The sequence below is a fragment of the Tinamus guttatus genome, unplaced genomic scaffold, assembly GCF_059628265.1.
Source record: "Tinamus guttatus ecotype Peru unplaced genomic scaffold, ASM5962826v1 Tinamus_guttatus_pri_ptg000004l, whole genome shotgun sequence".
NCBI lineage: Eukaryota > Metazoa > Chordata > Aves > Tinamiformes > Tinamidae > Tinamus > Tinamus guttatus.
Genome location: NW_028288538.1, coordinates 9,482,103 through 9,623,871, shown reverse-complemented (window position 1 = coordinate 9,623,871; position 141,769 = coordinate 9,482,103). Strand labels below are relative to the sequence as shown.

Here is a 141,769-nt window from a genome sequence, read left to right as displayed (position 1 = left end):
TCCCTCCTGCCGTGCCGCTGTCTCCTCAGGGAGCGCGAGGAGAGCTGGGGCCAAGGGGGGCGCGCAGAGCCCAGCGTGGGGTGGTGCCGGCTACTTCAGACACGTTTAGCATCAGCAGGACAGCACGGGGATGGCATGCGGACGCGGGGACAGCATGGAGACACAGGCAGGGTGCCCAGCCTGAATGCAGCCGGGTCTCGGTGCGCACAACGGCAGGCACCACGCTGGGATAGACAGGGAGAGCGCGCCCTGCAGCAGGAACAGGCGGCGTCACCACAGCAGAATTAAATTCTCCTCCTCCGTAACAAGCCTAAAACCAAGCAGCCTCTCCCTGCCCGTGACAATCCATGCCGGCAGACCCTGTGCAAACCTACAGCGTGCATGTATAATGATAAATCTCTGACAAGCCAATGTACCTCTTAGGAAATACGTTCTGCGCTCACAGTGACACAAGCTGGGGCATCACCCAGCGCAGAGGGTGGCCCCTGTGGCAGTCAGCTCTTGTGATGGCTTGTGCTTCACCTGTCCCAACTGCCATAAAGTAAAACAAAGGAGAGGCACAAAGTAGGAATCATTTGCCTCAAAATAAAAGTACATGCTTAATGTAGCACTCTTGGCACAAATAACATTGATGATGCTTATTGCCTCCCTGTTATCTTCCTTAGAGCCCCCAGCAAGACCTCTGCATTACTATCTCCAGCCATTGCAAGGCTATTTAGGGATGCAGCCCAGGGCCTGGAATCACATCAAGGTCCTGGGGAAACTGGAATTGCAGCCACTGAGGCACCGAAAGGACACAGCACAGGAAGTTGACAGTTGCTTTTCCATGTGAAACAAAGAAAAAAAAAAGTAATATCAAACTTAAACAGATCTTTATATATGTATTTGTGTCAGTCCAGCCTTTGGTCTTTCTGGCTTATTTAACTCCCTTAGGAGCCACATATTAACTGCAGGGTTAACGTATACAGAGAGGATTACAAAGCAAAGGAGCAGGTTGTAACCAGGAGGATGTTGAATTTGAAATGGCTGTTGTGAAGTCTACACCAGCAATGTAGGCTCTTTCTTCTAAGTCTGATGAGCAGCAAAGAAGTCAGATTAGTTCTGTAATTACCTCCAGAAAGCGTCCTTTCCTGTGCGTCAGTACAAGTGACCTCTTACGGCATCCGCAGAATTTTGGAGCTTAACACAACTGGAAATCAAATCACGGGTTTAGACCCTGTGCTTCCATGTGTGGGGATGGGAGCGATGTGACCTTCTCCGTGCTAGCGTGGGGGTTGATGCAGAAGAAAGGTCAGGCTCTGTGGGACCAGAGTGGAAAAGCTGCAGCTCATAAATCAGGCTTGAACCACCCTGAAGTCAACCACTGAAGTCACAGTGAGGCTCTGCAGGCAAAAATGACAGCTAGGCTTTTATCTACATGCAGTGGCATCACAGGTCGATACTGTGACTTCCTTCTCTTCTTTAAAGCTTTCATGTCAGAGGAATCAAAGTCCCCTACCTCCTCTTCCCAAATTACCTCAAGTTAATAATAGCACAAATGGTAGTTAGCCCAGGCTTGAAAGCAGCTTTGAGTAGATATTGCTCTTTGATAAGCCATTTCAAGGGCAGGAGGCAAAGTGTTTATCTTGCTTGGAAGAGAAGTCTGATGAGCAACCACTTTTCCTTTGCTAGGACCAAGCAGCACTTTGCTATCACCAGAATATGGAGACTGGGGAGGTGCGTTACAGCTGCTGCTCTCACCCAGGGCTAGCTCTTTACTTTGTGCAGCTTGTGTTCCTACACAAATTACTGAACAAACCCCAGCAGCCCATCTTTAGGTACAACAACAGCTCTGGCTGAACCTCAGTGACCATCCACTCCAGGCCTGTTCTCCCATGTCTATTTTTCCAGCCTTTGACAGTCCTTGGGAGGCCCAGTGGGATTACAAGTGCAGTGAAACACAAGAGTGCAGCAGGATCAGAAGATGGCAAAAGAGCTCAGCTTTCATGAGCAGCTGAGCCCTTCTAATGACTTGCTGTTGTCCAAAGCTGGAAACCCAGATCTGGCTTTGCATCTGACTGACCCGTTTAACTCTTGGTGCAACAGCCTCTAAAAAAAAATGAAATGATCCAATGTACCAAGAGGATACCAAAACCCTCCAATGTGCCTGTACTAAAATCCAGCATCTGAGCATCAGGTCCTCTTTCAAGCTTTTCCTCACCAAGTCATTTTTCATGGTATGTCCTAACCACCTGCTGCTCCCGTCTGGCTTCTTGCCCGCACGTGCAGGCCACTCGCTAAACCTTCTCGTCAGACTCCGGTCGTGCCTCCCAGCCAACTCCCTGCTGCAACAGGCAGCACCACAAGAAGGGGGAAGACCTGAGCCGACTTGCCCCATACCTCACTGCAAGAAGCTTTACAAACACAGACTATAAATGGCCAGGTCATTCAATGGTCACTTCAGCATGCATTTTGACAACTATGAATCGCACTGCATGGGCGCAGTAAGTACATTTACTCCCGCAGCCCACCTGCGGCTTGAGCGCGCATGGGAGAGGGACCGGAGAAGTGTGCGCCACCCGGAGCCATTTTGTGTCCACGAGGTTTCAAGGATCGCCTCAGGGGCTATGGCGGAGGGGTGGGGCGGGCCTGGGCACAGCGCCACAGAGCTGCCGGGGGCCGCCGCAGCTTTAAAGGAAGGAGGAGGAGAAAGAAAAGGAAGGAAAGGGAAGGAGAAAAAAAAAAAAAAAAAAAAAAGGAGGAGGAGGAGGCGGAAAAGGGCAGGCAATAAGGGCGAGGCCGGCGAAGTCCCCGCCCGCCAGCAGCTGCCGCCCGCCCTCCGCGCCCGGGCGGGCTCAGGCGGGGCCGCCCTGCAGGAAATGGCGGCGGCGGCGCCGGGCCCATGTGGCGGGAGCACGTGGCGGCGCGGGGCTCTGCGGGCGAGGTGAGGGGCTGCGCTCGCTCCCCCAGAGCCGCCTCACGGCGCCCGCGGGGCGGCGGAAGATGGCGGCTCTGCGGCGCGCGCCTCACGGCGGCGGGGCCGGGGCGGCGATGGCGGCGGCCGGGCGCGGTTACCTGCCGTGAGCAGCGTTTCTCCTCCGGCACCACTCGCACAGGTCGCTGGACGAGCCCGGCCCGGAGAGGCTCTCGGCGAGGCGGTGCTGCCCGATGTCCGCCTGCGGCCTGGCCCGGGTGAGCGCTGGCCCCGCACGCGGCGGCGTCTCACGCGCTGCCTGGAGAGCAGCTCCCTGGAAACGGGGTGTAAATGGAGCTCAGGTGCTCGGCTGCGGTGTGGGGAGCAGAGTGCAGCCTCCTGTGTGTGGTCTCCGGGCTTTGCTGTGCATTGCTAATGAGCGTTACAATTACAGCTGCAAAGAGCAGAAATCGGCAGTTACAAAAAGACAGCTGAGGTTGAGGGTAGCGGCAAGGAGCTGCCTTCCAGGGAAGGAAAACAAGCTGTGGGGTTAGCCTGGGAAACCTCCTTCAGGAGAGCGTGGCCATTCCTGAGATCTCCAGGAACTTCTTAGGGAGATTCACTTGGAGGACTAAGAAAGTGGAGCCAGTGACAGTGTATTGACTCTGCTGATACTCTCCTCCTACATCAAATGGTGGAAGAACAAGGCCTGTCTGTGAGATGGAGTCAGGACCTACTTCCTCTACCTACAAAGTTTTTGTGGCAATTAGAGGGAGCGAGTTAAAGGGTGTTTCTATATAAAGTGGCAGGCCATTCTATTTGACCAGAACATACTAAAGTGTTTTTTAGGGCTGTCACATTGCCTGTTGTTGCATTTGTGCTTTGAAGTGGTCTCACCTATGGTTTGGGGGTTTTTTGTTTGTTTTTGTTTGTTTGGGGGGGTTGCCTTTTTTTTTTTTTAATTAATATTTGCTTTTTCTTTTTCCGCTAGCCTCATGGGTTCCTTTTCTCCTGGCTCCAGGACTGGATGATGAGGGACACTGGGTATGGTGACCAGTTACGGTAACCAGTTTGGAAACGGTAACTCTGCTTGCTATTGTCTGTTTAGCAATTGGCAGCTCCTGGGCAGGAGATGGTCTTGTTAACCAGTGCAGCCTTGTGAAAGGGCTTCATGTGATGCCCTCCAGTGGTGGCAGTGCATACTGGTATTTTAAACCTAAGAATAGAAGGGAATTGAAAAATAATGGCACAAAATACTTGATGCCCCTAGATGCAAAGTACCTTGGGCTTTAGAACATGTGGTCTCATGGAGGAGCGGGATGCTGCTGATTGTAGCTGTGACCCCTGGTATCTAAGGGAGGAAGTTCCGGGGTTATGCTAGATAGGTGGAGTTTTTATTAAACAAAAGCATGGCAAATTTACTTTTACATGTTGGTCTGGTAACTACTTTTTGTGTATTTGTTACTCTTACAGGCCGCGTTTTCCTCAGCAGGCTGCTCCTTTTTCAGCCATCAGGCCTGTGTTGTCCAGCAGATTGATCCAGCTGGCAGCGTAAAGACCCAGCTTGTCCCATTCCCACAGCATCCAAGCACTTCATGGCTGGCTTGGTGAATCCATCTTTGCAGCCTTCCTAAGAGATGGTTGTGAATTCCTGGGGACCCCAGGAGAGTTCACCAGCTGGGAAATCTTTTGGAGTGAGTTCCTGTAGCATTGGAGGCAAACAGCTAATCCGGGTACCAGAATACAGGTATGGATTAAACACTGTATTTGGAAGCTCTTAGTGGGGGGTGGGTTCATGTGGACCTGTTCCTAAAAGAATATAGGTCTGTCCCAGAATTAAAGTCATTTTATGTAGCAGTCCTTCTGCATTAAGGACTTTCTTTGGGGACTTAGTCATCCTAAAATTCCATGTATGTCTTTCTTCTTTTAGATACTTTAACTGTGAAGAGGAGAATGGCTCTTGATTCATCAGAAAAAGGTAAAAGATGTTTCAGTGGGTAGAAGCTGGGCCTTGAATCAAGGCATACATTTGTTTTAGCCAATAAAATCGGGCTGTTAAACAGTTTGGGGTGTGGTACTGTGATCAGGTGCAGAGGATCAATGCCCCTCAGCTATGTTCTCTGGTAGGGCCTTGCCAGGTGCAGCTGGGCTCTGCCCCCTTACACACTCTGCATTTTCCATGGTTGCCAGCCAGAACACCTTTGGCTGGCAGGCACTCGCCTTTGTGCTCACTACAAGGCACACACAGTAACTGGAATTCTGGCCTGCCTCATGAGAGGTCTGACCAGAGGATGGTGACAGCCCTTTCTGCTTTGAAGTCCATGAATTTCTGGTAGGCTAAGGAATGATGCTGTGCTTGTATAGCTCAGTGTTGTTAAACCCTTCTTACTTGAGCCTTATAAAATCAATGTACAAGAGAATATGGGAGCAGTCGCTGCCATAATGACAGGTTCAGTTCCTGTTTGCATAGTTTTGTTAAAGCCGAAGGAGATTTTCAGGGAGATGTGTGTGGTGTTTTTTTTTTTTTTTTTTTTTTTCCTTCTTCTTCTCTTTCAAGGTCATTTGGAGAAGAACAGACAAGCTATTGGCACGCAGTTCTGCATCAAATCTCTTAAATTTTGTCAGGCTTCATTTATTCATAGGGACCCTGCGTAGCATTCCTGCTCCTGACTATTCCTCAGAATGGAAATTTGAACCAAGGGTTTTGTAATAAATGAGTAATAAATCTGTGGAAAAGCCTCTCTGTAAATGACTCTTCATTGAATTCACTGAGTTTTAACAAATGAGACTGCTTAAAGCTGCATGAGAGCACTTGACAGGCAGTGCTTTTGCATTTGTCTGATACCCAGAAATTAAGTCTGAACAAGGACATTTCAGAAGAGTGCTTGGCCAGAATATTTCCAGCACACGTTGGAGACCTTCAGCTGCAAGGATGAACCATTATAGGTGAGGATTCCCCAGTGTTGAGGAGAAGAACATGCTTGTAAACTGTGTGTGAGCTGTGGGTGCTGAGGATATATCCAGGTAGATGTAAGTGGTTGAGGAGAACAAGTTAAATATGAAGCTTGAGATTTCTGTATGTGGGCAGCCAAGCACTGGAAAAGGCCTTGGTCCACTGGATTTTTTTTTTTAATAATTTCCTTTGATGGATGAATGAATGAAAAGCATGGGCATTTTGTAAAAATGTCTTTTAATATTTAAGAATGTAGTGAATATTAAAGAGCCTCACTGCATGGCGCAAACCAACAGTTTCGCACACAGGGGAGCCATCCTTGATTATCTTGTGTCACAGGCTTCATGTAGCGACAAGAATACTTGATTGTGAGTTCAGCTTCATGGCTGGAGTGTTTTCAGTTCTGTCTAACAGCTGTACAGTGATTATGCCTTTTGCTATTTTTGTTTTCCTTCAACTTTTTATCTCTTCATCAGACACAAGAGTGGAGTTAATGCTTGCTTAGGAGCAAGGGAATTCCATAGGCATAAAATGGTTACTGGGCGAAGCAGTGATCCAGCTGCCACTGTTGCTTGGTGGCAGTATCACCTCTGAGAGGGATGGAATCCATTCCTAACTAGAGAATTCTGAGAAGAGGCCCAGGATGTTGATGGGTGTTGTGTGTAATGCTTTTCTGCTAAGGTCCTGTCTAAGAGGAGACAAACTAAGGGTGTAAGAGCTCATGTTTGGCAGCTTTTTTTTTTTTTTTGGAGCAGGGAAGTTTCACTGCCTTCCATGAGGAGAAAAAAAAGCTGGTATATAGAGTATGATGGAGCAGTTTATGGTGAGAGAATGCTTTTCTCAAAGTACAGAGATGTGGCAATTGCAGAACACAAGGTTATGGGAAGGCAATGCCCAGAGGCACAGCAATGCGATTATGAATCCGTAAGATACCAGGCGTTTCCAAAGCAAAGCAGGGGTGGACAAAATGCTGAAAGTAGGAATTGAATGTGTAAAGGTGCTGGGCAATATCCGCATTGAAAAAGGACAATTTGCAGTTCTCATAGTCTAGCAGAATGCCAATCCGTCTGGGGGGAATAGTAATTCTGATGTCTGGCGTCATCCCGTTGTGCAGGAATTCGTACTTGTGCCTGCAGGTGAGAAACACAGACACATCTAACTGAGGGCACACTGATTGCCCTCAAGGGAAGCATTTTGTGGATGCAGCTGCCTTCTAGGGTACATTTCATGCTTCACACGTGCAGGGTGGAAAACACAATCCCATCTCTGCTGTGTGAGTGATGTGTACAGCCTGAGTCCCAGCTGCTCTGTTGAGTGATGGCTGTGCTTGCCCAGCCGTGGTCTGTTCTATCCCACACGGTGTTACTCTGCCATGCGCAGACTTACCTGCCTAGCCCATGTAACAGGCATTTCATTTCACATCCCAGACTGGGTTAAGATTAAAGCAAGACATGGGACTCTCCAACTTTTCCCTCCTAGCAAACAGGCAGTGTGGAGGGTACTGGTCAATCAGAAGGTGCACCCGTGTTGCTGTGTTTTGTCTCAAGTTGTCCCTCCATGGAGAGATGTGCTCTGTGTTAGGCCAGTTAAACTTGCTCAGGAGGAGCACGATCATCTTGGCCCTGCAGCTAGGTAGCCGTAGGCACTGGCAAGGGGAGAGGTGACTCATCCTGTCTTTCCAGGCCCACTTATTCCCCCGGGCCAGTGGTACTAAGCCCTCTTCCACGCCAAAGGGATGGGAACAACTGCTCCCACCCACTGAGAGAGCAGCAGTGAGGGAGTGTAATCCCCTGGGCAGAGGTTGCCTGAGTCAGAGAGTCAGGTGTCATTTAGACTATTTGGCTTACTTTTTTAAAAACTCTATTCTCTAAATGGTAATTCTGGATTCTTTTCCTACAGAACCTCCCCACTCAGGCTAGTGCTGGTAAGGAGGGTCCAGTCTGCCCTGAGTGTACATATTCATTTACTAGAGGGTGGCCTCTCCTTTGTGGCTCTTGGGCGGTAGATCAGGGTTGGGCAGGAAGGTGCCTTGTATGTAGCCCTGGTGAAACAACAACTTCCTCATGAGAATAGACTTTCTCCCCCAGGTAGTCTCTGTTCAAGTATTGTTGAGGTTCTTTACCAGTTACTTAAACAGCTCTCCCTATTGTGACACATCAAAAAATAAAATAAAAAAGGGGGGGACTCTTAAATGCCTTTCTGAGTAGAAGTGAGAAATTTTTACTTAGCTGCAGTGAGTTATTTGGCATTTCACGAGGGCCAGCTTCTTCCCTAAACACCTTCTCCTCCCACCCTGCTCAAACCTGAGAAAATTTCCCTGTAGAAATGGGTATGGCAGTGACTCAAACCAAGCAATGGCCCAGCTCTGTTTTCTGTCCCCTGCTGTCCATGCTCATTGCTCCAGAAGAATGAGAACAAACCTCAATGCACCTCTTAGCTCAATGTAGCAAGAAATCAAATTAGCCTTCCTGCAGTGTAAGGAAGAGTCATTAACTTTAGCGGGTTTAGTCTCCCTCATTAAGCAGCATTTCTTGCTGTGTGGGAGGTGAACGGCAGCGCTGACTCTGGGTGTGCAGCAGGCCAAGTGTTGCAGTTAAAACCTCTGAGCACCAGCAGGCAGAGGACAGACATCTCTGGCACTGTGCTGTGCTGCTCTTACCATCTGCTGATAGTGTGTGTCCTCTGTCCACGCTCCAGGTGATACCTGGGCTCCCTGCTCAAGGGAACCCATAGGCGCACAGGCAGCCCTTGCAGGCTGCGTGGGGAGCTGTTCAGAGAAGCAGTAGGAGGTAGCTAGGAATGCCATCAAATGGCTCTTTGACCAAGCTCCTTGTGGGATCTAGAGTGCCAGCTTCAATTCTGAGCAGAGCCACCAGGCTCTTGCACATGACTAGTGATGAGAGCACTTCCAGCAGTGAGGATGCAGGTCTAGCTAATAATACACAAGGGAGTCAGAATCTCTAGTCTGATAATAATCAGGACACTCCTATTCCATATATGTTTGGATGTAATTGGACTCTTAGTTAAACTGCCCATTGAAACGCCATTTCTAGTTTTTGGTAGAGCTTGATTAATCTCACCCTAAGGTAGGTGGCAAAAGAAAGGACATAGGAATCCCACTGTGGGTATGTGACTGGCTTTGTTTCCTTGGTGCTTACAAAACGTCAAAGGAGATAAAACTACCAGAGCTTTTGGTGTCTTTTTGGTGTCAGTAGATTCAACTGAGGCCTCCGACATTTCTGCATGTGAGTATGACCGATAGGTCCTTAGGAAGAAGAGAGGTGAAAAGCAGTTGGTTACAACTGAGTTTAACCATACACTGGTATGGTTTCTAGGCTGCATGGCTCTATAACTGGCTGGTTTCCCACTAGTGATTCAGTGACCTAGAACAAGGTCCTTTCAGCTAATTTTGTAATGTAGATTTCACTCTTGGGATTGTCTGTTTCATTGTAAGGATGGAATTTAATGGTAAGATTTGCTTAAAGATTCTAGTATCCTTTCAAAAAACAGTTTAAAGTGCCAAAGACCAAATGTCAGAGGCCTCTGGTTAAGCACTTGGTTTGAGTTTTGGTATAAAATCTGTGGCAGTCCTGTGCACCTAGGAGCTCTCTGCTGCTCTGCCTGCAGCTGTATCTGTAGGACATGTCTGTAGGGGACATGTAGCCTCCATGGCCCTTACCTTGACGGTGTGATGATATGCCTCATGCACCAGGATGAGTTGTTTGCTCCCAAGTAACCATGTCTTGGAGTGTTTTCAAAAGCCACACCAACTCTGTATTCTGTATCTTCCTCAACTTCCACCTCCCAGTAATGCTTTCCTGGAAATGGGATCAGGCTGCCCAGGATCCCAATACATCTGTGGGAGACAGAGAGGACTCTGCTTTGACAGGGATCTTTGGCATTGCTATTTAAAATCCTTAGGTATATCATGTGCTTGAACATTACATATCATTAATTGAATCACTTTTGTTGTCTTCCTAGCAGCACAGGGTAGATTTTTGACCACAGTGAAGTCCATGTGCAGAAGGCCTGACCTACCCTGTTTTTGTCTTTGTGTAGCTTTGAATAAAGACTTCCCTGAACACTTTCAGGAACAGGAGGAATAGCAGGCTTCACTCTCTGGAGAAATTAGTTCTTGTTAGAAAATAGAGTGCTGCAGTGAGCCCCAGTGCCTACAGGATTTGTATTTTCTTCCCAAGTAACCCCGGGTTTTGCATGTCACCCACCAGCAGGAATGCAGCTCTGTAATGACATGAAACTCCTAGGGCAGATGGGAGGGGAAGACCTGTCTGTGCAGTATTTAGGTGGACTAGCAAGAACTGACCACTGTAACAGAGCCTAGAATACACCTAGGTACTCAGGCTGTGAAAAGTTTAACATGAACCTTTTTGAAATGAGGCTCAGAGGAGCCACGTAGAACATGGTTTGTGAAAAGGTGTGAAGGAAAGACAGGCAAAGGCCAGTTCTCCCCCAAGGGAGAACCTTCAGCTTGACTTACAGGCCCTGTCTTGGAGCCAAAGGAGTTTGGGACTTTGAAGATGCACGTTTGAAAGCTGGGCAAAATAATCTATGCCAAATGCTTCTGAAACACCTTAATTTAATGAGGAATCACGAGTCCTGAAAGACTGCAGGTTGCATCAGGAAAAGAACACTGTGTACCAAATGCTGCATCACAAGGTAGGTTTTAAAACACAGGTTGTTCTTTAAACACAGAGTCACAGTCTGTGTTTCTCTGGTAAGTGTCTAAGGATGTAAATTACAGAGGCAAACAGCATTTCTGGCAGTCACTCTGAGCCCCTCTACCTGAGAAAAAGCTGCACTCCAGCATGCTGCGAGCCTGGTAAGGTGGGAAGGCACAGCAGGACGGGGCTGAGCGTTGCACCGTGTCAGCAGCAGTCACTTAAAGCAAGCATAGAGTTCATTAGAAATACACGCAGATGCCTTGGGAACAGGATAAAAACTGCTGAAATTGGGACTCAGAAGCTGTGCTGGTGAAGTTTGAAGAGGAAAAGGAACAGTGCAAAACTGGATGGGCAGACTGTGAACAAAGCAACGAGAGCTGCAAAAGCACCAAGGTAAACCTGAGTCAGACTGTAAGGGCTGCTGTGGTTAGGAAACACATCAGCCCTTTGGAGATCACAACTTCAGAAAGAAGAGTTCACAATGTAATTTCCTCATTGTGTGTATTAGTCATTTTGGCTTGGGAACTTACATTTTTTACAGTATTTTGGCATGAAAGAAGCTTTGGAGAGTTTACGGTGGTATCAAAAACAGCCTCAGAGTTCAGAATTAGTGCCAGCTCTGGCTGTTTTTGTGCAACATAAAAGCACCCCGTGGAAGGTGGATGAAATCCCATTTAGGCTCATCGTGATGGCTTTAATGAAGAGAGTCTTCTATGTCCTGGCTCTTTTCCACCAACTCCTCCTAGTAACATTGCATGGCAAAAGCAGCCTTGCAATAAGGGGGCTAAATTGTGGGTTTGTGTTTATCTGTGTCTACAAATGCCTGTCCTTGTATGCTATTTCCTTGGTGTTTGCTAGAAACTGATATATTGCAGCAAGCTGAGGTTGTCACTTCAGTGGTAAAGGGCCTAATTTTGTTTTGAAAGCAAAATTTGTAGGCCAAAATGGTATAAGCAGACCAACTCAGCTAGATTTTTCAGCCAGTAGGTGCTCATACCACTCTCCTTTCCTTAGCATTTGCTTTGGCACTTAAATACCTGTTCCCATTTAGTCCAAGGTGCTTAACATGTGTGAGTAGGTTTGCATAGAATTGTGGCTGGCTGGCTGTGTCTGAAATCCCTTTTGCTAACTTGCATTAACTTCTAAGTGAAGGTTAAATTCCAAAGTAGCCGCTAGAGAGAGGATTCCGCTCACAAAATCAATGAAAGCTGCTAAAAAGCTCCACTGGGCACTTCTGGGTGTCTATTAATAAATAAATAAATAAATAAAATACATGCTCTAAACTACAAAAGCCCCTTTTGTAGGTGAGGCTCAGATGCCCAAAGCACCAATAGATTTTTTTGCCCCTTCCCCCTGTAGTTTTAGCTGTACTGAACAAGATTTTACATAAGATGAGTGGTGGGTGGTTCCTACTAAATAGAGCTATCTAAAATCAACCCTCAGATTGCCATACAGATAGTGAGATCTGGGAAGGACAGGCAGAGCTTGGGAACATTACTTAGGAGGCTGCATTGCTTTGGCAATGTGGCAGCTTGTAGAGGATGTGGCAGGGGAGAGGGAGCATCAGCCAGCAGGGAGAAAGAGCTTCTTAAGCCTGGGAAGTGTGCAAGTGCTGGATTGCTGTAATTAAAAGAAAACCTAATAGCTATGCCATTAAAAAATACTGCTCTACTGAGAGTTTATGGGTTTTGATCTTCTTTTTTTTCCTTCAACCTTAGCTAGAGTTCTTTAGGCATTGTAAAGAATTAAATGGAAAGAGTTTCATAAATGGCTAAAGTTGGTGCAAAAATCTCATGCAAAGGGAACTGGTGTTGGTTATGGGAATTTGCCACCTTTGAAATTCTCTGAAAGGTGCAGCACGCCACAGAAAGTATAGTAATAGGATTGGGAATCAGTAAAAGAAGGAGCAGGGGGAGAGGAAAAATAAGGGGGAAAAAAGGAGGAGGTTAGTGTTAATTAGTGCCCAGACTGAACATGAGAAAAGCTGCCATACCACTAAATCTTTGTAGCGGGATTTAAATTCAAGGTGTGTGGTGGGAGAAGCAGCCATGAATCACATGCGTTAGTTGCAACCCAAATTCTTATGCTTACCTTGTAAAGCTGTTATCGTAGACAGGCAAATCACAATCTGGGTTTTCCAGTTCATCGCATGCAATTGTAAATCCATCATCTAGAATGGCTAGTAACGGATGGGCTGTGTCCTCGTTAAGACAGAAGTAGGTACCTGCAAGAGAGCAGAATGCTGTAGCTCCAGCAGCTCCTTTTGGCAAGAAGGTTTTCAGCACAGGTGTGGAGAAATGCTCTTTGGATCCATAAGAAGTTTAACCAGCATTATGGAAGGGATCTGGCTGACTGAATGGCCAAGTCAGTTCACTTTGGAGCTTATAAAGAGTTTTTATAGAGAACTTACAGCTTAATAATGTTTAGATGCAAGTGGAAAAAAGCAAAAATTAGGCCTTAACCTGTTTTTGAACCCAACCAAGGCTTAAAGCTGCGGGCATTGCCCAGGAAGCAGCTGTTCGAAGACGATGCCCTCTCTCTCCTGCCAATGCGAGGGGCCAGTTCCAGGTCATCTTTCTCAGAGGTGAAATATATTTTTAAGTACTGAAAAAAGAATCAGGATTTAAAAGCCTCTCTGTGGCCCCACTCTTCCCTATAAATGCTGGGTACAGTTTGAAGAGATGGGATCACTGCAAAGGTGCCCCACTTAGCACCCCAGTGTAGCGGCTCATTCAGTTTAGTCTCCCCTACCTGTTATCTGCAGTTGACCTAGCCTGTTTGTGATTGGGCTTCACCAAGAGCGGTGCTGGGGTCCCTGTGGGAATTGCCTCATCCTGAGGGTGACTCCAGCAGAGAGCCCAGTCAATGAGGCCAGCCCAAGATGAAAGTATTTCTGCTTTCCTCCCCCGGGAGCCATCACAGCGCAGGTCTGACACGCTGCGCTCGGGTGAGCGGCAGCCCACATCACAGCTGCTGTTTGTAGCTCGTGTTGTGTGTCAGCTCCACTAAGTAGGAACCAAAGGTTATTCCTAGCATTGCAGGTGAGCGCTTGCAGTTGAGAGAATGATTTGCATCAGCTATTTGCATAATGTAGGCTCTGGGAAGATAAATATCTCCATGCTAATCCCCAAAGAAATCATTATAATCAAAATGTGAGTTACTTCAGTGAAAATACAATACAAACAATGACAGCAATTATAGACATGCGCTGCTGAAAACAAATACATGCTGGGCAAGCAGAAATGGTAATTTCAAAATACTGAGTTTGACTGAAGTAGGTGAAATACACACAAATGATGGTAACACACTGACAGCCTCCTCCAGGGATTTAAGAATGGTCTTTTTCTTTCTCAGGTGTTCCTGGTGTGAGGCAGACAGAGTTTTCTTACCGAAATATGGCCAATGCTGTGTTAAAGCCCTTTCCTAGATTAACGTCTTGCATGGATATGTGGTCAGCTTGATGATGGTGTCCCTGCTTGAGCAGGAAAATTGGACTAGATGATCTCTAGAGGTCTCTTCCAACCTCATCCATTCTGTGATTAAGTACAGTTTGTAAATCTCACAGAAAGAGAGTGCAGATGAGGCACAGATACAATGCTGTGACACATGTGCACGCACGTGTGAGGGATGTGGGAGGCCCAAGACACCCCAGTGAAGCTCTACAACCATTCTAGCCATACTGCAAATGAAAACAGGTGTTGACCTATGAGACATTAAAATGAGCTGTGACTAGAGGCTGGAAGCAGAAAGGGTTTCAGCTTTGGTTTTGGGCAGAATATTAACCCTTGCCTGTTGTGACACTATGTCAGCTACCAACTGCAGAATCTCCAGCTCAAGGCAGAACTGGTTTTTTTTGTTTTTTTTTTTTTTTTTCATTAGCTAGCCCAGACTGTGGAAACCAGACTACAGAATTTTCCTCAGCCAAGCTGGAGATATTTTAACATGTGCATAGGAAGGCTTTTCATATCCGAACGACTGTGGGAAGTGTCAATGACTGGCTCAGCCATGCTTGCCAGTAGGAGCAGTATTAAAAGGTGATCTCTGGAGTTAACCCAAGCCACATTTCAACTTTCTTCACTGGTGTGTTACTATTTGGTTAGCTGGCAATGGCAGCGGGCACTGTGCTATCATCAAGTCTTTTGGCACTGTTCAGAGGAGTATCTAATAATAATAGATGCCACATCAGGCCGTTGATCAGAGGTGCACAGTACCTGTGGTGTGTATCAGTACAGGTTCACTTCTTTCACTGGAACCACCCAGGTTTAGAGCTCTAACAGAGATGCGATAGCCTTGTGTTGGCTGGAGGTGAATTAGAGCTTCACAGTTAGGGATCCCAATAATAGATCTGCAGAAAATAAATACATTGAAAATTGTTGCATAGAGAATAAAGGTAAGGCTTAAGATTGTTTTTCTGAACAACAAAAAGGAAATTAAATTATATGATCAGCTTCTATTTAACCCTTCAATAATGCTGTGCCATTTCCAGTTGTCAAAAGCAGGGGTGAGAGACAGTCTGTGATTATGGGTTTTTTTTTCACTTTTTTTTTTCTTACTTCTGCCTTTCCCCCAATGTCCTGTATATGCATTTTCCATTAAAGGTGAATTCCTACAAATATAAAATATTTGCCTTCCTGTAAGTGCTCACCTCAAATTCCTAATAGGAGTTACTCTACAGGGGAAAAAAATCTATTATCTGACCACTCACAAGTAGGCGACACAGCTTGAATATTTACATTTCGAGCTTAATATAGAAAGTTATTTCTACAGCTGTAAAATGCAGAAGAAATGTCCTCAATACATTTCCAGCAAAGAGTAAAAGTAGGGAAAAAAATCACAGGCTCTTCACATATAGCCTTCAAACACAGAGATCTAATTCTTTTAAATAATTTGTTTTGAAATATTTGTACAATCATCACTTACAATTGCATCAGATGATTTCAAACTGGATTTAAACTTCCTGTCTCCTCAAATCTAATGAATGAACTTGCAAATCCAGGTGGCTATTCAGGGAGGGAATAACAGGGTCACTGTAATAGAACTAGACTTCGGTGATTAGATTTCACATACTTCCCCATTTTGGCTGGGTTAGGTCATAGTGAAAAGAGGAAAAATAGATTCATATTCCTCATCATACCTTGGGACATCGAAATGCAATACTAAATTTAGCTGCTTTCTCCTTGTGGCAGCATTCTGGGACCTCTACAGCTAAGTACTTTTGGCCTGACTTTAGCCCAATAAATTTTTTAGGCGTCAAAAGCTCAAATATATATATGCCTGATCCTGCTATAGTTCATGTCCAGGGTGGATTTTAATGACAGCTGATAATTTCTACTTCCTCACCCAGCAAATCACATCATAGGCTACTAAAATACTCTGTTACACACTTTTTTTTTTCACACACCCAATATGGTCCTCAGGGATTGTTCTGCATATCCTTAGACTTGTATTTTTCTGAATACATTATCTTGGGTTTTTGACCAAAGAATCATGGATCCTTTCTTAGTGCTAGCTGGTGCCATATGACATGAAATGGTTTCATCTCCACGAAACAGGGACTTGGTGGGATGGTGACTCACTCAGTGATAATATCTCCATTTTCTTCATCTGTCAGCTTGGACAATTCGACTGTGTAGGAATCAACAGGATTAATGTCTCTAGATTCCCAGCACACGAGCGCTGCATTTTCACAGCTTCGTATCTTTTTAGTCTTAATGGTAGGTGGCGAAGGAGCTAAAAAAATAGGTAAAAGCAGTTTTAAGTAGTCATTTGGCAAAGTTTGCAAAAACATGCTCTGAAAGTTTAAAAAAAAAAGTCAGGGGGAAAAGGTGTTTGTTTAAAATTACATGGTTAAAGAAATCTATTTTCCCCAGTGGACAATAAACAGCAAGTAGGCTGATAATAGTTCAAATCATTCAAAAAAAAAATCAGAAAACATAGATAAAGACAGTTCCCCAAACCCTTTTCATTCTGTCATTGTTTTTATGTATCCTATTGAGGTGCATCCCTTCTGTGCGCCAAGATGTCGAAGATCTCTGAAATGAGAGTTTGAAGGGCTCACTCTGTGCACTTTGATATCAGGATTTTGCAAAAGAGAACCAGGGTCTGTGTTCAATCTTGTTGCAGTTCAGCTATCAGGAATAATTCCCTAAATCAAGCCCCGCTAAACAAAATGTGCTTCACTGAACTGCAGAACCAAAGGGCAGCACAGGAGGTGAACCCACAAAATGCCCACAGGCCAATAAAGGGAGGGCAACATGGGCTGGCATCGAGGCCCGGGAGACGTGAGCCCTGCCCTCAGCATTCTTATATGCTTATCCTTAAACAAGTTGTTTTGTTTCTGTGCTTCTTTTTTCTCAACTCTAAAACAGGGATAATGAGAAATTTCGCTGTAGTTAGTAGAAAGGGAAAAAGCACCCAGAAAGTATTGGCATAATATTCAGAGACTGTAATGAATTTTCCTGTGAAGGTCATGTACTTGTGTTAACAAAATATGTTTACCTGTTACATAAACTGCTCTTTCACTTGGTGGACTGATGCCAGAGGCATTTAAAGCACTGACCCAAAATTCATATTGTGTATTCGGCAACAGATTAGTAATGGTGCAATATGTTTCTTTGACTTTCAGCATGTGCTCTGAAATGAAGACAACAAAGCATTTAGAGTGTATTTATACAGTTACCCACCCACGGCCTCCTCAGATAATGGGACTGAAGCTCGCTGTTTTGTGTGCTGAGTACAGGCGAGTTCCTTGCTGTCCCTGCCCTTCGATTAGCTGTCAGGTTGCTCCACCATGCCTTCCTCTAAGGAGGCATAAATCAAAGACGGCATCAGCTTCTGTAGGAGCAACATCACTCAAAAAAAAAAAAAAAAAAAGAAATATCACCCACCTGTCACTGAGGGTTTTTTTTTTTTAATCTTTTTCTTTCTCTGAATAGACCTTGCATGTTCATTTCTCATTCTTTGTTTTATAAAGTTTGGACAGGTTCTGCTTTTCTTTGCCATTTGATACCCTACAGGCTTCCACGTCTGCTGGAAAAGTGACTATGTGCTTTCAATGAAAGAGTCTGCACCAGTATTATCAGCAAATGCAGTTCTATTACCAGGCTGGGACATTTTGAGATGATTGTGTAGTTCTTTTTCTTGTGCGTATGTGGTGGGAAGTTTCAGCCTATTATTAGCACTGAGATAAGCTGTAACATGTCTGTGGGGGGGTTAAGTGGGCATGCCCGGAATATGGTGATTTGTTCTCTAAAAATACTGTGGCTTGCAGCAGATGCAGAACATCTGTGTCTAACACAGTGTCCATGCCCCAGAAAACCAAAAGCTGCTCTTGAGCACTGGCTCTATGCATTCCCCCTTCCAACTCCTCCTATCCCAGCTGCTCCTTTGTCCTGTCTCTGGCAGCACAGAAGACCTAGCAGTAATAAAGCCAGGAGCAGGAGCTTTTGTGGCAGGTGTGACAGTTCTGGTGGCAAGGAAGGTAGTTACAGAAGGTGCACGGGCTGCCATACCAAAGGCCAGAGTAACTTCAAAGAGTTTGATTTCACTCGACTTCGCTTGTGCCATACATTTGGGTGACGAGGGAAAAGTTTGTTCCTTTTTGCCAGACTATCACGCCTCAGCTACTATGTTTACCAAAAGCAGTGTGACAGCCAAAGTGGAGAACAGTGTTGGGAACCGGCTGTTTTTGTCACTGGGAGTCAAACTGTCCTCTTGGGGTCAGGCCTCCTTACCTGCTTGCTCCTCCTCACTGCATCTCTCGTTGCTCACTGGTTTATAGCACAGCTGGTAGCACTCAACAGTGTCATCCGAAAAGAGGCCCCAGCAAACTCTCAGTGAGGTGCCAGTCGCTGCATTGGGAGCTTGGGGATTGATCACGGGGGCACAAGGAGCTGTGGACGGAAAACAGGTCAGTTCAGGGTGAATCTTTGTGAGTCTTCTAAGAAATCATCCAGAAAAAAAAAGTCAAGACCAAATTGACAATTACAGGAATTTTATATTGAAAACAAATGGGGGAAAAAATGAAATAGCTTCCAGTGTCTCCCTATATATTGGAGAACAAAAGAAATCTAGAAGGAAAACTAGGGAGAAGCTAATTCTGCCTTTGCAGTTCACCTTTAAGTAAAGACATGGATATCGGTTTAATATACAACCTAATTAAATGTAAATATGCCTGAAATAATAATTAGATTGGAAGAGTACCTGGAATAGTATTAAGAGAGTTCATTCGTTGTTCAACTTCAGAGAAATCTATGACTCTCTCTTCAAAGTCTGGCAGCACTGAAAGCTCTAAATCCACTTCTTTCTTTAAGAATTCTTCCAGTCTATAATTGTAAGGAAAATAATGCCTAATTGAAAGCACCATACCATTGGAGACACATTTCTGTGATACCCATGTTAGGAACATGCAAAGAACAGCAAACTGTAATAGTTATTTCCTTAAAGCAGTGTTTCCGCAGCTGTATAGAGCTCGGCCTCCCCATGCCCTTTGCTTGGAGGTACACAGCCACCAGCTCAGTGCTCCAAGCTGCCGAACTGGAGCTGAGCTGGATCCCGGTGGGAACAGCAGCGCACGTGGCGGCGGCACCCGGCGCTCCGCTGAGCGGGCAAGGGAGATTCCCCGGCACCTCTCTACAAGAAGCCAGTTGTTAGCTTGTTAGTTGGAACTGGTGACTACTACTCTTTCAAGGCTTCAAGGTTTTAGGTGTTGTGACATTTGAAACAGAGGCGAATCTCTTCTATGTATTTTCATAATGGATGATAGTGAATTAAGATGTATATTTTTTGCAATTTATTTAGTGTGCCTTAAAACCTCTTCCAATTGCTCTAAGATCTTTCACTGTTTTGAGAAACCTAACCTGACTTTCTAGCCCTCCATATTAAGGCATAAATAAGTTTATTACTAAAAAATCTATTTAAGGAGATTAGTTTTAGAAAGATTTGTATCCAGAACATTTCTTTTAAGATCTTTGGCAATCCTGTTTCTCTGAAATTAAGGTGAAAATAGTGATTTATTCATGCTCTGACTCTCCTTTTTGGCTTTTTGAAATTCCTCAGAACTAGTTTTGAGTGTTAAACTTTTTAGAGCAACTTATCCTGCAGTAGTTTAAACCAGACAGGCTAAAGACTTGAATAGCTCTAGTAGCATCAGTCGCATTTATGAATCTGAATGAAATTTAGAACGTGCAAATGTCTCCAGTCATGGTGTCAGACAATGAGAAGAAATGCAATACAAAATCCCAGACTCTGATACTACCTGTCAACCATGGTTACTGCTGCCTGTAGGAGACAGAGAGAAAGTGTTAAAGATAGAAGAAAGGATCCATTTCTTGCATTAGTTCAGAGGCAGACTACAACTTACTGTTGACCAGTCTTATATGAACTTGTCTCAAATGCAGCCTTCAGAACCAGCTAATTGAATCTTGCTTGGCACAAAAAATAAAGTCCTGCCCAACTTCCCATTCAAATCAACGGCCCTTGTGTGGATGGGCAGCCAGGTAACATGCAATATCAGGCAGCAACTGCCCATCTAGACTCTAGCCTATTCCCCTCCTCAAGTGTGCAAACTACCAGCAGACCCTTCACAAATAGAAACCAACAATATTTGGGGAAAATAGCTTGGTGAGCAGATAGAGGGCATTTGTTCTGAGGACAGAGTTGCAGTTCCTGGAAAAACTAAGCAGTCAGCCTGAGAGCTCTTCATGATTAGACCTATTCACTTCTTGGTGTTATCTGGGCAGAGGAGCTTCAGACCCTTGAAAAGGCTGAAAGGATTCCTGATTCCCAGGGTGATATAAAATTGCTAAGGAGAAAATATAATTATTCCCAGGGATGCAGAAAAGGTCAACCCATGAAAAGAGCTCAACAGGCTGGACTGAAACAGCAATCTGATCCACTGCAGCAGATTGGAGGTATTAGAGAGGAGAGTTGTTCAGTTCAAAAATTACTTTAGCTGTGCTATAGAAATGCTTCCACCCACCCAAGTCAAAGGACAGCTCAGATGAGAATGATCGCTCATTAGCTGTGAAAATTCTGGTTATTTTTTTCCAATTATTTTTCTACCTGCCAAAGAAAGATTGCTTCTTGAGATCTCTTTGGCAGTGGGATTCATCCATCACTTTGCAGGAACTCTTTATGTGTTTAGTTTGGAGCCTCCTGTTTAGCTGAACTTTCCAACAAAATGAGCAAGAAAAAGAAACATTTCCCAAAGTAGTTGCATTGGCGTGCCCTGCTGTGAGCCCAGAATAGAGCAAGAGAGCTGAGCCTGAGTGAGGCAGCGAATGCTGTTAGATGCTTCCAGGGCTTCCTGAGGTAAGCTTTTTAGAGTAACATCTCTCTGAACTGCAAAAAGACCATAAATCATTGAGTTATACAAGAAATAACCTTCTGCTGCTGCCGCTCCACTCTGTTGCCCCACCAAGTCAGTGCCAGCATGCCAAGCCCCTGAAGCAGTGACAGCACCTTGGTCCCTGGCTCCTTGAATGCTCTGTGGTAATAAAGTCACTTGGGACCTCCCAGCTGGGACTACATGCAAGCAGCAGAGCTCATCTGCCAGGTTAAATTCTTTACCTTTATAAAATCAGCTTTGTCTTTTTCCAGGTATAGCTCCTGGGTTGCGTCTGTCAGCTCCTTGCAGGTGTCGAGTTGCTCCCCGCAGCTAACCAGCTGCCCATATAAAGCTTCCAGCTTCTTTCTCTTCTCTTCCCCCAGTGCTTCCACCTGCTCTTCATATTTCTGGGCGAGCACTTGCACTGCGTCGTTGTAATGCACCTCAAAGTTCCGCTCCTGCCGCCCAAAGTTCTCCTGCAAGGCATTTAGGGGGTTGATCCTTGCTGCCTAGGCCTGACCCACATCTCAGCAGAGAATTGGACCTGCCTAAAGTTCGCCTTGCCAGGGAGGCAATGCCAATCCATAGAAATTGTACATAGAAATTGTTTTTGACTAATTTGCATTTTTAGGGGTTTATTCAAATCCTTCACCCTCACTGAGGCAAGACAGAGTATTGAATTTGTTTCCAGATATAATAACAGCATCAGAAATTATAATAAAAATAATGATGCAGGGCAACTGCCTCCAACCTAAGCCCGGGGAGCACAACGAGGGATGCATTCTAGCCATAATCTCTCAAGTGTTTCCACCACAGCCAAGCACATCCTTCCACTAGAGAAACCATGGCAACCCAGTGGGGTCCATGGATTTGCTCTTGGGGAGCTGAGCAGCTAATGCCTATATCTTTACTCACTGTTGGAGAGACCATTAGGAGGGAAGATTTAAGGAGCAAGCAAGGCTTTATTGCCAGCAGCTGCCCCCTGCTCAGGCACCGATGCCCCTCTGCGCCACATGCAGCAGCAAAAAGACAGTAGGTGCCTTGAGTTCAGCTTCAATTCAACTTGCTGCCAGCTGGGCCCCTGCCCCTGGGGCCAAGCTGACATCAGCCGAGCGGGCGGGAGCACAACCCTTTCCACGCTGCGTCCTGTCCAACGTCCACTGCACCCTGTCCCAGGGCTGGGCTGTGCCTGGCACGCCTGCAAAACACACACAGAGGGTGCCCTGCACACAGGTGCACTGGGTCACAGGTCCTCAGCCGCTTAAATACTGTGTGGCATCATTTCAGTTCTGAATGCAGGTGTCTGTGCAAATGTTTAATTCCACTTAAATTCATTAGCATGAATTTTCCTGAGTACCTCAACCTAGACAAACCCTAAGATATAATTGGGCTTTATTATTTTAATTACCTTGTTAAGAACTGAAGATTGTGATTCTGCCACAACAGCTCTGAATGGAACATCACAGAGTTAGCCCATGAAGAAATGTCTTACCTCTACAGTGATGAAGATTTCTTCCAAGTGACTGGCAAAGTTTTCCGTCTGAGCAATCTGCTCTTCCAATTTGCACATGTTTTTATGAATCTCCTCCTACCAAACACACAGCATGGTTCTCAATATGAACATTGTCTTATGGGCACACAGAACAAGAGGGCCACGCTTGCATCGCTCTTACCTTCTCGCTTTCCACAGCCCTATCGAGCTGAACCACTTCATGATCCTTGTGCTGCCCAAACAGTTTGTCAAAAGCTCGGATTGGAATCTTGCAGGTGGAGCAAAAAACATCGGCTGCTTCCTCCTCCTCACTGACTGCCTGGCTGCTCCGCTCCTCCGACACGCCACAGCTGCTGAGCACCTCTCTGGACCACGCGTGGCACTGAGCCTCGTCCTCTGCTCCCCATTTATTCTGATCTTCATCTTGAGGAGCCTCACAAAGAAATCCTTGTTGTGTTATGCTCTGACTTTGAGCTGGAGAGATGCTTTTTGATGCATTATATAGAGAGCCTTGCGATCCTGCTCTGCCAGTGCGAGAGGGTGGCCGTTTGCCCTCCACTGTCCCCAGATGTCCTTCAAGGAGCTCAAGCTCTTTTTCTCTGTCCTCATCAAGTCCATACATCTTGGCCAGTTCCTCAACTTCCTTTCCCAAGTCATATCCAGCTTCTTGTGTGCTCTGTGTTTTTTTGCTACTCCGTGCAGATTCCTCTCTAAAATCCTTCTGAGATCCATCTCCTTGACCATGTGGCTTGTCAGGGAAGATATCAAACCTCTCACTTGATCCATAAAGATCCATGTTATAAAATACCAAGCCTTCAGTCTCACGCTCACTAGACTCTAGGACCAGTGAAGAAGCTGAACAACCAGGCAACTGATCCCTAGTTTCATACTCTTGTGTATTGCCAGATCTGGATGACATGGGTATCCTCAATGAAGCTTTTGAGATGATGCTCTCAATCCTGTAAAAGAAAGATCTTTAACTACATTCTTAAATAGCAACCATGAGGTTTTTCACTTAAAAATAAACAGCAGGAAATGGTTTGGCTGAGAACTGCTCACAACCTGCAGGTAGGCATGGCATGGCAAACACCAAAGCTGGTAGTTTAATTTCCTAGATGGATGTGTGTTTTTTTCTCACTGCTGCAAGCTGTGAGAAAGCTGCTTCTACCTGTGTGTCCTGTTTCTGAGTAGCTGATCTACGGCTTCAATGTCTGGTTTGCACTTAAGGTAAAATTGGAGAGGGCCTGCTTTGAAACCAGTCACCCTTCAGGGCTGTTTCTGAACTGCTGGTCAGGCACACTGTACGATGCTCTCCCTTATGATCACTGATGTCATACAACATGCAAGCAAGTGTGCTGAAAAATCTTGTTTGGGATTTTTCAAATTGTTGTTGAAAACAATTGAAGTTTCCTTTCATTTATTCTCTCTCCAGGCCTTAGGTCCATACAAAACAGGGATAAATACTGCTGTTTGGAAGTTCTCAAGTGCTGTAATTCTTTTTTTTTTTTTAATAAATGAAGCTCTCAGAAGAAGATGGGGGAATCTGTGATGATCCTCATGGCAAAGAGCACAGTAATTAGTAAGCAAGGCAGGGCATTGACCCCTGAAAGAAGAGGTGTCCAGTCTGTCTTGGAGCTTGTTGTGCCTTTGTCAGTCCTGTGCCAGGTAGGAGTGTGAATCTAATATGTGGATGTGAAACACAAACCTGTATTATAAAGCAGACACAAGTGGCATGACATTAAAGGTACAAAGGCAATGTGAATTCTGTCATTTTCTATTTTTGAAGCCTTAATAAAGTTCTGATAGCATTTTTCAACAGTTGATGCAATTTGTGATAATAAAAGGAGATTTTTTCCTCCACGATACTTCTGTTAAATTCTTACATGCTCAGTTCTCTGTACATCTGGAAATATACGTGTGCATGGAAAACCCCAAGCACCCTGAAGATATTGAGAATGAGGTAAAATATAATGTGCTGCAGATCTCCTGCACTGGCAGCCCGTACCCTGCCCACAGCCACGGCCTTCAGCTGCCCCTTGCAGCCTCCCCAGACTCACATCTGCCAGCCAGGCTGCTCCTAATATCAGCCCACAGGACCATGCAAGGACAGGGGGACCGTTTGGTGCTCTGTCACAGCCACAGTGTCTGCAGAGCCCTCTGCACTACAACATCCCTAAAAGATCACAGCCACAAAACTATTCAGATCCATTTTCTCACTAGCTTTTCTACTATAGTCAAGGGGGTTCATGGAAAGATTTAAACTTCATTAAGAATATTAATGTAACTCAAGTCACATCTAGTCCTAACTCAGTGAAGCACTTGAAAAGCTTTAAAACCACTTTTTTTTTTTACACGGAAAAAGAGCCAAAAGGTCGCTCAGTCATTAAAGTTATCAGAGCTTTTGCAGAAGCTCCACTTAAGTTTTCTGTTCAAACTATTTCTTATGCTTCTTGTAGTTTCCAGGACTTGCTATTAATTCAAATTTATTTAATCAATATTTTACAAATATTTCTGAGAATTGCTTGGCTAACAAAGTCAACATAGTGACTGATTAGAAACCAATCCCTGGAACTGGTGAAAAATGCTGAGAAACTTCCCAATCTCCATGTTTGTAGCAATGATTGAAAACAGTCCAGCCTGCCGGATCTATAAAAAAACACACACCAAAGTTCATCATTCTCTTCTGGCATTACAGACATAAAAATACAATCTACATCTAACAACATCTTACTATAGACAAACATACTAAAGTTAGGCAAAAGTACAATTTATCCTGAGGTGATAAAATAAATCATGCAAATTCTACCATATGAAACAGAGAAAAGGTCTTGCAACATACCAGGAAATGTTGTCTGGCTCCTGCAAAGATTTTTTTCCCCATAATTATAACAATAACGCTTGCTTCACAGGCTACTACTAACTAGGAAAGTGAATTAACAAGTATTTTTCCTACCAAAATGAAATTAAATTACATAAATTAAAATGAGCATAATTAAGCTTGTCTGGAACACTGCTGCCTAAATATGATTTTCAGATGATGCATTTGCTCAGTTTACAGCCCCAGATACAGTTACAGTGAAGAATGTTTAAGTCCGTGACCACTATCTCAGACAAACAGCCAAGAAGTGATACAACCTAAAAACTTGCCTTCTATCTTAAGAGGTCATAAATCCTTCTGATAGCTCAGGCGGCATCAAACTTCAAATTTATTTTGCCTAGTAAAAATTAATTCACGTGAAGGCAAATCCCTGCCGCTTTCCTATGACTGCTTGGGAAGACTTTGCCGCAGTAACCCTAGACCGCCTCTCTGCTCAGGCAGGGACGTGCCAGCAATGAGCCATGGAGCAAATATAGCTGTGCCCTGGCTGTCCTTCAGCTGCCTGATACTTGAGTGTCACCAGCATGAATGTCAGACCCTCAAAAAAGCTTATGAACGTTCTGTATGATTCCTGGACTTGAAGTACTGGGAACATTTATATGGAGCCCTCCTTAAAACCAGAGCACTCCCTCACATTCTGAACAGCTATTAATAAACCTCGTGGAGATTTCAGTCACTGACTCTAGACATTTTCTGTGGGTAAGTATCTTGCGTCTGAGACACAAAACGTGGATCCTGTGCAAGCTAACTCAAATGGATAAACATATACAAACAGCAACACTAAAAATCAAATGTCACTATGTGTCCTTTTCTTTATGAAAGGTTAATGGCAAAGTCTTTCTCTCTTTTGTATAAAGAGCAAGTTTATTACCAGGGTTGGCTGGAATCAAGATCAGACTCCAGAAAAATGCTATCAAAAACCGTAATGTCATACACACTTGTTCCGTATATATACATACAGCCCCGTCTCCTGTACATATATTTTAGGCCTCATGGAAAGCTAATTATAATGAAGTGGCTAATGGCTCAGCAAGAGAAGAGTTTTCATATGAACATATGGCTTCATTCTATGCTCAGTAGCAGGTCACCTGGTAAAAAATACATGGGCCATATATTACCATTGATTATTGTGATTACCGTAGCACTTGAGCTCTCTATATCCATTTACATCCAGCTGCTATCCAGCAAACATAATCCTCTGCTTGTGAACAAGCTACTGAGCTCACCTTGGGGGCAAGATATTTTTAAACCTATTTGAGAACATTGCATTATATGCATATGTATCTATATATACACACATTGACCTTTAAAAGGACAGTGCAAAGGGAAATGCTTATTGCATCTTGGCAGAGCTCTATTTTTTCCTGCTTCAACGCAATAGTTTGCTCTGTCAGTAACTAGAAATTAGTCACTAACACAGCCACAATTGCATTACTGCTGGCAGTACCCCCCTCATTTATGAGGTTAGGGCAGAAATGTTTTCGTTGTAACGTCTCCATTGCTGGATTTTATTGGTGTTCAAAGGCGAGTCTCTTCCTCAGCCATGGCGCAAGTGCCTATGGCTTTTCGCCAATCGTCGCGTTGTTTCACACTGTTTCACACAGCGAGGCAGCTCCCTCCCCCGCGCGCCGCTCCTCAACTTTTCTTTATTTTTACACTTTTCCCCCCAATTTCGCTGTGTGAGGGCCGGGCGCCCCGCCCCCCGCCGCCATCTCCGCCCCCCGCCGCCATCTCCGCCCCTCGCTGGCCACGCCCCCACCCCTCCCGGAGCCAATGAGAGCCGCGAGCCGCCGTGACGCGGCCCGGTCGGGGCTGCCGCGTTTCTGCTTCGCTGCGCGGCGCCGCCATCGCTGCCGCCGCCATGGAGGCGCAGCCCGACAGCCTGGAGGGCTGGGTGGCCGTGCGCGACGCCGCCTTCTCCGAGCCGCGCGCGCCGCGCCTGCGCTTCCTGGCGGCCTGGAACGGCGCGGAGGGCAAGTTCGCCCTCACGTGCCACGGCCCCGCGGCGGGCGAGGCGGCGGCGGCCGCCCCGGCGGGGCGGCAGAGCTGGGCCGCGCTCTTCTCGGCGCAGGCGCTGCTGGGCGTGCACGCGCAGCTGGCGGCCGTGTGCCCGCGCCTCGAGCCCGCCTTCCCCGCGCTGCCCGCCGCGCTGCTCCGCGCCCGCGGGCTGTGGGCCGCGCTGTCGGTGGGCGAGGCGGCACCGAGCGAGGCGGAGCTGCACGAGCTGTGCCGGCGGCTGGAGCGCTACCTGCGCGGCGCGCTCGAGCTCTGCGGCGCCCGCGTGCTGCTGGACGCGCTCTTCGGCGCCCAGTGCCGCCACCACGACGATGACGACGACTACTACGAGAGCCCGCAGGAGCTGCGCGGCCGGGCCCTGCGCGGCCACCTGGCGCGCGCCGAGGAGGCGCTGCGGAGGGTAGGCCCCGCTGCCGGCCTCCCCGCGGCCCCCGCTTTGCAGTGCGAGGGGCCCGGGCGCGGGCGTCGCGCCGCTCGTGGTGTCGCCCGGCGTCGGGCAGTGTGCTCGCAAACGCTGCCTCGGCCAGTTGGAAACCACCGCGGCGCTTGAGCCTGGAGCGCGGGGCTCTGCAGGTGCCACTGTTGCGCGGGGAGCGGAGAGTCCCCTGTGCGCTGCGAGCACAACGCGTTGGGGCACTCATTGCTCCTGCACAAATGCGTTAGCTAAAATACTGTCCACCTGGCAGCAGAGCTGCTGGGGAAGAGGGTGCGGAGGTGCCACGTGAGGTCTCGGTGGCCTCCTCGCAATGGTGCTCTCACTGGGACGCTCTCCTCTCACTGGGACGCTCTCTGCCCAAGGCAGCTGACTCAACCTAGCCAGTCCACAGGCCTGTACCTAACAGGTGATCTCTACTCAGAAAAATGTCGATTTTTTTTTTTCAAAGTCTACAGTTTGGACCTGATGAATGCATAGTTAAGGTCCCAGCCCTTTCAGTCTTTCTTAGTGTAAGTTCCTGCTTACTCTAGGTGGCACTTTTCTTTTCCTTGTTCTAAGTGCTCTGGTTCCAAGGATGGTAACTAGTGCATTAGGACATTAACGTCAGACTTTTAAAGAGATTTGAGATCGCTAGAGCTGTTGCTGCTAACCCTTTTTTGCTCTCCCTGGAAGAGCTTGTTGAAGGACGTTTTATGGAAATGTTCCTGCTTTGGCAAGATTTTGAGACAGTTTTGGCTTTAGCCAAGTGTTTTCTGTTTCACTGCTTAGCAGCCATAACCTGATTTCCATTTCTTCTCAATTTTTAAAGACTTAAGTTTGCATACCTGGTGTTGTTTATACAAGTTACAGTATCTATGACTGTAACCATCCTTGGTCCTGTTAGAAATTCATTCTGGCCCTTGTACTCCTTTGCAAGCAGCACAGAATAGTAAATTCCTATGTAGCAGCTTGGGATTTGATGGTTAAGTGTAACTTGGCCAATTATCTTGGCAATTATCTTATACTAACTTTATACTAGCTATGCCTAAGGATGCTTTAAACAGTAGAGTTGTATTTCCAGGCCTCACAAGGACTTAAATTCATTATTTGCAGCGTGGACCAGGTTACCCAAGACTCACAGAGAAAAGGCAGAAATGAAACCTGTATCTTTTGCCTTCAAACTAACCTTAAATACTCCCATTTAATACGTTTGTTCCTCAGATACATCATCATCTGGGGTAGATGACTAGACATAAAAGGAGATGCATTTGTAAGAGTGCAAGGTTAACTGTGCAAAATAGAGGAGAGAAGCAATGTGTAAATGTTTAATTTTTTTTTTGTGTATGTGTTCAAGTATAGCAGTCCTTAAAAACCCAAAAGCCACCACCACCGTTGGAGTCATTCTGGCTGATGGTGACTTGGAGTTCTGTTAAAAGAATAGCAAACTGTGTACTGTAAGGATTTTCCAGAAAGCCTATGACAGACTTTTTATGAGTAGACTTAATTTCACAAGAGCATCCCATCTCCCTAGCATAAACATCCTGCCGTGGTGGAGAGCATGAGTGTGTGAATGGGTTGGTGACTCTGCCCGTGCAGAGACCAGACTGTGGCACTTCTGCCATTGGGCCCTGGTGTCTGAGGTGCCCCACGCTCCTGGGTTGGCCTGGAACATTGTGGTTCAGCCTGGAGGTTCCTGTCCCCTCCGTGCCAGGATCAGGGAGAGGAGGGGCAGGCAGTGGCCTCACACTGACTCCACTGCCCTTCCTAGGGGATGCTCTGGCTGGGAACGTTACTCTTGCCATTGAACCCAGGCTCAGCTAGCAGGAGCCACCCGCTTTTTTGGATGCTGGTGCTTTTCAGCTGCAGCATAATGAGGCTCATGTCTCTAAGTGTTCTTTTTTTTTTTTTTTTCCTGATTGTCACAGTACTGAGAACCTTCTATTCCCTCCCCTCTTTCCCTTAAGGAGCTTACCTGTGGTTCCTCAGCTCCCTCTGTCCTGGACATAGTCCTGGCATAGTAGCCTCTCTTACCTGCTGGCAAAGAAAAATCGTTGAAGCTTTGATTCATGCTAAGTAAACAAATTGAAGGAAAGTTTCCAAATTCATTTTTCATCATAGTGGCAAATGAATATTTTAAAAGGGTACGGATTTAATAGATGGTTGCTCCCTAGAAGTAGTACAGGTTAGAAAGTGAAATATTTCTAGGACTGAAATTAGAATAAACTATTATGAAAATAATACATAATAACGCATAATGCAATATTACAAAAATGTTAAGGAAATTTAACTGCAGGGCATATAGGGGGATTGAAGTCTGGTCCTGAATTTTTATTTTTAAATGAAAGTCTGATCTATATTTTTTTCCATGCTTGAAATCAGAAATTCTGGATCCAGAAACTCATGTCATTTAGTAGTTGTAAAAGCGGTCCAGGGGCCAGTTTCAGAATGCCTCACTTGTTCTTACAGTGTGCAGACTTCCCCTGTGAGCCAGCTGTATTGGTGAAAGGTCAGCTGTGTGCCGCGGCTGTGAGCGTGTTTGCTGTGGAAGGCCCTGGGCTTGATTGCCCTTGCAGTCTCCTGATGTAGTATGTGGCAATTAGTGCCCTTAGGAGAACGTCACTAATGGGGTTTCCTGCTGGGGCGGGTTGCTGAGCGCCCGGAGCGGCTCTCTGTGTAGCAGGAGGTCATGGCTCTTCCTCGTGATGCGCGATAGGGTCTTCGCACCAAAGCTCCTCACAGCCGGCGCACGCAAACGCGGAGCGCAGCCAGACGAGGCCCATCTGTATCCTTGTAGGTTCTGCAGCAGCATAAAAGCGCTGACACAATGGTGGCTTTGATGAAGGTTTATGAAGAAGAAGACCAAATTTATCAGGACTTGGTTACCATGGCAACACAGTTCTACCAGTTTTTACTGCAGCCATTCAGAGACATGCGTGAATTGGCCACCCTGTGCAAGCTGGAGATCCTGGTAAGTCTGTCCTTACAGGTGGGAGGCCGGGGTTATGTAGTGGAACATCTGCAGCTTTTGGAGCAATATAAATTCCAAATCATTTCACTGTCTTTAGGCTTCCCAATTCTGCTTTCACCTACTTCCCTTTTCCTGCCAAGCCTCCAGATGTGGCTGAGAAGTTCAGAGTTAGAGCAAATTGGCTCCAAGAGGATCTGGTGAAATCAAGTCCATAGTATTGGCTTAAATAGTTTTGCATCTGTAAGCCTAGCCAGCTTCCCACCAGCGTCCTGCCTCCCTCCACTAGGAAGTATACAAAGAAAAAAATCCCTAAACTTCTCATGACCATGGTTTTGTCTCTGGTAGGCTCAATTTACAGAGGTCTGAGTAACCTCTGATGAGCCATTCACAGTGGGATTAGTCTGGGACTCTGGGAATGCCATCCCACAGGAATGGCATCCTTCAGCAGTGCCGATGGAGCAGTTAACTGAGCCCTGGTAGTAGGGGAGGCAGAGGTGGCCCTACCACACACGGCAGTTTTGTTGCTGAGCCTGCTGGAAGTACAAGCTATATACATCACTTGCAAGCTTTGTTCATTTTCTTCTTTGTGAACGTTAAACCGGAAGCTCTTAAGTTGCGGAAGAGTTAGGATGCCTCTTGAAAAGACAGCCTTCCACTATTTTATTTTTTTCTTAACTATTTTGTTAAAATTATAGCAAGCTGTTAATATCGCAGAACAGCAGAACAATTGCAAGTTAAGACTCTTGAGAGTTTTGGGTACAGAAAGGCTAAATCTATACTGAAAATTAAGTGAAAACTGGAATAGATTAGATATACTTTTTTGTTTGTTTGTTTTCCTGTATAAATAACAGAAGGGAGTTTAGACTCATTTAAAATATTTCTTAAAAGAAAGAAAAAAAAAATCAATATGAAGTCTTATGCCCACAAACCGTCTTATCAGTTTTCTGTGGGCTTGAAGATATTATGCTTCTTCTCTGTATCTCTGCTCCTGTGTGAAAGAACTGCCAAACGGGGACCTGCCAGGAATGTGCTGTCAACACATGGGGGAAAAATAGAAGAGAACATTGCACGTAGAAGAGTGCGTCTGAGTTACTTTTAGTAGCAACTAGAAATATTTCAGATGGACATAATATTTAAGGTGCAGGTTTACAAATACTTTAAGAAATAAATGAAAGCAAACATTAAAAGTCTTGACAGGTTTTGCATTAACTTGGAGAAAGGGGTGAACATTGGTTTGGGCAATGACTTACATTGGGAAAGAGAAGGTCAGGTTTGCCATGAAGCTGCCTTGCTGCAGCGTCTCTTGGGATAGTGTAATGTGGGCTGCGCTGCTGTGTAGCCAGTTGATAATTGAGAATTTTGTCTCTTTGCAGAAATCTTTACAGTATGATAAGCTGGGGCCCAAAAGAATAGCAGCTTTGCAGAAAGATGCTGAGGAATGGACTAAGCGGGCAGAGGATGCTGTGGGCTCCATTCAGGAGCTCACTGTGAATTACTTCAAGGAAACTGTAAAGGCTCTGACAGGTAATCCCAGTGAGTTTACACAAAAGGTTGTGATTCACGCTTGTCTTGAGGGCTAGAAAGCTGTTTTTATCACCTTTGCTGTTCTGTCTTTGCAAACACTGAGGTTAGGATGGATGTCGAACTTAAGAAATGAGTATTTCATTCACCTAGACTTAGATCTTTAACCAGTTTGCTTTATAATTTGCATTGGTTTTCACACAGATGTCCTCAAGAAGGCTTAAGAATTACGTCCGCAAACCTCTAAACAAAAAACATGCATGATTTTAACCTTTGCTGTGAGAGTGCTAAGGTTTTCAGGATGTTGGCTAATACATTGCTATGTAATAGTTAATGTACTTTTACATAGTACAGTTAAGTATTTGACTTCCATTTATAAAGTCATAAATTCTGTCTTAAAATTTCAAAAGTTTCAGAAATGGATTAATAGCATTAGCCTTTTTAGTACTGCAGCTTTAGTAGGAACAAGGGTTATTAGGATAGCGAACTTTTCATATCTTACTGTTTTAATGTTTTAATCTGCAGCAATGCACAAGCAGATGGAACAAGATAAGAAAAGATTTGGTCAAGCCACCTGGGCATCAGCTTTGCCAAGGCTAGAAAACCTGAAGTACATGTTAGCTAAAGAAACGCTTCAGCATCTGCGGGCAAGGGAGTTGTGCCTGAAGCAGAAGAAAGCTGATATTGAGAAAAACGTAAGGTCCCTGCAAAGCATGGTTTCTGCCACAGGCTTGGGAGGGGCTGGGGAAAACCCGCTGAAAGGATATGGGGAGACTTTTAAAATCTTTATCTATGAAGCTGGACTCAGAAGGTGTCTTTCAACAAAGTGCACGCGTTCTGTAAAATATTTAGCACTGAATTGTAGAGCTGACTCAACTAAGGATGACTGCTTTAAAAAAAAGTGTGTGCTGACAGTTTGTAAAAAAACAAAACAATTTTTAATTGTACAAGCAAACAGAAAGCTTGACGTAATTGTTTTTCAACAGTTTGAAGTTACAGAAAAATTTGTATCTTGCATTTTTTAAAAAAATTGCCCCTGCACACATGAGGATATTTAGGAAAGCTTAGGATAAGTGTTTTTACAGTTCAGGTGTCATGTTAGCATTTATGGTATTAACCTTTAGGGCTGTTAGTTGTATGAAGATAAGACTGAGATACTCTTTTCAGGCAACACTGCATTTACTTGATATTCTGATCATTTCTCCTTGCTGCTAGGAGCACCTGGCACTAATGCACTGTGCTCTCCCTAATTGTTATTAGGAGCAGGGTTATTTGTGCAGATAATAATGAAGCCTTTCCTGGAAGGCCTCAGCACAGTGACCATCATTAGTAATACCTTCATCACAAAGGGTACAAATATCCCTTTAATTAAAGAATGGTTGTGGTGCTGTGTCATGCTTAGTGGGCCATACCTCTTTTTGAATGAAGCTTTTCACAAATTAACCCTGCAATAGAACAGGGAATTATTAAATGACCAGTCAGTATATTTCTAATTCACAGCACCTCATTGGTTTTATATTTTCATTTGGAAGCGGGTAATGAATATGGAGAAGAAAGTGGTTTTTTTTTTTTTTCCCTCTCATGTTTTTCCTCTTGGAGAGCAGCTTACTGATGGCTTTCTCTCTTTTTGAAACTTAAAAGAGCCTGATGCAGGGGCTAAGGGATAAGATGCACAAAACAGGTTGTGCCCACCTCATTGTTTGTTGCTGGCAAAGAAAAAGGGAGAGGTCCTGCTTCTGCCTGTATTTTCCCAATGTTTACCATTTCCTGGCTCTTGCTCCTGTCAGCCTCTCCCTGAGCGGTCAGCAAGCAGAAAATGAAACCACTTTTGTGCAGGTTGGTGAGCTGAACTGGCGGAGCAGAGTCCAGTGAGTAGCAAAGTGAAGTCTGCAGTAAGGTGGGCTGAGAGGCGGGGGAGAGAGGATGACTCATCCTTCCTTTGAGGGTGCACTGCTACTTCTGCATATTTTGCTATGTATGTTTTTAATTTTCTCTTTGGACCTTTAAAGATGGAGAACCTTGATGAACGAGAAGAGAATCTACCTGTAGCAGAGGAGCTGGAAATGGAGTATTATGAAACCCAACTGGAATTATATAATGTACAGCTTGAAGTATTAAAACATGAAGAGATGCTTCTTATTGTACAACTCGAAACTTTAAGGAGACAGATTAAAGGTCAGAATAAACAAGTATTTAAGCACATGTCAAACAAAGCAGTGATGTAGCCATCTCTGTTTTTGTATTAAGAAATAGATATTTATGTTTCCTCTTTGATACTAGAAAGTCTCATTGGAAAACATTGCTGGGGTAGCAGCTGCTATTTTGTCTTCTCGAAGTGACTTGATAACATAGGTTATCGTGAAGGAAAAAGCAAAAATGTTGGGGGGAGGGGCAAAAAAAAGAAAGGGGGAAAAAAAACAGGCTACACTGGTAACTCTTGACAGCAGCTGTGATACAGGTGTGCACGCACTGATTTGGCTTTTGGGATAATTTTACATTAGAGGTGCCTATTGCTCTGACATTAGCTTCATACAGAAATTGAAGCTTCCTTCATGGAAGCTTTTGAAAGGTGAAAGGTTTGTTTTCATCACAAAGGTAATGTAATTTAATATGTAAAAATTGCAAAATACATTTTCTTAATGACAAAAAGAGATGATTTTTAGCTACATGCTACTTTGAGTACTGATGTATTCCAGTTTTAACTGTCCCTTCTTAACATATTTATGACAAAATTGGGCAGCACTGTTGTGCTTATTTGTGCTTTATGATTTCTCTATTACTGTGTAGTGAGCATTGCTTCTGTTGCATAATTTAAACCTGCCAAGTAGGATAATAAAATATGCAGTGCTGATGAGAACAGTCTTCAGTTTTCCAGGAAAACTCAAGTCAGTGAAGGCAAGAGTTAAAGCAGTACAGAGAGCCATTTGAAAGTAGAAGCTAAATAATAGAAAATGTGAACAGCCTAAATTTGATCCTGCAAAGCATCCCTGGGAGTAGCATTATATGTATATGTAAGACTCTGAAGGACTAAGCTAGACTCTGAAGTATTACACTTTCTGATAACTAACTCACTGCCTGCAGTGGCTTTTAAAATGTTGTAACTACTTTAAATGTTTAAAGAATTGTACCTTTTTTTTATTATTTTAATGCCAAATGCCTTTTTAGAGAAGCAAGATGAAGTTGTTTACTATGACACATGTGAAAATCCTGAGGAGCTCAAGGTCATGGAACAGACGATGGGACAACACTGTGCTAACTCGTCAGAAATGACGAAGCTGAGGCGGAAGACCAAGCAGTTGGAGACAAGGCGGGGGACTGTCTGTGCGAGGAGAGCCCATCTCAGGAACAAAAAAGTAAATGCAGTCCTGCAACTGTGCAGCTTCTTTACTGGTGTTACAAATTGTGGGGATGAACAGAAAGCAACTAGGGAAGCTTTGGGTGGAACATACAAGACCATGCGCAACTTGGTGCCAGTGCCTACAAAACAAAGAGGGGCAGTGCATTTTTTTTTTAAGCTGTGTTTATACTTCATTGTGTGGTGCAAATGGCTCTCTCATGTATTAAAGGAGCACAGACTTACCTGAGTGACCCCGAGGGGCCTTCTCTATCTCCTAAACCTCATGGAGAGCCATGCCATGACCAGCTGGAGCTTTGCCCTGGCAGCCTGCTTCAAAGCAGCTGCAGCACAGGAGAAAACCTGGCCTGCAGTGAAGGAAACTGCAGTGACAGAAGAGCACACACTGTGATACTAACTTTACCCTTGAATGAGAAAGGAAGTAAAAATTAACTGCTGTAATTCTCTCCAGCCTCTCAGTTCTGTGCAAGGGACAGTTTTTTATTCCTCTGCTTCCCATTTGGAGCAGAAAATTAGGAATAAACAAATGAAATCACAGTTGATTCTCATGGATTTTCCCAGTGAGCTGGGCTTGCCTTACACCTGTGCAGTGTTGCTCACCTTAGAGCAGAGTTTAAGCTAATTGTGCCTGGCCTTCTACTCCTCACTAGTCCAGAAACAATGGGAGTCTCATTAGAAGTGTTTCATGAACAGTTAATGTCTGCCACAACTGCTTTCTCAGCAGAAACTTCCTCTGCTTCCATTTTCATGCACTTAATTGCTGTCTATTAGTTATATAATATTAAGGCCACATGACAGATAATTTGCAAATGCTTACTCAGCTGTGTGGCTAATCCCCCTCTGCACAGTGACAAGTGACTCGGAGAAAATACTGACACCTGCAACTTCTGAGGCATTTTTGGTCATTCTAAAGCGGCTTTTGTCCATGAGGTAATGGCGCAGACTGCCACACACGGTAAATATGAATTAACTAAGGATTTCCTGAATTTTGGTGTTTCACTAGGAACAATGTGAAGCAAGCCATCGGCAGAGACTGCAACAGGCACAGGAGAGCCAGAAACACTTCCAGCAGCACCACAGCATACAGATCGTGAGTAGTGAATAGCAGCCTTGCGGAATCTGGCAGCTTGTTTTCATGTACAAGTGCTCATTTATGTATGTAACACAAATGTCCTTGCAGAAAAGAGACAAGCAAAAAGAGGAAGAGAAGAAGAAAAAAGCTTGGATAAGCCAAGAACGTAAGAAAACACTGGAGAGGCTGCGAGCATTCAGGGAGGTAGGTATTGGGAGTTACAGTAATCCTGCGTGGTATCAACACAGGGAGTCGGAAAGTAGCCGTAGATCCCATGTGAGCATGTTTCAGAATCACAGCCCAGCATTTGAGTAGCCTAAAATAGGATTGTGTGCAGTGAGTGAAAGGGGTCCTCTAAGGAAATAGCTTCCAGGTATAGAGCCTGTTGTAAAGAGTAGAAGTGCAGAATTCACTTCGAAAGAAATACCATGATACTCCTTTAACTCTGCTCGGTATTGAATTTTCTGTGTGGGTGAGTGGTGCAAGTCTTTGCTCTGCAGCTTTTCTTTGGGGATGCTTTTTTGCCAGTCCAACGGCAAAGTGACCTCTTGCCTTCCCCTTTGTTTTTCAGAAATGCTCGGCTCACATTGTGCTGAAAACATCTCCCCCCCAGCCTCTCAGTCTCAGGATGCCACAGAGCATCACCCAGCAAGCCGCAATACTGTCCCCTCCAGCTTCAACGAGAGCAAGGCCAGAATTGGAGCAGCCCTTGAGCATACAGCCAGCAGAAGGCGGCAACGTTTTACATTTTCATCAAAACACCTCAGCAGATATTCCTGTCCAGATCTTTGTGGCTGCTGGTGACTCAAAGCAACAAAAGCATAGTAAGGGGCTGATGGACTCTCCGTCCTCACCACCATCACCTCCTCCTCTATCTCCTGTACCTCCACTAACCCTTCCTCCTCCTCCTCCTCCTCCTCCCCCCCCCTCCTCCCGCTTTACCTCTGCACTTCAAGACACCATCAGCAATAGATGATAAGCCACTTCCCCTTAGTGCTGAAGTCTCTGTAATGCACAGACAGGATGACTCTTTCAGGAGGTCTACAAATAACTGCATAGGTAAGTAAGCTCACATCAACTGGTGTTTTTCTTTCTTTTCCTTTTTTTTTTTTTTTTGGCATTTTTGGCATTTTTTCAATTCTCCCTCTAGTTCTGGACATGAGCATTGTTTAAAGTCTTGCTGAAGAGAATGAAACTTAGAAAGCTTGGTCTGAAAGACCACATAAAATAGCACTGCCCACCAGCCAAGATGCTAAATGAGTAACAATGATTTGGGTATCCAGTTTGATACATGTGACATGGCTCTGACTTTTAGTGTGGGTAACTCAATGCACTTTCAGAAACACTGTTGAGTTGTACATCCAGGTCAATTTTTTAGAATATTTGGGTTTAAATTGCTGTGCTAGCATCCTACTTTGCTCCATAAGAGCAATTCCTGTATAATTTAAGTTAAGCTGTTCTTAATCACAGCTTTGATAGTTCTGTGGAGATTATATTTCTGATGATACCAAAAATGCCACTACTTTAAGCAGAGAGACAGGTGGCAGAAGTGATTCCAAGAAGCTGGGATTTATTCACATTATGTGATGAGAAACCACCTCTCCTAGGTGTATTTTTGCCACAATTTTGCCACCTTTGAACTGAATGTGGCATTTTGCGTGAGCTTTAATTATCTCAGGAGGATAGCTGTGAGTATACTTGTGCTTGCATTAAGATTATTTTTTAGTGTTTACATACTACGGAGCCATCAGTTTGGACAACGCACATTTATAAGGTGAACATAGTCCATGTCCACCTAGAATTTGCTTAGTTTCTAAATAAGGTTCATGCAGAATTCAAACAGGATTTGAAAGGCAGTTGGATAGCTTTGGTATACTTGAATTCCTGGGGCAAAAATTCTGCTCTGCTACACCTCTGCTTTGTTAGCCAGATCATGGAGGTGTAACTGAAGGCTGAACTCTGCAATTGAAACACAGTGGTTTGGATGAGAATAGAGCTCAGCAATTTCCCAAGCCTGCACTGGTTATATCCTGCTAACAGGCTTATTTTTATCTCTGAAGCAAGCAAATATTCTGACTATGCTGGCGAGATTGATCTAAGTGGGAAGGCAGTAATTTTTCATTGTCAATTTTCAGAGTAGAGCTTATGTTAGAATGAAGCAGGTCTTTATATGCGGCACATTCCTTTCCCTTTTCACACTCTTCATAATACATCTAAGCAGCCTTCAACTCTGCAGTTGAGAGGCAAACTACAGGCAGAAATAGTCAGAAAAGTTCTTGTCTTCAGTCCTTGCAAGGATGGTGAAGGAGAAGCAGTGGCAGGGCTGAGATGCAGTCAGGCTGCCATGACAAACTGCTGGGCAGCCAGTAGATGAGTCTGCTCGCTTCAGTCCATGGGGTAACTACTGTAGACAACTCATGAGCAGCTTTGATTAGCAACAGGAGCTGTGCACCAGGGCGGGTGGTCTGATTGCTGCCAGAACAGCCCTGCTAATAGCTGATATTTGCTGTCATTCACAGCAAACCCTGATGTCCTTTAGTTATGTTTGGATAAGGAAAATCATTTAAAAAAAAAAAAAAAACTTGCAGGGATCCAATTGGTTGTTTACACTTCTGTTTAAGAAGAAAACTACTTTTTAATTTCTATAATAATAATATAATATTGCCATAAGAGCTTGCTGATATAGCTTCATATAGAGATTGTTTCCAGTAACACAGGAGCTATTTGTGCCTTTGCATCTGAAAAGTCATAAAAAGTTCATATTCCGGTGTTTAAAAATATTTTCTCTAAAGTATCATCATACTTGCCAAGTAGAACTACTTTTATTAATTGTCTTTGTATTAACTTGTCTTTGTTTTAATTGGTCTCTTACCAGCAGCACATTTGATTAATATACTTAATACTTGCTTACTGGAAAGCTTTGAAAGACTAGTTTGCAGATGTGTCCTCAATCCTTTTCTGGCTTTTCAGTTTCTGAAGGTACCACAGAATTTATAAGAATGTTGTATTTTCACTGTTTGATTTTTAATCACATAACCCGCTCCGCACTGCCCATGACAAAAATGCCTCTCGCTGTGAGGCACAGATGGCCTAGACCCATGACTGGAGGAGTTGCTGTGGTTTGATGTCCAGGGAAGCTGTCTTCCCTGTGTGTCTGAAGTTGGCAACAAAAGGAATAAAACATAAATTGTGATGTATACTAAGAGAGCAGGGAGAAGCTCCTTAGTATGGTGTCCTCTATGGTCTGAAATCTAGAAACATATACCTGATATTTAAATCATGTTGTAAAACTTGAATTATTTTTTTAAGTCTATACAGAGAAGATCTGCTTGCCTACCTGCTTAGGGCCTGACCTAGCTCCCACTGACTTCAGTGGTGCAGTTTCAGGGCTTTCTACTCAAATAATTTCATTTTTCTCTTCATTGAGCAAAAATGCAATTGACAGTCTCTGCAGGCAACTGAGAGAGCTAGAAGGAGTGGTAGTTTCTAATATAGAATAAAAGGCGTTTTTTGGTTCAGTAATATTTTTTTGAAAGCACATAAAGCCATAATGAAACAGAAGCATCCTCCTTTGTGTATAATTTCTTCTTTAGTGCACAAGTTGTAATGTTAAAGAGGTGCTGGATTCTCAAAATAAGGTATAAAAGCTTTAACTCCTTGGTTTCAGACCTGGCACTGCAAAAGCTGCAAGAGTCTGTGCCAGAACAGTTCATTCCCTTTTCCTGTCTCCAGCAAAGATGAAAGGAAGAACCGTGAACACTTGGATGGAGTTTCATACCTCCATGTGGGGTTGTTTGTTCTTTCTTCTGATAACAACTGACTTCCCTCTGCAGGATCCATGGATGAGGTTTTGGCTTCTCTCAAGCGTGGGGAAGGTGTTCTCCGCAGAGCCGCACCACCAGATCCATTCGCCTCTGTGAAAGATGACATCCTCTCCGCCATAAGGCGAGGAGTTAAACTACGAAAAGTGAATCAAAAAAAAGTGAATACTGAGAAAAATATCAGTAAAGGATCCAGTAATGACCTGGAGAGAAGCATTAAGGCAGCCATCCAGAGAATTAAGAGAGTGTCTGCTGATTCTGAAGAAGAGGAAAACAATGATCCGAACAGTGGGGAATGGGACAGATAACCCAGTGAGAGTAACAGATGTACTGCCTGGAACACAGTGCGTGTCTCACTTTGCACGTTGTAGGAGACTGTTCCTTTCAAAATGAAAGAATTGCCTGAGTGTGTTTGTGTATATTGTCACAGTCCAAAATCTCTTACGTGGTAAGTATCCTACTGACTTTCTGCAGGAGCTGTGGATTCTTATTTTCGCATGGGCAATCATACCCATAGATGCTTTCATTAATAGGCAATTCTGGCTCAGCTGTGCAGACTCTGGAGTCCTCTCTGTATCTGAAGACAACCACAACACTGAATTGAAATGTACATTATTTTGGTTATTACTACACAGCAAATAATAATATAACTAAAGACTTGCTTTGTGAATGAAAAGTTTAACCAAAGCCGTGGTGGTAGAAGCAGAAATCTTAGCACAGTTTGAAAGCTCTCATCAGTACCTGCCCTGTCCAGCAATTCCTTTGATGTGCTGCTGCTCTTCTCCAGCTCATTCTGAAATAACTGCTTGGATACTCCATTTGTCATGATGTAAAATGAGCACTTTGGAAGGGTCTGGCAATGCACACTGGCAAAACTGACACCAAGTTTGAAATAAACACTGTTGTACTAATCACGGAAAAGTTTGCTTTTTAGATGGAAGTTTAAGGTATTTTTAAAAGCCAAGTGACTTTCACATATCCAATTCTACTGAAATGTTGGCATAAAAGAAAGTGCCAAAGTATTGTATGCAATGTTTTCTGTGATCTAGCCCTGTAGCACAGAGCTGTTTCTCCACCAAGGAAATCAATATGCACTTGTACCTGCTTTCATGAATTTATATCATCTGAAAGCACCTTATAAAATGGCAATTCTTTACACTGTGCCTGGAACCTAACTAATTTAAAATTCAACTATATTACATATATAGACTGTTCTATTTTGGGTAAATAGTAGGGAAAAATGATTTAAAGCTGAGTTTGATTTTGACCCTAAATAAAAATATATCCCACAGAAGTGGATTCAGTGTACTCTCATTTTAAGAAGTGGCAGCTATATGCCAACTGTACTGTCTCATTTATATTTATCTCTCTAAGTGATGTGAAATGTTATTTGACAAGGAAGTTGGAAGTATAGTACTTTACTTGTAAGTTTTACTGTGGAGTAGCTGATCCATTTAATCCAGACAGCACATGCAAGGGGGGGCGAGTGGGTGGTGTGTGCAAGTTAATAACCTGAAGAAAGGGGCTCAACTATATTTTCTTCCTCTTAACAATGCTGAGGTTTGTGAGCAGGCAGAGCATGAGAACAGGTTCCAGATTTATGAACTGCTGTGGACACAGCTTTACTTGTTGTGGGGGTTTTGCTCCAGAATTAACAGCATTTTTCCAGGGAGCAAAACTCTCCAGGGGAAGCCCAGGGCCAGTGAAGCTCTTGCTGCTGAAGTGGCAATAGAGGAATAATCACAGATAACCTTTCCAGAAGCCCTTTCCAACATCTGAATGCATCATGTTAAGCTACATGAAGGCTTCTTTCCTGGGCCAGGCCTGAGGGCTGTATTTTCTGCATGCTGCAGAAGGCTCAGTTCCTCCCAGCTGAGGAGGAGTGTTTAACACAGGCTGCTCCCTCAGAGATTCTTTTGCCTCCTTTGCCACAGCCTGGGCACAGCCGGGGCCACCCCTGCCAGCACAGGGCTGAGCAGCGCACGCAGCTCCTGTGCGGCCGAGCTCTCCTGCTGCAGCCATCTGCGCTGGCACTGCCCAAGCACAGCAAGAGATCATTTGTGCTCTCTTGCCCTCTTGCAAGTTCACACGCACATGCAAAAAGTCAGACTCACTGTTAGCCCAACTTTACTGGACCCAGGGAGAGTTTGCACCTCAAGGCAGAGCCTGTGGCACAGCACTGACAGGGTTATTTCTCAAAGCAAACTCTTAGCTGCAGTTTAAAATATGCAGTGGATAAGTGAGCTGCAATTCCTCAAGCAAATCACATGGCTGTTATATGTTTAACAGCAGCAATTTTACCCAGGAGGGGCAGATGAGTAACAAAGATATTGGACAGCAATTGTGTTTTCCTACCTAGAGATTTCTTTTGCAATCATATCTAAAGCTCAGCAAGGTTTTGCTACCAGGTGGTCAATAGAGTTTTCTATGTCTCAGTATGAAGAACTGCCTAAAAACTTGCTCAGAAACAGTATGAACCTGCGGGTTACCTTAAGCCCACTTCCTTTGCACTAGCTGATGTCTGCTGTCGGAGAATGTACTGCAGCCTTTTTGTTGTTGTTGTTGGTGGTGGTGGTATGGAAGATTTCTTCTCTATAAATGGCCTCATCACCTGGTTTGCTACCCCTAATTAAAAGCATGCTACTCAACAGAGATGAGTATTAGCAAGAGCAGAGCTCAGAGAGCACCAAGTAATTTGCAGGATGATCACAGTGCCGGGAGTCCTGCTCCCGCCCAGAGCCAGCAACAGCAGCGAGGCCTTGGAGCCTGAGTGGCCACAGGCACCAAAAACACCACCGGCGGAAGACCAAAAGCATTGGCATTAGCTTGAAGTAGGAGGCTTGGGGAGCAATTTTCAAGAATTTAAGGTATTTCTGCAAAGGGAAAGGGAGTAGTTTGTTCTGTGTCTTGAATTATAGCAAGAAAGATCGAGGTTAGCAGTGGGAAAGTAGGAACCTGGGAACAGACGGGCTGGGAAGGTGGTGGTGCTTCCGTCATGGTGTGTTTTCAAACCCCGCTTGGACAAATACACCGTGAGGGTCATGCCTGGTGCCAGGGCCGCATTTAGCCCACGGGTGTGTGCACGAGGGCCTCAAAGGTATTGCCCCAAGGGGTATTTGTTCCACAGTGACATCTGCAGCTCTTCTTTTTTTCTGTATCCTTTTTCTGAGAGATACCCCAATTTAACAAAACTGAAAACATTTTGTTACCTTCCCTTCCCTATCTTGGTGACTGTTCATCTGTGCCAGCCGAGGGCGAGATACAGCAGGTAGGTCCCAGCATCTCACAGGCGAGGCGCCAATGCGGGCTCTCCAGAAAAGCAGCACAGAATGGATCAAGGGAAAAGGCGCCTTAACCGCGGGTTGGACAAGGGCACCGTGCAGCGAGCTCAAGGAATGGGATGGGACTGTTTGGCCTGTGATGAGCAGCTCTGCTGGAAGAGCTAATACGCATCACCTGCACAACTGCTGTGGCAACTTTCTGAAATTAAATACTCGTGTTAGACTGTCTCATCCTGGTCTAGTAATGAAGCCCTCAGTGGGAATAGTCTTCCCTGATTGTCCAGCAGCAGACACTGAGCTGTTTACATGGAAAAGTACAGCTTCCCAGCAATAAGCAGTTAATAATTCACAGAACTGCTGGATAGCCCAATAATGATTTTTTTTTTTTTTAAAAAGAGATCAATTTATGTAAATCAGTATCACCATGGCTTGTGATCTCTTCAACTAGACGTGGGCAGTGCAGACATTAGCTGGCAGTATTTTTAGGGAGATTTAAAGCTAATATATTCAAAGACTGCTTGGTCTGACTAAGAGAATTTCCCTTTGAAATTCCAGTGCTTTGATCACAGCAAAGAGAGACTCGTGACCACTTTATCTGTCCATTATGGATTTGTCAGCATTTTTGTCAACATGCTTTTGGGGGGGATTTATGACACTCTACCATAAGCAAACCCACAGCTGAACACACAGGGCTGAGTTACAAGCTGGATACAGATAATTTTAGCTGCAAAATTATTTTGAATCAGGTGAATCAAGCCTGAGTGTGAATGCCCTGAGGTGAGCCAGGCACGGCTCTTAGGGAGACTTAAGCAAGTATGTCACTTTACTCATGCATGTAGCCTCGCTGAGCTCAGACAGCCTCTTCTAACGAACCTAATACCATCATGAAACTGATACGGCCTTATATAATGGGAGAGCACAGTGATAGCCTGTCCTCTGTGCTGGCTCTTTGCAGTGCCAGGGGATGGTTTGGGGCCAGGCCCAGGACCTGCAGCCACTGCACGGGAGCTGTGCGAGTCGCTGCGCGGGCAGCCTGCATTAATCCGGTGTTGAGACAAAATAGAGGCTCCTTCTCAAAGCTGGATCTTTGTAAATTCCTACAGCTGGACCATAAAAACGCTTCCCCTGGCATTGGCTCCCATTAAAACCACAGTTCTTAGCACCAGCCTCCTCCCTAGGCTGCCCTGCTGTCAGCTAGCATTGCAAGGAGAACAAGAGGGTGTCCCAAGCCATAGCATGCCTGAAAGCTTATTAAAAAAAAAAAAAAAAACTTCCACTCCTATTGTAAATATATATGTGTACTCATAGGTATATGAATATATATATATATATATATATATATATACATATTTTCAACATGGTCTTTACAAGACTCTCCAAGGTGCTTAGAGGGGCTCGGCATGAGGGAGCCCTTGCACTTCAGAGCTGGCCCAGTGGGTTGGCCATGACACTGCCTGGGCTGCAGCCTGGCTGGTTCAAAGAGCCCATGGAAACCTGCAGGGACCACTGACTGCCTGGGCTTGAGCTCATATTCATTAGGCTATATTCATAAAACATGAAAATTACTTCTGTTTTTTTTTTTTTTTTTTTTCAGTCCTGCTTCACAAAGACTGATAGATAGCAAAAAAATAGGGTGGTTCTTTTTTTTCTCTCTGCTGTTGTTGGTGTCTTTTTTTTTTTTTTTTTTTTGTTATGCTTGCCTTCATTTGAAAAGGAGGTTTTTAATCCAAACCTTCCTTTTTGCATCACAGGGAACATCTGCACACCAAGTCTAACAATCACATGATGCTGGCAAGAAAGAAGGCCACATCATTTCAATTAAACCCACAGCAGTGATAAAAGGTGAATGGCATCGAAGGAGTCCTTTAATAAATGTCACTGCAAACACTGGCAGCAAGTGCAGGTTCAGAACAATATACGAAAGGATCCCTGGAGGGAAGACAAGCGAGAAAGTTTCCTAGAATGGTGTATTTTTTTTCCTGTTGAGGCAGGTGTGTGATTTTCAATCTCAGCATGTCCTGTGAGGCAAAAGGAAGGGGATGCACAATTAAATCTGCTCAGGCAGCAGCAGCAGTAACAGCTCAGCTACTTGTGAAAAACACTTTGTAAAAGAAGCTGAATTTAGCAAGCCATTGCTCTACCAGCAAAAGTGAGGCACGAACTGCACAGACCATAAATTAGTCCAAGCTTCCATGTGGTTATTCTCTGGGGATTATCCCCCCAGCACCGGGCTCTCTCCTTCAGCTGTGGCCCTTCAGCAGTGAGTGTTCAGGGCCTTCCTGCAGGCCCTTGTTTTAGCAAGGTGTGGGCCACATGCACATGTTAATCCACCCAAAAATGTGGGTCTGGCCCACTAGCAGCAAGGAGAGACATACGGGGGGAACGTTATTGCCTGGTTTTCTACATTAGCTCAGATTTAGAAGACGTCATTAGCTTGAAACCAGGGCTAATATATCTACAACAGAGAAATGACACAGAGCCCCTCTTCCCTCCTCCTTGGGTTCCATGTCCCTATGTTCCCGCATTATTGGAAAACTCCATAATGTAGCAAAAGGCTGCTTTTGTCACCAGCCAAAACATTCCTCCTTTATTGCCATAAACTGCAATTTGCCATTTGCAATTCCCTCCTCTTCCCAGGTGATAGTTTTTCGCATTAGCCTCACACCAGTGCATCTATAAAACGGGAAGGCTGCTGGTCTCGGGGAGCCAAGAGCAGCCTCCCGGTTGTGCTCCGCATGGTCATGGCGCGGGGGATGCTCGCGGAGCTGGGGAGGTGGCAGTGCCAGCGTGGTGCCCGGGCTGTCGGCAGCACAAACGTGAGGAAACGGATGTGCCCCCCTGCCCTGCAAACAAGCTCTGATCCATAGTCACCAGTGAGTCCCCCCATTGCCACAGCCCATCCTGCCGAGCGGCGGTAACGGCAAAGGCACATGGGGCTCCTGCGCTTCCGCCAGCCCCAGGGGACCCCTCTGCTGCCGTCCCCTCCTCCAAAATGGGGAGGCCAGTTGTTTTAAGAGTAGAAATGCTGAAGATGTGTGTGAACATGTACACATGCACACGCCGGGCGATAAGGTGAAGAAACTGGAGTAAGCGTGCATTACGCTCCCAGCGCCGCCAGTACTGTTTCTTTATAGGAATTTATCATCACATAACAGCCTATCCATACAGTTCATTTTTTTTCTCTAAAAAGGAGCTAAATACATCCTGAAATTATCAGGATGCATCCGGAAATTATCAAAAATCAAAGTCACTGTAATCTGCTCCTGAAAAAATTCTTCAGGGCTCATTTGAGAACCTCTGTAGGGCATCCTTAACTTTGAATACCCACTTCAGGATCCAAGAGTAATAAAGGTTTCAGAGCTAGGGACTGGCATTAGAAATGCACCTATCACTGTTACATGCTGGCAGGATTAGAAAGACACAACTATTTGGTTTCTTTCCTAGATTACTTGGTCTTCAAAGAACTCCCATGGTCCCAGTTGAGCTCATTCATCTGCAGGTTAATGAACAGTGTGGCCTGAATTCAGAGAAAAATGAAAGCTGTAGCTAATGGCAAGAGCCTAAACTAAATAGTTTTGAAAACTAATACATTTCAGTGTGACATAGGAATGTAAAAAGCTTGTTTGTGCTGGTGTTATAGATAATTCCCTGTATATCTGAAAACCTTCAGGCAGTATACATTAAGCATAATCCAGGACATATGCAACAAATTGTATTCAATGATAAGAAAGAAGTGGGAGAAAAGCAAGAGCTCTTTTGCAGCAAAGATTGTTTTTTCATTGACTACCAATACTAATCATGAAGGGGACATGAAAAGGAAAAAAATACACTTAAAGTGCTTCATGTGCCAGTAATTGCATCTGCTCGCAAAGTTGACTAGTTATCTGCAAACCAGTGGCAAGAATTTTTGTTCAGAGTATTTTACTCCTCAGACTGCTGCAGCCAGTCAAGCGTGGAGGAGCGTTTCTGAAAAGCTGACTGACATTTAGCTCTACGATACTGAATACAAATCACATCATATAGTACGTGAAGAGATGGACTCAGCATTTGTAGCAAAGAAGAGATGCATTTTGCACTAGAAACCAGCTGGAACCAAATACTTCACCTGACCAGGGCTGATTCAGTAAAATGTTTCTAACTAACTGCTCCTGCTATACGTCTGGGATCTGGGTATCGTCCTTGGAGTCACAAGCCAGGCTCTATTTTGGGACCAACAAAATTCACCAGCAACAAAAAATTCTTGACCTAGCTTCAACCCAAGTAGATTTTTAGGGTTTTCCATCTACTGATAGGCAAGTGGACAGAGATCATTTCATTCAGAACTTCTTAGAAGATCTAGCAGTTCTCAAAAGCTATTGAAATATATTCAAATTTGAGGGAAACTGGTAATACCCAAGCAGAACCTGTCAAGGAGCTCTGTCTTTTAAAAATGTTCATGCAGAGATCTAAGTTAAGCACCACTCAGCTGTGATGAGTCACAAAATGTTCCCAGAACTGCCTTACTGTGGCAGGATTGCAGATGTTTGCCTGGAAACTTAGACAGGCTTTGCAAATTCACTGTATTGAGACCTTTACCGCCTGAGACTGCTGCATGGCTCTGCTGCTCCGATACATGTTAAATCATAAAACTCCTGATTCAGGCAACTAGCATGGCTTTTGGAGAGCTGGTTTAGAAATCTTTGGATGGCCATTTTTTAGTGTTGCAGGGCAGCTGACAGGGTATTTCATTCTGCTTTTAAAGTATGAATAAATTTTTCTCCGATCAGTTCAGTGTCTGAAGCACAGTTGCATCACAGCTGCAGATCATAGTCAAAAACCATATCCACTTCCAGGGTTTACTTTTCCAGATATACTACTTCCATTAAAATACACAGCGGAAAAGGCCAGCCTGTTACTGTTAACCTGATGAGTGGGGCTGCTGTTCCACTCGAGTATCTAAGGCTGATTGCCTAAAGGGTATTTAACAATAGGCTTGAGGTTGGAAACTCACAACTATTTACAAGCTTTTGGGAAGATAAAAAGAAATAAACATATATGCAAACATACACACACTTCTGTCTATATTAGTGGCAAAATTTCCAGCCATGTTTTCTCCAGACAGGCTGGACAGTGCACAGAAGCTGAACGTTCGCATTCATAAATAAGGAGAAAACAAGACTCCTCTTTTGTCTTTTTAGCAAATAGCAAGAAGTTAGTATTTTTTTCTTGTTTTGCTGAAATAATACAATAAACTAACCAAAAAACACATACTACAAAACCCTGTTCATCCACTCAGGTGTAAAACTTGAAAAATTAAACTTCATCTCATTTTTGCTTATATTTTCACCAGAAATCCCAAGGTGGCATATCACAGCTCAAAACCACACAGACAGATTTAAAAAAAAAAAGTTTGCCTGATGACTACTTTTAGAAATACAACCCTAATTTAGGAGGTTTTCTAGGCACTCTATATGAACCCAGCAGAACATGAAAATTAGAGGATTACAGATATCGAGCACTGAGAACTCCCTATCATTTCTCTCAGACCATACTCTCCTTTGGAAAGGTCCAGCACCCGCATTAGAGAAAGCCAAGGGACAGCATTTTGTAGATACCATTTTTTTTGCTCAAAGCCAGAACTATATATTAGTATTAATGCAGCTATTAAGCTGTAGAAGTTTCTGATGTGCCTATATGAACAGGCAACCTGCACATTACTAGTGGGACAAGGCCCTTACCCACAGCTGCAGGGACATACCATCATTTTAAGCGGACCTGGTGCACTGCAGACTCATAATCTAGCATGGTAACAGGACACTAAGAATAGTTTAAGCTATGCGTAGGTGCTTCATTTTGTGATGTTTTTCAGTTACTTCTATTACTTTAAGGTTTATAATTATGCAAATCCAACTCTAAAAATATTTTTGCTAAGAATTAGAGAACACTACTTACATTTTGCTACAGTATGTATAAGCTGCTTTGCCATCTTCTAGTTATTCAGGGACTGCCAGAATTTGTTGACTGCAAGTCAGGGCTACTGATGGTTCCAGAAGAGCTTTGGTAAATGGTCAAAGATGTGTTCTCGCTCACCCCAAATTTGACACCTGAGGTCTTCTAGCCTGAAATTATAAAGGCACAATGAATCTGATCCCTTTAACATGCTTCAAACCTTTATAAGCCCTTTGTGGAAGACTGTTGTGATGCACAGACAGATACAACCCTGTCCTATCAGGGCTGTATCACAGACATCACTGGGGGCTCCATTCAAACACATACCATCCTCTGGAATGACTCATTATCAACTGCAGATGTGGAAGATAAATGCCAAAACTTCTCTAATTTAAAAAGAGAAAGTATCTCTGAGTCCTAACTAGTCCTTCTGCAGAAAACATAGAGGCACCATGAGCTGCTGCTTCAGCTACAAGAACTACCTGAGGGTTTTCTCTCCTGAGACTCCCCCAAGCCTGCAGAAGAGCAGTTTCCTCAGAGCATTCTTCTGAAGAGAGTTCTTTCCTTGATGCACAGTATGTGCAAATAAAGCCCTGACTTGGGAAACATCCACCCCTAGGCATAGCAGCATTAGCACCCATGTTATCCCACGTTATCTAACTGCTGGATATTGCTCTTCCAGTTTGGTCAGTGGCTACAGCCCAACCCAGGAGATGCAGAGGCACTCACAGTGTGAGGCCCCCGTCCAAGGTGATCAAAACCATGCTCTCAGTATTAAAGGCCAGAACTGTCCTAAATTCAGTCATGACTGCATGAGAAAAAGGGTGTTCATTTTCAGAAATCAATGACAGATAGACAAGAGATTTTACTTAAACTATATATTTTTACATAAAACAACTTTATGTTACAATAAAATCAGATAAAAATCACAAAGTTATATAATAAGTTTATAAAGAAAAAAATCAAGTCTTTATATATATATAAAACCCAGCATTTACTGCTACTAGGAGTCTAAATGTTAACATTTACTGTCTATGATCATTAAAAAAAGAAAAAAAAAGAGGAAAGTACTTTTTCACAGCAGACAGAATGACGAGGTAAGAGATGCTTTTACAATGATCCAACTGTAGTAAACACTTCAGTTTTAATTAACCTTTTACTAAATATAATAAAACCAAACAAAAATATACATTTAGAGCTCTGTAGTGTTTTCCCACAGTTGTATATCAACAAATTTTTAGTTATTCACTAAACTTTACTTGAAACAGTAAAAACAAGGTGTATGTTTATTTTTAGTACTAAAATCTCATAATAATCTAAGTATTTTGGTATAGCAGACCACACTAAAACACTCTCATAATTTTCAACTACAAGGGATATATTTATGTTAAAAATGATGTGCTCTGTCATTCATGATGAGTTCTATAGAGTATTATGTGTATGATCACTATTAGAAAATTAAATCAAAATATCTCAATGCTGCAAAATACTCTTTTAACTGAGCATAACTCTCACACAGCCAAATAAATCAATGTACTGCAAACTTAGAAGCTTCATTTGCAATTCTTATATTATCAATCTTTTTAGCTAGTATATGGCTAAAATAATTATTGCTGACTAGTGTTAAAAAACAACAGCAAACTAAAACAGCAGATAGATTTTTCTCAAGTGCCTTGCTTGTATGTGTCATTATTACTGGGTAACTAAATGACTAGAAAGGAAAAAGCAATCCATTTCAAAATGTGCATATAAAAATTTGGAGGTATAGGCACCATCATTTGAAGACTGTATGTTTAGGCTATCTGTTAAAAAAAAAAAAAAAAAAAAAAAAAAAACAGTGCTAACACAAAACATAGTCGAAAATCAAACTGGTTAAACAATCCCGAATAACCCAAAGGGGAGAGCAAACCCCTCAGCCTGCAGGACCAGCTCTGTCCCTCAGCCTGCAGGAGAACAGTTTTTGGGAAGCACATTCATCGCATTTACCATTCCTTACACTTAAGATATCGTATTATTAAACACAGAGAACGTATTTAAGACATGCAAATTTCACATAACTGTCAAAGTTGTATTCTAAAAATGAGTAAAATATTGACAAGATCCTCAAGCTGTGAGACGCTACATGAATTCCTCTAGACAGCCTGTGGGTTAGTTGGGACTCTCCTTTTGAGGATGTTTGTGGATCAAGGGTCCTGTGACTAAGTATTGCTTTGCCTCATGCAGAGTTGCTTATTTAACATAATTCATGGAAAGAAAAGTTACTTGTGGGGAGTTACTTTGTCTCTGTATGATTCCCATGACAAGACTTCCCAACAACAGCAGAAGAAGAGTAGAGAGACAAAACTGCTGCTGGTAACAGCAGGGATGCAGAGCCTGGTGTTTGCCTCCACAAAGCTAAAAACCCGCATTTCACAGGACCTCTGCTTCTGCAAGATACAAGGAGGTTGGTAACAACTTTCTCTGGTTCTGGATGAGTATTTCTAACAGCAAAGTACTGCTGCTAAGTATTGTAATGGTCTTCTTCACTCATCAGCTTTGTGTGTGGACAGTAGTAGTCACCCCTCACATTTTCAAGGTTTGATATGCTGAAGACTTTGATATTTACAGCTGACAGCTCTGCGAGTCAAGAACTTGTGGGGACAAAGACAGTTTAGTAGTGGCTTTCCTAGGCTTTTGGCACAGTTGCGATTACAGACAGATCCTATTTTTCACTGAAGCTTCTGCTGAAATGACCATCAAAATCAGCTGCTAGTGTTCCAATTCCCAGTGAAACCTCATCCCCTGGGATTCAACACCAATCATGCACTAAGGTGAACAGGGTGTTTCACCCTGACAGCAGTTTTATTTTGGTTAATCCATGCACTCTGGAAGACAATGGTGTACTCGTTACCAGCTACTCACGTTTTCAAGCATTTTGCTGAAGTAACTGCTAGGAAGAGCCTAATGAAAAGCAGTGAATCAGCCAACTCCCACCACTATGAAGCAAAATAGGGAATTTTCCCTTCAGTGATTATGAAGCAGCCAAAGGTGACAAGAAAGTAACAGGCGGGGGTTGTGAAGAGAAGGAGGCCATTTCCTCCCGAGAGAAGGAAATAAAGGTTAAACGTGGGTGACAGAGGAGCTGCCCATGGAGAGGCATGCGGGAGGACGTTCCCTCGCGGTGGGAGGCGGCCGTTGGGGTAGGCAAACACGGCGCGAGCGTGCAGACATCATCCAGTGCTGGCTCATACTTTTATGCGAGTGCAGCGGTACCTCATAGGCGGCGCGGTGAGGCCCTGTGGAAACCCTTCACACGTCTCTAGTTCATGGAGCAGCTTTGAAAAAAACATCACGCTACTTTGTTTACAAAATAGGCATTTGTCTATAAAAATGGATTATCTAAAGAGCATTTCGTTTCTGGGTAGAAAAGCTAGTGTAAAGCTGTTTTTTTTTTTCAAAAAGGAAAATAGAGAAAATATCATTTTCAACAATAGGATACAGGGTGTGAGAGTTGGCATTGAGTTACTAGAGAAAAGGCTGCTCTCTTCTAGTGCGCTCGCTTAGTTAAGGAGATACCAATTAGACCCAGAAATAAAAACATCAGAAAGTACTGATTTTGCTGAAAATGCATTTTTAGAACAAACAAAATTGCTTGTGAATTTGAACCAAATATAGTATATACGGATTAGGCCGGGGGAGGTGGGGGGACAAAAGGTTAAGAGAGTTTCATGTCAATGTGTGAAACATCATTCTTTTTCATTTTCAAATAATTTATTCAAAACATTAAGCTAAATTCACTTTCAAAAGTGCTGAATGAAATATTTATCATTTCTTTCCCTTGAAAACAATCAAATGGAGATTTTTTTCTGTCATGGAAAATTTGCTGACGCAGAGTGAACCTCTTTATTCCTCACATTGGCCATCGAACCAAGGGAAAAAATAACAACTTACAAATTGAACATTATTCAGCAGCTCTAACCCCAGCTCAGAGGCCTGTCTCCCTGGAAAACCCTGTGGAAAGCTGGGCTCTCCCCTCTCACCAGGCTGCAGGGGCAGCACACACTGCTGTCCATGGAGCCGCCATCTTACAGGCCTGTCAGGGAAGATGGCTGCTGATACCTGTCTGCCATCTTGCACCTGTGAGCAGTGAAGGAGGCGATTCCCAGGCCTCACCGCTGATCCCTGATCCAGGAAGCGCCAATGGCAGCTATGTGCACCAAGGGTGCCAAGCACAGGAGTTTTATTAGCAAAAGACCGTGCAGCTGAGGTAGGATGTATCCTGCCATTAAGCACTTCCCGTGAGAAGCCTATGCTGACCTGTGATGGCACAAGGCAAAACTTAACTGTGCCTAAATGGGGCCCTTTGGGGCTCAGTGAAAATGTTGGACTAACCTGCTCCATCTTGTGTCGAAGGGGAAAATGCAGGCAGGGCAGCCCAAACAGCGACATGCGGCACACCGAGCCCAGCCGGCTCTGGGTGAAGGTGGTGAGCAGCTCCCAGCCGGCCGTACTGAAGTGCCGTGTCCTGGAGATGCTGCTCCCCTGAGAGGCTCCCAGAGAGGCTGCTCCCCCTTAAGATCTTCCTGAGAGGCTGTTGCCCTTGGGGATGTCCCAAAGGGGCTGCTCACCCTCAGCCATGTCCCAGAGGGGCTGCTCCCCTCAGTGCCTGCCTCGGCCCTGCCTCCCTGAGCCAAGGTCCAGCCGCCAGTCCTTCCATACCAGGCAGCGCAGCCCTGACACAGCATTTTGGGCTTGTTCAGGGGTAGGGTAACCCTGTGGCCTGTGTGGCCACAACCCACTCAGGAAGATGGAGAAAAATGCATGGAAGAGCAGGAGGCCTAACCTGTGCTTAAAAAAAAAAAAGATTATCCCCAACAAAATAATTTGCTTGTGGAATCTTCTGCAACTCCCTAACTAGAATCACATTAAAATGATATTTGCATCTTAAAACTAGTGAAACAAGCCCTAAGGAAACTGAAATTGGAGCAAAGTGCTCAGAGTGAAAGCCATAGAACACTGTGCTGAGTAGGGCACTGACTGCCAGTATTGCTTGCAGCTTGTACCTGCGTTATCCCCAGATGCCTGCGGATGCGCTTAACAGGCCTGCAGCCTCCGGGGAGTCATGGGAGCGTCATGGGAGCCGAGCAGGAGCAGGGCAGGCTGCCCGTTAAACGACTGTGTCTATCTGACTTGCTATCAAATAAAGATACTAAAAATGGGGATTACTTGTTCACAGCCACACACAGTTTCTGACGTCATTTTCAAAATTGAGAAGTCTGATATAACATTATGCAACTGTTAAATATTCCACACTGGCAAAATCTAATTTTCACACGCCTACATGCTATGTACCTGATTTTTATTTTTATTTTTAAATCTCAACAGCCTACAGCAATCTTTTGTAGAGATTTAAATGGTCTTAATGGTCATAAAAGGTCCCAAACGTCAAAAAAAAAAACAGGTTTAAGAGGAGAAAAAGCAAAATTACAAAAAGTCTAAACAGAGAATATAGAGTAACATCTGAAATCAAAACTCAAGGGACGATTGCAGACAAAACCTATCTCTACAGAGTTCCAGCATGTGGATTATATATCCATGTGCAAAAAGTATTCAATGCAGTTTTTTGATCTATAACCCACAGCTCTTTTAAAGGTCACTTTTATAATAGAGAGGTGCCAAGAAAAGAAAAGAAAGAAAACCAAAACCCTAGGTAGTAACACGTGAATATCACGACATGGCCGTTTTATGTCTGTCTGCTGGAATGCGTTAACTCAGTGCTTAACCAGGCTGTTCCCTGATTTAAGCAAACAATATCATATAAGCATTTTTTTCCCTGAATTAACTTAGATCCTGTGAAAATAAGTATCTCAAACCAGCTTACAAAGAAAGAAAAGAAAGAAATTGAAGGCAGTCTTAGAGATAAAAGCAAAACTTGGGCTGAATTCTTCTCCCTGTTCCTTTTCACATCATTGCCTGTAACGGATCAAGCTTTCTTCTCACTGGAATCCAAAATATGACCTTGCATCATTCAGAACATATTTAGAGCTGCTGAATAATCAGGTATAGAACACAACAGCATTTCTGCCTTTGGGGTTTTCTCCCTGTGAGTTTAATTTGCTAATTCTCATCCTACTATTCCACAAGGTGGGAATGTAGCAATCATGGGAAAAGATTTTGATATCATGCAGTCATTTCCATACAAGTCTCCTCAGCAGAGACCTGCTCTGAGCAACATCCTTTAAAGCAGCTTTGTAATGATTTCAGATCGGCGTCTCCCAAGTCACTACAATGGCAGTGAAATTACAGTGATCAAGTTACACAGAGGTGCATGTGCCCTGTGTACAAAATAGTAACCTATCTTAAAAAAAAAAAAAAAAAATCTGGTCCCAAGAATGAGGTGTGCATTTTTTCAGAGATATATGTACCAACTAAACAATAAGGGTTCAAAACTGTGGGCCAAAGAAAGATAATCTAGTTAAGCAGGAGAAGCTGTCATCACCAATGGGTAAGAGGCATTACTGACTTGAAGTATAAGAGATAAAATTAATTCCAACACATTAATTTGTGCTGTATAAGCACAGGCAAGCACATACCGCCAGTATCAGAAGTTATATGAAATCCACTAGATTTTTTTTTTTTCTGTGAATCGGGCCTGACAGTCGTGGTCCCTAAGGATACTGGCATCTGTGTGAAGTGTTTCACTTGACTGCAGCTCATCACAGGCACATTTTACAAGGCCGATTTACAAACTGCAGGAGCTCCATCTCATCTTCTCTCTGCTCCACTAAGGAATAAAAGTGTATGTTTCTAGGAGTGCTGGTAGTCCAGACTAGAAAAAGACTTTTTTTCTGTTTCTATGGTTGCAACAGCCCTTAATAAAGATATAAATTTCCCTGCAACAACTAACTGCATATTCATTTTAAGGTAGATCTAGTTCCAGATTCCTGAGACAGAACCCTCTACCAGTTCACAACCCCACGCAGCCAGAGCAGCAATACAGAAAATTTCTATTCTCAACAGAATTCAGTGAGCAGCACAATTGGTTTGTAAAATAAACAAACAAACAAAACCCCAAAATCCAAAGCAAGTTTTCAGCCTATATGTACAAAAACAATGCAACAAGTGGAACATTCTAATTATATTTTGTAAAACACATGTTTGGGATCAAGAAAACATAAAACATCCAGACTCTAGATTACAAAAAATCTATTGCCATCTAGTTGTCAACCCCAAGTTTAGACAGTCCTTGTCGGAAATCATGTAATTCATCTATTTTCCCATCTAATACATCTAAAAAATTCTTTAATTCAGTTTTAAGGTTGGTCTGCCTATGTTTGCTCTCTTCAACTTCCGTCCTTAGTGTTACGACTTTCTCTTCAAGATCTTTGTTCTTTTTCTCAGCAGCCTTTAAGACAAAAAAGACAGTAACATGAATCATATAGGAGACTGATGAATAACATTTAATAGAGTAAAGCAACAAATGGCAGCCAGATTGTAAAAGTTTGCTTTGACTTCTGCAATCTGATTAATACAAGCACCTCTGAAAGTGACTGACATGTGTGGGCTTTCTTTTTTTTTTTCTTCCTTCTTTTAAGTCTGAGTAGCACAGGAAAGGCACTGATTAACTGGAAAAGATGCTTTGCATAAGTTTTTGTCATTTGGTTGATATCTTAAAATTCAGCTGGATTTAAATCATGCAGTGTGCATATATTTTGTCATTGCTGCAGTTAAAGAATTAGACACCATGCCACCAATTATACACAAAATTATCTATGGTGATTTAGCCTTGAAAGACAAACTTAACAAAACATTGCCTGAGAAATAACACCACTTTATTTGGTACTTTTGGATTTTTTTGTGTGTGTTTGTCTCTTTGTATAAGCATTCAGTCAAAGTACAGGTCAGCAATGTAGTCTTCCTTGCTGCAGTTTGCTCTATTATATTCTCCTCTTCTCACCTTTTCTGCCTATTTTTCTCCGTTTCATGAGAGCGCAAGCACACGTGTATTCTCACCAAAAAATACAGATAACATTTTACCATGCTGAATCAAGCCAAACTCATATGCACTGTTAATAATTTACTCCCTTCACTTATTAATTTACTGCATTTAACAGGCTATTGATCTGAGAAGTCGCAATATCAGCCCCAAGCTGGGCAGGGCTGTCAGACGGATGTGCCATGTCCAAGCTGAGGAGCCACAGGTGAAAACCAAGCTGCACTAAGCAGGATTTTGCTGAAAAGGAATGAGAGGCCCATGAAGGAGGCAGCAAAGAGCTGGTGAGGGCCACGCAGAGAGGGGCTGCCAGCTCCAGCGTGCGGAGTGGCCATGCAGGTGCCACTACCTCAGCCCACAGCACTAGAAGGACCCGGTACAGAATATCCTGGAATCAGTCAGCGGGTAGAGGCTACATGGTCCCATGCAAGCCTATTTTTATGAACAGTAAGGTAAAGAAGTAGAGCTATTCAGTTACTTCTCTACTGGGGTGTGCTGGGGAGGGCACAGCACATGTTGCATATAATTAGCATTTCCTATTCTAACAAACTGGAGCTCTTTTGCCTTCAAACCCTGAAGTCTGAACAGAGAAGTATATAGTTAGGAGATAGAAAATAAACGTATCAACTATTTTTAGAATCATTTGTTTGATAAACTGTACCTGTAATTTTTGAGACACAGATTCACATTCTGACATGAGCTGTGGTATAATTTCACCCTGCTTTCGGAGCTCCTCCAGTTCCTTTGGAAAAAAAAAAAAGGAAAGAAAAAAAACACAGTACATTTCAATTTAAAACATAATGAAAATTTGAGAATATGAAACGACTTTGTACATCTTATTTTATCCTCCACAGTATTTGTACTTAAAATAATCAAAACAGTATGTCAGCATTCCAAAATACATGCTGTTTTATATTATAATAGTCTGTTTTTGCACTGTATTTTTACTAGGTTCTTTCAAAAAAGACAAATCTCTAATATGAATGCCATTAATTATATTGATGAACTCTTAACCTAAAACATACCTGTGCAAATAGATATATTTAATAAGAGAGAAATCTTAAGTGTTGTAATGCTACTAGCAATTTATAGATGGTAGCAAAGAGCAAATGAGACATCAATTTGCAGTGGTACACAGCAGGAAAAAAGACCCATGGGATTAGGAGCTGAATATATAGAAGCACCATTACAGAGCTCAGCAGAAATAGCCTCTCTACTGTACAGCCCTGAACATCACCTCCCCAGATCTGCATTCAGCTCTGGCATCGCCATCAAAATTCAGAGGAATGAGCTGAAAGGAGTTCACAAAAAGAGCAACACCATTTCCTAGCAGACCATGTTTCTGATGGAAACTTAAAAACACTGAAGGTGTTAACACTGCAAACAAACGCCACCAATAAGGATGGTATGGAGAGACTCTAAAATGGCTGGTATAACACAAAGATGTATTGCCAGAGAATCTGAAATTAATCTTTCCATGTCCAAGAGAAATTCTGTCCCTTGATGACAGTGTAAGATCCTCCTTGAGGAGTTACCCAGGTCACCCGCATTCTCATGAATAAACAAGGTTAAATCTCTCTGACCTGTACAGGGCAGCAAAATTATTCTGTATTGAAAGGCAGATTTTCTGACTATGAAAATACAACTCCTTCCCTAACAAGTGAACTTATAGCACAGTAGGAGTGTAATAGAATATATAATTCAAGCTCTTCTACATAACCAGACAATAAATATTTTTGTCCTCAGATCTTCCAGATCCTTTTGCTCTAAGTAGACCAATATTTAGCAGTCCAGTCTTTCTCAAATTTCACAAGAATCAAGTATACTCTGAAGTGTGCACTTCTTTACTCCTTCTGAAGAAGCAACAAAGCACCACTGCATCAATAATGTTTTCTTTTTTGAGAAATTCTGTAATTCCTAGACAATTCTAACGGTCTCTGCTCTTTCCTTTTAGTTTTTCAGCATTTGTCTTCATTAATTTAAGAGAGATTTTTTTTTTCACATTTTTTGTGAACTGCTCTGCAGAGCATGTTTAATTGATACAGAGCAACTATTGTCCAGGCAATGACCCAGCTATTAAAGGAGGTAAAAAGGTGACTTGCTCATTATTTTGAGATACGAGCTCCCATGCTTATATACATGCACACATCTCAAAACGTAAATATATATTTTACTTTACTGTCCTTGGTTCTGTGATTCATGTTGTTTTTCCTAGATAGTTTTGTCCTGACTCCCATATTTTAAAACTTTTATCTCATTGTTTCCTACACAGACAGGATATCAGCCTTTCTTCACACATGGCAACATTCAATGAGCAGGCCCCATGCTGGTTTGAATTGCAAACCATGGAAAGTTTACTTAGGGGTTGCTGAGACCTAATCAAGAACTTACTAATGTAAGTATGCAGTTGGAAAACAAGTTAGGATATTGTGAGAGCAAGTGGAAGTTAGGCCTGTAAGATTCACAAGTCAATCAATTTTCCAGTTCATTTGGCAAGCATAAAAATGTGAATCTCAAGAAAAATGCTAACAGAAAATAGGCGTTATTATACATGCTATTACTACAGAGGCTGGGAAGAAAGCATGACATTTTCCTTTGAAATATGGTGCTGAAAACCATATTATATTTATAATACTGCATCAAAATCCATCTCCCTAAACTATTTCCTTGTGCCATCTTAAAACCCCTTAATAGCACTGCTTTTAAGAGCACCAGCTGAGATGCTGTAATGGCACCAAGCAAACTTTACTGCACCTGCTGTCAGCTTTTGCTCTTCAGCCAGCATAGAGCATTTGGTCACTGAAATGAGGGCGGGGTGGGGGAAAGTGCAAGTATTCCATTATTTTCCCCATTGTTCAGGGACTTCAAGCCATCAACATCATTCTCCTTGGAAAAAATGAAAATCCCATCTGTCAAAAATGACAACCTGAGGTACTGTAAATGAATGTGACTTTCTCATTCTTGGCATTACTGAGAGCAGAGGGAGAGCAGTAAGGTGGCAAAGCTGAAGACTGTGAAACATCTGGAAAAAGACAAGGCATTGCTTTACAGACACCAAGTTATTTTGTAAATGATGCCTTTTTAAAGACAAGTCCTCTTGCTCCTGAAGGCTAAGGAATAGAGGACAGACAAAATTCTGTTCTTAGGATGTGTGTGTCTGGCTTTGGGCAACTTAACTACTTCAGTCACTCTATTAGGAGGAAGGTGTTAGGTAAATAAAACTATCATGTTTGCTAAACCCTGCTAAAATAAAAATGTGTGGTCACACAGCACGACATGAAATCGAGACATGAACAACACCAGCAAAATACACCTAAAGAATTTCACACAGATGATCTGGAAAAGGGCAATGCCTGAGGCACTGGTCTTTCTCTCCCTCGGTGAGCCATTCCATAAAACTATACACAAATTAAAGGCAGATAGATCAACCCAGACTTGGAAATGTATGCCCCTACTGTATTTATTTCACTTACCAGTTCTTTGTCTTGAAGTTCAGTTTCCAGTTCCTGGAGACGTCTGCTCAGCTGTGCATTTCTTTCCTTCTCTTTATTTATTTCATTGCACTGTTCTTCCAGTTCTTCAATCTTAAAGAAATGTCAGACACCAGTTGAAAATTACCATTTTCAGGGAACCTGGGGTAGACCACACCAGAGGAACTGTTCCACTGAGCACAGGAAAGCAAGGACAATTTTAATTTGTTAAGGGTCAGTTTCCTAGATTGTATCACTCAGTTCAGCGCATGAAGATTATCACTTCTTTACTTAAAGAGAATCAATTTACACACCCACTAGGAAGCCCAGGGACTATGTTTACTACCTCTCACCCAGTATCTCATGTAATTACTTGAAAATGTGCAAAACACCAAGGTGCTAAAATGAATAGCAAACGGAGGCTGGGGATAAAATTTTCACTTTATTTCTATGAAACTGATACAAGATTATAATGGATGGATTTTCTTAATGAGAGGAGGAAAATCCCTACAGCATTCCTAGCTTTGCCTCCTCAGGGTTTGCTTGTTATTTTAGCTAAAGAGGGACAAAACATCAAAACTTTGCTAGAAGAACCAGTTTGGAGTAACATAGGCTGCTTTGCTCTCTCACCCAGAGAACTGGTTTGCTCATCCCATACCTCATCCCGCCATCTCCGGACTTAGCTCCCAGGAGGTGCACTTCACACAGGCCAGCACGCCAGGTCATTACAGTATGTATTTTAACTCTTGGTTTCTTGTTGCTTTGGGATTATAACTTCATTCATCTGAAGGTACAGCAATATACAAAAAATCTAACCTACTTAATAAAGGAGAAGGAGCTTCCCATAGTGCTGAAATGGTGCATTGCAAGCACCTAATAGGGAACCTTCTTGGCGAAAAGGCTCAAACAATTCTCTGCATAAGAAAATACAGACTGAGTTACTGCATGGCCCCAAACAGCCCAAGTCTGGCAAGTCACTGTCACAGTAACCCCTTGCAGGCACTTATAGTAAGGCCGTGCTCTGACAACCTCCTTATCCCTAGGCCACAGTCTCGAGACGTGACATATCTCATCAGGTAAAGTCAGTAAGAACAACTTCTCTGTAACAATACAGAAAAGCAAAAAAACAACACAGCAAGTCACGCTATTGTCTTATACAGTTCTTGTCTATACATTTCTCTCCTATCCAGGAAACAGAGTGGATTCAGAAGCGAGGTCATCTAACAACTAATATTATTAATTTGTTAATGTCAAAGTAGTATCAGTTAGGCAGTGATCTACATTAACCTGGAATACAGCTCTGATTTGATCTCTGAATTATCATCATACCTGAAATACATGCAAATAGACAAGAGACATCTGCTTAAGGAAAGGTTGTTCCATTTGGCATTTGAGTGCTGACAGACAAGCTGGATCACTTCCAGCACTGAAACACTCATTTGCAGCTTACAGACATAAAGAAGGCATGAAATCCCTTCCTGTCTTTGAAAGCAAAACGAGCACTAAACAAACAAAAAAACCCCAAAACACCAGAATCAGACAACAGGCAAATTGATCTCTATAATATATAGATCATCAGGGAAAGGATCTATCTTCTTCAGAGAAATTTAGGATGAGAGTGGGATTATCACTACTGGCTGTGCTCATGGGAACCAGGTTCCACTGTTGGTGCTGCCACTGAGGGGTGGTACCAGCTTTGATAGACAGCACTGTATTATTTTAGTGGCAGTACCACTGAATGCTCTGAACTGTGGCTTTGCAAATCTGAATTTGTACTTCTTGGCTCTTCTCTCTTGTGGCCCACGCTCATTCTTAGTATTACACTACTGAGAAATACGCTCAGCAAGGGTAGGGGGAAGCCTTTTTCTAATGACTTTTTCCAGATTTCAGGATGCAACGCTCCCTGTGTGAGAGCTGGAGGACTGACTGGTTTCTCAGCCCTGCCCTTTGATTTGCACTTGCACAGTTAAAAGCATAACTCATGTTCTCACTCTTCTGTGTACTTGTGGGATTTACTTCTAACACTGAGTGGTTCCCGGCTTTATTTTATATGAGTAACCACGCTGTAACCATTTCTTCTGCTCATTCACAAACCGACAATATTTAAATGATCTTTGAAAAGAGTATGCAAGAGTAATCTTTCCTTTAAAGCCCTTCTGACTTATCACCCTTGTCAGTAGCCCCTACACACAGACAAGTCTCTCAGACCAGAGGCCGGGAGCTTCACGTGATACAGCAGCACAGGTCCCCCTTTGAACTTCCCTGCATGCTGGGAGCACAAGGAAACAACTCACCTTGTCCACTTGCCTTTCAAAGACAAAGTCTCCTAACACAGAAAAAAAAAGATAAAACAGCAGAAATCCAAGAGAAAGAATAATGGAAGGAGTAACTAACTCAGAAGAGATGCCTTTCCTGTGGGTATCCTCTGCTTCAGATGAGAACGTTCAAAGTGCTCTGGGGACAGTTTTTCCAAATTCATTTAACACTCTCACTACAGGCACATTCTTTTAACTATATACACTCGTATCTACATTAAAAAAAAATCATGAAAATTGGAACTTTGTGGTTGCATTGCAGCATTGGTGCTATTTTTGACTACCATCCCAAAATCACTGTGCTTTTACATTTTAGTGCTTACTAAGAGGAGAACAGGCCCCAGGCAGGAGGGCCCTGTGGCATTCGTGTGACTACAGCCAGCACGTTGGGGCTACCTTGTTCCTGAGTTCCTCGTTTTCCTCCTTGCATGCCAAGAACTGCTTCTTCCAGTGCTCGATGCTGGCTGCAGACTCCTGGAGTGCCGAGGTCAGCCTGGCATTGCTCTCCCTTAGCGTCTGCAGCTCTGTCTCCCACTTCTTTACATTGGATGAACTGAGAACAACAGAAAGCTGTTAGGTGTCTTAACCTTTAACCCTACATTCTGTTATTCCTTACCTAGACTACAGGTGGCCTAGTGTGTAGTCATGTCCCAATAATCTGCACTCAGATGTATATATTTTTTTCTATTTTTTTTTCTTTTTATGTTCAGTCTTAAACTACGAAAGTGTTAAGCAATGGAAAATAATTGATTAACTAATTCCACAAATCTTCAAGCTACAGGATAGACAAAGAGATTAGAGAGTGAATAGCAGGCTTTGAAACTGCTTATAAACCACTTGCTACTTGTCTGTGGAGGTGTCTGCAGCAGTAAGAAAGAGCAAATTGTTTGAAATGGGTTATGCAATTGAAATTTCTGTGAAGAGCGACGATGCACTTCAAATAAAACATATACAATCTTAAAATTGCTCACTGCATAGTGCTGCTGCTGCTGCCTTAATTTTAATTAGCTTTACGAGTAACTTAATGTATCTTTTTTCAATTCACAGATATATTCACACACAAGAGGCACACAAGGCACCTAAGATCCCAGAAAGAGAACTATGGCATTTTAATGTAATGACTTCACACATTCCAATTGCTCTATTTTCACTACAATTACTCTTCTCAGCATTTTCAAATAACTTATCAAAGCAAATAGCACAAAACACAACTTCAAGGGACATTGTCTTCAGCTTTACAAATATCCCCCCATAGACTTACAACTACAATAAAATATCTGTTTCACTTTGACTTTTAACAGTTGTGTTTATTCTCTTTTGTAATTAAATAACCTAATCTCTTTTCATAGAAGAAGTAAATCTAGCAAGCAAAAAAAGGAAGAGAAGATTGGTTTCAAGGTTATTAAAACCAACTGCTCCCCACTGGACTAAACGTTACGCCTTCCCATATGAAAGAGGCTGCATGAGCTGGAGTCACTGGAGTAAAAGAGATCTTATCTCACCATGGATTAAATCAGGAAAAAAATAATTGGTAGATATCTCCCAACTGGATACCAGGAGGCACTTACTAAAATCTGTTCATTCATTCATTCTGCTGCATCATTTTAAATTTACACAATTACATTTGAATAATCTCTGTTAATATTATTAGCCATCAGGTAATTACAGCAAACTATTTCAATGCAATTTAGCTATTAAAGAAACTTCACCTTTGGGCTAGAGCAATTTTTAACTTATCATTCTCGGACTTCAGATGTGCATCAGCAGGACCACCATGTGATGCCTTCTCGTCATCTGTCCCATTCACACTGGATGCACGTGTGGAAGATGGTGTTTCTCGCCCAGATTCCTGCCACACAACATGTAAGTTAGCATGAGCCTTCTTGAAGCCCCCCTGTCACCCTCAGAACAGTCTGTATTGCTCTGAACCAAATTGAGCATAACCGCAAGGCTAAGCATTCAGCAACTTTTAATTGTATTTTTCTGATCATGCAACTACCTTTTTTCTGAACAAAATCTATTTGATTTTCCTCCAAATATTAGCACAAGCCAAGAGCTCCCAATAAACAAGGGTTCATTCTTAAAGGTTTTGTTCTTAGCTAATGCAGTACTTATGAAATCACAGTAAAATGGTTATAGAGGGGCTGTGACAACACTCAGTTTCCTCAGTTTATAACAAGAACAGTTCTCATCGGACTTGAAGACACTTTGCTGTAGTAAGGTGTGCTGTCTAGAAAGGCATATTATACAAATAGACAAAATAAGCTTCTCCCAGCCATTCACTTAAGTACCATCTCTGTTTCTACATCACAGCTTTCAGTTCATCACATTTTGACAAGGAACTACACTATGACGACAAAATAAGTCCACATATTTGCACAATGAACTCCTACAAAAGTATATGTAGCCTTGCCTGTTCTTATAAAAGTTACAGCAGCTCAGTAACTGGAGAAAAAATGTTGAAATGAAGGCAAAGGGCATGGATGGGTGAAAATTATTCTTCTGACAATGTTAATGCCCAAGAGTTGACAATTACCTTTGGCAATCTTCATCTTACATAGTTTAAGTTTGCTGCCAGAAGCTGGTACAGTTCATTATAAAATTTTGCTTTAACTAATTTATCCGACATGCACACAGGTATTAAGATAAATTACAAACCTGTGAATGATTGCTTGAGGTTTCAATTTTCTCTTGAGATCTGTCTCTTGCTAGTTTGGCTGCTTCTTTTACTTCTTGAAATTTTTCCGCAAACTACAAAACACATGAATGATATTTTATTAAAATGGTATGTGACCTATTAATTCTACTCAGATTATTATCTCTATATAGTACATATAGATGTAGAGATACAGAAATACAAGTATTTTGTTTCATTAATTTTGCCTTAAATTCAGGGTGGCTGCCTCCAAAAAGAATGGCAGTATTGCTCCTAGAAGGATAGCATCTCCATAGTTCTACGTGATTAGGTTTAGATTTAAAAAAAAAAAAAAAAGAAAAAAAAAAAAAGAAAAAAGAAAAAATAAATGGTTTCCTTTCTTAAGAAAAAATTTAATTAAAGCATGCAAATGGGTTCACGAGATACCTGCAGGACTCCAAGCAAGATATTGCTGAGAAGAGAAAGCTAAGTCTGAACTGGCCAAGGGCCCATATGTAAATCTGTCACTTTTTAGTCTGATTTTCTTATCACTGGCAAAAATAAAGGCATAAGACTTCAGGAAGAGAGAAGGCTTGAATGCTTCCTGTAACAGGGTTCCGTCTAATTGGGGTAGGCGGGGGAAAGTAAAGATGAAAACTAATTATGCCATTTTTACGAGTTGCTGCAGGGCATCTGCTCCCAAGCCAGTCTGTCACTTCTGAAATGCCAGTGTTGTCCAAGGCCCTACGTGTTGCAGGGCTGGCACCACAAAGTTTTAAAAGGAGGACTGCAAAGATGAAAGAAAAGTCAGAAAAAAAAAATCCCAAAGAAGTGTCCAGTATAAAAACGGGTGATTTTTTCTTTCTGCCAAAGTAGCTTAGTCTTACTTGCATTTGAAACTCAACTACTACAAAGGAAAGAAACATTAGAAGTTCCTAAAGAGATCTCTTTCACTGCACGCTATCTGAATAAAAAGGATTTCCATTATATACTCCGATAATTCAGATTGCTTATAACAATTTGTAAATAGGAGCAGGAGAAGGATCAGGGTGGGGTGAGAAGGAGAAATCACACTTCATAGTTAAGGAATAGGAAGAATTATTATCCACTTGCTAATCTTATTTCCTAACTTTTACATTTATAGCTAAAATTCAGCATGCTTACTCTCAGTAAAATACTATGACTATAAAGACTGATAAAACTAATATTCTCCCACTGTTCTATGATAAATTTGCATGTGGATGGGGAGGTACCTATATTCTTTATAAACACACAGAACAGGTCACTAACAAATACCTATATATCATTCTTAAATTCCCCATGGCACATGCACACATTTGCAAAGCCAAGTGAAATTTCAAGTGTTCCTTGTGGAGAGCTGTGGACTCCAGTCTGTGATAACGCTTACGAATGAGGATGGAGCTCTCAAATCCAGCTGCTTTCTACACAACAGCTGAAATTGCATATGCAAAGTATTTGCTATCTATCGGGATGTGGAGTCAGCACACAAGTGATGTGATTATCTTTGTAGCAACATAAAGATCATTAGGAACAACTTCATTACCTTTTGGCTTTGAGTGATTTAACTCAACTTCTATGCAAAATATAACTTCTGCTGTAACAAAACATCTATAATAAACTGATTATTTCTAAAATACTGTGTCAGCAGCAAGTTTTATACTTGGATTTTCTGCAAATGGCTAAAGGGCTATTTTGAGTCATTCTGTTGCAATAAATCTTTATGGGCAAGCATGAAATAATTATGAGGGTTCCTCATGTGCTATATGAAATATGAAAAGACAAAAGAATTGGAAGTCATCTATCAAACTTGATTTTTTTCAACTCTCTTCATAAAACACACAGAATTGCTCTGAAAAGTGAGTTCAGAAAAAAAGGGACATTTCCATCATAAAAATGGGACACAACTAGACAAAGGTTATCTTTAACACAAAACTGATAATGATCTCATTTCACAACAGATTTTATTCATGCCCACAGTTTGCCAATACATTTGCATTTAGCAATAAGTACCAGCAAGTGATTTTTTCACCAACTTAGAGACAGATATTCATCTTTAAGAGACAAAATTAACTCCTACTGTGGCTACAAACGTAAAGACTCCTGTAAAAGAAACTGCAATGAAAGACTGTCTCTGTCTGTTGTTTACTCCATACATTCGGAAACAGTCAGTCCATACAGAGTTGTGGTGTTTCTTCTGTATTATTCTTGGCTAATTATTACCTGCCAGATTTTACTATTTCTGAAAGCTACAGACGTTCACTTGGCTTGTTAAGAAATTAAGGCCTTTCACTTGATTGTTTTTCAGAGTGCAGAATCACGATGGTGACGGCCTAAACCTCATAGCATCACCCTGCTAATTGCTGCAGCAACAGACAAGACACTTCTGATGGCACCGAGATCCTACTGCCGCAGGTGATGGACATGGCAGAGCCACAGTGTCCAACTGGCAGAAAGCAGAGAGACACTTTATTGCCCCTAACTGACTGTATTATGCCCTGGAGACAAGCAAATGACAAATAAATAACACTGAAAAAAATCAGGTACCATCTCCAAGATCTAAGAGTTGGCTTTGAGCTATCAAACCATTACAAGAGCAGTGAGTGCTTTCTAAATGGGAAATTCCCCTTTGGAAAGTGAAGTAGTCTTCATTTAGTAAAGGAAAACATGTTAAATGTGGTTTCAAGGGCTGCGAATGTGTGTAAATATCTGAAACCAACCAAATCATCATCATGTTCTTCCTCCTTATTATCTTTGCTCCTTTTATCTTCCCTTTCCTCCTCATCCTTGGGCAGACAAAGCTGCCCAAATTAGCAGACTAACACTACTGCCACATGAGCCCTATAGTACATATAGACTATATAGTGCAATTTTCCAATGCCTTGGGAAGCTCTGAGACCAATCTGCAATATGGAAAAATGTGTTGCTCCCAAGGCTTGTGAGGGTCTTTCAGTCTAAGGATGCTGCAGTACATGAACACTGCATTTGATGATGAATCTTAGCCAGTGAAATTTAGTGGGGACTCAAAGATGTTACTGTATATTGCACAAATTATGTAAAGGCTGTTCAAATCTGGAGACAGCTTGTCACCCAGAGAAATAGATATATTTAACAGACATTCTTAACATTTTATACATTAAGAATTTATGCATTTATACATTTTATACGTTAAGAATTATTTTCTGTGTGCAAGTTTTAAGCCCCTGATCTGGCATTACATTTATTTCTCCTGCTGACAAATCGTGCCAGCGTCAGACACATGAGCAGCTGCTCCCACCGAAAGCAGGCTCATAAATACTTGATGGTCCTCTCCCTTGCAGGAAGCCACGGCCAGGCAACACAACAGCCACAGCTTGTGAGCGCTGCAGTCCCCTGGCTCTCGGCCCACACGTGGCTGCTGCAGGGTCCCCTCGGTCTCAGGCAGGCTGGGGGGACAACACTATTGACCCCAAAAAGTGCTACTAATTTGTGCTAACGTAACGGCGCTGCTGACGGCAAAGCCCCTCAGATGGACGGGCCGTGGCACCTATGTTTAGTTCTGGGCAGGTAGTGCACATGCAGCACACACACATATAAATCTCAATTACGGGCCCAGTACCTCCCCTATGTTGGATGCAGTTGCTTTATAATCTGCAAAGCCGGCTTAAAGAAATCGAGAAAGCGGCAGGAAGCGACATTTCCTGAGCTTCTCACGTGTATAAAACAAGATCCCGGTGCCCTCGCCTACCTGCTGCTCCTGATTGCTGTGGCTGTGTCAAAGCACCCTGAATGACAGCAGAAATTTTAGTTAATGGCTTCCTGTACAAAACACATTGCTACTTTTGCAGCATCAGCCCAGACACATCAGGAACTCAGTTTTGATTTGCCTGTAGCAATAATGTCTGGTGACCTTTCTGACATGGGGTGGGAAGGAAAGAAGGAAGGAGGGGACAGCAAGTCCTGGGAGATGGAAAAAGGACCCTGATATGGATAACAATTTTAAGCACTAGGGCATTCCCAATAAATGTGAATGGTAATTAGGTTACTAGGTCACTGCATGCCGTTTTCATTAATGGCTCGTGTTTAATTTGAACTTCCTGTCCCTATAGGTATGGATTAATGTCTAAATATCTCAAGAGAAGCAAAGTATTAGAAAGAGATAATATCTTTTATTAGGACAACCAATATTCTTATAAATGCACAGGTTTTTAGGTGTGCTAACCTCTTCTTATGTCTCATTATTATACTGTTTTCCAGGAACATTTTTCAGATTTTTTTTTTTTTTTTAAGTCAAGGCTATTGATCTCCGGTTTAGAAGAGTTTTAGTCTGTCCTCTTGATTCCTGATTAAAAGCTTCAATTATTCCCAGTAAAGCTGGCAAGGTCTTATTTATATCTTTTATAAAAGCATAATGATGCCAGCATAAAATGAAACTTGATTTTGCTATTCCCAGTACGCTCATACTTCTGTTATCTCTTCATCATCCCTGATCTTTTGTACTAATGGTTCAATAATTAACTGAGAAGCATGAATGATAAGCAATATCTTTGTCCCATCCCTTTGAATAGTATTAATAACCCAGGTTTTCTAACATTTTCTAGAGAGACAACTGTTAGATTTTTTTTTAATTATTATCTCGATCCATTTTCTCAAAAGCGCCTCTTAAACCACATTTCTCATTATCATTTGGACCAGAAATTGGCTCTCTGCTGACTCTGAAAGTTCTGGCACCCATAGGTAAGAAGGCTGAATGAGGCAGAAGGCTCCAACTACATTTAGCAGATAGTGCAGCGCAAACACATCTACAAACAGGTCTGGAGAGTGAAACAGCTGGTGAAGAATTGGCACCACCCTAGCTACATGTAGATGCAAGAGCTGCTGCAGGGCTTTCAGCATTAAGTTTATTTTAAGTATATGTTTGGACAGTTTTGGAGACGATGGTAAAATCTCTCCAAGTAGGAGGCAAGGTGCTCCAAACCTGGCTGGCTGGCCTGTGCTCGACCCAGTGCCACATGGCTCTGCACTGCACATTTACTCACTTTGTATCTGCAGTTACCTCTCATACTGAAGAGGAATGATTTCTGTGATCCAAGATTAAAAAATACTGTTCTAAGGTGCTAATTCTTTAATTCCAGGTCCAAATGTTAGATTGTAGCATGCTTATCTGTTACTTAAAACAAACTATATTCCCCCAGGTCCATTTTAATCCTAGCATACAGGCACATTACTTACTTATTTGTTATAAACACCTCTGTCTCGTGGGAGTGAAGAATGTGCACGTGTGAAATGAGCAGTCTTCTGCATTTGATTGAGTTTAAATACCATAACACACATTAAGTATCATAAATCATTACCATCACATTTTTAAAATAGCAATTTTACACGTGTTTCTTTGGGTAACCTTAACATCTCAGGTCACTAGATTACTGCCACGGCACCTCTATGGGCATTCCAAGTCCAAAAGTATTTCTACAAGAAAAGTGAAATATGCTTTGCATTAAGAAATACTTTCAAAAAGGCAGTTTTCTGGAAAATGTAAGTTAATACAACATGTAATTCAACTGACAGAAAGGTCTTCCTTTAAATTGCAGTAATTTGCCTTTGTTATTTTAGACACTACAAGAATCTTCTTGTTCCCCTGTTTCCTTTCAATCAAAGCATTCAAGACGAGAGAGACACAAGGGATCATGTACCATGTCCAAGGACACAATGTTTAGTTAACTGATAAAACCTGCTGCCAAATAGCCATGCTTTAAGTGTCAACGATGTGTTAGATGATCAATGCTTTTTACAGCATGAACAAACAGCTCAACTGCTTGATGAGCATTTGGCAAGACTACTCCTCTAAGAACAGCAAATGCATTTTGAACTGCTGGTTATTCATTACACAGGGTAGCTCTAGACTCCAGACCATAGCAAGTCCCTGCCAAAAGGGAAGAGTTGCATGAACAGCAAGAGCATATTGGGGTGTAGTTCGAAGGGATGCTGGCTCTGACAGCAAACCTGACTCCTCTTTCCAGCTTCCCTGTCATGAGTCACCATCATCTGCTCAGTTCAGTGACAAAACAGCTTTGGGTCTGTGCTGCAAATGAAGTTACTGAACCGAAATGCCAAAGTAGTACTCGTATTTTAACCCAGATCAATTTATCAATGCTACTGTGAGACTGGTCCTATAGACAGTTGTATTGACACAGCTGAGGAAGACAGCAAGCTACAAAATCAAGGGGAAAAAAGGCTTTGGGGGCTGAATACTCACTAGTTGGTTTAGCCATCATCAACAGCAACTCATAAAAATACTCCTTTCTGAAGCTGCGACAGCAATGCTCTTCTAATCTCAAAAAGGCAGGCCCAAGTTCCTTGAACTTTCCTGATTCTTGAGAGAAGACACCACCTTAATACTTGAATACTGGAAATTAAGGGTTCTGTTCACATTAACCCCATGCTGCCACACAGGGCTCTAAGTTAAAAGCCTTGTGTAATCCACAATAACACAATCCTCTGTGACGGCCGAAGTCTATTCAATAGCAATTACTACCAAACACAGATACTGCACAGAACTGTAGCTAGAGGTGTCCAGGTAGTCTTCTGACAGTTTCCGGTATATCAGGGATTCACTTTACATTGCTTTTAGTACCACTTTCATCTGAAATTAACATACAGACCAGGGAATAGTGAAAAATGCTTCTAAACTCAGATTTTTTTTTTCTGGAAGCATCTGAAAACACAAATGTTTTCAGCCAATCTGGACAAGATACAATCAAGATCACTTCACTGTAACCATCATTAGTGATGAGATTTGATATATAGTTTTGACCATAAAGTTTGCAGTACTGCCTGCTTCTAAATAAGCGGACAGTAAATAACTATCACAAATAGCCTACACTAACTGAAATGAAAAGGACTTGCAGAAATAGTCGGTTTAGAAGAGATTCTTATCAGATGAGTTAAGTACAATTCCTAGTTCTTAAGAAACAAGACAGCCTTTTCAGGAGTAAAGTGAGCCCAGTTACCTTTGTCAGCTGTTGTTCAGAAGAAAAGCCCAAACCAAATACAGTGTTTGCTCTGCTGTCCGCCCACTGGCCAAATTTCTGCGATGTCTTAGTAAAGGTCATATTAGGTGTAATTGTGCTGTTTATGATCACCTGTTTAAAAACAGATCAAAAAAATTAAAAAAAAACAGAAGTCATACAGGAAACACATATCCTAGCAACAGATAATTCAGAGCAATTAGCAATCCAAATTTGGAAATTGCTGTATTTATGAAGAATTTTTCCCTTTTATGAAACAAATTTCCGTTAATTCAAGATTTTTAAAACTTTGTCTTCTTTTTTTCCAAAGTACTGTTGGGTCCCACAGTTAAATACTGCTGCAGAACTTCACTTCAGTGGCAACTCAAATAAATAGCAGGGACACAAGCCATATTTAGCCTCAGCCTGCCACAGAGGATACCCGAAACATGTCAGAGAGGAGGAAAAAAACCCTTCGAAACATATGAAGAATGGAATACCTTATTTAACAGTGGAGTTAGCTTGGAAGGGTGGTGAAGGACATCACTACTAATGCATAAATAGTATCAAATGGGGGCCTCTTCAGGATAAAATTTCTTCTGTTTTTATAGGAGTTAGCTAATACCTATTGCAGTACCAGCAGCCTCAAAGCAACAGAGATTCATTTAATCAAAGAAACAGCCAACAAGAGCAAGACTGTTGGGAGGATGTTCCTAAGGAACTTAGTGGAAGAAGCACAAACTGTGATCTCACAGAAAGGAAGGAGGTATGTGTCAGTTCATTACCAAAAACCTTTGCTTTCTTTTCAAGACACATGATGGTATGAGTCCTGAGAGTCTTTCCCTTGGAAATGAATTCCTGTACAATGTTCTTTCTGCCAACAGAATAGGAGCTTTCTGTAGCAATGCGTACCATCATTTCCAATATGCAAATTATGCAGTAATTAAGCCAAATCTGTGGGACAATTTAATTAACATGATCAGGAAGTATCCTGGCAACGTCATTTACTATGTACTCCAAGCAGTTTTTTCCTAAGCTATCATTTACATTTAGCAAAAAGTGTGAATTAAACTTACCAGAGAAAGATCCTTATTTGCCTCCTTCCCCCTCACTGACGTCTACCTTTTGTGCCGATACTTTTATTTTCTTTCTTACAGATTGTTCAGCTTCAGTGGTTCTCTCTCTTTACATAATCACTTTCAAATAAACATACAATTTCCTGCAATTTGCCTTGCCATGGTTTTTGCGTCACCTTACTGCGTGCAAAATTAATAGATTCCGAAGGAGTCTGAAAACACTCCCTCTGAAAGTTTTACCAAATGGATCAAAACAGATCAGGTGGATGGTAGTCATAAAGCTGTTTTAGAGAGAATCAGAATAATAAAGGGTGAGAGGTGACATCTCAGCCAGAACAGCCCCCACACACAGATGAGCTTCCAGAGCGGAAACATTTTTGCAAGGCTCGCTCATAGGCGGAGGTATAAATAGAGCTGCCCAGATACACACTCCTGCTGACAAGTCACACAACAGAAATGCAGCCCATGTAAAATCTTCCACCTGAAAGCAAGGGGAACCTGAGTGCAGTTTCAGATATATAAACTACAGGAAAATTCAAAGATTTTATGTATAGTTTTGACAATTCGAAAGGCTCGTGACAACATGAGGATTGTATGATATAACTAAGTCACAAAAAAGGAAGGAAAAGCTACTCCTAATAATGAGGATGTTCTCCAAAAGCTTTCAGGGAAGTGCTACACAAATTCCTTCTTTATAAATCTTACATCAGACACAGGAACCACCTTAAAATCTTTAACTTGTCAAGTTACGGAATTTATTTTAGAAGTTCTGAAATACCCTGAAATTTCAACTGCTAAGAGTAATACTCCAATTCTGCTGCACATATCAAATTAGATATCTGCAGAGTAAAACCAATAAAATGATCCCTTTTACTGAAAGGTAAAAGCCTTATTCACTAGGAGTAGACAGTAAGAATAGTATTTTTTTCCATTCTTTCTACCATTATCATTTATTCACATATACATGTGTATATGTATATATACAAACATACACAAACACACATATATACACAAAACACACCAAAGATATTTTTGTACCACAGTCCAATAATATCAAACAAGGGATAAAGGAATAATAAAGTCCACAAACTGTAAAGCAGAAACATCTTATTTAGCAATGAAACTAAAAAGGTTAGCTTAGCACCTCCGAGATTCATTTTTCCTCCAGCCAGAGCTGCATCCCAGAAAAGGTTGTGGTGATCAGGCACCTTCAAGAAATTGACAGTTCATCTGTTAAATTTATAATAGACTGCAATTAGTGAAACTGCCTGGAAACCAGGCAGTTTTTTTTAATCCCCTACTCTGTTAGTCAAACGCTTCAGAAGTCCTGTGTTCCCATGGACACGTGGAAACCTCTGTGAAAGCAGAAGAGGTTTCACTAGAGCTGCGGGGAATCAGCTCGGAGCAGCTGGCTCCAGGTGGGGATATTGTGCTGCCCCGGCTCCCCTCCTCATCCTCGCCTGTCAGCTCCAGATGAACAGTAAGATGCTCTTACAATAAATTTCAGCAGTATTTAGCCTGCAGGTTCACCTAACCAGTAAATCCACTAACCTCTTATGAACAGAGGCATTACTTTCTTCAGGGAATAATCATGTTGGGTGTATTTAGGAAGGAAGCATAGTCTGTTCAAAAAGCATTAAAAAAAAAAAAAGGAGACAACTGGCATTGTTATTATTTCAGAGAATCATAAAAAATGGGGCTCGGAAACGGCTCTGACAGGTAATTGAGCCCATCCCCTGCCCCAAAGCAGGATCAACCACGGCTTCACTACACTGAAGGAGAGAATTCATGGCAATGTCTTCATCTCCCTGCCCAGGCAGAAGGCAGAAGATGCATCTGTGACGACTGCAGCAGCAACGTTCAGCCAAACTGGGAAAAATTATCTTTTTTGGTGAAAGAAAGAAACTGAATTTTCAAGTTTCAAAGGAAGGTCTATGAGAAGAGAAAAAGCACAGGAGAAGGTCACTAATTTAAAAGCTGTTCCTGACACAATGAACTGGTGGTCTCTACTCCATTCCCACCCTCAACTTACTAGCCTAACCCTGTAAGAAAAGGCAGCCCACCACTTGGTCTTACAAAGTAGCTTTGCATTTGGTCTTCGTTCATGTGACGCACATAGAATAGGAAACCGAAAAACTCACGGACTTTTATCTGAGATTAAAGGATTCAAAAGCCAAATAATCCTCTAATCAAATGAGATCAGTCCCTGAAGTGGTTAAAGAGTTTTCCCTACAGACAAAGGCAAAGATGAACCATAATATAATAAGCACCTTGCAGAATAATAAACTCATTCATCATACTGACTGAGCTGGTTGTCTGTCGTTAAAAAAAGTATCTGCCTTTGCTTTCATCTACAGGCAAGTGTATCAGATGGTGAACATTCCCGATACGTCTGCATAAGCCAAACAAAATCTCATGCTAATTTTACTTCCTCGGGGTGAAAAGAGCCCTGATAGAGCTAACCTTTCATTTAAAGATGACATACAAGAATTTCCACAGTGCAAGGTAAGGCTACATCAACCAGAAATGACTCTAAACATTTAAAAAACACACCAGGTCTATTCATCGGATAAAAATGAACACAAAAAAGCTGGCATACAACATTTCTACAGTATCACACACCCATCTCACTGCCTTCTCACAGAGAGAAACTGCCAAATAAATCAATCAGAGAGAGGTCACAAGGAAACCTAAGTGTGTAGAAGGAAAAAAAAAAAAAAAAAAAAAGAAGTACTAGCAGCTCATGCTGCTCATAATATATGAGCAGTGTACATACATAAAACCAGCTTTTATTTTAGGGGGTGCTAGTGTCGAAGGACTGCCAGTACTCACTGGGCCCCCTTCCCCGCTCCCTGCACTGCACCTGTGTGTTGCCCTGCTGCGCTAAGGCAGGAAAAGGCAGCCCCGCTCCGAGCACGTTCTCTCAAGCCACCCCTTTGTTCGCCGGAGGCGGCTGCGCTCCCAGCGGGATGGCAGGACGGAGCCGCGGGGCTTTCGCCAGGCCGGCTCGCGGCACATGCCCTGCGCGGCGGTAGGAGGGACGAGCGGAGCCGAGAGCGAGCTGGATCCGGGAGGAGGGAAAGGCGCTCCCGGCGGGAGACTGGCAGAGCCAGCGGCTCGCTCCGGAGGAGGGCGAAGGAGAGAGCAGGAATGGGTCAGAGCGTGGCTTCTAATGAGACAGCCAAATTGGGATGAGTCAATTCTCCCAGACCTACTCATACTGCAGCAGAAGTGAGCCAAATTAGGAATTATGCTGGAATTTCCCCTTTATATCACTTATTATCCTGGAGTAATTTCATCTCTAGAAAAGCCCTAAGGCATGAAGCCATAGTATCTACTCATTAAATAGTCACTACATGAGCTAGAGAGCAAAAACGTCCCCATTTCATTTTCACACCTCTGAGTATGTGCTTTCCACTTTGCAGCCCCTTGTGAATGTAGTTTCCCCAACCCACCAGGCTGCTGAACTTCAATAAAGATGTATCTCAGTCTAAAAACAGAACTGAAAAAGGGAGAAGCTGCCAATCCTCTGGCCACAGCTACCACAGGCTCAGCAGGTTCTTCCAGCTCATCAAGTAAACACAAACCAGAAATGCTGGCAGCACCAGATATAAAGATGAGAAGGCAGGGGTGGATATGCAGAGAAATTCTCCCTCCATCCCAAATGTTCAGCAACTCCCTCATGGAACATACCTAGCCTTGTTTCCATGATTTGTGCTATCCTTTGCTATCCATCATCCCTTGCATTTCTCCTGACACCTTCATGTAATATCTACTCACTAATAAATTACTGCAAAATTAAGGAAAAGAAGTTTGACATTACGCAGGAGATATTATGAAATACATTTATGCATGAAACATGGCAAATTGCTTCATGATGAAGGTGCTAAGCTGTGTATGTTGTCTGTTTTCAACTATAACCAGAAAGGGTCTGCAACCTGCAGTCTGTTATGGCACCTGAATTGCACCTGATTGCATTAACACTTTACCTGTAGCGCTACATTATCTCCTTTCTCATATTACATACCAGCATACACACACACTGTTAATCAAGATAATGTTATTTAAAAGGGAGAAAAAAAAAACCCCAAATAGCGCGAGTATGCGCACGTGTGATTCAGCAAAGTGAACCCGGAGCAGCACAAAGACAAGCTCACAGCAATGTAGGAGCTTTCAGAGGAAAGGACAAGAGCCTTTGGCCAAAGCAGTGCACCTGCTATACAGGGGGATTAAAGACAGCTGTTTTTCAAACCAGGGCCAACAGATTTCATTTAGCAGTTTTGGTGTTCCTTCCTGATTGTCTCCATCACTTGTGCATAACTGGGGGCCTCAACAGCGGTGCCAGGACAACAGCTGCCACCAGACTCGTGCCCAAGGTACTGAGCATTTTGGCCCTAGGTAGCTAGCAAGCCTGGCCAGCCACTTGTGAGAGTTTTCTGATCTCCAGTTAATCAGGAGGTGAGCCATTCCACCCACCCCCAGATCCCAAAAGCTTCCGTAACCGCATAATTTATATCTGCTGAATGAAGGAGTGGAAAGAAGGGGAGCTGCAATGACTCATAGGTACTGTGCGTAGATACGAGAACTCTGGGGAAGTCAAAGGCAACTTGCTGCAATCCAAACCGTTTCCTCCTCAGCCGGAGCTTACCCTACAGAGACGCACACACCTTGCATAGACAGACTATGTGGTATGATGGCGCTGCTAGCTTTGTGGAGAAAGGGGCCATTTCCACAACTGTGCATTTATTTTCTTGCTAAAGATCCACCTTGCATCACTTGCAGGACCATGCCGTGAATAATGTGAACCATTTTTAACCCACATTTCAATAAACCCTCTTATGTTTTACATTTGAGAGTGGCTCTTAGACTCCTTTATTAAGAGGGAGATAAAAATAGACGTCCCCCCACCATGAAAAGACTAATAACATTTTTTTCACTGTTAAAATATTTCTGTTATAAAGCCCTCATTGAGAGCCTGTCTAAAAGCAACAAAAGTGAGTTCATGATTATGTGAATACTATTAAGTAAATCTCTTGCTACACCTACTCCATTGTACTCTTTTTCTTCCTAAGGAAATTAACATCTCTGCAGAGTTGGTTTCCCACCTCCTCCACCCAGTCTAAATCTCCAAAAAATTGCCTATTTTTGCTTTGATATCTAACTAGATTTTTCTTCCTTTTAGGCACAGCACACACATCCAACCACCCACACGATTCAAAGCACGAGCAGCTGTTTCATGAAGGAAATCTACAGTGAGGAATTTCAAGTCCTCTATACTGGAAAAAATATTGCCCAGGAATTTTCACACAACAATTCACAAAATATATAAACCAATATATTTGTGTATTATTTATAATTAGAACTCTTTTCCTCATATTTTCAGAGGGAGGGAGGAAAGACTGTAGAGCCATATTTTTTCATTGTGACTAAAAATAAGGTAGGGGAGAAGGTTGCATTTTCTTGCAATGAGATACAATAAAAATGATACATAGCTCCATTGCGTTCATGCTTTGGAATATTTATTAAAAGTGCAATATAGTCCTTTCTGTTGTCTTATAATTTAATTGGAACATTTCACCACTGATAATTTCTACATTCCTAGAGCTCTATCCCAACAGTCTTATGAACCTACCTCACTTCAGCATGAAGATACAGAGGTCAGAAATGACTTGTCCCAGCTTGCCCCAGTAGAGGGACATCAAAAAGAGAATAAGTTAAGCCAAGAACGGATAAACCAATGCCACCTAAACAAATACTAAATTAACTAAACTACTACTCCCTAAAGACACGGTTGAGGTGATGCCTGTGCAGCAGGAACTAGCAGGCGGAGACAGGGACACGGGAAGTGGGGATTTCTCTGGGGACAGGACAAGACCATGGCCCACTGCCCCTGCTTAGAAACGTGGATTGGACATGGGCAGTGTGGGAGGGCAGCGAGCCTGCAGCTGTGGACTTCATCCTGGTGGCTTTCTTCACAAACACTTGTTGGGACTCAGGCCCCTCCCTAGTACCCTAAAATGTTTTTTTTGTTGTTGTTGTTTTGTTTTGGTACTGAAAGATGGTTTGGCTTGAAAGGATCAAGTTGGGCTGAACTTTGAACACTGTATAAAATAAAAGGCTGTTTTTTGAACAATCCTTTCATGCCTCTCCTTCCTTCTGCTTAAGCATCTCTAAAGAATCCCCTATTCCAGTAAAACAACTTACCCCCATACTGCTGACAACACTCACCTTCTTGCTGGCTTTCCCCTCAGTTTCTGTGGTGGGAGTAATGCTGGGGATGACCACATTCCCCTTCTCACTCATCAGACCAAGATGAGAGAAGCCTTGATGAAGACATTTGGTGTTCACACCTTGAGTGAGTGGTCGGCAATGACACAGCTTATTCTGTCCTCTCTAAAATCTGGAGAAACTGATCCTTGGGGTGATAATGCACAAGGAAGACAGATATGCTACTTGTAGGAAATCTGACATCTTCTAAAGCATCTAACAGTGGTCGCTATTAAATGCTTTAGACAGTCTGAGAAGTACAATCTGACACTAGCAACTGAAGATAGGCTGTATCTATGAGAAAACATAAAAAGATATTTCTTCTGCTTCTGCAGAAATGCCACTTTGCCATTTGCAGCTATAGCTAGATGGAGGTTATCTAAGGCTCACATAATCATCACTCCTCAGGGAGAATCAGCTTTGGGCTTCAAATAGTTTTTAATATATGACAATCATTTACACTATTCATCATTTTCCATCTAACAACTACTGTGCTACTGCACATGACTCACAATCCAGCACCAAGAAGGAAGCAGGGGGATTTTTTTTTGGTAATATCAGGAAAATATTGCATTAAATTGTTTGATACTCAAATTTTAAGAATATACAATAATTGTAATTTATTTATAAACTCCATCTGGCATGACTTGATTAGCATGTCTGCTACATTAACTTTCTGTGTAGGGATTTCCAAGTATTACATACCTCTGGCATTGGTTTTTGCTGCAAAGTACTCCTTAGGGCTTCATAAAGCACAGCTTATAGAAATTGTTCTATATTACTTTCAGTAGCTGAGCTTAAAAAAGAGAACGGGAATAAAAACCTCAAATTAGGAGAAAAACGAGTAACCATGGCTGCATTTATTGCAATTCTAGACAGAAGTTCCTAATACAATGGAGAGCAGGTTAGGCTTCTCCAAGTAAATCAAGAAAAGTCCTCCTGGGAGGAAAGTTTGGGGCTTTCCAGCTCAAGAATGTGGAACAGTGGCTCAACAAACTCATCCTTGGGAATAAGATTTTCATTCTCCAGTCTCCTTTTCATTTATTTTGGAAGAAAAAGTAGGGCAATGCAAAACTTGTGACAAAATTGAGCACCACCACGGTCACAGAAGTCTGGTGAGCTGATATTGAAGTGTTTATTATGTGCAGAATTTGCCTATTTTAATCCTATCCCACAGATTTTACTTAGAATGTTAATTAAATGATAGGAAGAACATCTGCAAACTCTACCACGTTGTGTTTTGATGATGCTATGAAACCCTTGATTTTTTCCTCAGCTTCCATCTGATAACAAACATGGGCTATTTTCACCAAAGTTTTGTTAGAGATTCTTCAAAATCTCTGCTAGGTTCAATATTCCTGATCTGAAACAGTTATGTTTTGCTTGAATCCAGGTTTCATTACGATAAGATCATATACAGCTTAACTAACCTTTTTGGCACATCCTGCCACCAAGATTAATAGTGAGTCTAGTATAAAAAAAAAAAAAAAAATCTGAGAGAGGCAATTGTGCACTGAAATAATTTCTTCAAACAGGCCTTTTCCAGGACATTTTATGGAGAGGTTTTGAAAAGGGAAAATCTATCCAGGCAAATGTTTAGCTACTTGCTGGTTCAGGTTGCCATTCAAAATCGCCTGGCATGGATTTTTAATGTCTTCTTAAGGAGCAGCAACCTGGACCTACGAGGTTCATGCAGTATTGGTCTCCCCGTTTCTGTTGTGTGTCTCTTCTCTGCAGACCCATGGACAAGCAGGTCGACTGTGAATCTTCGCAGAAAAGCTAGCCAGGTAGGATCAAGCTGAGAGGCAGATGTGGTTCTGTTCTTCTGCCAGATACAGCTGCTGCCAGCACTTTGTTATCTGCTCTCTTAAGCTCACCAACTGGCTTCTGAAAGATTTACTTCCAGAAACAGTCCAGACAATGAAACGAGAATTTTTCATATTTGGAAGTTAATAACTTGGAAAAAGATTAATACAGAAACATTTAAATGATATATGAAGTTCTATACCTTTTTTTTTTTTCCCTTTCAACCAAGAAACAGATGATCAGGATTTGTGGTTGAAGAAGTCTCAAGGGACACTCAGGCAATCTGCCAAATTTCCTGGTATTTACTTGTTCCATTTCCCAGCTTGTGGCAAGCTCTCTTTTACTTCCAGCCCTAGGTCTTGTTTATGCAAACATTTATAATTTTTACCTCTATTCACAGCTCATCTCTCCTGATATTAGCAATTCTGGAATTACCACCGCAGTAAAGCTCTAATACTGTTTTTCCCTCTGAAGACTCAAGGCCCTGTCTATACAACCACATCTAACATTACTAGTTCTGCATATCTAAAACCAGTCCTACTAACAGCCAAAAACCTGTCTGCAGGCAAAACTCCAGGCAACAGACTACCTTCCACAGCACTAAACCCTGCAGCTCCTCTTAGACTGAATTTCTGAATATTTGATATTATCTTAAGTAAATAAAGATGATGCAGCTGAGCAGTCTCATCAGCGGCTAAGAGCTCTATTTTGCCTTCAGAGCTCCATTTCTTCATCACCAAATTCCAGACAGAATGTTCTAAGGTTATTTTAACATCTACAAAGAACAAAATTTCAAACTACTTCAGGGAACCTGAGCACACCACAAACACAGATAAAACAAACTATTTTAAGACCATTGTAGACTGTTATTTTCATTAATTTTATCCACTCTTATTTCAAAGATGGTGCGAAAGAAAACTAAGTCTTGGCCTTTATAGCATACTTTTATACCACATACTTTTTTGTGTGCTGACCCCTAGTTGATTATTTAGGTTTATTTCCTAGTTGCATCTGTCCTGTTTCAGCTTCCAGGCACTTGTTGTTGAGTTTGTTGACTCATTCAGAGATGATGAGAAGCTTTTTCCTAATGTGGCCCATGTTGTCCTGACATTCACATTTCTCTCTAATACTCCACAGACTGACCTATCTGTGTGCCCCCAGGGCCAAATCTAGAGTGCAGACACACACAACGTGTTAGAAGTGCCTGCCCAGGCCAGCAACCAGTGCCTAAAATGGCACCAAGATCACTCACCTGATGGCAAGATTTCTCTAAATTGAGAGCTCTGTCTGAATCCCTTAAGTTGATACTAAAAAATCTTCAAGTTCCTCTAAAAACTCCTCTAACATCCTCAAGTGAAATCAGGAATTAGATATTAAAAGCAGCACCGTAAAAATATTAATTATTCCATACGCTATGTTTCACTGTCTCGCTTAGAGAAAGACCAAGTTCCAGTCCAGGTTAAACCAGAACGCTGGGACTCAGTTTAGGACACATGTGCTCCTGCTGTTGGTTTGCTCACTGCACAAATTGCAGAAGCAGCAGCTGCCTCTCAACGCAGGCCAATCCAGCTTCATTATTGACAACAACAACAAACTCAAAAGCAACTGTGAAAAGCAGCTAGGGACTCTTCAGGCACCTTCTAGGAAGCACTTTCTTGAGCGCAAACAGTACCAGAACATCTTCACTCTGCATGTGCTAGGAAAACTTAAGCTGCAGCAGGCGCCACTGCAGCTGCCTTCTGAAGCAAGCGGTTCTGCAGAGAGCGGGCTAGAACAACAAATTATTTCGGAGAAGCTCCATATAAAAATGCAGGCATTATAATAAGCACTTTACCACTGAGACAGAGCAGCTCTGTGTATTATATTTACGTATACATAAAAATCATAAAGCCACAACTAATACATTTTCACTTAATAGCCATCTAGCCAGCATAAAAGCAACAATATATTTACTACAACATACACACAAATTATGCACACTGGGAGACAGAATTATGCTTTAAAATTCTATTTTATACTGTGTTTTTATAGTTTAAAAGATGTTCTCCTCTTATATGTGCGAGGTTAATTAGTTCCATTGGCTGGAATTATTCTTTTATGGTTCAAATATTATCTTTAGCACTAATAATCACGTTGAAATTTGTTCCAATAGTTCATGAAATACTGAGCAAATTACAATAGCAGTGAAGAGAGGACTAAGGTCATCAAATACATCCAATTTTCTGTACCACAATACTCAGCTAATCTAGTACTGGAGATCTTTTCTGATGATACTTAAAAATTCCTGTTGCAAACAAAAATGGACAAAAAAAAACAGGAATATTGAATCAATCAAAAACAGGAATATTGAATCAATCAACTTGGGCGTGGACAATACTGGATTAGTCAATCTGGAGCTCCAGAGTTAAAACCTGCCCACTGTTCCAATGGCTCATCCAAATACAGATTCACTCCTGAGCTGGGCCATGCCTTTTGGGTTCCTCACACAACAAGAAGTGTCACACACCCTCTTCCCGATGAAAGGACCTTTTCTAGCTGATATTCAGCGGCAGAACAGGTAATACTGAGCTAGTGCTCCCCTCCCCTCGTTTTATGGCTGATGTTCTTTCTGGGACAACAAGAAACAAAGCTGCCAGCGATTTCTGACTCTAGAAGAAAGGTTGTCTAGAAGAAAGGTTGTGAACTCAGAGGAAAATGCTTTGAGAAAATGGAATGAAAAGTATTTCCTGCTAATTTAGTTGGAATTTACCAGAAGGGCTTTTCTGGAAACCCCAGTCTCGCCAGCGCTGCAGGCAAAGAGCGGAGCCTCCCTGTATCCCTACACTAACACGTGCGCCGGGTCACGAGCTCCGACCCGCAGCAGCACCGGGCTCTCCCACACGCAAGCAGCGCATGGTGCTGCTGACAACAACCAAAACCAGGGTAATGCGGAGAACTAGGGCAGCAACACTGCAAACAACAGAATCTCTGCCCCTTTGACAAAACTCAGGTGTATGCTCACCCACCCCTCTCAAAAGTCAAGACGTTTAATTCAGGATTTCTCTGCACACATTAAAAGAAAAAGGGAAAGCAGCACACCACATTCTAAAGTCACTTTTCAAGTTCTTTTCCATTCCTTTATCTTTTTGCAGTCCAAGGCTACAAAAATTCCTTCAATAATTTCACTATGAAATTATTAAACCTGAAAATGCAGGTCTTAAGTGTGAATCCCACATTGACAGCTAAGAGCTGACTTCAATGAAATCAGATGACCCCAAACTCAACAACAACAACAAAAAAAACAACAAACAAGCAAATGAACCCACAGGGACCCAACAACATAAAGATGCAGCAAATCAGTCACATCAGTAGCAGGGCTCCATCTAACTCAGCTAGGGGAGGATCAAGTGAACTCATATGGATACTCCAAATGCAAAGACAGAAAGCAGTGCTGTGACTGCTTCTGTTACACACTATTGCAAATCAGATGCGCCAGGTCTCAGAGGCACGATTAAATGCTCCAAGGACAACACACGCTGCAATGTTCACACTGCCAGAAGCACCAGAAGTTTTCTAATATCTTAATCACCTGACAGATGTTTCCCACCAAAAAGAGTTGATATTGGTTGATAGAGCTGATATTCATACTGATAAGAACTGATTTTAAATCCAAGGAAAATAAAAACAATATCCAAATGAAGGAATTTCATCCATGTTATCATACCCTGTGATTTTTTTCTCTTATGAAAGAAAAGCTCCTTAAATCTAAGACCCACCTTTTGGCAAAATATGCTAGAATATTTTTAACGGCTACGTCTTAAAATAATTTCAGTTCAAACGGCAAAGAAAATTATTTGTTTTGAATCTCTGAATACAATAATGCTAGAACTCAGAATTTCCTACAAATGTACCTGGGAAGCCAGCCTCCATTCATGAGAACAAAAGAAGCGTGGTCATGAAGCGGTGCAGAGCTATTAAATTAGGTAGCAACTAGAACTGGTACCAGAACTGAGAAAGCCAGAAATACATCAAATATCCGCAGATTTACACATCACCTGTTCTTACCTCCCAAAATATTTGTGACAGACTGCAGCTAGGGCTGAATTCTGGGTCTTCCAGACTGCTCTGCCCCTGGAAGCTTCATGCTGCTCTCAGTACTGCATTATCTCTTCTAGGGATGATCTTCACTGACATGTCCTAGTATATGGCACATATTCCACTTAGAAATCAAGCTGCTTCATCAAACTGTGTACTGTGTTCACTTCGGTGAACATTATGTGAATACTGACTGGCATAATTTGGCCCATACGCTTATTCTCGCTAATTGCAATTTGCTTCCAAAATAGACCCACTGAATTTGCTTTCCCAGCACAACCATTTTTTTCTGGTTATCTCTTTAGTACCTTAACAAAATTACACTGAACTTAGCTGCTGATCTTCCATATTCAAGGTAATTGTTAGATAATAAACTGTTTTAAATGATCTATCAACTGCGAATAAGTGTCAGCCACCACTTTCTTTTCCCTGAAACACAAAGCCCTACTTCTTTCTGTATCATGTATTTATCAGAGTTGGTCTTTTCATCTATTCATGTTTTCACATCTGTTTTTTTTTCCTACTCGTCTGTCTAAGCAACTAATGGAAGTTACTTAAGACTGGCATCTCAGATGACTCTTACTGTGCTCCTTTTCTTTGTGGCACAGAACTCTAATGTCCTATGGTTTATTGATGGATATTAATTTTAAGCTAGTTTTATGTCTCCTATTTCTCAAAAAATAAAAATGATGCTGTGAAAAAATCAAAGGTTCTGTAGATGCATAATATGTGGGAAAAATAAGTCTTAAAACTTGCCTATCAGTGGACTGGGAATTATATTCCTTTCTCAAATTCTATGTGGAAACAATAATTTCTTATCCTTTCCTCCCCACCTCCTTATTGCATGAGAAACATCTATTTCCAATTTCTTAAAAAAAATATGAACAAACCCACCAATCCAGGCACTCTCTCGCATTTTTCCGAGGAAGATGGCACACCCATCTGAGCAATATTCCCACTCTAAAAGGCAGCACAACGTAGGTCAGTGTTAATGAGCAGCTCTGCGTGTGACTTTCCCCACACACCGCACGACAACCCGGCGCTCACTCCTGCGTTCATGTTCTCCCTTCGCCATCACCATATTTTGTCATTTTTCAGCAAGGCTGACTTTTGTCCACCACACTGAGGATTTTCATATGGGAGAGTCCCTCAGCTGCCTCGTTAACTCTGAATCACTGTGTGCCTTTGCATTTCACAGGACTGTTGCCTCTAGCATTTATTATGCTGCATTTTAGACAGCCTCTGGCTAAAAACTTTGTAAAACATTATGTTGAAATTACTTCCTTGACAACGTACAAGTGAATTATAATGTAATTAAAAGATACACTAATCTATTCCCTTAGCAATAGTATCTTGGTTAAGATCATCCTGTGCATACTTTTATGTTATCTGTGATTTTCTTTTGCTATAAATTGCAATCTACTGTCCAAAGTAGCTGTTCTTCTGTTAAAGATGCAGCAATTGCAGTATCTTTAAAATTGAAGTGGTACAAGCTATTTTGACTCTGGAATCTCCACTTATCAGTACTTGACTCCCAGGGCATTTTCATAAGTATTTTGTTGTTGTTGGGCTGGGAAGCTCTGGTAGAAACCTGACCTGTAGGGTTACAATCCCCCGTGCCTGCTCTCCATCCCAGAAGATTCCTGGCTTTCAGCACGTGCTTCTCACAATCCTCTGCTAAAGAAAGAGTAAAATTCCCTGAATTTACTCTATACCTTACTACTTTCCTGCCCCACTTTCCTCTTTGCTGCCATCTCTGTCTTTGCCACCTCTTCACAGCCCAGCCAGGCCCTTCTGTTCTTTTTCACCGCTTGCCAAAACTACCAGAAACAGAAAGACAGAGATTACTACATGTAGACAGGATGGACTGAGGGACAGGGACATTGGCCACCCCCAAACCTTCGAGGATGGCGGCAGCAGCCTGAACGAGCCATTCATGCAACAAGCAGAGCCCATCAGCTTGGTGCTACCTCAGAAGGATGCTAAATATTCATTAACTTCTCATTGCACAGCCTACCCGTATCATCTGGGTGACAGCAGCACCGACGGTTTGAGCAGCCCTACATTCCTCTGTGCATTTGCAATTCAATATGCTGTCCAGAGCAACATGTTGAATCCTAGAAGTAAAATAAAGCTTACATAACAGTAACAAGCAATGTTCAAGCAAGCTATCCTGTGCTTTTGATCATTTTAAGTATTGGTACTGTTGCTATGTTACATGTCAATTCGATAAGGTAAAACAAACAAGGAAGCCCTGGAACACAAAAAGGCCCCTAGCTACAACAGCTGACCATAAATACCATTTGAATATAATTTATCTGCAAGCACTGAAATGTGTCCTATATGAGTGTCTAAGAAAGCCTGTTAGAACAGCAACCTTGCAGGTCAACCAAGAATGGAGCTGTGAGATACATACTCTCCTTCATCACCATTTTCCTTCTATGACCAGTGCCCTACTTTACTTGAACTTCAGCTATTTTAGCTTTAAAACAGGGGTAACTTACACCCACAATGATGCTGCAAAACTAATCTGTCTCTCATTTGCCAGCACATTAAGAAGATTCTTGGATGGAAGACCATATCCCAACAAGTGGCATGTTGAGAAAGCAAGACCAAATCAATAAATGTTATCTGTATTCTTGCTTGCATTTCAATCAGGTTTCATTTGGGCTAGAAAAGTAGGTCAAAATGCTAAAAAATAGTTATTGGTGGGAGAAAAGTCAACCCTTCTCATTAGGTGTATACACACAACCTCCTTTTTCCAAGTCAGCACCTTTAGGACTCTTAAAACGGGCTGGCAGGCTAACCAGGGATTCTTTAGAAGCAAGCTTGAACACAGCATTTCTTCTCAATCTGCTCCTTAACTAGCAAAAAGGAAGAATCAACTTGGCAAGCAATTGACTCCTTGCTCAGGACACCCCAGGGGAAAATTTTAATTGCAGAAGGCTCATCTTCCCCCGGGACATGCTACAGCGGGGGGACGGTTGCCTCTCCAATGTCTTCTGGGCAGATTAAGATGCAAAGCTTGGATGCTTCTCTTGTTCCCAGCATCTGCTTTGCACCGTGGGGCAGAACTCTGGCTGGAGGCAGGTACTCCTCTTGCATCCTCCCCACGCACAGGATAATTACTTTCTTTTCACTAATTAGTCGCAGTGCATGCAGGCACATATGTAAGTCAAGCAAACCACTGCGGCAGAGCCATTCTGGCATGGAAGCAACACTAGCCTGGGTTTGCAGAGCCAACAGCCTGCTACTACCAGGAGCAGGAGAATTGGGTGGGCAGCAGCAAGAGCTCTTGGTAAGCAGATCTAAGGGGCTAAGGTCTCCCTGCAAGCTCCCAGGCTGCAAACCCCAGCACTGTGCTGCTGGTTTTAGAAACGAACACACCAGCAGAAACAAGGTAATGATGGTAATATATTAAGGCTGCACCAATGTTAATGAAGCATTACCATCAATTTAAACTGGCAGTATGGCTGATTTATAAGCCAATACATAACCAAGTACAGCACAGCAGATGCTTAGAAAATGAAGCACGGGAAACAGGCATGACAGTTATAAAAGGTTTATCAAGGGAGGATTTCTGGGAGACCTGTCTGCCAGGATAGTGATGTTTTAACATCCTCCCCGCGCACAGATACAAACTGTAAACTTGTCTTGTTATTCTGTGTTCTGTGCTTTGACAGAAATAACCAGTGAATTTTGTGTAAGAATTAATTTAACTCATACCTCTGACTGCAGTCTGCTAGGGAAAGCAGTCACTTACAAGTAACTTCAGAGAAACTAATCAGAGGGATGACTCTAGTATATAACAAAAATAATTTAATCCATCATCATTCAATTCAACTAATCAAAATTCTTGAAAGAAATATGTCAGCATACTATCTGGCAATGCATGACAAAATAAGAAAAAAAAATTGTCACCTAAGGCTGATGAACTCCATTGTGAAAACTGAAGAAAATTAAATGCTAACCTATAAACACTTCACTAAGTGAAAGAAAATATACAGTTGGCATTTAAATTAAAAGCTCTAGTCTGCACACATCTGTCTCTTTGTTCCCTTTAAAAAGGACATTTTGCCACCAAAAAAGCTTTAGCATTATCTACTCAATACAGGTGGTGGTTTTAGATACTGTACTACAGACTCAATTGTGGCACTGAAAGCTATTGGCTCATTAAGATAGTAAAGAAGTCAAACCCACCAGAGATGAAATCCTGTCTGGGTCAATTAAATTGGGTAAAATCATTTTTAATGTGCCCCGTGTTTTTCAATTAGAAGCTTTATGACTACAAGTGCCTATAACGAGTTATATGAAAAACGGAGCGTTTCTCAAGTTAGGTGTTTGCCGTAGCCCGTCCATGGCTGGCTGCGACAGCCGTGGCCCTCGACACGTACAAACGTGCCAGGGCCCCCTCAGCCTCCTACCTTGGCTCCATCCACGCTGATTATCCGGTAGCTGTTTCTTGTGCTGTCATAGAAGTAGGAAACAGTTACGGCCTGCTTGCTCGCGGGGACCCAGTTCTTCTTCGTGCTGGGGTCGATTTGGAAGACGTGGGCTCTGGTGGTGAAGATGGGCTGCTCTCTGGAATAGGGAGGGACAGGAGAAATGCAGGCATGAGTCCCTGGGAGCTAAAGGATGGGTGCCAGAGGCTCCAGCTGACCCGGCACGGCCAAGCGCGGCACCCAACCTCGCGAGGAGAAGGACGCCAGCGACCACAGCCTCATCTTGGCCACACAGGGACACTCGCTGTGCCTCACATCATTGCCAGAGCCCAGGAGGAGATCAGCAGCACAAGGCCAGTTTTTTCTCCCCATGTTATATTAGTTGGTTGCCTCATTTTTTTTTTGTGCAAAACTGCTAATACTTATTTCAAGGAAAGGACAGTCGAATGCTTCCTTTCCCAGTGCAAAAAAAAAAAATTGCCAATAACAAAAGCAGACCCCACGGGAATGCATTTGCTCCTACCAATCATTAATACAAGTCACTACTTAGATCCAGAACCTCTATGTGGATTCCCCAACTCTAGCACAGTAAATAGTATAATTATGAGAATATTAAAATCTCTCTCCTCAGAATCAAACTCTCTTATACATGTGCATGAAAGCTTCACCAGATGCAAAAGCAGTCCATCATCTTGGAAAATGAGGGGAAAAAACACTTCTAAACCCCCGTTTTGAATTTCAGTGCAACAAGGGGTATCTACAAATGAAATACTGCCTCTGACACCTCCCTCCTTAACTTGATCAACCTGCAACAAGAATTTTTAAGTCATGATCAAGGGTTTTGGTTTGACCTTATGCATGTGGCAATGCAAGCCACACGTAAGAGCAGAGAAATGCAGGACCAGAAGAACAAAACATGATACAAAGCAAATCATCTAGGTTCAAGATCAGAATGGAGACTTATTTAAAGGCTCTAAATTTAAAATGAAATCCACTGCAAATTATACCTCTAATCCAGCTTTAGAAGTAGAAGTGATCTGCAAGTCAAGATTATGGTATTTATATATGTATTTTTTGTGCTTTTAGTTCTTAAAAGCCACTGTAAAGAACATTGCATATTAAGGGTATCATTCAGCATATTCTTACCATGTACAAAATATTATATCAATAGTTCAACTTGACAGAATTATGACTGGCTTCAAAAATAACTGTATTACAATGGAGTAACTCCTCAAAATATTACCTCATGCAAACTGAAAAGGCCACCATGCAGAATTGTGCACAAAACAAATGAGAAGAGCTAGGTGAAAGGCTAAAAATCTCTATCATCTACAATTCTTTTCTATTCATATAAATAATTCTTTTCTATTATTCTCAGTTCTGGAGTTTCGGAACTATGTTTTTATTAACATTTCTAAAATCTTTGACTCTTATTACATCCACCTCTATGTGGAAACTATATATAACAGCAAGCACAATCTTAACGGTTAAATGCTGCTACATTACAAGTAATAAAAAGCAATCACACTAAAAAATATTGAAATCAAAGAGACTAAATTTCTGATTTTAAACAGATGAAACAATCTACCTGTAGGATTAGTTCAGGAAAGATGGTGGGATCTTGCAAAGCCCAATAAGGCCTAAGAAAGGAGAAAATGAAACTGTGTTTTTTTCCTCTTCCAAGAGGCATGCAAAGTTTTACATTTTCCAGGGCATGACAAAAAGTTTCTAGATAGAATCCAGTAAAATACTTGTATGAAATAACTTGGAAACCACAGAAGAATTGAGGTTGGAAAGAAGCTGTGGAGATCATCTCGCCCAATTGTGCTCAAGCAGGGCCACCTACAGCCCTTTGCCCTGGTGCTACAGGCACCTTTTTCAGCTAGGAAAAAAAGAATTGGCCTGTTTTTTTTTTTTTTTTTTTTTAATATTTCAATCATACATTACACAGGATTATCAGTGTAAAGCCGTGAAGGTCACATTTTCATTAAGCAAATAAAAGCAAATAAAAGCAACTGAACTTTCTGCTTCCCTTACCATAAAATGCATGGAAGTGCCAGCTGAGTGACAGTGGTTTGCTTGCAACAGGGAATGCAGGGTAGCTTTCCCCAAGCCACTATAAAATTGCAGCATTCTATCTTCAAATTGAAACACTCCTGATTATATAATTTTACAACATTTACTATGGGCTAATAGACATCCAAATTGAGATCATTATTCACTTGCAACTTTTGACATTAAAGAAAGCATTTAATTGAGAGAGGAATTATTTCATTCTCCAGAATTCATCTCCTTTTTGTTTTGTCAGAGATATATCTAGTTTTATATTAAAAAAAAAAAAACAGAAATAAAACAAACAAACAAAAAACCCACAGCATTACTAACTTGAAATTCTCATAGCACAGCCTGCGTTACTTGATGTCTGAGCTCCTGCAATCTGGCCATTATGTGAAAGTGTCAGTTTTACTAGGGAGGCAGGGAGTAATATAACTTCTAGCTACCAGGCTTGTGGAAGCTGTAAATCAGAAGACAGAGAGAATTTATGAATATTTAAAATCTCATAAATTTTAACCAAAGTTGTTAACGATTGATTAAACACATTTCTCTTAAAAAAAAAAAAAATCTCTTTAAAGTCAATTTGACAGTAACACCCAATGTTTAAAGTAAAACTACTGAAAATCTAGCAAATTGAGACCTAACCTATAGTTAACAGTTATATTTCTCTGTTTAATCATGCAGATTAAGACAGAAGATACATGATAATGAGTTTTGGCTGTGGCAGGTGTTTCTGTGACGAGCACCTTCTATAAACACAGTTACAATTTTCAAGCCATGGCTTTGTGCATCTTAGTTAACACCTAACGTCCATCCTCATGCCATTTGAGACATATTTCAAGTAAAAAGAAAGCATTCTATGTTAATTAAGAAATATGTCGTTAACCTTTTCCTAAGGATTAAAAGCTAATGAGCTACATCCACAGCTGTGTGAGATGCATTACCGCTTTCTGATTAATATATAATCGTGCCAGATTTTATAAGCATATAACTAGGTTCACGGCAAACCACATGTTTTATGTTGCTATTCCTAATCAACAGGAACAGGCTTTCTCTTACAAAAAGTTCAAATTATTTAATTCCTTGTTTAGAATTTGAATCACGAGTATAACCAGCGATTTCAATCACTTGAGCTGTAAGCAATCTTTGCTGATTTTAAGCCAGCACGACAATGTCCCCAAGCTTTGGAATCTTCGGGACTCACGGAGCCAGGGCTGGGAAAGCTGAAGCCTGGCCAGTGCCTGGGATCAGGCTGTCGGATGGCGCCTCGGGAGCTGCACGCAGCTGCCTGCTGCTTGGGAATGAGTCCTTGATATGGGAACGCTCAGGGTTTGGAGCAACTTCCTGGCAGTAAGTGCAATACTGTGACTCAAGGACTTGCCTGCAGGTAAGGACCGGGTTCATTCAAATAAGCTACGTGCTAAAGGCAGGTTGGGTGGCCGCCCTCTTGGCTGAGCAAGGAGTAAAAAGAACTAAGTAGTTCCTGTACTTGTTGTAGTACTAGAAACAACACAGAAATTTTAACAAACATTTGTCCTGGTATCAAGGTGGAGAGGAAAAATATTATTTGCGTGAAGTATCCAAATTGTCATGTGTAATGTTACACTAAAAGAGCTCTCAGTTTTCAGAGGATTATTTGTGCTCTCTACACTGAAAATAGAGAGCTTTGCATTAACAGTCTAATTTGTCCATGTGAATAAAGATATTTTTTCAAAATATGTCCTCAGATAACTGACATTTGGTACAGGATGCACATGCCTCTAAACAGCACATCAGGGTAATTTTTGGAACATGGCACTTCCTGCTACAGGCCATCTTCATGCGCACACTGATATTTATCTTACCTGACAGTGCCAAAAAGATCTGCAGTGATTTGCTATAATAAGTATTAGATAATGAGGATTTCCCAAGAAAGAGAGGACTAGCACAAAATCCTAGCTGTGACGTAGCCCTCCCCGCCACTGTAGCCACTCATCGCGATGCAGAGATTTATACTTGCTAAATGCAACATAATAAACTCGGTGTCAATAGCTATTTGGATCAAGCATAGCTGCACTGGCAGCACTACAGACAAAAAGAAGCAGCCTCAAATGTGAACATTAGTCTAATTTGGAGTGCCAGATACATGTACGGTAGCATAAAAATAAGCAACACCGCTAGAAAGGAGCGCGTTGTTTCTGTACTCCCCTCCCCAGATTCAGCTAGCAGCACGCGCAGATCTCCCCGCAGTGCCCTGATGGATGTTATCAGCCCCTGCACGCAATCGAGGTCCCAACACTGGCCCAAAAGTCACGGAGATCTTCTAATGCCTCTGACTTCCAACAAACACATGCGCAGCTCCAAAAGCTACGGGCACATCAGTGAGCCGAAGGCGCAGCTTCGGTCCCAAATAAATCAGAACAAGGATGGTATGTCTTACAGCTTGCAGGCTACAAGCTCTGCAGTCACCTCTCCTTGGCTCTCAGAGGATACGGTCCAGATGCTCCCCCTGCAGCAAAAACTCTCGCTCAGGGGCGGTGAGATTTTTCTTATCTTTGAAATACTCATCTGGGTGAAAGTCCAGACAAATAATGATTCCTAAATGATGACCTGTAAAAAAACACCACTTCATCTATCCAATCATTCATTTAGACATAATCTCCAATTTACAAACAACCCACACCACTCTCCAAAGCCATCCAAACCATCAAAACCACAGTAAAGACACACCTCTAATGAAGTACACAACCCTCCCTGGAGGGGGAAAAAAACAAAAAACAAAAACAAAAACACACTTCACATTATCACCACGGTAATTAGTACACTGGTGATGTTTACCAAAAAAAAAAAAAAAAAAGAGAGAAGTATCAACTATCTCCCAGTCTGTTGACTACATGTATGAAGTTTCTTGGTTTTGTATCAAATCTTTTCATTAGTGGCCCCTAATCGCACGACCGCGGAAGACAAAACCTGCAAAAGCCTGCTGTGCTCATCATGGAGGGAGGCAAACGAGCTGTGAGTCTCAGCAGCCCAAAATCTAAATGGATTTGGATGCCATATCCATGAAACAGGCTAGGTTTTCTACACATTCATTCCCACTGTCACACAGAGAGCATGGGGCTGTGAGGTGAAAACTGTAAACCCCACGTGTTCCACAGACGGGACTGCTGCAAACCAGCATTACGGAAGAAGGCAGCTTGCTACCTTCCCAAACTGGTATGCACTGATTAATTTGGGCCAGTCAGATTGCATCAGATCCAACAGGCAAGTCGGAGGGCCTGCCGCCAGCCTGCACTGCAATCAAAAGGGAAGAGCTTGTGTCAACTCGCAGGGCTGTAAAATTCATAGCATGAGGGAAGCAGGCGGGAAATGGCTCCATTTTACACCTGAGGAAACTGCCGCAAAGAGCGGGACTTCCCAGGGCATCCCAGCTAACAAAGCCAGCACCAAACCTGCGAATAAGATCTAACTGCCTCACCCTAATGCTCTACACCTTTGCTGTCACTACCCTGGCAGGACAGTTTGATCTCAGACCTTTGGTTCTGGGAAGTATTGAACTCTACAAATTTGAAAGGCTAAGTCAACATTGCAGTAGTTACCACTCAACAAAAGAGGCCATTGTAAAAAATTAACAGTCTCCACAGACAAGAGGTGAGTTATCAGCAATTTTAACAGTTCTCCCACGTGGTCTGGGGCCCCAGGAAGGGAGGTAGGAGCCAATCCCTGGGAAACACCCTCCTGCGGGCAGGACAGACGCAGGGGCTGCACCGCGCTGCCTAAAAGCGCCCTCCCCGTTTCTGCCCGCCGCAGCGCCCCAGCCGGGCTGCGCGGCCGGCACCTCGGCCAGCCCTCACCGACTCCTCTTTGTCCTCACACAGAAACAGCCCTTTTCCCTCAGCTATTCCCAAAGCAGGAATTACATGGAAGGATGGAGAAGCAACCTGAGCAAAGCAGGCCAGATGCAGGCTGGGGAGTTAAGAGACAAAAGGGAGGCCCCAGCAGCCGTCCAGTGTGAGGAACAGGCCGAGGGAGACAGGCTGGGCTACCAGGGGCAGCTGCACTTGATTTCTGTGTTTTTCTGCCTCCAAATAATGATGCAAGAACCTCTTAAACTGCATTTGTTAGTACTCCAATATCCAAATACTGCACTCCCAGAACTTTCTGCTTCATGATGGAATCACAATTACTTCTCACTGTAAAAATAGGAGGGAAAGTGGAACAACTTTTCAAAAATCTAGACTATTTGGACAGAGATTACACCATACCTAAAAGGATGAAACAAACAAAAGAGTTAAGACTATTTTTACAGTAAATTTTACTCAAAGTCCCTATTTGTGATTTTTCAGCTGCTGAAATTCATATGGGTTTTATACACACATGGACATCCTCACTAGTGATTGCAAGGAGGTTGCCCATTCGAAAAGAGGGTCTGAACTCACAGCAGACCTAACTAAGGGATTCTCTAGTGCCTACTTTATACTACATTTGATATCAATTGCAGAAATATGCTACATTCTTGTCTTCTTTTTATCTCTTCTTTTAAAAGAATTATTATTTCAACAGATAAAATGTAATCAGCAGAAGTGTCTCACATCAGGAGGAAATGTAATTGTTCCAGTTACTTCAACACACACACACACACAAACACACAAAAAATAGCTAGCTGAAGAGAAACTTATTGCTGAAAGCACAGATGTTAATTAAATTCATTTTAGATTTGCAGCTGAGTCCAAAACAATAACTCCTCTGAACAAAAGCTCTCAAACTGAAAACCACTGTAACATCTGCAAGGTCTCACAATACCACTGTGCCCTTATAAAGTCAATATATAAATTAAAAGGCTTAACTTGAGCTGTGAAAAGGCTTGCACTTTACTTCTTGAGCTACCTCCAGCAATTTATTAACCTTTCAAGTCAAGATATTCTATGAGTAAGACATACACAGGTGATAGGAACGGAAAGAACTCTGAATTAATATTTTATAGTTAAGATTATCTATTCAAGAAAAAAAAATCAGGCTGCCAATATTCAAGAAAAAAAAAATCAGGCTGCCAATATGACATATCACAAAGCAGAGATCATGAAACTTTGTTTTGAAGCATATATGTGTAAAACTGGTTGTGTAACTTTGATTATTTTAGAGACTCTCCTTTAGAAGGCTTTCAAAGAGGATCCATATATTTGCACCCAACAAATGTTTACACAGTGATAAATGCAAACACAATAAAACTGAGGAAAATAGATTACTGTGCTCAGGTTTGCCCCCTTGCTAGGACAGATACACGCTTTCCTGCCCTTTCTGACAAATGAAGCTGTATCAATGCATAAACAGACTCACTAAAGCCTTCATATTTCTCTGGATGGCTTAAAAATTGTATTTTCTGGGTTTGCTTCAGTTCTAGTAGAGTTAATGCTTTTAGCACAGCCTCCTGTGGCACAAAAAGAGAGGTATTGCTTGCACTGTAATATTTCACTGACAGATTTTCATTGCAAATTGAAGGTATAAATCTTAGCTAAATAGTGCAAGTTTGCAAGAAAGCCTGAAACCAGTCTCTATTTTTTGCTTCGATGCCCGCACTTCCCTATCCCAGCATGAACCCAGGGTGCACCCTGTCTGTTACCATTCACTTCTATTTTTTTTTTCCTCCTCAGAAAAGGAGATATAAGGGTGCAAGACAGATTTGAGGTACAGCACGTTCCTCAAGCATCAAGTCCCTGTCTCTCGGGACAGCTTTTGCACAAGCAAGGTGGACAGGCCCATGGGTGCACCAAAGCCCTCATCTCTCACCTTTAAAATGCAAGAAGAGCCCTGGACTTTATCAGGACAACATACAGCTCTGCAGCCTGGCAGCCAACCCCGAAGAGAGACCCAAAAAAGAGTTTTTTGGAGGAAACTCTGAGAGGAGCAGCATTGCCAGGGGGAGCACCCTGGCCTGGCACTGCCCGCCATGGGCAGCATAGGCAGCAGATCCGCAGCCCCTTGGGCAAAACTTACCCTAGGAGCCCTCTCCATCCACCTCCTTGATGGAGGATGTGCTGTTCTGGTGCTAGCACTGGAGAGGAATGGTCAAAGAAGAGACAAAAAATCGTTACAACCTTGGAAGAAGAACATTATGCATTTTGCACTTGTAAAGCATTGGGCACATTCCTTCCTTAGCATATTGGTTGAGTCCTAGTTGCTAGTTGGGTCCTATTATTATTATAATTATTAATCCTTTGTGTTGCAGAAGTCAGGGGATAGTCTGGGGTTCCATGTGTGTCCATGTGTGGGGTGTCATTTAGTGTTTATTTTTTAAAAATACAGAGGTTATAGTTTGGAGAAAAGACCCCAAAAATGATTTAAATACATCCGGCCTACAAATGTAAGATTAGATCATCCATGTGTGTTTGTGCCTGTAAAACACACTGGCACCACCAGGGCAACATGTTTAAGATTTTCTTCCCCTCCCATGCGTCAGGAATTTGAATGCGAGATGAGGTTATTTGCACACAAACAGTCTGAAAAGTTGATTTTAATCAGCAACATAATCAAAGCCTCACTATTGCAAGATAATATGATTAAACTCTCCCTTATTTCAGACAGATGCCACAGAACTAAGCAGACCCTTGCAGGAGAGTACGTCTGTGCATTAATCCATGCATGTAATTATTGATATGCTTGCCCATACACTATTCAAATGTTCTCCCTGAGGCTTTTCTTCCACTTACACTAAAACATAACAAAAAAACCCAATCAGTTCAGTTTAAAGAACAAGTTGCATAACTCTTTCTGATACACTGCCTGCAGCATCCAGGATGGGATTCCTCTGTCCCAGACATCGGGAGGAAGCGCTCCGGTGTCCCTTGTGCCTACGGCCCTGACGTGCTGAGATGCTGCCAAAACACCCGGGAGGTTTTGCAAGAAAAACACTCGCACCTCTGAGAGGACACGAACCAGGGCACTGACAGCTGGTTCAGCACGATGATGCACCCCTTCAGTAAAACTTGAGAATGTAAAAATTAAAGGCAATTAATGAACAAACAACCTACCCCACTGGGATTAGGCAGCTGCAAGCCAGGCCATGCCTACACTGGATTTCATGCTGAGAACAAGCCAGCTCATGACACCACTGCCAAACCAGCCTCACTCTGCACTCAGCAGCAGCTAAAATTGGAGTAGCTGCAGAAAAGCTGATTTTTATGCTCAGGGAACTTTAGTAGAATAATAGCGTCAACAACAACATTTTTGTTCCTGCTAGCACAGTCATGCAGCAATTCTCTAAGGAACTTGGAGACTCAGTTCTTATACTCAACATATTTACTAGAGCCAGTAAGGTTACTGGAAGACAGATAGGTTTTTTCAGCTTCAAGTTAAAAATACAAAGGAAATTTTAGAAATTTTGGAGCTAACGCTATTCAGCGATAATTTTAATCTTTAAAAATACAACACCATCTGTTGCCATCAGACCTATAGTGGGGATCTCAGAATTGTGTATTTATTTGCTAGCATAATAAGCTGTCAGCAATGCCAGCGCACAAGTGCAGGTCCTCTGGCAATCTTCTTAGCTTCACAGAGATTACTAAGCCCAAAAAACTTAGCCAACAGGTCTGAAGTGAGAAATGTAGTATTTGGAGAGAAAATAAACAAACAAACAAAAAAAACAACAGCAATGATACAAAATGAAATCCTGAAAACCTTCTAACTCTGCAGTAAATCTATACATATTTGCAGGTAATACAGGCAGAAACTTATCCCCGAAATTCCTGAACCATTTGTATTTCTGATCCCCCAGACCCATTCCCTCATCTCTGGAGCTCTCAACAACTCTTGAGTGCTAAATGGCAACACTTCCACAGGCACAGGCTACTCACGGGTACTATGGGGCTATGTGAGCACTTAACCTGAAGCATCATCATTTTTCATGTAATGCAGGTTACCTAACTATGACTTGCAGTGCAAATAATGCAAGGGATGACATCTGTATGAAGGCCAAATCTCAAAAATTAGTGTGGGATGGCTGAAAAATGATAAAAATATCACACTTCTTAAAACAAAACTGTAAGTTTAGGTGTGATCTGGGTAACATGCAAACCCAAATATAAAATTCAAGGGCTTTTTGGATATGTATTACCCATTACGAATATAACTCAAGTTTTAAAGAGGCTAATGATTCTAAGCAGCCAAGATAAGAGACCTCAAGGGACTCGATTTTCAGTAGCTTTCAAAAATTAGACCCCTTAGAGTATCAGATCATTAGTAATTTAAAAATAAAAGGCCCTGACCTTATTTCAAAAAAAAAAATGATTCACTAAACCAAAAAGTCATCTTCTCATTCTTTTGAAGCCAAACATGAAACCTTGGAAGAATAAAATCTGCTGAAATATATGATGCTAACAATTACATTTTTTATATTTCTAACATTTAGCTTTGTGTGACTCATATGTTAATACAACAGGGCACCATTTAGTATTTTTTTCCCGTAATCACAGAATCACAGAATCAAAGAATGGTTGAGGTTGGAAGGGACCTCTAGAGATCATCTAGTCCAACCCCCCTGCTCTAGCAGGGACACCTAGAGCACAGAGTATACTATTCTACTGGCATTTCTTGACTGAAAGACTGCAAATAAATCTGGCTTTGTCTTATAAAATTAAGGTCTATTAGATGTAAAAATCCAATTAGTACTTACAAAAATTAAAGTACACCATTTCCTCAATCTCATTTACAGAAACGTAGACTTTTTTCCTCTTTCGGTCATGGGCAAAGGACGCAGCTCAATGATTTTTTTTTCCATCTCATTTATATATTGATTGTAATAAGGCCAGACAGGTGGGCCTATAAAAGTTCTGATTCTGTCAGCAAGCAAAGTTACCGGACTGAGAACATTGTCACTTATAGATTGATAAATGGACTATATGGACTAATTGTAGTTTAGTGTCTCTGGACAGATGGCAAATCTTACAGCCATATGGTAATTATTTCCACTGCTCTGAAAGTATATTAACACTTACCAAAATGTTTAAAGCTCTCAGATATCTAAAATAATTTCCCTGCGAACCCAGATACAAAGGACGAGCTCGGCTGTGCCGGCGCTCCGGCGCTGGCCTCTCCTTCCCAGCATTCCCGCTCCGGGCAGGCTGCAGGGCCCCAGGGTGTCACGCTGCTATTGATTAGAGCGGCTGCGTGTGCCGGCTCCACGGCTGGAGCTCCGCGATGCTGGCGCGGCCAGAGGATAACCTGCCTCCTTCCAGCTATCCTGTGCTGCCCTTGGTTAGCTGCCATTATGTGCTGCTTCATACTCCAGCTGCCCTATGAGTGGGCAACACTGACACATTTGTTTTCTTTTCCTGATTACTCCTCCAAGTCCTTTTCCAGGCTTTGGTTTGAAAAACACTGAAGTAATCTTCCTTTTATTTTTAAGAGGACACCACATAGCCAGTCCTGACTCACGCGAAGGCAGCAGAGGTGGCCCGAGGCAGGAGCAGCAGGGATCCTCGAGCAGGGCTGCCCCTGGCCTGCACGGAGCTGGCCCGGCTTCTGTCCCACAAGAGAGATCAGGCACAAGGGGACAGAGCTGTGACCCAGCAGCCTGGAAAGCAGTGTGTGCCAGTACATCAAATACAGACAAAGCATTCCATGGATAATGCATCGGGCCCACACGCATCCTCGATGGCACAAGCTGCTTACAGCTTTGGTCTTCATTAATATGTTTACTGTGGAGCTTTGAACCTTTTATGAGATTTATGCAGATGTGAATTCACCCTTCAAAAACAATAGGAGAGAACATGCAGGAGACTACATTCCCCTCTGAGTTGCTGCTTCCTTGTACCAAACGAACATGAACAAAATCAGCTCTAACCCAAACCACACTTTTTATGCTAGAACCATAAACAATATGGCTATTGTTTCAGCCATATTATCCATTTCATCTGACTTTGTCTATTTCAGAGAAAAACAAAACAGACAAACATGAACTTCCATGTGTTTTAAAATAGTATTTAAGTGCTTGTCTTGTATCGTACTGCAATTTGCTTTGAATGCACTCTCGTAGCGGGAGGCTCCTTTCTAGGGAAGGCAGATGCCAGCCTTGCCGGCAGAGAAGTCGATGCATCAGTTTCCCCCATTTACCCCAAGTAAATCATAGCAAGCCAAGAGCTAGGATCTGCCCTCCTGTGACATAAAACTAGAGCCAGTGTTAGCTTGCAAAATGGATAAACTACTCCCTCAACTATGGAGGATAAGGTGCCAAGTAGTGAGAAATTCTTACTATGCTTTTCGCAAGTTCACAGTTTAGCACCCTAAGAATCAAACTGACTTGACTTGCAAGGTCTCTGTTACAGATCTCTTTTTTGGGTAGCTTCACTATCCCTGAAAGGCAGCAAAGAAGTGCCTTCAATGGCTCGTTTCTCTCCACGGCTCCCAGCAGGCAACCTGGGTGCAGAGTGCCCGCCCGGCCCCAAGGCTGTTGCTGGGAGGAACAAAGAGGCCAAAAGGAGATGGAAAAAGATAAAGGGAAAGCAAGAAATTTCAGTCCAAGGCACCAAAGCACCAAGTTTGGAGCATTCCCATTTCATAGAAAACTGTTACTCTTTCAAGACAGAACGGGCAACAGAGAGCCGTACCAAAGTGCTCCCCAGCACAATCTCGAGGCCATTCGGTAAAGGCGTCAATGAGCATCACCTCCTCCCCACACAGCGCTGTCATTTATGCTGATTTAATAGTTAGTGGGAAATGCTGCACATCACTGCAATGTTACTTTTATGGGAGAAGCATTTTAAGTTGCACAATATTGTAGAAACCTCCTAAGGACAACAGTTCCAGTTCACAAGGTCAGAACGAAGAAGCAGGGAGTGAGCGCAAAGTGGATTAGGTATCTTGATTCAGCTCCTAATTCAAACACTCTAACCTGATGCTTGAAATATAGAACTTCGACAATTTCTTCCCTGTAGAATTTGATATGTGAATAGATCTGAACAGTATGTATACAGGATTAGTGTTCTGAGACAGATAAATTCAAAGCAGACCTTCTCTGTAGAGGAAAAAAGGGGTAGCTGCAACTGCAGGAAAGGTTTTTGCAACAAACTTGGTGAAGGAGCTCAGCCCAGGTTTTCCCACTCAAAAATACCTTGCTCCCCCTAGAAAAGCAAGACCTTTGCAGAGCATTCTGGAGAGGGTGAGAGGGGTTGTTTGGAACACCATAGTGAGTATGACCAGGAGGTCCTTGAAAGCTGATGTATCACAGAATGACACAGAATCACAGAATGGTTGAGGTTGGAAGGGACCTCTACAGATCATCTAGTCCAACCCCCCTGCTCTAGCAGGGACACCTAGAGCACAGAGTCGCTGCCACAGGATACAATTTTGAAGGTTTCAGAAACCAGTTGCTCAGAAGCATCTGTATCTAGGGAATGTCTCTGAGGATCACAACATGAAGGAGCTTGTGCAAAAAAACAAAAACAAAAAAATCCCAAAACCCACAACTTTAAAGACATCACTTGTCCTTCAGATCTCTCAGAAGACAAAGTGAAATTTCACATTACCTATAAAGAAAACATTTGTCTGCTCTAAAACACAGAGGAAACTGAAAGTAGTACAGGGGAAAAAGGAAAAAAAAATCACTGAGAAATCATGCACACTTCTAGATCTGACCGGCAGGCAGCAAACAGGCTCCCCATCCATCCTCAATTTTCCCAAATCAATAGCTCACTTTCTGGAACACGAAATCTGACCCTTGTTCCACAGCTATTGTGTTTATTTGTAACTGAGATAAGAGATTCAAGCTTCAGATTGAACTTCCTCGAATTTAGGTGTAGTATAGTGTCGAATCCCAGTTCTCAGTTAAGCCAGTTTCTGTTCGTTCATCTAGAAAAAAAGATTATAAACCAAATTAGACCCTTTTTTATGTAACTGCATTTTTAGAAGATCCCTTAAAATACAAGTTTATAAATACCACCTTTATAAACAACAGACAATAGAAAAACTGCTATCTCCTGTAATGGACTACATATAAATGACAGACACAAAACGAAGCGATTATGAGAAGAAAGCTGTCATTCAGATATATGCTGTAAAGTTTTAAGCAACTAAATCCTGTATCGATTCACAGAAGAATAAATTTCTTCCTCTTCCAGCTGGAGGAGAGGAGATTATTATGACAGGCATTAGATTATACACCTACACACAGAGTGTCCAAAGAGGCTCTCGTCTCCTCCCGGTGCACCCGAGGGCAGCAGTTACCCTCCCCGCCAGCACCCAGGGTCTCGTGTCTCTGCAGCAGTGACCCGGCTGCTGGGGAATCCTTCTGCTTCCCTCTTCCCAGCGACTTCGGCCACAGGGAGGTGGAAGAGGTAGGGGTGGCAGTTTTACCCCCTTCTGCAGGGGCTGTGATGGGTAAATCCCAGTAAAAAATGGGGTGATGTCAAGGCAGAGACAGGGCTGCAAATAAGGCAGAAAAAACTAAACTCCCGAGGCATGAATGCAAGGCTGCCATGCTGCAGCCGTCGTCGCATTTCTCTCTGAACCACCTACTAAAATAGAGCCCCGGCCTCAGCGTTAGCCTTTACCATCACTGAAAGATATAGTTATAAGATGTCAGACTGTCCCGTGTTCCCCTCCACGCCTGGCAAGGAGCCTGGAGCCCCGCAGCAGCGCTGGCCTGGCCTGGGGCCGGGCACCATCCTCAGCCCCTCTCTGAGCATTTCCTCCTCCTCTCCAAATGCTCTCACTGACAGCTTCAATATCACAAAACTGATCACATGTTCCCACTTAAACAACTGCAGGGAGACATTTTAGATGTGTGCAACACATTTATAGTGGGAAGCCTGAACACAAAAGCACAATAAAACAGGGGAATGAAACAAAGGCAACAGCAAGGTGTTGCTGTTGCAGATTACAGAGCAATCCTCCAAAAGCAAAGAACTTGAGCCAGTCACTGCAATGTAATTAATGTGACGGAAAGAAGCGTGCATCTTGCTGGGGAACCGTTTTCCAAAGAAAAAGCCAGCTCTAGCAACACAACCTGTCCGTCTTCTGAGGATGAAGCAATCAATAAGGAACACTGAAAATAAGACACTCACACCTCCACATAATAAAATGGATGTTTCCTTTCAGAGCCCATATAAGTCTTCAAGTTTACTTATATGTTATTTTTCAAGAGTGAAGTGCCCCACACCTGATGAGCACTTACTGCAAGTGTTAAGCAGAGGCAAACAACAAGTATTTGCCAGTGAGTGGCTGCCACTTCACAGTCCACAGGGAAGGATCCTCAGTACAACTAGGAGCAGCTTTAGAAAAATAAACTGTACAAGACGGCTGTTTTTTAAATATATTCCAAAGAGGCCTTTGCTGCCTTGCTACATTGACGCTAAGTCTTGCCTGCTATGGATGCAATTGCAGGGTTTCTATTATTATAATGCAAATGATGACAGGAAACAGCACCTAGCAGCTCCAGAGAGCTTCTTCAGGCCCCTCAATGTGTAGGCAGCAGGGTGCAAATTCTACAGAAAATCTCTTTTTGAATTGCAGCAGAATTTGAGGCTCTATATCCTGTAGGCTGCAGTGAAAATTCCAGACAGAAATAAAACAGTTTATCACTTCAGAAATGCTTACAATCTTGCATTTTGATAAGCTACGTCAAACAAATAAAATCAGACTAGGGTCTGGGGGAGGTAGCAAAGGAGGCCAAGTTACCACTGAAGTGAACACACTTTGCACAGTGTGCAGCAGTCACTGCTGCTCACACCTTCGCTGCCAGACCCTCATCTCCTCGGTGTCAAATCTGCTCTCTCTGCTCCACGATACAGCCACAGTTGTTTTGCAGCTAAAGCTCCTTGTCTTGCCAGCCTTCAACATGAAACCCACAAATGCAACAACACCTACGCAGCAGAGCCTACTGCTCCCCTATGAGTCATTAAGCAGGCTGTCCCGCTTAGTGATGTCACCCAGCAATATCAATTATTTTTTTTAAACAAATCCTGCAATGTCTAGAGCATGCATTATTTAAAATAGAATCTTCATTTCAATCCCAACCCCAGTGGCAAAATTACCATTAGGAAGCATTTCCAAGTGATGCAAGAGGGCCCAGCAGCCTCTAAGAGCCGCGACGTCAGTGAGGAGCAAGCAGGCAGCGACTCGTGTCACTCGTGAGCTCAGCGCAGCGGCGCTGGGCAGCTCTGCCTCTCGCAAGCAGGCAGGGAGCAGCAGCGTGTGTCATCAAAAACATCAGCTAGTGTGTGTCATCAAAAACACAGCCCAGGAGCAACCACATCATCTGGGCTGATGCTGTGCATGTTGCACCAAGTCGCATTACCCAAATCCTATCCTGCCCTCGCCAGCGCTTCCCTCGAACCTCCCTTGATGCTAATGGCCCGTTCTCTGCCTAATTGCTCTAGCCCCTAAGAGCTCTTCTTTAATGCTCAAGCTTAAATGCTTCCTGTCTTACTTTGAAGGCTGTGCCCTTGCCTTGGCACTTTCTGAGATTTAATAACAGGATTGCCAGTTATTTACAGAGTACAGCTGAGTTACTGGAGAAACTCAGTTGAAATATGTTCCCCTCAGCACATTTACATCCCAAAGAGCCACCATGAAACCACAGGATAAATAAGTCACACACTGTATTTGCAGTGCACAAAGTGCACAAACATGACTAATAGCATTCAAGGTGAAAGCAGGCAGAGATTTGTGCAGCAACCTTCGGGACCGAAGGCCTTCCCACTCAGCACACTTCCTATCAAAAAGTCAACAGGGAAACCAGCAGCTGATTCAAAATGCCTACACTTTCTTAAATATATTTTCATGCATGAGACTATTTATTGTAGGTTCTGCATGAATACAGCCAAACGAATGAACAAAAAGCAATGCAAAAAATCTAGATACAAAACCAGACCAATGTCCTGTGCTTTGGGGTTCTCAAAAAACCCCTTGCTCCTCTCTGCCCTCTTTACTGGGCCTACGCTCAAAAAGTTTAAGACATTTTGTCAGAGCTTGAACCAGTTACAATTATATTCAGTTAAAAGAAACAAAACATCAAATACTTTTTAACATTTCAAACGATGCTTTTGTTATCAGGAGACCTACTCGCCATCTTCTTTGCAAACAGAAGGGCAGGCTTGAGGGACATTCCAATTCTGGTAGCAATATTTTATTCATAAGCTTTTTTCCAAGTGATAATCAAACTAACAGCGGTAATTAATTGGGCTGGTAGCTAAAAGGAACCTGACCATGAAGATTCTCTTAGGAATAAGTTCTCTGTTTTCATCACTGTTTTCCTATAGTAGTGTCTATGTGAACAAATTCTGGTGAAGTTTTCACCAGAGCACTCAAACTAGTTATGGTATTGAATTATTCCTCCTATTCCACTTTACTGGAATTCCCCCCAGCAGACCCTGCCTAAGAGTGCTTCTTTATCCCACCTCTATCTCTGGTGGCAGGCACGCCCTCCTCATTTCTTTCTGCCACTCTTTATTTGCTTGTCTTGCCATTGTCTCCCCTCAGCCCCACATCTTCCTTGTAGCTTTTGCACACAGGGGATTCTTAGCCCAGCTCAGCCACATTCATTTACATGCAGTGCTATGAACTCCTCACATAATCGTGCAGGAGGCAGTAGGTGCAATAATGGCATTTGATGGCAGGCTCAGGTGAAACAACATAAAAGGTTTGTTCACTCACCATGATGTGACCACACCAGAATCTGGAGCAAACAGAAACCCTTGGTTTATTTTTCCTCCTTTCATAATTCCCTCTCCTTCTAAGCTTATTAAAATTATTTTAACATATGAAAAGAACCTAGGCTTTATACACACTGCTGAGGTCAAATGAGTTTTTCCATCCATTTCAATGTTTCCAGCCTATTGCTCCGGAAATTAAAATTCTGTACACTCACCTTTTCCACTGGATACTGCACAACCATTTACACCTGTGCACAGAGATACTGAAATCTTCAAGTCAGAGCAGCAACCATTTAGATGCACTCCGCAAAAATGGGAACAGCTACATAAGGAACAAAGTATAATGACCCAAGCCCGTAAAGAACTAAGTATATCCAGCCAACTGCCTTAAAGAAAGGTGCCTCAGTGCCTATGCAAATTGTCATCTCCTCCTTCATACACTGCCACCATCACCAGTAGGATGATGCCTGCTGCAACCCAACCTCTGAGCTCTGCCAGGAGCCAAGCCAAAGTTGCCAACCCTGCAGCCTCCCACACAGGTCCCAACCTCGCAGCACCCCCCGGCTGCATCCAGCTGCTCCCTTGCCCACGCTGGTCGCTGCACATTCATCTACAAAGACAGGAGCCTTCCTGGGGTGAGCTGCCCTGGGGCTTTCTGCTGCCCTGCAGCAGCACAAGGAAGGAGCTGCAAGTTGCCCGTCGGCTCCCTGCCCTCTCCATGGCAGACAGATGGTTTGGATGGACCTTGGAGGAAGACAGCACGAGGTTCACACTGCTTTCTGCAGGAGCTGGATGACAGCCAGGTTGGATTTTCTCTGCAACACACTATTCCCTGCTTTGGGGCTTCTTAAGCAAAGCTTATCACCATGGTATCTGAAGTGCTGCCGGTACAGGAAAGGCCAAACTGAACATTGTCCAAAATTAAGGGCTTCCTTTAACACTTTTTTGCACCTCTTGCCTCCTTCACTTTTTCCTTCCTTTGTCCTCCCATTTGTTTGCCTTTTACTCCCCAGATGGTTAAAGTGGTACATTGGCTGATGGACGTTACTATTGCTAGCAGCAAATGAGAAAAGTGCAAAGCAGACTCTCCCCAGGTTCTTAAATGTCACTGTGTAATAATAAAAAAAAAAAGTATCGCTACTCTCAGAAATACTAGCCTCCAATCACACCCTCTCATGAAAACACCAGTGAGGCAGAATGTAAAATAAACAAATAAATAAAAATAAAATAAGTTGCATGTCCAGCCTCCCTGAGATGCAGTTACCTCTCTGGTTTGGGAACTCTCCTTCTCCCGCCTTCCCAGGGGAAGGTGCAGCCCACAGCACTCCCAGATGAGGCTGAGGCACCTGCGCAGGCACCCAGGGCTCTGTCCCCGCAGGCCCGGACAGGGTGTCCCAATCATCCACTTACATGGATACACATATAAGTAAACACACATATGACTTCTGGTGACACTTGATCTTCTCCAATACTTCCTAGTGTTTGGGTGGTTGATCTTCATGTTGATGTTGTTTATAAAAGTTGATTTCAAAGTCAATTTTATTGCTAGAGGGTATTTACATAGAAAGTATTTAAATTAGTGGGATTTTAATCCAGCAGGTAATACATGCATAACATCTTCGGCTGCACTTAAGCAATTTACACATCTAAGACTGGATACTTGTCACATGCCTAGTAATGAGAAATACTTTGTAACAGACACAGAAATGCAAAGGTGCCAAAGAATAACAGTAGTAAAGAATGTAAGGATACAGGATCAGGAGTAAGAAAGTAGCCACTACCTCCTTAAATCATTCTAATAACTAAAACTGAAACATCTTTATAACAGGAAAGTTGGGTTATATTGTTTAAATTGAGGTCAAATTGAATCAAATCATGGTTATTAGATTATCAGATACAGCTCAGTAAAATCCGAGCATTTGACAAGTTGGTCGTTTTTCAGGCTTTGTTCATTCTGCTGCAGCACAAGAAGACAAATCAAGTGATATTTTCGAACAAAGAAGTCTCCACAATTGGAAATGTGTTACATTGTGGTTTTGAAATAGTTGAAGCTTAAGCCTTAGACTACTAAGGTAGCAACAGGTGGGTGCAGGAGAGGAAAGTGGTGATTTGGAAAAAGATTTTTCCTCCCTCCTTTAAAGCAAACATTTCTATCATCGGATACCAAATAATGCTTGCATGGACTTTAACGGTCACTCAAGCAAGTGATTTTTGCCTCGATTTTTTTTTATGCTGTTTTCATATTATTAAATTACAGGCTTTTAAAAAAATATATAAATGAATTTTGTAAATTTTGACAATACTGTCCAGTAAGCTGAACTTAGTGAACAGTTTAAATAGCTCACAGCTAACAAGCAATGTAAATAGTTTTGCCAAGGTCAAGCAGCTGTATCAGGTTTCATAGTACCATTTGTCAGTGCCAAATCCATAGGCAGCATTTAAATAAATCATTAGTAATGGTCACTCCTAGAAAGCAAATAAATAAATAAATACTATTTTAAGCTCTCAGAATCAAGTTATTCTCACAATTTCTGCAAGTGTGTTCCAGAATTGACACCAAAACCTGCCCAGAAAGCAAACCTGGAAATCTGTGCTTCCAACCACATGAGGACTGAGTCCTATCATAAAATGCTTTACAAAAAGGCAAATGAATATTAAAATACCCCTTTCGCAGACAAGAAGCATGTGTGTGCGCATGCATGGGTGCATGTGGGGAGGGCTTTTGTTGTCGTTTTGTAACTCCTGCTTCATATGTTCCAAGCTCCTGCCATACTAACCCTCCTACAAATGTGCCCTGAAGCTCCGACGGAAGCAGAAATGCAGGAAAATGACACCAGACCCTCGCGAAATGAGATCCCCAAATCACACTGCCTGACCACCGCACAAAGCATATGGGTGTGCGCAACACACACTGAAACCCCAGGACAGAGTGATGCTGGGAGCTCCATTTTCCTCTCACAAACACTTCTCTGAGTCTGAAATAACTTAACTGAAGTTGCAAAAGCAGAGCCAGGGCACTGCGCTGCGCAGGCCCCTGCACCCAGCTGCACGGAGCAGCCCCGGCGGGCACCCAGCGCCCCGCGTGCAGGCAGAGCTCCCCGTACGCGTCCCGCCGGCACGACAGGCCCGAGCGCTCCGAGCAAAGAGCTCTGGGCTGCAGCGGATTTGCAAGCGGAGGAACTTCCACCTCGTCCTGCCTGAGCCTGGCTGGACTTCTCAGCTGAGCTGTTCTGCCAGTGCAGAAACAGTTAATAATGATGGTAACAAAAACATTTGCATTAAGGGACACCCATGGAAGATGATTAGGGCAAGTTTCCTTTACACAGGTTTTCCTGCCCATCTACAGGGTCTACCCCTGAGTCTATCTCAGCCAGATTTTGATGCTTCTTATTACAATTCCTAGGACAATTTTTGTTTTAATATTTTTAACTACAAGTTACACAATTATGAAGCAGGTGAGCCCCTGACAATTATGAAATGAAACACTGGGACATATTCACTTATATCCTCTTTCTCCTCCAACACCTTTACTTCTATTCAGTACTTCTGGGTATCAAGTTCAGACACATCCACTGTGTTTTAATTCAGTATTTATCTATACAGTCTCAAATTTTGTCCCTTTGACAATAACATACACAAATCCACAGTGGGAGCTTGCAGTTAGATGTGGCATGAGTAAGCGCAGAAATTAGAGAATGATTCTTTGCCACAGTGGGGTGAGGAGAGGCAAAGAACAGAAAAGGTGTAAGATAACATAATAGGATAAAAATACAGCAAATTAAACGTGTGGGTTTGGAATCCCCCAAGACATCGCCTTCCATTCTGGTCGAGAGGATCTCAAATTTATATATAGTTCAAGCTGAAAGAGCAGTATTACAATCGCTTTCCTAGTATTCACAAACGGCTCTAACGCCAGCGACGGGGTTTTGTCCTCTTGCTAAAGTTAGCAGATACAGAAAACGTGCAAACGGTGTTCGCAGAGATCACAGGGAGGTCTCCAGCAGGCATCACCCGCGATCAAACATTTCTTACACGGGAAAAGAAAAAAAAGGGGGTGGGCGGCTGGGTATGCGCAGGCACTCGCGTGCCGGGAGCTCGTGGCAGCTTCGGGGAGCTCCGGGCTCCCAGCCCCAGCACGGCCCCAGCGCCCCGGTCCCCGCCGCGCTCAGCCCCGTCCCGGCAGCCCCGCGCACACGCGAGGCGCCTTCTCCCCGCGGCCGCCGCGCGGGGCCGCGGGAAGCGGCGCGGGAGCCGCCGCGCGGGGCCGGGGAGCCGCGGCCGGCGCGGGGGCGGCGCCCACGCGGGGCCGTGTCCGTGCGCGTGTCTCTGCACTCACCCCATGTCTCGGCACCTCTCGGCGGCGGCGGCCGCGGGCGGCTCGGCGGCCGGCGGCGGCCGCGTCCCCACTTCGCACATGCGGCCCCGGCTCGGAGCGGCGGCGGCGGCTCTCGGCGCGGCGGCTGCCGGGCGTCCTGCTCCTCCTCCCGCGGCCGCCTCCCCCCTTACATAACCTCCCTCCCGGGCGGCGGCGGCTCCGAGCGGCCTCCCCGCGGCACCCGCCGCCCTGCGAAGCGGCGAGCGGGGGCGGCGCGGGGCGGAGCCGGCCCCCGGGCGGCAGCGCCGAGCGGCGGGAGCCCCCGGAGCCCCGCAGCCGCCCCCGCCGGCGGGAGGGCCCCGCTGGGCGCAGCCGGCGCCGAGGAAACTTCACGTGAACTTCGGGGCGCGGAGCCCCGCGCCGGGAGCAGCCACCCCCGCGCTCCTCGCTGCCCTCCCGCTCTTGCCGCGCGCCAGGCAGCTCCCGAGGCGGACGGGGCAGCCCCGGGCAACGGGCCGGGCCAGCTCGGCCCCGGACGGTGCCAGCGGCACCAGCGGGCGCAGAGCCTCCTTCCCCCGCGCAGCCGGCCCGCACGCGGGGCTCGTGTCACAGCCGCTATTCCCACACAGGTTTCATGGAAATGAATGGCAGGCGGATTCCACGGGAGGCAACGCCACACTAACGCGGAACGGCCCTGCCACGGGGTGCCCGAGCACAGGGGCTTCAGCGGGCACCGCAATTTCAGAGGTGCCATCACAGGGCACTGATCCCTAAGGAAGCCACAGAGCTGCTAGCTCTGGAATTCACGGGTCTCTCTGGAACAGAGACACTGTCCTGCTGGGGACAGATGCCCAATCCACACATCAGAGGATTTTAACTTCCTCACCCACACAAAGTTATAATTAACAGACCGCCATCAAGAGTGGTTATTTTCATTTTCATAAGATAATTTAGCCTTTCTTTTCAATAAAGTTTTTAAATTGTGGGCAAAGATTAATGTTTTCTTTTCTCAATTTTTCTGTGTAATAACCGAGGTTATCTCTGGTATTACCTCGAGATCTCAGGAGAACCAACACAGAAGGAAAACTTACCCAGCAACCTAACACTTTCCAATTACAGAAAATAAGGCTGTCATTTATTATCCCACTCTAACAGTCAGTTATTTCGTAGTGTCTAGAAGATCAAAATGGGATCTCAGCCCCATATACCCAAATAAAGACCATGAATGTGGGAAAAAGCATGACAAATTACACACGCATTTTAACATAAGTTAACCAGCTCGGTCTGAGTGGGGACAGACATCTCTCCAACAGACTTGCTCTCTTTGCAAGGCTAATTACACACATGGCAAAACAGCCACCCTGGGCTGCGGAGGGGACTTAACTGCTCACCCAGTCGCTGACATCTACAGACTCTGCATGTCCCCTCCTGCCATCTGAGGTCCTGTTTCTTCCTCGAGAGCCATGGCCACAGTGCTAATCCCTTCACACTCAGGCTGATCCTAGCCGTGAACAGTGCCTTGATGCAAGCTCTTCTCAGGAAAGCAGTGAGGGCTACCTTTCCCTAGGCGAGAAAAAGCAGTCTGGCAATCTGGTGGAAGAATTCCCCACATAAACTGGACGGTTCTATTTTACTTTTTTAAAACACGTACTTCATTTGGTTGAATTATAGGCAAATTCCTTCGATGGGAGAGACACTTAGACCTCACTGATTAACTAGTTCATTTTTGTTGTTACTAGAAAATGGTGTTTTATGAACTAGTGCTGTACATGACTTAAAACTATATAACTGAATTAGATCAAAATGGAGTGATGTCCTACAAGCTTTGCGAGAACAGTGAAACTGGAAATTAAAATTGCATTTCTCCTGGTGTTTGTTTTCTAGTGTTCACATGTTTTCCAAGCTTGTTCTAAAGAGTACATTTTCATCTCCAGTTGCAAAAACAAGGTTACGCTTATGGTTAAGCTTACCACAGCAGCAGCGGAATTCCCGTGATACACACACAGAAATGGTTCTATGTATTGCTTTGCTTCACCTGCCCCTCGGCTCACGCTCTTTTCAGACTGTCTTTTACAGGAGACAAAGTTCTGCTTCCACCGTATGCTGAAATGTTTTGCCCAAGGGAGAGCAAATTAAGCCTCACAAAATTTGGTTGAATTTGGATTTTCCTAAACACAGTCTTTTTCATAACCCCCCTCATTCCATACGGCTGTCCCTTCCTCCCAGCCGTATGTGGCGCTGCCTTTGCCAGAGGAGAAGGTCCTCTCCCCACTCAAGTAAATGGCAAAGTCCCATGGCTTTGAACAGGATCCAGATTCCATGCAAACTGTTTAAGACTATCAATATTGAATGAAGTGATTGCTCTATGGATGATTCAAAATTTAATTTCTCTGCTGTTATGAAATGGATCCTAATTTGGATATAGATCTCATATTATATATTTTTAGTATTCTGTTTTCCTAAAGTATTTTGAGATCTCTGTAAATGATAACTATAAATATACTATCAAAATTAATTAGCTCTTAAGCTTTCACATGTGACATAATATTTCACTTCTGATTTGGTTCCTGTACAGGATGGGAATAATTCAATCCTCATTTAGTACTCACGAGTATGCTTTTATTACTGTGGAAAGGTTCAGGAAAGCTCAAATGCTGAAGGCCCAGGATCCCTGAGCATGATTCAAGCTGAACAATAAGTATATTCACATTCAGCAAATGGATGTAACTTCTTTAGATGAGTAATTTCTCCTGTTCCCATGGACCTCCTAAAGACACAATTTTTGATTCCTAGGTACAGGGTGAATATCTTTTTCAGAGAACTACTCTGGCAAACTAAGTGGATGCCTGCGGTCCGCATTCAGAAAAGGAAAGAGTTCGCTGGTCTCTCCCACCTCTCAGTGCTTATTTTCTTTCCTTTTGTTTGGCTTTCATTACTGCCATCTTTTACCACTCTATTTTATATACAATCTTATTTCAGAAGAACTGCTGTTTAGTCTTTTTGGACTGTTATAACTCAAGACAGTCTTCTCCCTATTTCCCAAGGCAGATAGTTTTAAATAAAATATTCAATACTGTGATTCTTTTTTTCTTTCAACTAGAATGATGAGATTTGCCTTTTTTTACTATAGCAGAACTATGCAATTTTCTACTTTTTGCTTTGACAAATAACCAACTATTTGCATGCTTTAGATGTTATCCAGAAGTTTAACCAAAAAAGCTCTGGGGAATTCTTGATTTTTACATCTGAAATGGAGAATTAGTTTTTAAAATCCCTTTACAGCTGGAAAATTAATGTAATTATAGTATCACAGGATATACACTTTTAAAGACGAGCAACTGAGAAAAAGAATGGATTTTAAGTTAGACTGTTGAGAACTTTCCAATTATTTTTGTTGTTTTAAATCTACTTAAACCAATAATTAATAAATATTTTGGACAAAAGATCTATTTGTTAAAAAAAAAAAAAAAAAAACTCTTGTCCTTTCAATTAAAATGTCAGAGCTCACATTAAACATCTGAGACCTTTCAGAAGTCCTCCACCAAGACAGAAAAAAACCCCAAAGCTGACATTCACGTGATTTCTGAGGTAAAAATAATTCTCCTCCACCAGTCCTCCAGAAATAAACCAAACATCTCAGAGTGACCAATTCCAACTAACCTCTATGACTGCAGAAGTGAAAAAAACAAGTCCATTTTTAAGTGTCTTCTGTCAATCATCTTTAAAAGCTTAAGTTGAACCTTCTCTTATTATTCTTCGTGGCTTATTCTTATATATAATTACTTACTTTCATGGAGCTCCTGTGTTAGCATTGTAACAGAAGGTATATGAGTGGCTTCCATCTCATTTTCAGAAAGGTTCTCGTGTAAAATATGCAAATATCAGTTCAAAGCAGCTTTTAATATAAATGCAAAGAACTGTTGTCATCACACCATGGTAAAGACTTCTCAATGAAGACAAAACTACAGCTAACAAAAGGGAGAAAAGACATACGCATATGAACAAAGCCAGTAAAGCCAAAATATGCCAAACCAGCCAACACAGGCCTTCCAATCCCGAACTGTAAGTACACAGCACACTGAAAGAGTCTGCAAACTTGTAATATGCTGATGAATTTCTAATAATACTATTATAATTAGGCAACATGCATCACCATTAATGAATAAGTTGGTATGGATTCTTTAGGCATCCTCTATACCTTAGTCTACTAGGAATCCAGACAGGAAAACATCCTGGAGTGAATACCAAACCTCAGCTTCTGTAAAGGTGGTCCTACATTGCAGGAAAGCTCATCTCTTGAGCTGAACTTATTATTATTATTAAAGCACAGAAAAAAGATACTCCTAATTCTACTTCTTTTACTACATTTTTTGATATTGACACTTCGATGATGTCCCCTTGATGGTAAAATAAGTAAGTTCAGTCACTCTTGCAGAACAGCTTTTCTCTGCATCTAGTGCGTCTTGCAACTCTTCCCAGCAATGTTGATTTGAATTGTTTTTGCAATGCACAGACTGGTGCTCCTCATTGTGGTGGGGAGCACTGCATATAAAAATATTCTTACATCTTGCAGTGTAGTCTGTTATTGTTTCATATATATCCTAATTTTTTTTTGAGTATACATGTATGAGAAGTGATCATCATAAAGTTGTTCTCGGTAATGAATAGGACTCACAGCTGATGAGATAGATCCTAAATTGCTCCTCAAAACTATACTGTTTTATACAGTTTTTATACAGTTTCATGTCCAATTTTGCCTTCCAATATATGGCACTTCATATTTCACATGTCACAAGTTACTAGCTTTTTTCACTCAAAGTTTATTTTGGTCATTTTCTTTTTAAATCCACAAAAGAACAACTAAAATACACCCCATTTGCAAATACAAATGATGATGCTTGTTTTGTTCCAGTCTCATATCACAGATTCCATTTGTGATTTATATAATGCAACTTAGAGCAATTGGGCACCAGCTCTGCAGATGTGATAGATTATTTTTCTTCTTAAACTAATTCCAATCAAAAATTTTGTCCAAGCAAGTCAGATTGTACAAGAAACAGGAAAAGGAAAAAAAACTATATGCCTTGCCTGTTAGAAACAGGACCCTCATGTTGTGAATTGGCTGTGATGGTGGCAGCCAAAGCTACTAGTAGAGAAGCAGATAATACAGACGGGAAAAAGATTTTTTTTTTTTTTTTGGTGAAAGAAGCTTAATTTTCCAACACAGAGAACTGCAGGACTATTCATTTTAGCAAACCATTTTGCTCACATGTAAATTTTCTTGTAGCTCAGAGATTTTAATTCCCAGACCCTTTTTACCATCTGTAACTCAATCTCTATTTTTTAAAGAAATTGCAGACATCTGTTTGAATACCCATCTCTTCCGTCACATGGAATTTTGGATTCAAAAAAAAAAAAAATCTCAGCTCGAAAATACTACCCAAGTTGGATTACATTTCCAAGCAACCGCAGACTGGCACTCGGATGCTGTCTTTTTAATGAGCCCATGGCACTGTAGCGGCTGGGACACTCCGCAACGCGTGACAGTGCCTGCTGCTGGGGACCAGGGAGCAGAGCCAGGGCCATGGCAGGGACCCCTGGCCATGTCTGTGCCCGCTCTGCTCCCCTGGCAGGGGAAGGGGAGGGCTGCGGCCCCATGGCCAAGCCCGGCGCTCTGCTGTGATCCTGCACTGCCCGTGAGAGCAGAGCCAGGGACCTCTGCCCTCGCACCCTTCTCCCCAGCTCCCCGACAGGCCAGCAAGCAGCTCCCCCAGGCTCATTCTGCGGACCCACCCTCCCAGCTCTCCAAAGAAAACATCATTCCCACCTCCTCTTCCATAAAAGAGAAGAGGCTGTGGCTACACCAGTCCTTTCAGGGCACATTAGAGCTCCAAAGAGTTTTCTTTGCCTTCATATACACACCCGTACTCCCAACTTGTGCAAAGTATCTCATTCTCTGGGTTTCTTTAGAACTCACCAGCAGGCTTTGACCCTTAATCTGCTCCTTGCCTGCCTTATTGGAAACAAAAAACAGCTATTACCACAGGTAAGAGAGGTCTGATTCATTTACTTGGAGGTCTTTTGGCCTGATAAGGGACAGTCTTGCAGCCAGATGTCTGGATCCCTCTCCTACATGAATGTCTTCCCTAAATAAAGCTAGTTCAAAGGGAAGCTCTCCGCAGTTCAAAGGGAGGTTCTCCATTCCTAAAACTACCTAATCTTAACTTTGTTCTTCAACAATACCTGCATGACAAAATAAGCAAATGCTATGTACCAGTTAAACAAATGCATCAGCCCCATATTTTGCTTCTCATAAAGCATATGAGAAGCATATGAACTTCTGTATATAAATTCCAGAATACAGAAAAATCAGAGGGGAGATTTTATTCACATACAAATCTTCAAACAAACAAACAAAACAAAACACCAAAAAAACAACTTTAGGGACATGTTTGTGGCTGAAGCAGCTCAGGAGTGCTGCTCTAGATCCAGAGCATCTCCCTGGGTTTTGAGGAAGCAGTGAAAATACAGCAGGCAGCTGCACCCATATATTAACATCAAATTAAGTTTCTCTAGCAGTGTTCACTTACTGCTTTGGAACCAGAGGATGGATCCCAAGGCAACACCACAGGAGGTGGCACCAAAAGTCAACACGACTTGGCGGAAGGTGGGTAAGGACTCTGATGACTTGCAGAAAAACTCTGAGCTTTGCATTTCAAAAGTTTTAAATAAACCTTGGCCAATGGAATAATATTTATATATGCATATCAAAACTTTTTATACCTGAGAGAACGAAATTAACTCAATATTGTATAATATGGATGACACATACCCTCTGATTTTCATTTACTGTTCACTTGCAGAACAGCATATGATTTATGTTGTGTATGTATCAACATTTTTCTAAATTTAATTTGGTAGTTTTCCTACAGGAAACCGCCAACCTTCACCCATACCCACCTTTAATAATATTTATTGCAGCTCTTCTGTTCCTCAGTGGCTGGCTGGATATTCTCTTTTATTGCTACGTCCATCTGCTGAGTACACTTTTCCCAAAATAGTCCATGACCACTCTTTCCTATATTTGCACAAGAGATGTACTATTATTATATTTGCACGGAAGAAGTTAGGTGATCCTGCAAAAATGTTTTTCAGTGATCTTGTCTATCCACCTTGAAAGTTGATTTACAATTTGAAATGTGACATTTTAAGTGGCACATTGACACAAGAGCTAAGCGGAAAATATTTCACAACCTCTTACAGATCTAGCCAGAGTTGCTCTTTTTTTAGACCATCTGTTTGCCAAGAAGAATTAACATTTGGTCAAAGAAAATGACCAGCAAGTATTGTTACTTAACTGTTCAACTTGCTTCCAATACTTACAGCTGGATTCTTGATGGCTTTGAGAACCTGCCTTAGTATACAATTCCACACCATTAGCTGAATTAGGAAAAGAGCAGGAGCCAGCCCTGAGAGCCTAACAAGGACTTTTCTGAATGCACAGGGCATGCAAAGCCACAACTGTCAGGCAATGAAAAACAGGTGCTCTAAGTCACCTTCAAAGAACTGGGATTTCTTCATGCACAATAATGCCTGATCTGAAAGCAGTTATACTCCTGAGGAAAGAGCCTTTAAAATGTGTTTTTCTCTGCAGCTAAAGGAATTCTTGTGAAACTGACCATCTTCAGCAAGGTAATGCCTTGCATTTTTTAAAAAGAATTTTTGTTTTTACAAGCAGGAATCTCAAAACAGCAATACGTACACAGAAGCAAACTGGGTGCCAGTGATATCAGTGGAAAGACACTTCTTTTGATCCAGCCATAATTGACAAATCTTCATTCTGTTCCTGTGAGACAAGTGAGGGATATATAGAGATCACTTCGCACCCCACTGCAGGGCGGCAGCCTCTAGAAAATATCAACTATTAGAAAACACAGAGGAGCACAGCACAGTTTGGAACAGGATGTGAAAGCCAATACAATATCCATCTGGAACAATGCAAAAAAGGCTGATAGCAGGAGTAGAGTTACCTAAAATAGATTTTGGCCAGCACACTGGGATTAAGAGTTCAACTTTCCAAAAGGTGAGCTGTGACCTCTAATAGCCATAAATAGTTGGGACTTTGTTTTTGTGGATCAGTGGAAAGATGGCACCAGTAGCAATGTGGCATTTGCTCATAACATCCTGATCCATTGCTTCATTACTGGATCATCTGCACAGTTTTCAATGGGACTGAAGTAGCTTCCTGGTCAAATGCAGAGCCAATACAAAGTCCTGACCCTACTGAAGACAGTATCAAAATCTATTTGGAACCTGCAGAACCAAGACTGATCTTCCAGAAAATAGCCTGAGAGATGTAGCAGCAGCATTTCCCATCAGACAGTAATTGTGAGATCTTTCATATCATATGTAACTGTAATCCTTAAATAAAACATTTATTTAGCTCATCTTTTTTTTTTTCCTGATTTAATTAGAATCTTGCCTGGTTTTCCAGGTTGGAAAAGTCTTATCTTGCAATATGCTGCGGATGATACTGCTTGGAGATTAATGTCTGCTTTTTAATTAAAGTTTTTACTCAATAAGTTTGTCATACCCTCACAGCAGCATTTAAGACCACGAAAATAATTGTTATTATTCTTAGAATGAGCAGCCCGATATAAAAATTCCACACTCAAAGTATTACCAAAACTTAGTTTGTGGTTTTCACAAGCATATGTACTTTTCTGAGCTTGTTTTTTATGTGCCTCCATCAGAACTTTGCATATACCAAGGTAACATATTTTAAAATTTGGACTCTGTTCTGCAGCAAACATGCTCTTCCACACGGGTTCCCAAAGAACACTGGAGTTGCACTCTGCTGAGGGCTAGCAAGGCATTAGATGGCCGAGTTGCCAGCACAGCACTCCTGCTGGCAGTGAGGGGATAAGAAATAAACAGGCACAACTCAACACAAGGATAAAAAGAGAGTGACCTGAAGTTGCGAGAGTGAGAAGAGCAGGGACATGAAAACAGAAGCACTGTGGAAAAGCTCCGGACAAGACACTGCAGCAAGAGCCAAGGGGCAAAGAAAGAATTAGAGCAGCCAAGAGCTGGGCAAGGCCAACGTGCCTTGTCAGCCCCATCAGAGGTCTCAGGAAGGAAGGGGAAGCAGAAGGGTGACAGGCACAGTAGCCTCCTGAAAAATTAGGAGCTGTTGTCCAATGGAAAGAATGATCTCCAGTCCTAATTTAGCGACAAGAGCGACAGTTATTACTGTTCGTAGTGGCAGTGAAACAGAGCTCCAGTCGGGAACCAGCCCCAGTGCAGCACAAACATAAAATGAAAAGATGGTATCTGCCCTAAGACTTTCCAAATTCTGTACAGAACAAGGGATGACCGGAGGAAGGGCAAGGGAGCAGGCAGCAGCAGCGAGGCAAGGCCAGAAAAAGAAACAGACTTTTCAGCCCAACTTTGCAAAATTCTACAGGCTTCTCTTCACCAAATACATTTACATCACACCCAGCTTTAACACAGTGTGGTCTTAATGTGGATTGGATACAGGTCTCAGCTGTCTGGCCTTTTAAAAATGTTTCAGATTTAGAAGACACACTGAGCTTGAAGTGGTACAAAGTTGACTCTGCCTTCTCTAATGACCCTTTTTCTGAGAAGGAACTAGGGGGAACTTCCAAGAAGCCTCTCTGATATGCCGACAGAGGGAAGGCAATGAAGAAGGGAAACAAATTCCTCAAGTGTGGGGCCCTGAGAAAATATCTGAGCTCCGCATTAGGAACTTCAGACCAGCTCTCTAGTGCCTGGGGAATGTAATTATCAAGAAAAGTGAAACAGAGAATAAAAGGGGACATGTGGGTATACTATTTAGTGGTTGAATATTTGGCTTTGTATCTGAGGGAACTATCAAAAACAGTAAAAACGCTAGATATTTACCAAAAAGGCATAAGCAATTCCTCCTGCTAGATCCTACATTCTGTAAGAATCTGAGATTCTGATATAAACATAAGAAATTGTTTTCCCACATGTAACTGCCAGGCCCTGAGTGCACTAACAGCCTTTAACTGCCCTGATCAGGCTCATCTCCAGCAACGGGCCCGGGCAATGCTGGGTGTCAGACCAGGCTGTGGCGCAGCCCTACACTGCCCAATTGTGGGCTCCACTGATATACCATAATTTGAACATCTCCTTTATATTTTGTGAATCTTTTCAACAGGCAAATCCACGGTAGCACTGATTTATACATCCTCTCGCGAACAGCTGCTTGAAATCTAATATGCAGCTGAACAGGAGTTTGGACAACTTGATAACTACGATGAGTTAGTAACTGGCTACTTCATTCTCTGACTTTCAGGTAGTTGCACTGAACTTGCTTTAAGCACCTGAATATCCCTCTCACCCTGTTTTGTCTGTGCAGTACTACGTCCAGGAAAGAGCACAACCTGTGCACCGGGTGTGCTATGTGAGAGTCCCCACCTGCCCTTCAGACACAACCCGCACCACCTCCGTCCGGGACAGGGAACATGTGGAGCACCACGAGCGGCACACAGGGCTTCTCTGAACCACATGCCCCGTATCAAAGGCACTCTGTCTTGCCTTCTTTGATGCTCCTCTGGGTAGTCATGAGGAAAGAACGGAACATTTGGAAGTCTCCTGAGGACAAATTCATTTCTAGTCTGAAAGCAGTGGTGTTCCGCCATGGATAAAAATGGCACCATAATATTAAAAAAAAAACAAAGACAGCCTAGTACCCTGTAATTAGTGTCTAAGAAAGAAAAAATAATATAAATGATTCATTCTTATAGACCCCAGGGGCACAGCCGGCTTATTCAGTTTAAAAGGTGAAAAAAAAAAAAAAAGAGGGCGGGGATAGAATATACTGATTTTTAATGTGTGTGTGTGTATGCACACACACATATATATATAAAATGATAGTTGCATAATACCACCTCTGCACTAATTTTAAGAATAAGCCAGAAATGTAATTTAATGTGACTGCATGATTTAAAAGACTGATAACATGAACAGCTCTTTGGATAAACAAAGGTCTTCTTTCATCTTGGCATAAATTAGGAATAAACTCTTTCTAATCAAGAGTTATTGTTATAAGTTTAATGTAAGGGTACCGGGCCCTGCAGCACCAGAATGGTTATTGTATAACACAGTCAAACACCGTGAATTAGGCTTTCTCCTTCAGAACAATGTTCTGGTTTTTTGGCAGTTAACATTTAAGGTCATTAAGGAAAGGCAACTTTCTTTGTATTAACTTAGTGAAGTTGGCAGGAACCTGCAATCTGTTCCTTTATGGACTTCACTGTACAATACCATACGGAGGAATGGAAGAGACACTCTGAAGTGTCTCAGTGATGTTGTACAATACAGGATAATGGCACAGGCAAGACAGATCTGACAATTACTGCACAGGCCTCGGACACATTTGTCAGGAACAGCTGCTATATCTTGACCTTCCTTCCTATGTGAGATTCATCTAAACAATCATCCTTTCCAGCCAAAGGAGTAATGCCCACTAATAAGAACTAATCTGGTAAGCACAGGAAGTCCTGAAGAGCCCAACTTTAAATATTTCTACAGACTGGCTGAAGAGTATCTCTGCTTATTTATCTCTCAGCACAACAAATGATACAGCAAATAGTTTATGGTCATTAGTTACTCAACTGTCCCCTCATGGGACACTCTCTGTTAGTAGGTAATCCATAAAACATACATGCCCTTTGTACCTGCTCACAGCCAGAACACGAAGTCGTTGTCTCCCTGCCAGTGCCAGACATTTCCATTTCCTAGAATGAATTATGAATTATCTGGAGAAGTCAGTTTTTATTGCACACACAAAACAGGCTTCCACCTATGGCAGAACTGAGAAAATGAAAAAGAAAAGAAAAAAGAAAAAAAAAAAGGAGTGTGCTAATCACCTAACAGGGAATCACTGAACAGCTTCAGCAAGCAAGTAAAAAAATCAGAGTTTTGAAGACACTGTTTTAGCAAAAATGTATCTATCTCATACAAGAAGTATCTATTTTGTGCTAAAATCAGCAGGAGTCATAAAATATTTGCAGTTTTCTCTGCTTGCTCATATATAAACCGATATTTCTCTGATCAGATAGAACAAAATTACAGGGAAGTATTAGTTCCTTAGTTGATTTCTCAAGGTAGATATTAACATTTGATTAAAAGGATTCCTCCTGTTTAAAGATACAGAAACGCACAGCAAATGTAGTTTCCCCTATTTCTTGGAGCCAAGATACATGCTGATTTTTCATTAAAAATGTCACAGCCATCACCCTCAACTGATATAAAACAATGAATCTAGTCACACAAAGAAAGGAAAATTGTAAAAAAAATAAATAAGTAAGCATGATTTTAAACCTGTAGGACTTTAATAACATTATTCTATTTGTTTCTTGGAAAAGGCTGGGAAGACTGAGGAACCTATACTGAGACTTATTTCCTTTTCAAAAAAAAGTGTCCATAATCGCAACAGCTAGATTTTTTTAAAGTCAAATACATTGAAAACATTTGAGTCTGGAAGCTGTGCACTTGTGTAGAACGTCCAACATAAAATCTTGCGACAGAACTGTACATTGTCAACACTAATTATAAAGAAAACTGTCTTTTACCACTGTTTTAAGGCAAAAAAAAAGATTTTGCTAGTCTTTCCTATTTATTCCTTTGTTCAGCCAGGAAGCATCATACTACAAAAGCTCCATTAATTTCAGATAGGTTGAAAGGAACAGTTCCTAGTTTACAATTTGCAAGATAAGACTTTATCTAAAAGCACTATATTTAACATAATAAATTTCATGGAAAAAAAAAAAGGCAAGAGCTCTGAGGCTTTATCACACTACAGTAGACTTCAGAGGTGCTGATTATAAGATTTTGTTTGCACAAAAACAACACATTAATTACTTGAAGAGAAGATTACAAGAGCAGATTATCAAGACCTCAGTCTTGACAACAGTCGCAGCTAGACCCTGTAAGTACTCGGCCACCTGCAAATATTCAGGAGGCACTTAGGGAGCACTGAAAGTCCTACTTGGTGCTATTATTCATGTTTAAGTGCTTTTATTCCTTTAAAAATCACCCATTCCTTTGGCTTTTTTTTTTTTTGTTACCTGCAACTGGAACTTCCATATAATGTCTGTAAGTCTTTGCAACCTGCCACCTGGCTTGTTAGTGCCTTACTGAGGCTCTAACCCACAGTGAGCACAAAGATATTGTATGAAAAAAAGATCTAATGCCCAAAACAACACAAGATTTTGAATATATGTGCAATCCTGATCTAGCCATTCTAGCCATTCAGAAGTGTTCTTCTAAATCACAACAGCCTAGCAAAATTGTCCTTCGCACAGAATACTGCTCAAAGGGTTTACAACAAGCCTGTACCTTCAAAAGCACTATATATATGCTTAGATTATGCATCTATTTAAATGAATGGATGATTCTGGTCTATAATTAAAAGTTTAATATTAAAATAACCCTTGTCTTTTAACAAAAAAAAAAAAATTCATTCATGAAGCAGCAGCCTAGAAGCTTTACAAAGATCTCTCTTTTATTAAGGATCACCTCATGAATTTTATGCATGAAATTCCCTGTAGACCCAGGTCAACCTGTAATATCCAGTGGCCAAAATGAGAGATCAAGGAAGAAATAAAATCCCTATTTGTTTCTGATCATTTTTAAAGGGCAGTCGCTAGGACAGGGATTATATGAGGAAAACTTAAGCTAAAATATATTATTTTTTCAATCTCAATAACAAGCTGTTTGACTTCAAACTAAATACTCCAGGCTAAGATATTTGCATTGGGCTGTTTAGATTGAGGCAAGTCATGCCAGAGAGTAAGTTTTAATTATGTCTGTGTTTATGTCAAATGAAAAACACTTGTTTGGGTCTAATGTATTTGGAGTGTGGGATGCCAGAAGCGCTGCTGCTGGGGTATCTGCATTAGGCAACATATTTCAGTATCAGTCTCTAAGCTTTGCTGGTGCCTGCAAACAGGAAGGAGACTCTAGCACAGCACAGTCAGCTCCAGGTCCCCCAACTTATAAACCTTAAAGATACACTGCTTTCTGAAAAGGTCCCAAAAGAAATTAATTTCCTACACAGTGCGGGAAAACACTTTCTTTTTTTTTTTTTTAATTGGCTCAGAAATTGTGGAAAAGAGCAATAAAAATACTTGTGAAAGGTGTGGAAACAAGCCAAATGGGGGAACAGGGACACACGCACCGCCTCCTCTGTAGGAAGGTCTCAAAGTCTCCGTCCCTCTGGGAGAGAGGGGCAGAGCGGGTCCCTCTGCTGGGAATCCTTTGGACAGGGTCGGAGTGCCCAATGCCCTGCGGGCCATGAACAGCAGCCAGAACCAGAGGAGCGAGAGGAGGTGCAGCCCCTGCCCGCAGCCGGGTACGTACCTGCGGCCTGCCCCGGGCTGCCCGGTCTCACGCGTTTGTCACGGAGGCAGCGGGCCTGACCGCCACAGGCAGCGCCGCGCAAGGGGCAGCACACGGGAGCAGCCTGCACTGTCACCGCTGCGCGGGCGTCCTCGCTGCGGCGGGGACCAGGCGCCTCTCCGACCCCGACTTCAGGGAGGGCAGCCGCCATCCCCTGCCCTTGCCCGGAGCTTTTGGGTTAGACGTCAGCATTTCTGAAACGGCTCTGAGGGCCACGCGAGGGGCCGCGCACAACCCGCAACAACGCGGCCCGCCCGGCGTCGTCTGCGGCCACGCGGCCTGGCCGCGCCCGCCGCAACCGCCCCGAGGCGGCGGGAACCGCCCCGGACCGGCGGGGACCGCCCCAGAGCGGCCGGGAGCGGCGGAAGCGGAGCGCGCCCGCCCCGGAACAGGAAGGCTGCGGCGGCTGGCGGCGGCGCAGGGTGAGGGTGGCGGCGGGACCGGGCCTGCTTTATCCTCTGCGGTCTCCGCTCTCCGCGCGTGGCGCCTCCCGCGGGGGCAGCGGCCCCGGGAGGGAGAGCGAGGAGCGGGCGGCGGACGCGGCGCCCGGGCTGCCCCCGAGGCCGGGCCGCGCGGGGCTCGGGTTAGCCACGCTCGTGGGAGCGGAGCCGTGGGGCCCAACTCGCACCGGGTGCGGAGGCGGGCGGCAGCGGCTCGTGAGGGAGCCGTGCACACAGGCGCGTCCAGCACCGGCTCCCCGTGACAGGGAACATGAGCTGCCAGATAAACTAATTACTCTGCCTTGCTGGCTATTTATATCTGCAGCGTTTGCGTGAAATCCTGCCTCAGCAAACTCTGCACGCTGCCTTTAGTCTTTCTGATGTCAAGAAGGGGTTGGGAGTAGACTGGGAGCTGTCTTTTTTTTTTTTTTTTTTTTTCTCATTCTGTTAGTAATTGTGAACATAGAAATGCCCTGCTAATTTCTGCAACAGTTTCTGCCCATCTAACTCAGGTCTCTCAAAACCGACCCGAAGGCACTGCTGTGGAATGGGTGACTGTAGTAGCTACTAGTTGTCTCATTCTGATTTATCCAGTGTAGATGCAGTCCCTCAAAAACACTGATTTAGATAAATTCCTGGGATTTCCAGTACATTTATCAAAGATTGGATGTTGGAAGAACTGGAATTGCTTTCTGCTAGGGACAACCTATTCAGGGGAGCTGAGGCAGTGGAGGGTGCTTCGTTTGTATTTGCAGGCTTAGATGATAAAATTTAAGAATCAGGCATCTTTACTGTTAGCCCAGAACTCAACTACTGTGTTAATCAAAGTGCAGCATTTCATTATCCTTGATTTGCCCTAAGTAGATTTTGGTAACTATTACAGGGAAAGTCTTCATATACCACTAAACCTATTTCTGTTGTATTCCATGTTTAAATTTTTCAGGATGGCTTCTTCAGTTGACGTGCCCGGGAAGTATGAAACAATGTTTGCTCATCGCTTTACGCTAGACGATAAGGAATACCAGGAGTACCTGAAACGCCCTGCGGATCCACCGCCCATAGTTGAAGAGTGGAGAAATAGATCGGGTGGCAACAGAAACAGAGATCGGTACTGTTTTATTTTTTATTTTGTTTTTACAGATCTTGATACTTTCACAAATACATGGTAGGGTGAATTTCAAAACAGAGAAGTAATGTGCTAATAGAAGTTGTTTGTTACTTCATAGGCTTCTATATTGAAAAGAAGCAGTTTCCTCTAAAAAGTAGGGAAAAGATTTAAAAACCATTAAATACCATAAGCAACTCCTCAAATGTATCTGAGTTATGTGCTTGCACCTGGTCACTGCTAAAAGACCTCAAAAATGGTAGCATTGTGTTTTAAAGAATATGCAATTTTCAAGACCTCGGGCTGTTTGGTAGCTAAGTTGTACTGAAACCTGCCTTGCCACAGCTTTCAGATATTATCAAGGAGGCTAGATTGAAACTCTCTTGGAATTAGCTCTCTCTAGAGCTAGACTATCTGGCCACTTTTTAGGTAAGATGTCCTGGAGTCTTTACTCAAAGTTCTAGGAGTTCCTCTAGTACATTGTGAATGCTTTGTGTTAGGAAGCACTCTGTCCTTCCCTGCTCAGCAAATGATATGCTGGGTAATAGTAGGAAATGAACAAACAATTTCAGATTATTATATTTTTATCAGAGTTATAAAAACAGTAAGTAATGGAGACTGTAAGTAGTCGAGTGACAGTTCTTGTGGAAATATTTAAAAGTTTATATTTTAAAATCTCTTGTTTGTGCAAAATTTTAAGACGCTTCTTTTCATTACAGATTTCAGGATGGCAGATACTTTAGAGGGGACAGATACAACTGGCAAGGTGACCACAGATCTAATCAGAGGCCAGAAAGAAGTTGGGGCAATAACTACCAGCAGCACAGACAAGGACAATCTTATTCTTCCCCCTATGGACAGTATGGCTACAACTCCTATAACCCTGGGCCTCGTTACCATCCCTACTGATGATACTTGTGCTTTGAAGGTCCCGTAACAACATGTAAAAAAAGTCAGTTGGGCTTTGGGCTTTGTCTCTTTTCAGTTTTCTAAGTTTTCCACAGTCTATTAGATAACTGAAGAGTCAGGTTTGAAGTCCATTTCTGTTTATGTGTAGTGAAAACTAAAAAAAGAAGAACCCTTTGTGAGTAATAGAGGCATATCTGAAGTTTGTGTAGACACTGCAGATCTTAGATTAAATTTCTGTCTCCTTTGTATGATTATTAGTATGCTTTTCTGTTACACTTTGGAAAACAGGTCAGGGGACTAGTGTGCAACTTACAATACTAGCACATGGTCTTAATACGGTTCTTTCTGAAAGGCACATACTGTGTCTTTCTTTAGAGAGAAGTTCTAAGTTTGGTTCTTACTACTGAGAAAAAGTTTGGTTTGAATTTCAGATGTTTTAAAAGGAGAAGAGATGCTATAACAGATGCTATAGTGTGCTGACATGAGATCTCGAGAGAGGAACTATTGATGAGCATGCGTGGCTTCTCAATGTTTAATTTATTGGACTAAAAAGAATTGTATCAAAGAAACAAGATTTCCCAAACAAGATAAATTCTTGTCTGTTGAATCAATAGTTTCAATTTATATGAAGTATTCCTCTTAAAGCATGGTAACAACTGCAATAAATTAAGTGGCTTAAGTACGCATCTTCTTTCTCTAGTAGTCCACTGGTAAACAAGTTTTATCTGAAAAGCAGTACCAAAGTTGGATTAATTTATAGCATCTTAAAATTATTTTGGTATGTGCATGTCACACTTTGGTATTCCTGTTTAAGTAAAGCTGTAAAATCGTCATGACTGTAATTAGTTTTTATGAAGATTTTTGTGGATGTCTTGAACAATAACTACTATTCTGTACTTTTTGCATGAAAAAAATAACAAACAGTATAGGGTATGTTTTTGTTTTTTAAATTTAAATTTGAGTTCTCTATTTTTTTTCAATATTCACACAAATAAAAGCATATCAGGCTTAAAGATGTTTTTGAATTTTTCTGAAATTTATTCTTGAAATGTCTACAATTACAACACAGGCAGCTAGGCTGACAGCTGCACAAGAATCAGCACTAAGTGGTAAGTGTTAATATTGGACAGCTGCTAGTTTAAATTAGAAAAGTGGCCCACTCAGCTAAAATCAAGAGGATGAGACATATTGTGGTTAATTAGAAGTCTGGAGTGTTAATCCAATACCTTATATTCTACTATAATTAGGTCAAAGTTCTCTGTTTTGCTGTTTACTTGGTAAGCTAATTTGTATCAGAACAGTGATTTTTTTTGTACTTGACGTTTTCTTCAGCTATTGTACAGTAACACTCTCAGCTGAGGGCAGTAAGTCATTGCATCACATCTTGTCCTGTGATGAGTTCAGATTAGTGGATCTTGATTGAAAAGCAAAGAATAAATACAGAAGTTAAAAGCATCATCTTCCAGCTCCTAATATACTTGGAAACGCTGAAGAGTATGCTTGCTTCTGATCATAGAAATGTGTGCTCTTGCAGCTTTTAGTCTTGGAATGCCAAAGCTAGGCTGCTTACAAGTGTCTCTGCCTACTGCTGAAGTATTTCTCTTCATATATGGTAGAGAGCTCTGATACAGTTATTACTCTACTCCCTGAAGCATTTGCCTTCAATTTGATTGTTGAACCTGAGAAATTGGGCAGCATGTGGTTGGTTTTCCTTTCAGGAGTTCTGGATGAAATGCAACTTTTTTTTTTTTTAACCCTTGATGGATAGTGGCAGAGTTGTTACGTGAGTGCAGTAAGATTATCCAGAGTTTTTCTATGCACTGTAGGAAGGCTGCAAGATGGTACCACAGAATTCCTTTTTCTTTTTTAAATGCAGAAACACATGCAAGGTGCCAGATATTCCAGACTCCCACTTTCAAGAAAAGAGTGTATCTCTTCCTGCAAAGACTAAGCCCGACCCTGCCAGCTATGCCATGGAAGCCAGCCTGAGCCAGGATATTCTTCCTAGTTACCATCTGGAGTAGCATCTCCGGCTGAAATAAAACCTGGCATAAGGAATGGATTTTGTCTTATGTGGTGCTTTCCTCAAGCCTAGTAACTATTTTATTTTATTGTCTTTCAATTAGTGAATAAAGAAGGGGTCTACCAAGGTGTTACCAAACTGGAGAAGCAGGTATGTTAGGGGGGCCTGTTCAAGTGGAAGTTAAGACTTAGAATCACTAATCCCATGATCTTGGCTTGAGTGGTCTAAGTTTCTTGGCTAAGTCAGCAAGACAATCACATGGATCACTGCAGTTTCCTTGTTTCTGCTTTATATTCTTGACTCCTGTTATTCACTACCTGCCTCAGCACTCTCAGCACTGCAACGCCTGAATCAAGTTTTAAGACTTACAAGGTTTACAAAATGTTTTCAGAACAATTATAACAACTATCTGTTTTTCTGTTTGTTTGTTTTTTGATATATCCAAAACAAATGCATACCTTGCAGCGGAGAGATACATAATTAGAATTCAATAATTATTACCTGCAGCAGTGTCCATTTAAAGGCTACTACTTAGGATAGAGTCGCTTTTACTGTTCTCTATCGCACTACTGCCTGCAATTAAGGTTTATTCACATTTTTTTCTCTCTCTGCATAACACAGTGCTACAGATAAAACCCTAACATTTGCAACTGTAAGAAATGTTTAAATATTATGGAGATTATAGGGTAAACATTAAAATTCGGTGCCTGAAATTTGACTTGAACATTTTCCCCTGACATTTGCCTAGCCATCATTATTAAGATGCATAAAAGAAAAGATAAACTAGTGTTCTCAAAATGGTTAAATACCTTCAAACAGTACTACGCTGAAAGCCACTGGAATCCAAAAAAAAAGTGACAGAAAAAAATCCTAGTGTGATTTGTGAGAGAGAATTTTACAACTGTTCACTGCTATTCAGCATCTATTTTATCCTAGCGCTAGCGCTGGCAGCAGCAATGTGCCGACGTGCTCTGAAAGGTTAGCTAGAAGCTGAGATACTATCAAGAGACTCTAATAGAGATTTCAGACAAGGAAGGGAAGTGCAATTCTTTCAATATGTGTATAATCAACATTCCGTTTCTAGAATCACAGCATATTTAAATCCTACTGTTTAAGTATCCTTATATATTTTAAATTCCCGCTATTAATTTGCTAAGAAATATTTTGCTTAACTAAGACACGTTCACATTTGTTGCTGAGATGCTGCAGGGAGAGTTCAAGCAGTATCAAATTTAACTCCTGCCCCCTCTATTTCTTAGGAAAACCACTCTACATTAGCCACTCTACACTAACTGCATTAGCTGATGCAGCCGGTGCGGTCGCCCGTTGTCCAGCCCACTGACAAAAGCCAGGGGAAGGAACATGTGGGCCAGGAAGGGAGAACAGGCCTGTCCCTCACAGCAGCTTATCAGCATTTTAATGAAACTGCAACTCCCTTACCTTTCATTTGCCGATCAGGAAATATTACTGTAATCTGTCCTGTTGTCCTCATGTGTTGGAAGACAGCTATATAACCCTGCTTAAATTATGCGTAGTGCTGATATTTTAACAACCAGAAAGTAAGAAAGATTATAGGGCAGATCAGGTTGCCCTGACAGTACCGAGGAAATATGCAGCCTGATTCAACGCACGTGGACATAAATCCTGGAGTCCAGCAGCTCCAGAATTGTCAGGATAGTAGATGGCAACTTTAGTGTGGTGGTGCATAATGATCTTTCCTCTCAAGAGGATTATTTTTTCATTAGGCCCTGCAGGCCTGGATTTATTTTTGTTTACCATGGCTTATATTCTTCTTCAGAAGAGCACCGACTGCGCTCAGTGGTTGTCAGTCTTCATTCGCTTACGAGAATAGTGATGCCAAAATGCTACCTCTGTCCAGCTCGCCCTCTGACTTCTCAAACACTCCGTTCTATTAAAATGCAAATTTATTACAAGAGATGGTAAAAGTTGGGATTAAGTACCTTTTCCTGTAAGTCTAATAAAAGCATAGAAGATGATAAATCATATAATCATTTCTACTGATAACCTTTTTTATTTCTAACAAGCAGGAATATAAATTAACAATATCTTATTCCTAATACTCACATGCCTCTTTCAACAGCTTGATGACTTTTCCTCACAAAAATATTTCCCCCTCTTTTTTTGCATGTTGTGTGATTCAAATCTTGCCTCACTAATAAAAGGTGATATTGTTTCACTAGCTAGTCCTGCTCGTTATTTGAAGAAAAACTCCTCAAAGATTAGTTAAAATTAAGGAAACTATTTGTTATAGAAATAAAAAAGCAACCAAAGTCATTTTTTTTTCCAGAGAAAAATAATGAGGGAAGACAGTATTTTCAAACTGAACATACTGCTTATTAGAAGATTCATTAAGAATCTTCAGCTCTTCAAGGTTCTTTTTCAGTGTGAGGAAAAATAATTTGGTATTTATATATCCACATAAATATTTAAGATTATAATTAGTGTTGTTGAGATATAGGTTAAAAAATACCAATAAGCAATAGGATGATACAGCTTTTGGCCATCATGCCCTCAGCTTTTAAACGTGCAGCAGGAATTTTAGAGCAGATCAGATGGTGGATTATATTTTGTCCAAAGTCATGCATGAAACCTGCTTCCTATGGGAAATATCCTTAATAAAAATAAATTAATACTACTAATAATTAGTGAATACATCCAGCCCACACTATTACCTATCATTTCTACAAAATAAAAAGATTAACACACAAGCCTTATATCCCCCCAAAAGTTATATTTAGGAATAGTGCTTCAGTGGTGTTAATTGGTATGAGCCTTTAAATTTGGCAAGCAGAAACCTTTGGAGCTTAGATGAGTTTAGAGCTCTGTTCTCCACAAACCAATCTCATTTTACATGTTTATGTGGCACCGTCTCAAAACACCCACGTGGGAGCGCCCCGCGTGGGGTGCGCAGCCTCATCACCCTGCAGCGCAGCCGAGCTGCTGCGTGACGGAGCGCAGCCTTAGACTGCCACGGGGGCAGACCCCATGTCCCTGCCCTGCGCCTCGGGGGGCACCTCCAGCAGCAGGACTGCGCTTCGGGTTGTTCTAAAACCAGAAGGGAGCGGGAAGGCGATGCCGCACAGCCCCGCAAAGCTGGGGAACAGCACGGCTCACTTAAAGGCAGGATTGTTTAACACTCTTTTATTCTTGTACCCTGAATCTACAGGGAAAATACGAATGGAGATTTGATTAGTGGTTATTGTAGGCCTCTGGGGGAGCAAATGCATCATCATTTCCCCCCTGGAGGCCCCAGGGACCTCCCCAGCACACAGCGCGGCGCAGGACTATAGACCTCAGTGCCTGCAAGTAGGGGAGCAGCTGCCCTGTCACACCAGCACGGTTTGCACAGGCAGCTAGATCCAGGGAATGACAAACCAGTGCCTATAGATCACATACCCCACAGCCTCCCTAAACCCGATGGAAGAACCTCTCCAGGCCTCACCAGCAGGATTCTAGCTCTCAGAGACAACGTAGATTTAGCACTGGCTAATGAAAGATCAGCCTAATCCTACCCCCTTACACATCTGCTATAGACATATTCTTACTACTGCCACAAAAATGTTTTTAAAACATTGCTCTCTGCATCTTATCACTATGTAGGCATCAGGCTACTCTGTATCAGATACCCCTGTTTTACTGGCTCCTCATACTCTTCAATGCTCCTAAACATAGACTTTTTAAAGCTATTTAAAACTTCCAAAAAGTCAATTTTACCACAATACGAGTCACTCCATCTGGACTAAAAGGGAAGACAAATGGAGAGGATGCTGTAGAAGACAGAACTGGATACACGGGTGAATTCCCACTTCAGCTACAGATCACTGTTAACTCTTTTGTGTCTCAGTTTCCTATCCATAAAATAGTGATAATTTCCCCCGCTTTCCTTCTTCTGTCCAATCCATGTCAGCTACCAGGTCTCCTTGGCAGGGCCTGCCCCATTTAGAGCACATGTATGGAGTGTAGCAAAGCCTCACCTGGGCCCTGCACGTTCCAACACTGCACTGGAAAGATATTCACAAAGGCATCAATTGTTTTCAGATTTTCTTTAAACTAAAACTAAACACATTACAAACAATATGCTGGCAATTACTTCATTTAAAGCTTGCCTTTGTTTCTCTGCGTTGTTATATAGCTGACTATTCACCGGCTGCACCCCTGGGATTCAGCGGCCTAGAAAACACTCTTAAGTGTTGTACTGCTAGACTTGCACTCAATAAAAATGATTCTAACTCTTATGGACATCAAAGAAATATCTTTCAAAATAAGCTGCATGAAGACAGCCTTATCATAGCTAAGAACTAGAGTTAATTCAATAGCTAATTTGAAACTGGAGAGAGTTGGATTAAAAATGTGGGAGCAATCCATACAAACTAGATAGATTCACCATCAACATAACTTGTCATGGCTGCTGTACTGAATGCATTATTCACTTAAATTTAATTGGTTTCAAAAGCATTCACATTCACACACATACCATAAAACCATCGTCCAAAAATGCCACCCTCTGAAAGTATTGCAGTTTGGGTTTTTTTTTTTTCTTTTGTATTTTTTTTAATCTAGTAGATGGAAAAAAAGATGTAATACACTACAATTTCATACTTAAATGTCCAAGTTTTAGAAATGCAAAAGGTAAAGCTGTTATTTAAACCTATGGCAAGAGGAAAGGAAAGAAAATGCAGTAGGAAGGAGTGGAAGAGTCATGAAAAAGGAAGGGATAAACTGGTGTGGGAAAAGGAAAAACAAAGACAGACGACTAACAAGATCCATCACAACAAATACCTCTGTTCAGAAGAAGTCCTGCTTCTAAAAGGGGATACTGAAAGGTCAAGGAGAGTGTCCTTGGCACCTGAGAAGATGAAATCATATAATTGAAGGTAAAATATAAATCTGTTTAAAAGCCATTTGTGATTGATGAGAACTGCCAGACAAAGATGGCACCACAATCCATTGGCATGAGAATCCTTCCAGATGGCATCTGCTTTTCATTAATGCTCTGGGGGAGGATCCTAGACATCCCAACAGGTCCCATCGTGACTTTGGACTCAAATCCATCCGCAGACTCCGCAGCTCTTGGCTCCTGCGTGCGCAGGGCGCTACGGGCCTAAGCCTGACCAACGACCTTAACTGTTCGTATCCATCTCCTCCGAACCAGGATCCTAACGGCAGCGACCTGGCTGCAACCACGTCTCCAGGACATGCACCGGGAAACCTTCCCAGTCCTCGCAGGTTTTCCACTACTTGTACAGAAGCTTTTAAGACTGCTAAAGACACTGGTGCTCATAACACACAAAAGAAAAGAAACTTTAATAAATGTGTGTCAGCTCATTTTTATATTCATACCTGCCAAAATAAGCATCAAGATCACCAAAACTTCCGCACTAAATTAAGACTCATAGCGAGTATCTGCGTTTTAGTTCACTTTAGCAAATTCAGAGTAGGTTTAAAAGAGTGTGTAAATAGAAAAGCGGCTACACAAGGAGAAGCTCAAAGCCAGCATCGTCTGGTTACCTACAGACAGGGCAAAGGCACTTTCTACAGCGTAAGCCAAAGCACTTAAAGTACCTTTGGAGTGTCTGTACAGGAGGCTATGGATGTCCTGTGTTCATTTAAAATTCCTTAAAAGTTAGCAGCAAGGCAAGCAAGGGCAAGCTAAAGTGAAATAAGCCGCTCTAGAGAAAATAAGGACCCTAAAATACAAAAATGTTTTAATGATAACTCTAAACAGTTTAACGAAGCCCATGCAAAAATACACAAAGAGGAGCTCTTCAGCAAGGGGGCAGCTACCTACTCGAAGGCTTTCAAGTCACTTGTCAGTAAAATCCATTCCTGGCCTACCAACATATACAGCTTTTACAGTTACATTTTCCTTCAGTGCACCCTTTCCTGCATGCATAGACCACTACAAAAGCGGGGGAGGATGATGCCCTGCTTGTCTGCTGAACAGCGCTGGCTGCAGGAGAAGCTCCAGGGTCCTAGAACCACTGATCTGTAGTTATAATTCTGTTTAATTCAATAACTTGTTTACCCTGTGTTCCCATTTTACCCATTTTCCAAGTCAAATTAACATACTGCATCAGGTAAAGGTAAATAATACCTCCTGAATACTAATATGTGCCAGAATTAGGTTATATTGAAATCAGTTTCCCTCCATTGGCCCTTTGTCAGGAAAATTCACAATATGCAAAAAAAAAGAGGGGTAGATGAATAAAACAAAATCAAATACAATACACAACAATTTAAATAGGTATTTCAATTAACCTTTATAACCTTCTAAGAGCTTTCAAATTTGTATTGCTTTAAATGATCCTCCGTTAAAGTTATTAAGAGGAAATTGAAAAGCTGAAAAAAAAATCACATTTTTACATTGTTATGAGCCTGCCTACGCAAAGGGAGAAGCATTTATCAGGCACAGGCTGCTCCTCCTTGGATGCTCGCTTCCAGTTTGGCCTGGAAGGACTTTGTTTTAAACGATCAAAGTGACCAAAGCCACGTACATCATCTCTCCCTTACAACGGGAAAGAGTAAAAACAGTAAAAGTCTCTCTTGGGACACTGTACAATGTAGATCCTATGCATAGTATAGCCATTATGGCCCAAACAAGACTACAGACTACCTAGAAGAAATCATTTTGTTCCATAAAATCTCTTTCTCCCAAAGAAAGGGGCTGACAAGAGCCCCGCAGCCGCTGCCGCTCCTGCCATCCCGCCCAAGGCTGGTGCTGCTCACGCTGCCATGGCACAAACCAGGCCTCGAGTGAAGGGTGGCAGCGGGTTGTCAACCGCAGCCAGTCACAACAGCGACACGAACCTCAAAACACGGAGCAGCTTTCACCTCTCAGCCCCATGAGCATGGCTGGGAGACGCAGTGCTCACTCAAAAGGAGAGCACTACATGTCAGCAAAGCTGAAAATAGCTAGTGCTATTCGACATTTGCCTCTTAACTTGAAACTTTCAATAAAATGGTCATTCGTGGTGTATTTCCCGTGAAACTTAATTCAGTCTCTATTAACTCCTACAGCTATTGAGATACCTATGTGGAATTAAAGTGCACATTCAGAAGGATATTTTAAACTTTGAAAACACTTGTGTGTGTGTGTGTGTGTGTGTGTGTGTTCAAACCACATGATATTTGAAATACGAATATGTGGTTTTTCTTTTCTGGTAGCCTCATATTTCCATGCAGTTTTTTCCTGACAAGTCAGGTAATAAAGGGCTTTTAAAAGCAATTAATAAATACCATATCAGCATGACAGGCTACGGCATGATATACATGCGTGGGGATTTGCATAAGCACCGAATTTACCCTTCCCATGTTAACGGCCGCTCTCCACGCGGCTGCAGGGGCCTCGCAGCACGGACGGGCACCTGCCCCAGGGCTCCCTCCAGCGTCGCACGCGTCCTGGCTGCGGGGACGCCCTGGCAAGCGGGCACTGCGGGACGCGGGACACTTGCTCCATGCTTGTCTTCATCTCTGTTCACTACTAAACAGTCAGGAACACTTGACATCCAAAAATCACAGAAAACAATTTTGAGACTATCTTTATTCCCACTTAACCTCTCACGCATAAACCTGTCTTTTATATGGCCCCACACAGGCCTGGATCTATGCCCCAGCTTTTTGGGAATCACTTTAGTTTGTTCTCCTTGCCATAAGAGGGAGGAATGCAATGCCTCTGATGCTGAAGAAAACTGAGCAACATTTTCATCTCCTTCCAAGAGTCTCATGATTTACTTTTAAATCTTTTTCCATTACAACTTAATGGTATTATAATTGCCACGAGTCTCTAATGTTCAGAATAACCACAAAATAAATGCTACCTTGATTATGGTTTTATTATTATTTGCAGTACAGCGGCAATCAGAGACTTTGAGCCTTTGCTCTACCCAAGAAACAGCACAGCACACATCGCCAAGAACTTGCACCTAATTTACAAAAACGGAAAGGACTGGAGGGAAAAAGACAAAACAGCAAAGTTGCTATATCCACTTTACAAGCTCTTGTCTTGCTTTTTTGGCATCCGTGTTTGGAGAAGAGCCTATCCTTCACAAAAATGTACACAAAAAAAAATCAGCACTAAAATTGGCTCAAAATGTATTTTTTTAGAACAAGCTCTTCTTAAAAATACAGCTTTAAAATACTCAAATACAGCTCTCTCCCCAGCTGCCAATTCGAAGTTCCCGACAGTCTCAGCAACCCAGCACCTCTGCGCCACGTCTGCCAACTACCACCAGCGCAGCTCAGCCAGTCACACTTCTGACTTGTACCTAAAAAGTCACAGCTTAATTTATCCTCTGAAGTGGTGGGCTCACACATCCAACAGGCATCTAGCAATAGACCAAAGGCTCCTCTGTGGAGGACATGTATCATTTTGGAAAAAACACAAACTGATAACTTCTCTGCTTAGTGCTGTTCACATGAACAGTAAAGTGAAAGAAAGCATTTGATCCATGCTCTCCCACACTAGAGTAGTAGTCAGGTAATCAGGACTGCTTTTACCATTCCTAAATGATTTTATTTAAATATTTAAGTATCGTCACCTTTTGGTATTTGTACTTCTTCAACTATGTAAATTAATACAACAAAGAGACCAGATCTAAAATTCAAGATGAAAGAACGCAATGAATGGAATGGATTTCTCCCAATTCATATTTGTCATCTAATTCGAGTCTTAAAGCTTTCTTTCCTGACACAGAAAAAGGAACGAGCGTCTCATATTTTGAAACCATTTCTGTTAAAGCCTATTTGCCTTGCCCTGCAGAGCAAGTTCTCCGCCGGCGCAGGGGCTGCACTGCCAGGGCAGCATCGGGGCATGGCACGAGAGACGGGGCAGCGCTCGGAGCGAGCCCTGCGGACACGGCGGGACCCCCGGAGCCGAGCTGGGCTGCCTCGAGCATCAAGGGGATGTGCCAGCCCCTCGCAGCGGCTGCGATGTGTTAGTTGTGCCTTGCTGCCAAGGACGGTATTTCAGTCACCAAGGAAAAAGGAAATACTGGCAAACTGCAGCTGATTTGTAGAAGCGAGGTACATCAGGGAGATAGCAAGGTAGGATAGGAAAAAAAGCTATGAGCAGCTCACAAACTTCTCCATCTAAATCTGTATTTTATCCTGCACATTCCTAAACAACAGCAGCAATACATGATCTTTTTATATTACACGTAGATGGCCCTTGCATTAATATATGAGCTTAGAAGATGAATCTTTCCTTCTTGGAAAGCCTCAAATGAGCACTTAATGGGCTCTGGATTGGGCTGAGGGCCATACTTAATACCCTTTCACCAGCTAGATTCACAGATTGCAAGTGAAAAATAACTGTGAAACACTGGGAATATGTCATCACAAATTACTAGATTTACACGGGCTTTGAAAACATGACTAGAAAACTATTATTCTTATGACAGATTTTTCCCATTCTGACTTCAGTGCTAAACAGCAGAGCAGATGCTATAAAACATTTCAGGTCCATCGTGTCCTCTACTCTGTGCATGCTTTGCTCCAGTAGAATTTAGGACACACAGCAAATACTTTCAACAAGCCAAGCAGAATTTTTGTTAGCCCAACAAATGACCTTTGGGTAATGTAAATTATTCCCCTTCTCTCCTCACCATGTTTCAACTTCGCTATTATGCAAGCTTGGGTTACAATCAAACAACTCCTAGATGCCAGTGAGACAAAGCCTAAAATCCAGCCTAAAAACAGTCAAGATCTGAAAACAAACAGCAGTTGATTCTTAAATTTGTAAGTGCAGCCATGCAAAACCTTGGGCACTTCAGAAAATTATGCCCCACGGACACATGTTTCAGAGACTGCTTCTTCCAAGACCATGACCTTACATTTACCCTTTTGGACTTGCTTCCTTATCTCTAAGATCCTGGTGTCATCTTCTCAAGGGCCTCATGAAACCTTACCCCGAGCACCGCTATCGCTCTGCAGACCATCAAGTAGCAGGGCAGCTCACAGGCCTCAGCTTGTTCCATTCTGCACCCCTCCTTCTTCCACTGAATAACAAGGAAGGATGTTGTAGGTAACTCAACTCGCTTCCCTGAACAGTTTCTACAGCAGCTTCAAAAAAGGCCCTGTAGGGAAACAGCTACTTCTCGGACGACAGGACAATCAGTCAGGGTGAGCACGGAGCGCCTTTTCCGTCCTGGTAACAGTTCTCTTACT

At 42.5% G+C, this 141,769-nt stretch overlaps 4 protein-coding genes and 1 non-coding gene across 6 annotated transcripts; 3 read left to right on the top strand and 2 right to left on the bottom strand.

Annotated features, from left to right (window-relative positions):
- Positions 1 to 3,516: 3,516 nt before the first annotated feature.
- Positions 3,517 to 3,647, top strand: LOC148596386 (small Cajal body-specific RNA 15). Its single transcript, XR_015913169.1, has one exon.
- Positions 3,648 to 6,722: 3,075 nt separating this feature from the next.
- Positions 6,723 to 23,348, bottom strand: FSD2 (fibronectin type III and SPRY domain containing 2). Its single transcript, XM_010221882.2, has 12 exons — positions 22,529 to 23,348; positions 22,348 to 22,443; positions 21,098 to 21,331; positions 19,785 to 19,807; positions 18,731 to 18,852; positions 18,262 to 18,420; positions 17,027 to 17,161; positions 16,105 to 16,258; positions 14,740 to 14,873; positions 12,620 to 12,752; positions 9,526 to 9,702; positions 6,723 to 6,976 (listed from the first exon to the last, which is right to left on the bottom strand). Exons 1-12 carry the CDS (start codon positions 23,264 to 23,266, stop codon positions 6,724 to 6,726), a joined length of 2,358 nt encoding a protein of 785 aa, XP_010220184.2. The 5' UTR covers positions 23,267 to 23,348; the 3' UTR covers position 6,723.
- A 3,735-nt stretch (positions 23,349 to 27,083) lies between these two features.
- Positions 27,084 to 40,791, top strand: WHAMM (WASP homolog associated with actin, golgi membranes and microtubules). Its single transcript, XM_088539908.1, is given in 11 exon segments — positions 27,084 to 27,641; positions 30,451 to 30,624; positions 31,998 to 32,148; positions 32,671 to 32,840; positions 34,155 to 34,320; positions 35,311 to 35,498; positions 36,504 to 36,590; positions 36,681 to 36,776; positions 37,144 to 37,509; positions 37,511 to 37,631; positions 40,406 to 40,791. Coding segments are annotated over 11 exon segments (2,370 nt in total). The 5' UTR covers positions 27,084 to 27,086; the 3' UTR covers positions 40,702 to 40,791.
- Positions 40,792 to 56,262: 15,471 nt separating this feature from the next.
- On the bottom strand, positions 56,263 to 114,076 carry HOMER2 (homer scaffold protein 2). 2 transcript variants are annotated; one of them, XM_088540153.1, is made up of 9 exons: positions 114,048 to 114,076; positions 90,646 to 90,802; positions 73,002 to 73,133; positions 66,018 to 66,110; positions 65,069 to 65,208; positions 63,756 to 63,912; positions 61,048 to 61,158; positions 58,236 to 58,316; positions 56,263 to 56,986 (listed from the first exon to the last, which is right to left on the bottom strand). In XM_088540153.1, the coding sequence occupies exons 1-9, from the start codon at positions 114,059 to 114,061 to the stop codon at positions 56,798 to 56,800; spliced, it is 1,074 nt and encodes a 357-aa protein (XP_088396279.1). In that variant the 5' UTR covers positions 114,062 to 114,076; the 3' UTR covers positions 56,263 to 56,797. The 2 variants fall into 2 exon arrangements, with proteins under 2 accessions (XP_088396279.1, XP_088396271.1); XM_088540145.1 differs by lacking the exon at positions 114,048 to 114,076 and adding an exon at positions 112,678 to 112,797.
- Positions 114,077 to 128,444: 14,368 nt separating this feature from the next.
- On the top strand, positions 128,445 to 129,750 carry RAMAC (RNA guanine-7 methyltransferase activating subunit). The gene is made up of 2 exons (XM_010221879.2): positions 128,445 to 128,655; positions 129,372 to 129,750. Exons 1-2 carry the CDS (start codon positions 128,474 to 128,476, stop codon positions 129,559 to 129,561), a joined length of 372 nt encoding a protein of 123 aa, XP_010220181.2. The 5' UTR covers positions 128,445 to 128,473; the 3' UTR covers positions 129,562 to 129,750.
- The last annotated feature ends 12,019 nt before the right edge of the window (positions 129,751 to 141,769 follow it).

Coding starts and splice junctions, on each gene's coding strand:
- FSD2 (XM_010221882.2), bottom strand. CDS start 23,266: ATGTCATCCAGATCTGGCAATACACAAGAGTATGAAACTAGGGATCAG. Junction 19,808..21,097: donor ACAAAGCTGATTTTATAAAG/GTAAAGAATTTA, acceptor TGTCTCCTACAG/GCAGCAGTAACCATGGTTGA. Junction 16,259..17,026: donor AAGAGCAGTTTATGTAACAG/GTAAACATATTT, acceptor CTATTTTTTTAG/CTCCTTCGCCACCTACCATT.
- HOMER2 (XM_088540145.1), bottom strand. CDS start 112,757: ATGTGCGAAGTGGGGACGCGGCCGCCGCCGGCCGCCGAGCCGCCCGCG. Junction 66,111..73,001: donor CTGAACAACAGCTGACAAAG/GTAACTGGGCTC, acceptor TGTGTTTTGTAG/TTTGCGGAAAAATTTCAAGA. Junction 61,159..63,755: donor ACGAGGAACTCAGGAACAAG/GTAGCCCCAACG, acceptor CATTTCTTTAAG/ATTGAAGAACTGGAAGAACA.
- RAMAC (XM_010221879.2), top strand. CDS start 128,474: ATGTTTAAATTTTTCAGGATGGCTTCTTCAGTTGACGTGCCCGGGAAG. Junction 128,656..129,371: donor GGCAACAGAAACAGAGATCG/GTACTGTTTTAT, acceptor TTTTCATTACAG/ATTTCAGGATGGCAGATACT.